This window comes from Engystomops pustulosus, chromosome 7, assembly GCF_040894005.1.
Source record: "Engystomops pustulosus chromosome 7, aEngPut4.maternal, whole genome shotgun sequence".
NCBI classification, from domain to species: Eukaryota; Metazoa; Chordata; class Amphibia; order Anura; family Leptodactylidae; genus Engystomops; species Engystomops pustulosus.
In genome coordinates this window covers 13,830,475-13,974,653 of record NC_092417.1, presented here as the reverse complement: position 1 = coordinate 13,974,653, position 144,179 = coordinate 13,830,475, and the positions used below count along the sequence as shown (strand labels likewise).

At 44.1% G+C, this 144,179-nt stretch overlaps 3 protein-coding genes across 5 annotated transcripts in view; 2 read left to right on the top strand and 1 right to left on the bottom strand.

Moving 5' to 3' along the window:
* The window catches only part of LOC140068658 (CD48 antigen-like), a 17,193-nt gene extending 4,039 nt beyond the window's left edge, over window positions 1–13,154 (top strand). The window contains exons 2-4 of one of the 2 annotated variants that reach the window (XM_072114044.1): window positions 2,513–2,839; window positions 5,086–5,343; window positions 12,044–13,154. In XM_072114044.1, the coding sequence (XP_071970145.1) occupies window positions 2,513–2,839; window positions 5,086–5,343; window positions 12,044–12,216 (758 nt within the window). In that variant the 3' untranslated portion in view covers window positions 12,217–13,154. Of the gene's footprint in view, window positions 1–2,512; window positions 2,840–5,085; window positions 5,353–12,043 lie in introns of both variants that reach the window. The other variant, XM_072114043.1, reaches the window with a different exon arrangement.
* Window positions 13,155–27,876: 14,722 nt separating this feature from the next.
* Window positions 27,877–65,338, top strand: LOC140068657 (SLAM family member 5-like). Its single transcript, XM_072114041.1, has 6 exons — window positions 27,877–28,022; window positions 33,210–33,521; window positions 36,460–36,714; window positions 37,228–37,324; window positions 62,351–62,440; window positions 64,988–65,338. Exons 1-6 carry the CDS (start codon window positions 27,977–27,979, stop codon window positions 65,016–65,018), a joined length of 831 nt encoding a protein of 276 aa, XP_071970142.1. The 5' UTR covers window positions 27,877–27,976; the 3' UTR covers window positions 65,019–65,338.
* A 7,447-nt stretch (window positions 65,339–72,785) lies between these two features.
* Window positions 72,786–140,452, bottom strand: VANGL2 (VANGL planar cell polarity protein 2). 2 transcript variants are annotated; one of them, XM_072114854.1, is made up of 9 exons: window positions 140,129–140,452; window positions 101,113–101,307; window positions 88,239–88,513; window positions 87,119–87,242; window positions 84,819–85,423; window positions 82,982–83,115; window positions 78,419–78,554; window positions 76,241–76,472; window positions 72,786–74,679 (listed from the first exon to the last, which is right to left on the bottom strand). In XM_072114854.1, exons 3-9 carry the CDS (start codon window positions 88,307–88,309, stop codon window positions 74,419–74,421), a joined length of 1,563 nt encoding a protein of 520 aa, XP_071970955.1. In that variant the 5' UTR covers window positions 88,310–88,513; window positions 101,113–101,307; window positions 140,129–140,452; the 3' UTR covers window positions 72,786–74,418. The 2 variants fall into 2 exon arrangements, with proteins under 2 accessions (XP_071970955.1, XP_071970956.1); XM_072114855.1 differs by lacking the exon at window positions 140,129–140,452 and adding an exon at window positions 116,328–116,406.
* Window positions 140,453–144,179: the final 3,727 nt, after the last annotated feature.

Sequence of the window (144,179 nt, the reverse complement as noted above, 5' to 3'; positions counted from 1 at the left end):
ACCGAGAGCTGAATGCTTACCACCGGGAGCTGAATGCTTACCACCGGGGGCTGAATGCTTACCACCGGGGGCTGAATGCTTACCACCGGGGGCTGAATACTTATCACCGGGGGCTGAATACTTACCACCGGGGGCTGAATACTTATCACCGGGAGCTGAATACTTATCACCAGGAGCTGAATACTTATCACCGGGAGCTGAATACTTATCACCGGGAGCTGAATACTTATCACCGGGAGCTGAATACTTACCACCGGGGGCTGAATACTTATCACCGGGAGCTGAATACTTACCACCGGGGGCTGAATACTTATCACCGGGGGCTGAATACTTATCACCGGGGGCTGAATACTTATCACCGGGAGCTGAATACTTATCACCGGGGGCTGAATGCTTACCACCGGGGGCTGAATGCTTACCACCGGGGGCTGAATACTTATCACCGGGGGCTGAATACTTATTACCGGGGGCTGAATACTTATCACCGGGAGCTGAATACTTATCACCGGGAGCTGAATACTTATCACCGGGAGCTGAATGCTTACCACCGGGGGCTGAATGCTTACCACCGGGAGCTGAATGCTTATCACCGGGAGCTGAATGCTTATCACCGGGAGCTGAATGCTTATCACCGGGGGCTGAATACTTATCACCGGGGGCTGAATACTTATCACCGGGGGCTGAATGCTTACCACAGGGAGCTGAATGCTTACCACCGGGGGCTGAATGCTTACCACCGGGGGCTGAATGCTTACCACCGGGGGCTGAATACTTATCACCGGGGGCTGAATACTTATCACCGGGGGCTGAATACTTATCACCGGGAGCTGAATACTTACCACCGGGAGCTGAATACTTACCACCGGGGGCTGAATACTTATCACCAGGAGGTGAATACTTATCACCGGGGGCTGAATACTTATCACCGGGGGCTGAGTACTTATCACCGGGGGCTGAATGCTTATCACCGGGGGCTGAATGCTTATCACCGGGGGCTGAATGCTTATCACCGGGGGCTGAATGCTTACCACCGGGAGATGAATGCTTACCACAGGGAGCTGAATGCTTATTACCGGGGGCTGAATGCTTACCACCGGGGGCTGAATGCTTACCACCGGGGGCTGAATACTTATCACCGGGGGCTGAATACTTATCACTGGGGACTGAATACTTATCACCGGGGGCTGAATACTTATCACCGGGGACTGAATACTTATCACCGGGGGCTGAATACTTATCACCGGGGGCTGAATACTTATCACCGGGGGCTGAATACGTATCACCGGGGACTGAATACTTATCACCGGGGGTTGAATACTTATCACCGGGGGCTGAATACTTATCACCGGGGGCTGAATACTTATCACCGGGGGCTGAATACTTATCACCGGGGGGCTGAATACTTATCACCAGGGGCTGAATACTTATAACCAGGGGCTGAATACTTATCACCGGGGGCTGAATACTTATAACCATGTGATATTTTAATTTTTCCTGTTTAATAAATTAGCAAAAATATCTATATTTCTATTTTTTTCTGTCTAGATGGCAGCAGAGTATAAATTACTGAGCAAAAAAAAAGACTTTTTTTGATGTTCCCAATTGGCTGCAATGAAACTAGGAGAGAAAATTTTAAAGGGGTCTGAATACTTTCCATACTCGCTGTATTATATATATAATTTTTATCCTTTATGGGGAGATCGAGGTATTTTAAGGATTTGTGGGGTATTTTTTCAAACATTTCTTAATCTCTGGCTCCAGTGCATTAAAAACTAGGCTCCGACAAACAGACAACTCAGGACCCACCGATTGCATTGAGGGGCTGGACTCCTTATAAAGCATTGGAATGGATTTGCATGAGATTCTAGAGATCAGTAGGGACACCCATAGTCACTCCTGTTCACACAGTAGGTTGTCCAAGTACCCAAGGTCCAGGCTTGAGCCATGGCCACCACCACAGACTGTCCACAAGGTCCTTGAAATTCCTGGGCCTTCTTTATGCTGCTGTGAACCACCATTCCCATGAACACCTTTCAGTAGCTCAAGATGACCCCTCCCCCCCCCAAAAAAAAAAAAAAAATTAAAAATGACTTTAAAATAATTGGAGATGGAGTCCTTAGAGCTGAATTCAAAATCTCCAGCCTCCAAGTGTTCTTCACTGTAGGCGAGCATGTCTACAGATGTCCTTGGGTCAATTTCCGTAGGTTCTGAGGTGAGAAGATCCTCTGAGTTTTATACAAATTTTATGCAAATTTCCATATCCCTTCAAAGTTGATTTTCTGGATGATCCCACAATACTCACTAAAACGAACGTGATCCGGAAAGGGTGAAATTGCTTACAGTACTGGTAGTGGTTTTGTAGGTCACTTTCTGATGACAGGTCCTAAGTGCCCAAAATTAGCAGTCTGACTGTATGATCACCGACACAACTTTAGGACACATTTGGCACCCGGTGTCTATAAGATGAGTTCAGCTCCACAGTTTGATTAACCTGTTTTTATTGAATGTTCAGGTATATTATGTGAAGGATCCTGCAGAAAGAGGAACCACGTCGTAGGCTCTGAAGGCCATGATGTCCTACTTCAGGTGGATCTAGGAGGCATCACTGGTGACATCACTTGGTTCATCTCTGGAAATCATTTTGCCACCACCAAATCTGGGAAGGCGATAAACATTCGTGATCATCGATACCAGGGAAAGGTTTACAGCATGGAGGACGGATCTCTGCTCATGAACAACGTGTCCAGAGAAGACCAAGGAACCTATAGAGCAAGCACCTTGAGAATCATACCAGGAAAAGTGGAGCTGTGTGCAGTGACCTATGACCTCCAAGTATATGGTAGGAAAAAAAAGTTGATTTATGGAGAAACATAAAAACCGTTCAATAGATATAAAAATATCTAAAAACCTTGTGAGGTTGGGCTTGGTCATCCCCAGGATGAAATTGGACTTGCTTTCCTCTCGAAAAATTTTACAAACAGTTAGGTAAAAGCTTATACTTACCTCTTGGGTAGGCCATCTGGTTCTAGTGCTGGTGATCCACACTGCTGGTTCTGTAGGATCCGAAGTGATAATGTCATCATTGTGATCAATTGTGTCTAAGTGTCCTGAGATACAGGAAGGTCTACAAGTGCCAGAAGTCATCACACAGAAGGAAATCCTACAATGGGGTCACCACTCAGAAGAAGGTCCAACAATAACTAGTCTTGGGTCCTACCACTACTAGGGACACAATATAAAGGCGGGTTCTACCACTACCAGGAACATCACCTGGATGTCCTACAACTTCTAGGATCTACATATAAAGGGAAGCCATATTATCTAGGTCACCACTTAGATGGGGGTCTACAGGTTCTTAACTACATAGAGGGAAGTCTACGACGTCTACCAGTGATCACACGACAAATGCATTTGGTCCTACATCACACATGTACATGATATCATCACTTCTGGTCTGATGGGATCGGAGAACTGCTGCTAAGAGAACTGCAGGTGCTTTTGTTCTACATATCTACTGCCCAATCAGGGCATGGGAACTAAATTCTGTTTAGTAGGACCTTGATCCAGGAATTTTTTCTGACTACCATGTTGGAATTAGCAGGGATTTTTCTCCCCACTTTGGGGTAATTGGTACAAATTTTTGAGACAATTGTGATAAAATTGATGGGGAATGGAGGATGTGTCTATTTTGCTGCTTTTCAATCACAGTTTCAGAACCTTTGGAGAACCTTCAAAGGCCCTGAAATGGCTCCTGTAAATTGATGTATGAGAATTTCATGGGTGAAGGTCCTTCTGAGTATAAAATGTGGTGGGGTGGTTTGGGTGGCCATGGGCCCCCTAGAAGTCTTGGGCCTCTGGCTACCACCCAAACCAACAATATTGTAATCCATGACTGTGAAACCAAAAAAGTAAAGCTCCCTTAATTTTTTTCATTTTTTTTTTCCACAATCAGTAATGTATTTAAAATTTTTCTATGTTTTATACATATTTGAGTACAAAATAAATGTAATAAATAAGAAAAATAATTATAATAATTCCAATAATAAATTGATAAAAAATAATATAAAAATCATACAAACAACACAGGTAACAAACTCCTAATTATTATCTATGACTCAAATCAAAAGACGAGGGGGCACTGTCTCCATCTGGAGAAAACAAGGTTTAATCACCGGAGGCGAAATGGCTTTTTTACTATGAGAACTGTCAATCTGTGGAATAGCCGAGCTCAGGCGCTGGTCACAGCAGGGACAGCAGAGAGCTTCAAGAAGGGTCTAGATGCCTTTTTACACCTAAATAACATTGATGGTTATGTTATATAGAATTGTTTCCCCTAAATCCCTTCCTCATCCAATCCCTTCCCTTCCTTGGTTAAACTTGATGGATGTGTTTCAAATATATAAGCTATGATACTATGACTACAACATTAAATGGTAAAGCATCAACCATCTATAAATAACGTAAAATATGTAAATGATATACTTTATCACTACAAAGTTTGTATCTGTCATATCTGAACCGACCTACTGCCCAGAACAGAGTGGGGGTCATTTACTAAGGGCCCGATTTGCGTTTTCCCGGCGTGTTACACAAATATTTCCGATTTGTGCCGATTTCCCCTGAATTTCCCCGGGATTTTGGCGCACGCGATCGGATTGTGGCTCATCGGCGCTGGCATGCACGCGACAGAAATTGGGGGGCGTGGCCGAAAGAAAACCCGACGGATTCGGAAAAACCGCCACATTTTTTTAAAAAATCTGTCGCGGAGCTTGCACTTACCTTCACTCAGCCCTGCTTGGTGAACTCCAGCGCGTTCCGATGCTTTTCAGCGCAGCAGCGTCACCTGGTGGACGACGGAGGAACTACCTTAATGAATCCCGTCCGGACCCGAATCCACCGCAGAGAACGCGCCGCTGGATCGCGAATGGGCCGGGTAAGTAAATCTGCCCCATTGTCTCTGCCTTTACTGCAGCCGTCTGAAGCTGAGCTGCATCCTGCAATTAATAATTGATGAATGAATGATTATAAATAGGATTTTCTTATCTGTTAAATGAGTAAAACCCGGATTCTACTATTTCCTTACAGAATCGCTGTCAGATGATGACATTGAGATAGAATATGAGGTTTTCAGCCATGAGAAGTGTAACGTGACCTTCCGCTGCAGCGCGAGGGGATCAGATGTGGCCATAACCTGGGAGAGGTCCACAGGAATCTATAGAAATGTGACCAATAGTGTGATATACGTACAAAATCCGGATCCAGACGTCATCTACACGTGTACAGCATGGAACCGGGCCACCAGCGCCTCCAAGTCTGTCACCGCATGGGAACACTGCAGGAGAGGTGACGCAGGTAATCATTATACTGGTAGGACAGATACACAGGGGGAGACTTATCAGAAGTGTCTGAAGGTTGAACTGTTCTAGTTGTGTAGTACACACTACACATAGTACACACCCTGCACATAGTACACACCCTGCACATAGTACACACACTGCACATAGTACACACTACACATAGTACACACCCTGCACATAGTACACACTACACATAGTACACACTACACATAGAACACACCCTGCACATAGTACACACCCTGCACAAAGTACACACCCTGCACATAGTACACACACTGCACATATTACACACCCTGCACACTACACACTACACTGCACATATTACACACCCTGCACACTACACTGCACATAGTACACACACTGCACATATTACACACCCTGCACACTACACAGGACACTGCACATAGTACACACAGCACATTTTACACACCGTGCACACTACACAGGACACTGCACATAGTACACCCTGCACATAGTAGAGTACACACTGCACCTAGTACACACTGCAAATAGTACACACACTGCACATAGTACACACACTGCACATAGTACACACACTGCACATAGTACACACACTTCACATAGTACACTCTGCACATAGTACACCCTGCACATAGTACACCCTGCACATTGTACACACCCTGCACCTAGTACACACCCTGCACATAGTACACACCCTGCACATAGTACACACCCTGCACATAGTACACACCCTGCACATAGTACACACTGCACATAGTACAAACACTTCAAATAGTACACACCCTGCACATTGTACACCCTGCACATTGTACACACCCTGCACATAGTACACACCCTGCACATAGTACACACCCTGCACCTAGTACACACCCTGCACATAGTACACCCTGCACATTGTACACACCCTGCACCTAGTACACACCCTGCACCTAGTACACACCCTGCACATAGTACACACCCTGCACATAGTACACACCCTGCACATAGTACACACTGCACATAGTACACACACTTCAAATAGTACACACCCTGCACATTGTACACCCTGCACATTGTACACACCCTGCACATAGTACACACCCTGCACATTTTACACACCCTGCACATTGTACACACCCTGCACATAGTACACACCCTGCACATAGTACACACCCTGCACCTAGTACACACACTGCACATACTACACAACCTGCACATTTTACACACCGTGCACACTACACAGGACACTGCACATAGTACACACCCTGCACCTAGTACACACTGCCATAGTACACACACTGCACATAGTACACACTGCACCTAGTACACACACTGCACATAGTACACACACTGCACATAGTACACCCTGCACCTAGTACACACCCTGCACCTAGTACAGTACACACTGCACTTAGTACACACTGCACATAGTACACACCGCACATAGTACACACTGTACTGTTTTTGATAAATGTGGCCCAATGAGTACAACTTTCTGTGCAGGAAAGAATTATCCTGCAGCTTGAATCCCGGTCATGAAATCATCACACCAGTTGGGGGCAGTGTACTATCATTTATAGTGGTGATAACTGTCCTATGTAATGGATCCCCACATCATCACACCAGCAGGGGGCAGTGTGTCCTCCTATCACTTTAAGGTGTGAATGTTCTATGTCATGGCTCCCCACATCATCACACCAGCAGGAAGCAATGGGGCAGATTTACTTACCCGTTCCAATCACGATCCAGCGGCGCGTTCTCCGACGTGGATTCGGGTCTGCCGGGATTCACCAAGGTCGTGCGCCCGATATCCAGTAGGTGTCGCTGCTGCGCCGAGGTCCACCGGAGTTCACTTTCTTCGTCTCGGTGCATGTAAGTGCTTGATGTTGCGACACATTTCGTTTTTTAAATTCCGTGGGTTTTCCGAATCTGTCGGGTTTTCCGATGACCACGCCCCCGATTTCTGTCGCGTTAAAGCCGGCACGTGCGAAAAACAGAAAAATTCGGGAAACCCGACGAAAGTGTGGCCGTGGAGCCCTTAGTAAATGAGCCCCAATGTGTACTATCATGTATAGGGGTTACTGTCCTATACCATGGCCCCCCACATCATCACACCAGCAGGGGGCAGTGTGTCCTCCTATCACTAATAGTAGTGACTGTCCTATACCAAGGCTCCACACATCATCACACCAGCAGGGGGCAGTGTGTCCTCCTATCACTAATAGTGGTGACAGTCCTATACCATTTCTCCACACATCATCACACCAGCAGGGGGCAGTGTGTCCTCCTATTACTACTTGGGGTGACTGTCCTATGCCATGGATCCCCACATCATCACACCAGCAGGGGGCAGTGTGTCCTCCTATCACTAATAGTAGTGACTGTCCAATACCAAGGCTCCACACATCATCACACCAGCAGGGGGCAGTGTGTCCTCCTATCACTAATAGTGGTGACAGTCCTATACCATTTCTCCACACATCATCACACCAGCAGGGGGCAGTGTGTCCTCCTATTACTACTAGGGGTGACTGTCCTATACCATGGCCCTCACATCATCACACCAGCAGGGGGCCGTGTGTCCTCCTATTACTACTTGGGGTGACTGTCCTATGCCATGGATCCCACATCATCACACCAGCAGGGGGCAGTGTGTCCTCCTTTCACTGCTAGGGGTGACTGTCCTATGCTATGGCTCCCCACATCATCACACCAGCAGGGGGCAGTGTGTCCTCCAATCACTACTTGGGGTGACTGTCCTATGCCATGGATCCCCACATCATCACACCAGCAGGGAGCAGTGTGTCCTCCTATCACTACTAGGAGTGACATATCGTATACCATGTAACAACCATCATCACACCAGCAGGGGGCAGTGTGTCCTCCTATCACTACTAGGAGTGACTATCGTATACCATGTAACAACCATCATTACACCAGCAGGGGGCAGTGTCCTCCTATCACTTCTAGGGGTGACTGTCCTATGCCATTGCTCCCACATCATCACACCAGCAGGGGGCAGTGTCCTCCTATCACTGCTAGGGGTGACTGTCCTATACCATGGATCCCACATCATCACACCAGCAGGGGGCAGTGTGTCCTCCTTTCACTGCTAGGGGTGACTGTCCTATGCTATGGCTCCCCACATCATCACACCAGCAGGGGGCAGTGTGTCCTCCTATCACTACTTGGGGTGACTGTCCTATGCCATGGATCCCCACATCATCACACCAGCAGGGAGCAGTGTGTCCTCCTATCACTACTAGGAGTGACATATCGTATACCATGTAACAACCATCATCACACCAGCAGGGGGCAGTGTGTCCTCCTATCACTACTAGGAGTGACTATCGTATACCATGTAACAACCATCATTACACCAGCAGGGGGCAGTGTCCTCCTATCACTTCTAGGGGTGACTGTCCTATGCCATTGCTCCCACATCATCACACCAGCAGGGGGCAGTGTCCTCCTATCACTGCTAGGGGTGACTGTCCTATACCATGGCCCCCACATCATCACACCAGCAGGGGGCAGTGTGTCCTCCTTTCACTGCTAGGGGTGACTGTCCTATGCTATGGCTCCCCACATCATCACACCAGCAGGGGGCAGTGTGTCCTCCTATCACTACTTGGGGTGACTGTCCTATGCCATGGATCCCCACATCATCACACCAGCAGGGAGCAGTGTGTCCTCCTATCACTACTAGGAGTGACATATCGTATACCATGTAACAACCATCATCACACCAGCAGGGGGCAGTGTGTCCTCCTATCACTACTAGGAGTGACTATCGTATACCATGTAACAACCATCATTACACCAGCAGGGGGCAGTGTCCTCCTATCACTTCTAGGGGTGACTGTCCTATGCCATTGCTCCCACATCAACACACCAGCAGGTGGCAGTGTCCTCCTATCACTACTAGTGGTGACTGTCCTATACCATGGCTCCCACATCATCCCACCAGCAGGGGGCAGTGTCCTCCTATCACTACTAGGGGTGACTGTCTTATACCAAGGCTCCCACATCATCACACCAGCAGGGGGCAGCGTCCTCCTATCACTACTAGGGGTGACTGTCCTATGCCATTGCTCCCAGATCATCACACCAGCAGGTGGCAGTGTCCTCCAATCACTACTAGTGGTGACTGTCCTATACCATGGCTCCCCACATCATCACACCAGCAGGGGGCAGTGTCCTCCTATCACTACTAGGGGTGACTTTCTTATACCAAGGCTCTCATATCATCACACCAGCAGGGGGCAGTGTCCTCCTATCTTTACTAGTGGTGAGTGTCCTATACCATGGCTCCCCACATCATCACACCAGCAGGGGACAGTGTCCTCCTATCACTACTAGGGGTGACTGTCCTATACCATGGCTCCCCACATCATCCCACCAGCAGGGGGCAGTGTCCTCCTATCACTACTAGGGGTGACTGTCTTATACCAAGGCTCCCACATCATCACACCAGCAGGGGGCAGCGTCCTCCTATCACTACTAGGGGTGACTGTCCTATGCCATTGCTCCCAGATCATCACACCAGCAGGTGGCAGTGTCCTCCAATCACTACAAGTGGTGACTGTCCTATACCATGGCTCCCCACATCATCACACCAGCAGGGGGCAGTGTCCTCCTATCACTACTAGGGGTGACTTTCTTATACCAAGGCTCTCATATCATCACACCAGCAGGGGGCAGTGTCCTCCTATCTTTACTAGTGGTGACTGTCCTATACCATGGCTCCCCACATCATCACACCAGCAGGGGACAGTGTCCTCCTATCACTACTAGGGGTGACTGTCCTATGCCATTGCTCCCACATCATCACACCAGCAGGTGGCAGTGTATACTATCATTTATAGGGGTTATGACGGTCCTATGTAATGGATCCCCTCCTCATCACACCAGCAGGGGGCAGAGCACAAAAATCTATATAAAGATTTTTGTAAAACACTGTAACTAGTGCAGGACAGTAATAGTGATGACATATTATAGAGGGCTTGAGGCTTGTGGACAGTGATTGGAGGAAGCAGCTGCTTCCTGCTCTGGAGTAACTACTTACACAGCTGGCAGGAGAAAAAAATTCCAACATTTTTATATATTAAGCAGAAAAAAAATACACAAAAATTCCACTAATACCCTTCATTTTCCACTACACAATAAAATATATGTGTCCTGCCCCAACTTCTCTATTCAATTATATGGATCCCTTTTTCTTTGTACACTCTCAGCCAAATAATAATAACAATTGGCTTTGGGTACAGCCGACTGGCATTGAGCATTACAGTTCATTGTCTTACCCCCAATTGTCGTTTCCTGGTGAGTCAATCATGCCCTCTCGTTCAAGCTATTTCCCATGTGAGAAGACTAGTACTATAAACATAAGCAGGCATTATAGCATAGCTCCCAACCGTCCCGGTTTTGCCGGGACAGTCACGTTTTTCTTACCTCTGCCCCACGTCACGGGCAGCTGGTAGATTGTCACGGATTTTCCCCCCCAGGTCCCATATCCCGGCTCTGTGTCCCACATAGTAAATACTTTCATAGCCTGAACTCATAGTACTGAATGGCTTCTACAGACATCAGAATCCTTTTGAGAGAAGTGTCGGGTTAGCGGAGAGCAGAGACCACGTCATCAGGTTCAGATCACCATCAGTCCATATATGGTCTCCTAGGGCTTCCCCAGACACAAGCTCTTCATTTAATTAAATAACTTCTTTCCCAGTCTGGGATTCAAACCCTAGACAATCTGCAATAGAGATAGGAGCCTCTACCCACTGATCTATGAGACCAGGGATTGTCTAGCTGAGGATTTTTGGTAACTAAGAACTGTCACTGCGGCTGTTACACTGTGACACAGACTTAATGCCCTGATATATAGAGAGGGATCTTCTCAGAGATTCTTATTGTAATTATTGAGACAATTATTATTATTATAAATTTTATTATTTTTATTATTATGGAGACGATTATTAATAATAGTAAAAATAATAATAATCATCTCAATAATAATAATAATAATAGTAAAAATAATTACAATAATAATCTCTGAGAAGATCCCTCTCTATATATATATCAGTGCATTAAATCTGTGTCACAGTGTAACAGTAGCAGATAACAGTTCTTAGTTACCAGAAATCCTCAGCTAGATAATCCCTGAGATCATGGCTCAGAGGTTAGGGGCGCAGTGTTAAAATGGCACATGGACTCTGCAGGTTCTAGGTTCAAATCCCAATCAGGTTAAAAAAAAGTTAACATTGAGAAAATGTTTTTTATTATTATAATATGGTTAAAAAATTGGGGCGTGGCCAGGGAGTGATTGGGGGTGTGGCTTATGGGGGATCGATGTTGTTCCTCTTTCCCTTTCACAAATGTTGGGAGGTATGATTATAGTTGGGAACACTGGGGCCCATCAGCTTCAAGTTAAGCCCCAAGGTCCACTGCTGGTGATATCTTCCATTTAAGGTGGGATTCTGAGGTCTTTGAGGGTTGTTAGCATTTGGTTGGGGTCCAATTCCTATAAACAGACTATGAACATTACCTAATCTCATTCACATACTGATTCCTAAGGAAGTAGAAAAGATTTCATTTCTAAGGGTTTATAGATTGGATTATTATTCTGTTTTACAACCAGCTCTCTGAACATTTAGTGCCTCAGTCTGGTTAATACTCATCTTGAGGAGCAACAATTTTTAGAATTGTATTTTGGCTCATTTCAGAGAGGCAACAGAAACCAGAAGACTCCAGAGTCTTCCAGAGACCAGAAGACTCCAGAAGACTGAACATCATCAGACTGAAGCTGAGCGCTTGTGTATTCATAATTATGTGCTTCATATTTGCTCATCACATGAAAACAGAGATGGAGAAGGTGTCATCAGTAGACGACAGATAAAGGTTCTCCAGTGTCACATCTGGAGCAGAAGTTGTAGGTTCTACAGGTCATGTACCGAACAAGGATTCCTTGATGGATAGACCTATAGACATACTCCAAGGACTCCTGAACAAGAACCTCAGGCATACACCAAGGACTACTGACCAAGAACTTCAGACATACACCAAGGACTCCTGACCAAGAACTTCAGACATCCCCCAAGGACTACTAAAGAAGAACTTCAGACATACACCAAGGACTCCTACCAAGAACTTCAGACATACACCAAGGACTCCTGACCAAGAACTTCAGACATACACCAAGGACTCCTGACCAAGAACTTCAGACATACACCATGGACTCCTGACCAAGAACTTCAGACATCCCCAAGGACTACTGAAGATGAACTTCAGACATACACCAAGGACTACTGAAGAAGAACTTCAGACATACACCAAGGACTACTGACCAAGAACCTCAGGCATACACCAAGGACTACTGACCAAGAACTTCAGACATACACCAAGGACTCCTGACCAAGAACCTCAGACATCCCCCAAGGACTACTGAAGAAGAACTTCAGACATACACCAAGGACTCCTACCAAGAACTTCAGACATACACCAAGGACTCCTGACCAAGAACTTCAGACATACACCAAGGACTCCTGACCAAGAACTTCAGACATACCCCAAGGACTACTGAAGAAGAACTTCAGACATACACCAAGGACTCCTGACCAAGAACTTCAGACATACACCAAGGACTACTGACCAAGAACCTCAGACATACACCAAGGGCAACTGACCAAGAACTTCAGACATACACCAAGGACTCCTGACCAAGAACTTCAGACATACACCAAGGACTACTGAACAAGAACTTCAGACATACACCAAGGACTACTGACCAAGAACTTCAGACATACACCAAGGACTACTGACCAAGAACTTCAGACATCCCCCAAGGACTACTGAAGAAGAAATTCAGACATACACCAAGGACTCCTGACCAAGAACTTCAGACATACACCAAGGACTCCTGACCAAGAACTTCAGACATACACCAAGGACTACTGACCAAGAACTTCAGACATACACCAAGGACTACTGACCAAGAACTTCAGACATACACCAAGGACTACTGACCAAGAACTTCAGACATACACCAAGGTCTACTGACCAAGAACTTCAGACATACACCAAGGACTACTGACCAAGAACTTCAGACATACACCACGGACTACTGACCAAGAACTTCAGACATACACCAAGGACTACTGACCAAGAACTTCAGACATACACCAAGGACTACTGACCAAGAACTTCAGACATACACCAAGGTCTACTGACGAAGAACTTCAGACATACACCAAGGATTAGTGACCAAGAACTTCAGACATACACCAAGGATTAGTGACCAAGAACTTCAGACATACACCAAGGACTACTGAAGAAGAACTTCAGACATACACCAAGGATTAGTGACCAAGAACTTCAGACATACACCAAGGACTACTGACCAAGAACTTCAGACATACACCAAGGACTACTGACCAAGAACTTCAGACATACACCAAGGACTACTGACCAAGAACTTCAGACATACACCAAGGATTAGTGACCAAGAACTTCAGACATACACCAAGGATTAGTGACCAAGAACTTCAGGCATACACCAAGGACTACTGACCAAGAACTTCAGACATACACCAAGGACTACTGACCAAGAACTTCAGACATACACCAAGGACTACTGACCAAGAACTTCAGACATACACCAAGGATTAGTGACCAAGAACTTCAGACATACACCAAGGACTACTGAAGAAGAACTTCAGACATACACCAAGGATTAGTGACCAAGAACTTCAGACATACACCAAGGACTACTGAAGAAGAACTTCAGACATACACCAAGGATTAGTGACCAAGAACCTCAGACATACACCAAGGACTACTGACCAAGAACTTCAGACATACACCAAGGACTACTGACCAAGAACTTCAGACATACACCAAGGACTACTGACCAAGAACCTCAGACATACACCAAGGACTACTGACCAAGGACTCCTTCATGGCTAGACCTTTCAACAGACCTTTCCCGCACTGTTGGATTGTTGGGTCGTACAACTGCAGTTTTTACCTGATACCTTGTAAACATCTACAATTCCCCGAATCCAACTGTGATTTCATAGACTCAACATATAAATTTTTTAGGGGTCTCCCCGTACATCAACTCCTTAAATATGGAACCTGGTAGTTGGACTGTGTTCTGTACATCTGAGGTCTTCCCACAGGAGGAATTTGCATGTACTGGAGGATGCTCTGGTTCTTTGATGGTCCAATCTGACAGTCCCTGCTCTATAGACACAAACTAAGAAACCATAAAAAATAAATGATAATATGTAACCAGGAAACGGGGACAGGACAAAAAGTTACAAAGACAAACTCAACCATATATTGGAAATTTAACTCATTTTAATGAATTTTATCAGAATCTTTGAAGCCAATGAAATATGATGTCCACGGAGCCGACCTTTGGGTTGTACTTGAAATGTGCCAAATATTTTTGCAAACATCCCCTTGTGTACATGATCTTAATATATATACATTTAATTGATATTATATATAATAATAAATACATTAACATAATAATAAAAAAGGGCAGAAATAACAAACCCCAAACCATCAGAAAATCCAACACGTCTCAGCAGATGAAATAGTTGGAATAGGTTTTTTGGGCTTGCCTAAAACATTGGGTCTGAGGTTAAAAAAAAACGTATCTAACTTTATTCCAAAAACACTGCCCCCCTTATTAATAGGCGGAGTCTGGAACTGCAGCAGGAAATATCTGGTGGGATCCAATATTGGAGCTGCTGTTACTGTGTTTTGCTAAGAATTTTTTTATATCAGGCAAATGTATTGTCTACATTAATTCCGATTATTTTTGATTAATTAATAAAGATTGAGTATTATATTTGTATACATTGTATGTGGTTTTATGCTTGTTGTGATGAACCTGATCGCTGTCAAATGGACAATCAAAGGAGAGTGTTTATCTACATACAGACTGCAGCCAGTGTTAGGTATTGTCCTCTCCAATTATGCTTATGTATATTTACCTATGTTGTTAGTAGCAGCAGGACTGTAAAAAAATGATTAATATTTCAGGAGTGTAGCTTTTCCAAGTTCCCTGGAGGGATGTATCCACACACTGCTGTACTCCATGCATTCTGCAGCCTATGTTAGGTACTGTCCCTAAATGTATAATCATACCTATGTGTTAGTAGCAGCAGGACTGTGAAAATGGATTTACATTCCAGTAGTGTAGCTTTTCCAAGTGCCCTGGAGGGATGTAACCTCACACTGCTGTACTCTATGCATTCTGCAGCCAGTGTTAGGTACTGTCCCTAGATGTCTAATTATACCTATGTGCATGTTGCTAGTAGCAGCAGGACTGTGAAAATGGATTTATATTCCATGAGTGTAGCTTTTCCAATTGCCCTAGAGGGATGTACCCTCACACTGCTGTTCTCCACAGGAGTGAAGAGGAGGACAGTTGCAGAGAGCAGCAATGACAAATTAACATTTGCCACTGCCTTTTCTCTCTGGACACACAGAAAAGTGATAAACAACCACAGACCTTGGTGTGAGTCTCTGGCCAATCCAGTCCCTGTGCGCATGCACCAGCTGAGAGGAGCTGCTATCAGATAGTCTAAAAAGTTTGACTGACTGGATCACAGAAGCTTTTGTAACAACCTCCTACGTTCATGTGTGTGGCATTTAACATGGTAAGAGGCTAGAAGAAGAGGCGCCCACACCATGGATGAACCTAAACTCCCTGCCGCCTGAGGCAAACTATACAGCGGCGCCCCTCCTCCACATCCAGTGGTAATATGTCAGGTTATTTTTTTAGTAAGTGGGTCTCACCCATGCTGACATCGGGTCTGAAGTGACTGCCGCCCATCTTGCTGCAGGTGGTGCCGCCTGAGGCAAGAATCTAAACTCGCCTTATAACTGGTGCAGCTCTTACTGACACCATGAAATGCACTCAGACTTAAGGTGGATTCGGACGGCCAGGTGCCCACACGGACCAGATCCCAGGTGAGCATGGGGTCAGTAGAGGTGGTGGGAGGGGTGAACGCTCTTCACCCCTCCCACCCTTCATAGGCAGAGGAGCCAACTCGGTGACGGTGTGGTAACACACTGTGTGCTCACTGCATCGTCACTGTGAGCCATAGAAGTCTAGAGGTGCCGTGATCTGGTCGCAAATCATGCGTCCAGCTCTCGGCCCCCATAACGGCCGTGTAAATGAGCCCTCACCCATATCCTCCTCTGTATGTTCTCTAGGGTCACCACGTGCTGGATCCTAGATAGCTGCATTTATTGTATGAAATTCTATCATAACATTACTCGACATAGTTTATTTTTTTAAGGTAAGTCGATACTTTTTCTCTTCGTATTACGTGTTTCTCATTTCCGGTGGTTTACCACACACATCGGATGACTACGTGTAAATAATTTCCTGTCCTGTCTCACGAACTGGAAAATGAACTTTTTCTCACTTTTATTTTTTTTCTATATTCAGGATATAGAAGTATTATTTATGGGCAGCTGTTTTATATGGTAGACATACGTACTTACCTACGGGTGCAATATGGAAGCCATTATTTACATGTGAGTGGTGGTTTACATTATATAGAGGTATTGAGCCCTGAAATAATCGTTACGCCTTTCATACCACCAGACATTGCTACTATTTTACTATTTACACCCCCTCCATGCCAAGTGGGTGGGGCCGTAGCCTCCTGATGTATCCAGTGACATCACAAGGGTGGAGCTTCTTCATATTTGGAGGTTTCGTGAGAGTCTAAATCTTTCTGTAGCTTCATCAATGATGGTGACCTGGCCTTGATGCAGAGGAAGAGGTCCAATCCATGATACTACCACCTCTGGGTTTCACATAAAACTTCTAATATGTGTATTTTGGTCCAATCACGTCAGATTACAGATGGTTAGTAATGTTCCTCTCTTTGGAGAGTGGTGGCCTCCTATTTGAATTACTCCCATACACATCGTCGTAGGTCAATGTCCTCCTGAATGTTGCTTAGAAGTGACTTTGGGTTATTTTGTGACCTCGTTAAATGTATATCTTCATCTTGGCATGGTCTTTGCTGGTTGACCACAAATGGTCCAATTTGTAAGTAATGAGACTGTGACTGTGGACTGGTAGAGTCCAAACTCTTTGTAACTTTCTCTAATCTTGTGATCAGGTTTTGGTGGATCATTGTTCTTTAAAAGAAAGAAAAAAATTGATACAGTCAGTCCCCAAGTTTTGTACAGGATAGGTTCCATAGGTGTGTTCTTAAGTTGAATTTGTATGTAAGTCGAAACTGTATATTTTATAATTGTAATTCTAGACGAAAAAAAAAATTTCCCCAGTGAAAATCAGAGTTTCTAAATTTTTTTGCTGTAATGGGACCAAGGATTATCAATAAAGCTTCATTACAGACACCTTACAGCTGATCATTGCAGCCTGGGACTATAGTAACATCCAGAGAGGTCACCAGAGGTCACAGGGGGCAGAGGGGTGAATCTGTAATTAGGGGTCGTCTGTAAATCAGGTGTGCATAAGTAGGGAACCGCCTGTATATTGGAAGCCATGTAATGTCAATAAATAGTTCAGGAGGCCCTTACACTGTCTAAGAGAGAATAACTGCTGCAGAATATTTGGTTGCCCTCCAGGCTCCTTCCTTTGCTGCCTTCACATATAAGAAGAGAAGAAAGAAACTTATCCCGACTACAAGCAAAGTGGTATCAAAGTATAATACATGTGCATAGAGTAAATGGACGCAGCAGTGTGTACGGAATATATATATAAATATGTGTAAAGGTGAATGCACATGAAGCGTAATGTTGCTATTTTATGATATGCTGTCAGATGTTGACCTGTGTCACAGGAAGGGTTCATTTTACTATTTTGCAGTCGTTAAGATGGATATTATAAAGTGTTCGGACCGGTAAGGGAAGGTATTATACATAGGGGGACGCCCTAGATGGTTGGGTTAGGGGTTTGTTAGCTCAAAATGTAAATGTACTAATAAAATGTAATAATAACACTCCTTTCATTTGGGAGGGCATGTCATGAAAGTATTTAATCTGTCGAATACAAACCATGTGGTGCCCATATTTTACAAATCCTGCCCGAGGAGCAGGACTCACAGTTATCTATGATCTAACCCAATCTTTATGAATTGAAATCTCTGTGATCTCACTGAAAGAGTAAAGGGAAGGAGTCATTCGGACCCACAGTGAAAGCCATAAATACAAATCTATATATAAAACAAAAAATTGATGCAACTGCAGGGTTTCTTAGCAATTTTGATGTATAAGTTCAAAGCAGAGAAGGAACAGAAAGTAAAACGTACCTTGTCAGACACTTCTCCGAAATGTGAACCACAACACTAGGAGACCAGGAATGACGAATGATACATCACATCAAGTCCATACACTAAACTTCTTAAACGAAATGAATCACATATTTCCGAAAGTCATAATTGAATTTTAGGCTACAATCTCTGACCAGCAGTTGCGAGTCGGGACCATTAACCACCCTAAATGGTGTTTTACATCTGTTTGTTTTGTGTGTGTATTGTGGAGGGATCGGCGCCCAGCTGTTGGCCACTGATTGGGTGGACCTAATAAATAGGCAGGTGACAGTTTAGGGGGACTCAGGTTAAGGGCTCAATGTCCTGTCCCCCTTCACTGTATCCAAAGGTTCCGTTACAATCTCTTGCTCCAAGCTCAGGCAATTTATTGATAAGTACAAAGCATAGTCGTGGCTTAGCGTGGTGCGATCCAGTGTTATCTGTGTCAGGCTTCAGGGGTAGTGGACCAACTGGACCACTCCGGATGAAGACACAAGCCGACACCTGGGACCGGAGTCTAAGTGGTAGCCGGTTTTCACCAGAGCCCGCCGCAAAGCGGGTTGGACTTGCTGCGGCGTGGTACCACCAGGTCGTTCCACAGGTACGACTTTGTGGGTGGTGGCAGGCAAGGCAAGATACAGAGTCGGAAGGCAAGTTCAGGTGGTAGGGGTTCAGGGTCAGAGGCAGAGCATAAGGTCAGGGCAGGCGGAACAGGATCAGAGTCAAATGCAGAACCGGGGTTACAACAGGAAATCACAAAAAAAAAAGGAGAAAAGTCTTTTTTCAGCTCACCGGCATTGAGGAAGCCATATGTGGATCTGGCGCACGGAGCAGGAGAGTCGGGCCGTTCCGAGACAATATAGCAACCAAACGTGAAGAGAACTCCAGCGAGGATCCAAAAAATGTGGTCAAGAAAGTCAAAAATATGAAAATTAAAAAAGGGAAAAAGGGAGCATAAAAACTAACTTTTAATCCATAAGTTTAACAAACCATGTGCACATGGGAGGGAGGAAAGCCATGACGCGTTTCGGAAATTAATCCTTAGTCATACTGGCGTGTACAACAGGAAATCCAAACACTAGCGGCAGGCAAGGAACAAAAGCTTTCTCAACGGCATGAGCACAAAGATCTGGCAGGGAATGATGGGAGACGCCAGCTTTTATCCATTTCCGGAAAAAGGCCAGCACCAATCAGCGGTGCGCTGGCCCTTTAAATCTTCTGAAGCCGGCGCACGCACTCCCTAGGACAAGGAAACATGTGCACGCGGCCGCCGGACGGGAGTCAGGAAGGGGAGAGGTAAGACAGAGCAGCTAGCGCTGGGGTACACAGAGGATCATGGGTGAGCCTGCGACCTCTGCAGGAGACTGCAGTCCAGAATGTTATCCTCGGGTTCCCAGGATCTTTCCCTCGACCCGAACCCCTTCCATTCAACCAAGAAGAGCCACTTACCTCTCACCGTCTTCATATCTAGGACCTCCCTTACCTCAAAGACATCGGTAGAGTCAGTCTCAGGAGCAGGAGCAGGTACTTGCCGGGAGAAGCGGTTCAGGATAACAGGCTTGAGTAGCGAGAGATGGAAGGAGTTTGAGATGCGCATGGTGGGAGGAAGGCGCAGCATGTAGGCCACTGGATTGATGTAAGTGATCACCTCGAAGGCACCCAGAAAACGAGGACCAAGTTTATAGCCGGGGATCTTTAGCCGGACATACCTGGAAGACAACCAGGTCACCTGGAGAGAAAATAAGAGGAGACCTGCGCTTTTTATCAGCCTGGAGCTTGTTTCAGGCAGAAGCTTGTAGCAAGGAAAAGCGAGTCAGCTCCCAAATGGACTTTGGATCCTGTACCAATTTCTCAACCGCAGGGACGTCCGAGGACACACGTAGAGGAAGAGGGGCGTGGATGCAGTCCATAGTTGATGAAGAAAGGTGCTGAGCCGGCAGAAGCAGAGTCTAGGGAGTTATAGGAAAACTCCGCCCATGGGAACAGAGTCGACCAGTCGTCCTGATGGGACAAAACAAAGTGGCGGACATAGCAGCCCAGAATCTGGTTAACTCTTTCCACCTGACCATTAGACTGTGGGTGAAAGGTCCAACTTTACTTGTAGCTGGTTACACAGAGAATGCCAGAATGTGCTGGGGAAGTCCATGGAGCCGGAAGATATGATGGAAGAAGAGACTGGCAAGACGTGGAGCAAACGGCAGACCTGGAAGTGGGACAAGCCATGTGAGACCACAGGCAGCTGGGTATCGGCAACGGCAGAAGTAGACCAGTAGGTTTGAGATGAGAAGGCTTATTCTGGGCACAGAAAGCGCGGGACCACAAAGTCCCGAACATCCTTGACCAGATCTGGCCACCAGTAGAATCGGGACATGAGGGCGAAAGAGCGCAGCACCACAGGGTGCCCAGCCATGCGTGAGCAATATCCCCAAGTCAGAATTTTCTTCCATAGAGCCGGTCTGACATAGGTCTTGCCAGGAGGTAGTTGTTGAAGGTGAAAGTTAAGCCTTTGGGGCCCCTCTGTGTTAGCATCGCTCCAGCCCCTACTGAAGAGGCATCGACTACCAGATGGAAAGGCTTCTCTCTGTCAGGATGTACAAGAACTGCCGGTAGTAATTTGCAAAGCCCAGAAAGCGCTGTATAGTGCGTAGTCCTACAGGACGGGGCCTTTGAAGAACAGCAGACAGCTTGGCAGGATCCATCATGAGGCCTCTGTCGGAGATAATATAGCCGAGGAAAGGAAGACTCCGCCAGTGAAACTGGCACTTTTCAAGTTCGGCATAAAGGCGATTGGTGTAGGTACAAGGACTGTGTGCAGTACTGGACTTGTTCTTAGAGAATCTGGCCACTGACCGGGGGCTTCTCAAGGCAGACCACTGGGATGTGATGCTGAGAGACCAGGGCAGCCCCTACAAAATTTCCAGAAGACCCGGGGTCCAAGAAGGCACACACTTGAAAACGGCTACCTGTGCCAGCGCTTGGGAGCACGGGAATGTTCAAACATGGAGAAGCTTTATTCACACCTATGGACGCTTCTCCCGAGAACCCTAGGTGCAAGCGTTTCCCGGAAGCTGAGCATGGAGTGGACAGGCCTGAAGAAAATGTTCCAGACTGGCACAGTAGAGGCAGAGATCCTCCTGATGTCGCCTGGAGCATTCGTGGGGAGAAAGTCGGACTCTGTCCACCTGCATTGGCTCCTCTGCAGCAGGCACAGCAGGTGGCTGAAGCGGCCTTTGGAAGGCAGGTGCCAAGCGAGGCAAAGGTTGAACCCGGGCTTGCAGTTGCTCGAGATGTAGCTATTCGGTGCGCTCCTTAAAACGAATATCAATCTGAGTGACCAGAGTGATGAGACCACTTAGAGTAGAGGGCAGGTCTAGTGCAGACAGTGGGGGTCATTTACTAAGGGCCCGATTCGCGTTTTCCCGACGTGTTACCCGAATATTTCCGATTTGCGCCGATTGTACCTGAATTGCCCCGGGTTTTTGACGCACGCGATCGGAATTTGGCGCATCGGCGCCGGTATGCACGCGATGGAAATCGGGGGGCGTGGCCGAACGAAAACCCGACGTATTCGGAAAAACCGCCGCATTTAAAAAAAAATTTGTGTCGCGAAAATTTCACTCACCTTCATCTTGGATAGGCCGGTGTATTTCGAGGCATTCCAGCGGACTTCAGCGCAGCAGCGCCACCTGGTGGACGTCGGAGGAACTGCTTTGATGAATCCCGGCCGGACCCGAATCCAGTGCAGAGAACGCGCCGCTGGATCGCGAACGGACCGGGTAAGTAAATGTGCCCCAGTGTGTCTTTAACTTGTCCCGAAAGACCCATTTCAAAGGTCGCAGTCAGGGCTGCATCGTTCCAGGTGAGTTCAGAGGCCAGGAAGAGTCCCCTTGATGCAGGTTCAGCAGTGCCATCTCAGCTGAAGATGCCCATGCAGGTTCCTCAAAAACAAACCAGAATTCTGCGGAATGCTGTGAGGGTAGCCGTGAACGGATGACCTCTGTCCCATATAGGGGTAGCCCAGGCCAGGGCCTTCCCGGAGAGGAGGCTGATGATGAATGCCACCTTGGACCGTTCTTTGACAAATTGAGATGGCACAAGTTAGCACTAAGTGATAAAGCCCCTGCACAACTTGGGGTCTCCATCATACTTTGACGGCATGGAGAGTCTCAGCCTAGGTTCAGTGGCAGGCAGACAAGCCAGGGTAGCCGGAGAAGCCGTAGGGACCTGACACTGTTGCTGAGTGTCAATCAACTGCTGCAGCATGGCAGTGACTTGTCCAAGCTGTTCTTGCCTGGAAATCTGCTGGACCACAATGGTGGTAAGATCAGCCAGTTTAGGTAGTGGAGCCTTGGTGGGGTTCATGGCCAGGCTGAAAATGGCCACACCAATCAGCGGTGCGCTGGCCATTTAAATCTTAATCGGAGTCAGGATTGGGGACATGTGGGTCGCGGGAGCACCCGTGACAATCAGTATATCCAGGTTACTGTAATCCTGCCTGTGCTGACTGCATGATCTCTACAGAACAGGAAGTGCCGCACAATGTACATTTACTTTACGGTTAAGAATTTGAGAAAGTGAGATGTGTTGTGTAGGAGAAACGCTATCTGTCCTACAGGCAGATAAAAGAATATAGTAAAAGCCCTGGATTTGTCTGCAGTAACCCAAGGGTTACCTGTTTGGTCTATGTTGGCCTGGCTAGCGTAGACACCTTTGTAATTGCCTGCTTATTATGGAGTAGGGGTAGGCTGGTAGTTGGACTTCTTCTCCATTCGGGCTTCGGTCCTGGGTGTCTGTATAGCCCACAGGTGCGGGGCACAGGTGCGGGTCACAGATGCAGGTCACAGGTGCGGGTCACAGATGCAGGGCACAGGTGCGGGGCACAGGTGCGGGGCACAGGTGCGGGTCACAGATGCAGGTCACAGGTGCGGGGCACAGGTGCGGGGCACAGGTGCGGGTCACAGATGCAGGTCACAGGTGCGGGGCACAGGTGCGGGACACAGGTGCGGGTCACAGGCCTCGTTAGAGCCTGATTTATACTGCAGACCAGAAGCAGTAGGGGAGGCCCTACCTGGAGAGCTGAAGGCTGGACCGTGTTCACAAAGCAAAGGTAACTGAGTGCCTTCTGTACTACTGCTGGCCAAGAGCGTGTGCCGGGCAGCCTGGTACCCGGATAGCTAGGACCTGATATTGTATTAGGCAGTGCCCAGCCGGGCAGGGTTTATTTTGTATTTTGTATGTGCCTAAGCCGAGGCTGAATTTGTGTTTCGACAAAGAAGTGTGAATAAACACTTGATTTGGACTTTAACTCTGTGTGTCCCTGCTTCCTGCACTGCTACAAGGCATCTACCAGAGAAATTCCCCACAAGGGGTTATAGAGTTTCCAATACAGTAGCACTGGACATAAACTACACACTGTGTGTCCACTAACCGTAATCCGAGCTGCAGAACTACAGTATGTGGGTGTCTACACTGCGCTGCATCCTATGTGTGACTCATTGTCACCGGTGGTTCCCATAAATCAGCTACAAAGGGCCAACCACACCCTTCACAACTGTATATAGTGATATGGAGTATACTGGTATAACCTGGGGATCTCCTGTATATAATGATATATGTACAGCCTGTATAACCTGGGGATCTCCTGTATATAATGATATATGTACAGCCGGTATAACCTGGGGATCTCCTGTATATAATGATATATGTACAGCCGGTATAACCTGGGGATCTCCTGTATATAATGATACATGTACAGCCGGTATAACCTGGGGATCTCCTGTATATAATGATATATGTACAGCCGGTATAACCTGGGGATCTCCTGTATATAATGATATATGTACAGCCGTATAACCTGGGGATCTCCTGTATATAATGATATATGTACAGCCGGTATAACCTGGGGATCTCCTGTATATAATGATATATGTACAGCTGGTATAACCTGGGGATCTCCTGTATATAATGATATATGTATAGCCGGTATAACCTGGGGATCTCCTGTATATAATGATATATGTACAGCTGGTATAACCTGGGGATCTCCTGTATATAGTGATACATGTACAGCCGGTATAACCTGGGGATCTCCTGTATATAATGATATATGTACAGCCGGTATAACCTGGGGATCTCCTGTATATAATGATATATGTACAGCTGGTATAACCTGGGGATCTCCTGTATATAGTGATACATGTACAGCCGGTATAACCTGGGGATCTCCTGTATATAATGATATATAGACAGCTGGTATAACCTGGGGATCTCCTGTATATAATGATATATGTACAGCTGGTATAACCTGGGGATCTCCTGTATATAATGATATATGTATAGCCGGTATAACCTGGGGATCTCCTGTATATAATGATATATGTACAGCTGGTATAACCTGGGGATCTCCTGTATATAATGATATATGTACAGCCGGTATAACCTGGGTATCTCTTGTATATTATGATATATGTACAGCCGGTATAACCTGGGGATCCCCTGTATATAATGATATATGTACAGCTGGTATAACCTGGGGATCTCCTGTATATAATGATATATGTACAGCTGGTATAACCTGGGGATCTCCTGTATATAATGATATATGTACAGCCGGTATAACCTGGGGATGTCCTGTATATAATGATATATGTACAGCTGGTATAACCTGGGGATCTCCTGTATATAATGATATATGTATAGCCGGTATAACCTGGGGATCTCCTGTATATAATGATATATGTATAGCCGGTATAACCTGGGGATCTCCTGTATATAATGATATATGTACAGCCGGTATAACCTGGGGATCTCCTGTATATAATGATATATGTACAGCCGGTATAACCTGGGGATCTCCTGTATATAATGATATATGTATAGCCGGTATAACCTGGGGACCTCCTGTATATAATGATATATGTACAGCCGGTATAACCTGGGGATCTCCTGTATATAATGATATGTGTATAGCCGGTATAACCTGGGAATCTCCTGTATATAATGATATATGTATAGCCGGTATAACCTGGGGTTCTCCTGTATATAATGATATATGTACAGCCGGTATAACCTGGGCATTTCCTGTATATAATGATATATGTACAGCTGGTATAACCTGGGGATCTCCTGTATATAATGATATATGTACAGCTGGTATAACCTGGGGATCTCCTGTATATAATGATATATGTATAGCCGGTATAACCTGGGGATCTCCTGTATATAATGATATATGTACAGCCGGTATAACCTGGGGATCTCCTGTATATAATGATATATGTACAGCCGGTATAACCTGGGGATCTCCTGTATATAATGATACATGTACAGCCGGTATAACCTGGGGATCTCCTGTATATAATGATATATGTACAGCTGGAATAACCTGGGGATCTCCTGTATATAATGATATATGTACAGCTGGAATAACCTGGGGATCTCCTGTATATAATGATATATGTACAGCTGGTATAACCTGGGTATCTCCTGTATATAATGATATATGTACAGCTGGTATAACCTGGGGATCTCCTGTATATAATGATATATGTACAGCCGGTATAACCTGGGGATCTTCTGTATATAATGATACATGTACAGCCGGTATAACCTGGGGATCTCCTGTATATAATGATACATGTACAGCCGGTATAACCTGGGGATCTCCTGTATATAATGATATATGTACAGCTGGTATAACCTGGGGATCTCCTGTATATAATGATATATGTACAGCCGGTATAACCTGGGGATCTCCTGTATATAATGGTATATGTACAGCCGGTATAACCTGGGGATCTCCTGTATATAATGGTATATGTACAGCCGGTATAACCTGGGGATCTCCTGTATATAATGATATATGTACGGCCGGTATAACCTGGGGATCTCCTGTATATAATGATATATGTACAGCCGGTATAACCTGGGGATCTCCTGTATATAATGATATATGTACAGCCGGTATAACCTGGGGATCTACTGTATATAGTGATATATGTACAGCCGGTATAACCTGGAGATCTCCTGTATATAATGGTATATGTACAGCCGGTATAACCTGGAGATCTCCTGTATATAATGGTATATGTACAGCCGGTATAACCTGGGGATCTCCTGTATATAGTGATATATGTACAGCCGGTATAACCTGGGGATCTCCTGTATATAGTGATATATGTACAGCCGGTATAACCTGGGGATCTCCTGTATATAATGATATATGTACAGCCGGTATAACCTGGGGATCTCCTGTATATAATGATATATGTACAGCCGGTATAACCTGGGGATCTCCTGTATATAATGATATATGTACAGCCGGTATAACCTGGGGATCTCCTGTATATAATGATATATGTACAGCTGGTATAACCTGGGGATCTCCTGTATATAATGATATATGTACAGCTGGTATAACCTGGGGATCTCCTGTATATAATGATATATATACAGCCGGTATAACCTGGGGATGTCCTGTATATAATGATATATGTACAGCCGGTATAACCTGGGGATCTCCTGTATATAATGATATATGTACAGCTGCTATATCCTGGGGATCTCCTGTATATAATGATATATGTACAGCCGCTATAACCTGGGGATCTCCTGTATATAATGATATATGTACAGCTGCTATAACCTGGGGATCTCCTGTATATGATGATATATGTACAGCTTGTATAACCTGGGGATCTCCTGTATATAATGATTTATGTACAGCTGGTATAACCTGGGGATCTCCTGTATATAATGATATATGTACAGTTGGTATAACCTGGGGATCTCCTGTATATAATGATATATGTACAGCCGGTATAACCTGGGGATCCCCTGTATATAATGATATATGTACAGCCGGTATAACCTGGGGATCTCCTGTATATAATGATACATGTACAGCCGGTATAACCTGGGGATCTCCTGTATATAATGATATATGTACAGCCGGTATAACCTGGGGATCTCCTGTATATAATGATATACGTACAGCCGGTATAACCTGGGGATCTCCTGTATATAATGATATATGTACAGCTGGTATAACCTGGGGATCCCTTATATATAATTATATATACACAGCTGTAATAAGCATATTATAGTCAGTGTTATCTCCTATAATCTGGGGGGGGGCTACCTCCTGCCACCCCCCCCCCCCCCCCTTAGTGTGGAATAATCCGGATGGGGAAGCTGTAGGTGGGATGCTTGTGATGAGACCAGGACACATCACACATGTCTCGGCCTCTTTCATGTCATGTCTGGTGGTGACCGCTTCCTCCTCTAAGTTTCGCCTGGAAACAATCTCTTCCTGCCGTGTCTCCAGTTCTGTGATTATCGGTGGCGGTGATGAGGCGTCTGCTCAGGAGTTTCGTGATTCTGCTTTCTGTGAGATGTGAGTGATGTGATTTATTCCCCTAGATATAAGATATATATGTGATATAGATGCAAGGTGCGGGATACTGGGAAGAGTGGAAGTAAGCACCTACACTGGGAACTTGTATGGGGAGCTCTGAGGGATCTGAATCAGAGCACAACCAGAAGGATCCAGGAAGGGTGGAAAGCCAACAATGGATTTACGAAATAATAAAAGAAACATTCAGATTTTTTAATGCAGAAAATAACAATGAGGTTACACAAAACAAATCTGTGTAACTAAGCAAATGCTAAGTCAAATATATGTATGAGATATGTGAGGGCACAGTGTGTGAGGGGTATATATGATATATAGGGGTACAGTGCGGTCAGTTGTGGTGTTAGGGGCATATATGATATATAGGGGTACAGTGCAGTCAGTTGTGGTGTGAGGGGCATATATGATATATGTGGGGGTACAGTGTGGTCAGTTGTGGTGTGAGGGGTATATATGATATATGTGGGGGGCACAGTGTGGTCAGTTGTGGTGTGGGGGGTATATATGATATATAGGGGTACAGTGTGGTCAGTTGTGTTGTGAGGGCTATATATATGATATATGTGAGGGCACAGTGTGGTCAGTTGTGGTGTGAGGGGTATATATGATATATGCGGGGGCACAGTGTGGTCAGTTGTACTGTGTGAGGGGTATATATGATATATGTGGGGGCACAGTGTGGTTAGTTGTGGTGTGAGGAGTATATATAATATATGTGGGGGCACAGTGTGGTCAGTTGTGGTGTGAGGGGTATATATGATATATGTGGGGGTACAGTGTGGTCAGTTGTGGTGTGAGGGGTATATATGATATATGCGGGGGCACAGTGTGGTCAGTTGTACTGTGTGAGGGGTATATATGATATATGTGGGGGCACAGTGTGGTTAGTTGTGGTGTGAGGAGTATATATAATATATGTGGGGGCACAGTGTGGTCAGTTGTGGTGTGAGGGGTATATATGATATATGTGGGGGCAGAGTGTGATCAGTTGTGGTGTGAGGGGTATATATGATATATGTGGGGGTACAGTGTGGTCAGTTGTGGTGTGAGGGGTATATATAATAAATGTAGGGGCACAGTGTCATCAGTTGTGGTGTGAGGGGTATATATGATATATGTGGGGGCACAGTGTGGTCAGTTGTGGTGTGAGGGGTATATATGATATATGCGGGGGCACAGTGTGGTCAGTTGTACTGTGTGAGGGGTATATATGATATATGTGGGGGCACAGTGTGGTTAGTTGTGGTGTGAGGGGTATATATAATATATGTGGGGGCACAGTGTGGTCAGTTGTGGTGTGAGGGGTATATATGATATATGTGGGGGCAGAGTGTGATCAGTTGTGGTGTGAGGGGTATATATGATATATGTGGGGGTACAGTGTGGTCAGTTGTGGTGTGAGGGGTATATATAATAAATGTAGGGGCACAGTGTCATCAGTTGTGGTGTGAGGGGTATATATGATATATGTGGGGGCACAGTGTGGTCAGTTGTGGTGTGAGGAGTATATATAATATATGTAGGAGCACAGTGTGGTCAGTTGTGGTGAGAGGGGTCTATATAATATATGTAGGGGCACAGTGTGGTCAGTTGTGGTGTGAGGGGTATATATGATATATGTGGGGGCACAGTGTGGTCAGTTGTGGTGTGAGGGGTATATATGATATATGTGGGGGCACAGTGTGGTCAGTTGTGGTGTGAGGAGTATAAATAATATATGTAGGGGCGCAGTGTGGTCAGTTGTGGTGTGAGGATATATATGATATATGTGGGGGGCACAGTGTGGTCAGTTGTGGTGTGAGGGTATAGATGATATATGTGGGGGGCAAACTGTGGTCAGTTGTGGTGTGAGGGATATATATATGATATATGTGGGGGCACAGTGTGGTCAGTTGTGGTGTGAGGGGTATATATGATATATGTGGGGGTACAGTGTGGTCAGTTGTGGTGTGAGGGGCATATATGATATATGTGAGGGTACAGTGTGGTCAGTTGTGGTGTGAGGGGTATATATCATATATGTGGGGGTACAGTGTGGTCAGCTGTGGTGTGAGGGATATATATATGATATATGTGGGGGCACAGTGTGGTCAGTTGTGGTGTGAGGGGTATATATGATATATGTGGGGGCACAGTGTGGTCAGTAGTGGTGTGAGGGGTATATATGATATATGTGGGGGTACAGTGTGGTCAGTTGTGGTGTGAGGGGTATATATGATATCTGTGGGGGTACAGTGTGGTCAGTTGTGGTGTGAGGGGTATATATGATATCTGTGGAGCACAGTGTGGTCAGTTGTGGTGTGAGGGGTGTATATGATATATGTGAGGGCACAGTGTGGTCAGTTGTGGTGTGAGGGGTATATATGATATATGTGGGGGTACAGTGTGGTCAGTTGTGATGTGAGTAGTATATATGATATATGTGGGGGTACAGTGTGGTCAGTTGTGGTGTGAGGGGTATATATGATATCTGTGGAGCACAGTGTGGTCAGTTGTGGTGTGAGGGGTGTATATGATATATGTGGGGGCACAGTGTGGTCAGTTGTGGTGTGAGGGGTATATATGATATATGTGGGGGCACAGTGTGGTCAGTAGTGGTGTGAGGGGTATATATGATATCTGTGGGGGTACAGTGTGGTCAGTTGTGGTGTGAGGGGTATATGTGATATCTGTGGAGCACAGTGTGGTCAGTTGTGGTGTGAGGGGTGTATATGATATATGTGAGGGCACAGTGTGGTCAGTTGTGGTGTGAGGGGTAATTGATCATTTTGTAATATTGAATTTGGAGAAAAATGTCCGTACAGTCCCCAAAATGAAAACGTCCTTGCACCCTTTGCTGTTTTCATACAGGTCGCACTTTGATGACAATGGGCAATACGGGCACCAGATTTTATGTCTGTATTGTTTCCCGTATCCTGCTGTGAGCGGGACGTAAAGAAATATAGAGCCTGTCCTATTGTCTCCTCTGTTTCCGTTCCGTACATGTTTAATATATGTGTTGCGTGTGGTGTGCACCGTATGCTGCCGCACATACATGTAGTATCCTGGCGGTTATGGGGATGAGCAAGATAGTAACGTAATTTGCCAACCCACCGTATTGTATACGGATACAGTGATATATGTGCACATACAGTTATAAAACGTTATGTATATACCGCCAAATATATGACTGGAAAATATATATATATGTTCGTGTAAAAGGTGAAGGTTAGGTCATAAAAAGATTTATCCAAAAAAAAACCCTTTATGGACCGTTCTGCTCCATTGATCTCCATGTGTGCCGCGCTCTCCGTCAGCTCCATAGAGATGAATGGAGCAGAACGGTCATGTGCGGCCGTCTGCTCCATTAATCTGACGGAGGTACACGGGACCCCATCTGACCCCTCGTTTTTGTGATCTGTGGGGGTCACTTTTCTTTGTGGGAAAACCCCTTTAAGGATGGCTTCCCGTGAACCAAGTCTTGGAGAAATCCATTCAATGAAGTTTCAAAAAAAACTTCAAAGCAGAGAAGGAAATGAAATGAAAACACTCGTCCGACACTTCTCCGAAATGGTAACCACGACGCTATAAAACACGTAATAATAAAGGAAACATCACATCGAGCCCATACACCAAACATATGAAAGGAAATAGAATTACCAAAATGTGGCGGTCATTGTGTGTCCTATGTGACTGTGTCCTAACGTGAGGAATATATCAGGATTTCACAAATTGTATCTATTCTAATGCACAGAATAATAATGTAAATAATATAATTGTATAAGACATAGCAAGAGAAGCTGTTCCAAGTCTGTAATTTCTAGAATATTGCATCTTTACAACATCACAAACTCAGACACAAATACAATTGACAAGTATGGACGCGTGGAGGGCCGGCAGCTACCCGAGTCACCCACATTACAAGGGCAATTCTGCCATCCTTCTCAGGGCTCAGTCATCGGCCGCCCGAGGCACTGTATGACCCCTAACTCTAGCAACAAGCAACACTACAGTATGTGGGTGTCTACACTGTGTTGCATCCCTATGACTCATTGTCACGGGTGTTTCTAGTAGGTCAGCTAAAATAAGCCAGCTGCAAACTGCACAACCTTATATATAGTAACTAGCTGCAGCTCCCGGCGTTGGATTGGATAATAAATAACTGCTCTTAGCTAGAACAAAATAGAATAGGTTAACAAAAAATATTTTATATGTAACTATAGACTGTCTCAGACTGTCTCTGTCACTGTTTTTTATAAACTTTTTTGACCCTCTCTGACCTTCTCTATCTCTGGCAGTCTCTTCCAGTGACTGTCTGTCTCTGGCAGTCTCTCTTAGTGACTGTCTGTCTCTGGCAGTCTCTTTTAGTGACTGTCTGTCTCTGGCAGTCTCTTTTAGTGACTGTCTGTCTCTGGCAGTCTCTTTCGAGTGACTGTCTGTCTCTGGCAGTCTCTTTCGAGTGACTGTCTGTGTCTCTGACACTCTCAATCCAGTGACTGCCTCTGTTTCCAACTGTCACTTTGTCTATGAGGAGATTTATCAGAAGTGTCTGAGAGCAGAACTGCTTTAGTTGCTGTTGGCAACCAATCAGAACTCAAGTTTAATTTTTCCATAGCTGTTTATAAAATTACATCTGATCTCTGATTGGTTTCCATGGGCAACTGGAACAGTTTTTCCTCAGACATTTCTGATAAATCTCCCCCTATCTCTGTATCCCTATCCATCCCTCACACATAAGCGTCTTCTACTCCTATAGTAACCAATCACAGCTCAGAGCTCATATTAATGACCTGTGGCAGAACAGAAACCAATCACAGCTCAGCACCTCAGTGCTACAGATTCACAGGCTGCTTTACTGCACTTTCTCCTCAGAGGGAACAGGAGTGGCAGTGTAACAGCCTCTGAAGCTGCAGCACATAGAGTTTATGGTAACCATTCTGGCTCATTAATATAATTTTAAAAGTTGATTTTAGAAGGAAGGAGGTCATGGATAACAAATGTACGAAGATGACCACAGTCACGGTGCCTGGATCTACGAATAATGTCCCTGGTTTAGCATGATAGATTTTGAAAATATGTTCCCTCTGGGCAGTGGATATAGGTCTGGGATCCTCAGGACATCACCGCTTCCTGCATTCTGAATCCTAGATCTCATATTTTCCCCGGATTCCTCATGATGTCTGTCTTTAGATCTGCAGGGTGCCAGCCCTTGTGGGGAGACCCTCATTGTCATTGGAGGGGTGCGCGAGAATGTGACCCTACACATTGGTGCGGAGGACATGGAGGACACCACCTGGAGTCATGAACACAATTGGATCGCATCCACTAATCCGCATGGCGTCCTGAGCACAGTGAGTGTGTATGCGGGGAAGCTGCGGAGCCACCAGGACGGATCCTTAATCATCATGGATCTGCAGCGGAAAGATGAAGGCGCGTACAGCGCCAGTATAAAGCTCCGCAGCGGGCACATGTGCACAGTGCACTACCAGCTCCACGTCTACCGTAAGTCACCTGCTAGTCACCCCACAGAGGGCACCTCCGGGCTGCTCCAAAACACAAAATCATGCAGTGCCAGTCATAGCGTGCCCCCAAATTATACAGTACCAAATAATGTGCCCCATCATGTACAGTGCCAGTCATAGTGTGCCCCATCATGTACAGTACCAGTCATAGTGTGCCCTTAACTTATACAGTACCAGTCATAGTGTGCCCCATCATATACAGTACCAGTCATAGTGTGCTCTATCATGTACAGCACCAGTCATAGTGTGCCCCTAACTTACACAGTGCCAGTCATATTGTGCCCCCAATTTATATAGTGCCAGTCATAGTGCCCCCCCCCCAACTTCTACAGTACCAGTCATAGTGTGCCCCCAACTTCTACAGTACCAGTCATAGTGTGCCCCCAACTTATACAGTGCCAGTCATAGTGTGCCCCCAACTTCTACAGTACTAGTCAGAGTGTGCCCCATCTCATGCAGTACCAGTCAGAGTGTGCCCCATCTCATGCAGTACCAGTCATAGGGCGCCCCATCTCATGCAGTACCAGTCATAGGGCGCCCCATCTCATGCAATACCAGTCATAGTGTGCCCCCAACTTCTACAGTACCAGTCATAGTGTGCCCCATTTCATGCAGTACCAGTCATAGTGTGCCCCCAACTTATACAGTGCCAGTCATAGTGTGCCCCCAATATATACAGTACCAGTCATAGTGTGCCCCCAACGTATACAGTGCCAGTCATAGTGTGCCCCCAATATATACAGTACCAGTCATAGTGTGCCCCCAACGTATACAGTGCCAGTCATAGTGCGCCCCATCTCATGAAGTACCAGTCATAGTGTGCCCCCAACGTGTACAGTGCCAGTCAAAGTGAGCCCACATCTCATACAGGACCAAATAGTGTGCACCGTTCAACGAGCGCCCCTCAACTCCATTCTACTTACAAATGCTGGGGCAAGGATAACATTTAATAATAAAAGTTCCTCCTCCTCCTTCTGCCCCCATTCCCCAAGCACAGTCCCAAGAGTCGGAGGGGAGGCACCCGTGGAGCCAACCAGGAGGCATATTCAGTGGCCGAGTCACCGTACTTTCCCATGTGACCACTGAGGCCGGTGATTGGCCGTAACAATCAGATCATCCTCAACAGCCAGGGACACACTGCAGGAACATGGAACCTAAACAGGGAGAATATTCTTTATTGTTTTGGTTTTCTACTGTATATGATATAAGACAGTTCATACATTTGTGATCAGAATTCAGGAGCCCTCACCAATCAGCTGCAACTGCACTGAACTGGTATTTAATTTATGACATGCAGTTCCCAGGACTGGCCACTATGAATAGAATGGAGCTAGACTTCTGACTCCACTTCCTGTTGCTAGTCCTGCATTGAGGTGCTGCCTAAGCCAGTAGGTGGGGTCCCAAGCGTTGGTCCCTCACCAATCTCGTAGCATATAGCTAGGACATCACGTCATTAAAATGGAAAACCCTCTTACATGATGGTTCCTGTTTCTGCCTGGTTGTGACTTTAAATCTTTCAGTATTTCACACGGCCAGAAGTAGGAGGAATGACGTTGAGATGCAGACAGCTTAGGGTTAATCTCCGTAGGACAGGAAGCCGTGGTGGTGGTGATTTTTTTAACTACTGACGAGGAACCAGATGAAGCTCTGAAGATGTGACTCGTGATCGGAGCCTGACATGAAAACGCCCGTCACTAGATAACACGACCCAGAGGCCACATGAGCCCGAAGAGCTTACACTTCCTTCTCGTGAGGTTCCATGTGAGATTGTATAATAGATTAGGAATATACAAGACTAGGAAGACTAATGTAATGTGGACCAATCATCTGTGGGGGCAGACACCTGCCCATTATATTATAGGTACTATGCAAGATGTTCCAAAAATTTCAGAGAGCAAGAAATTGGGGAGCAAGATTTTAGGAATAGAGGGGTATTCCTGATATGACTCAACATCTTTTGTTCCCTTTGTTCTGCTCCTGGCTCCTCCATCACTGTCAGAAGTATAAAAATTGATTCTTTCTTCATTGTTTCTTGGTGGAGCAAAGATCTGCAGGTTTGTGTCCTGGCTGAGCACCACGCATGGGTGTAATGTCCTGCGGAAGGCTCAGCAGTTTCTCTCAGCTGGGAAAGTGTGTGTTTGCACGCAGTGTCATGGGGTGCTGGAGGACTGTCTCCAATCAGCTTCTGGGTGGTTCCGGTCACTCCATTTCCCCTTACTGATCCATAATATCTGTTTCCACTATTGATTTGCTTTTCTGGCTCACTTGTGATTTTCTGACCTTTTGCTTAAAAGTTGACTACTCTTCTGCCTTATAATTTTGTACCTTGCCGCCTTCTTGCTTTTGGTCCGGTTTGTCTGGCTTTGCCTAGTTGTAAGTTTTGTTTCTTGTTTGTCCATTTTACTGTTCTGTGCAAGGACCACCACCTTCTTTTTAAACACAGGTCTGGCAAATAGGCAGGGACAAAAGTTGTGGGCTAACACGTCACCCCTAAAATGGCTGTTGACTTCTTCAGGGATGCATCCGGTAACTGATGGTTCAGGACACTGGTAGCGGCTTATGTGGGGCTTACCTAATGGAGTAGGTAAATAATAAAGAAATGGGGTGAAACAAGAGCACAACTGAGGGCACCAGCTGTTCATGTCTAATGTGTGATCAAATATTTGTCTATAAGGTGAAGGGTCACCTTAAAGGGTATTTTACCTTGCTACTAAGGCATGGCTATCAGGACTTTTTTGTAGACACTTCCAGCTGGCCTAAATGTGTAGGATGTCACATAACAGCTGCCACCAATCAGTCTTGAACCCACTTTCTCTACCAAGGAGTATAACTGAAATGCCCCTTTAATTATGGACACCCCTTAGCATAATATAATTATAATAAGTCCTTACTGACGAGTTCTTTACTTAAATCTGCAGAAAAATTATCTGTCGATGATATCAAGATTGAGCCTAACGTTTCCAGTCATGACCCTTGTAACGTGATTCTAAAATGCATGGCAAGTGGACCCAATGTGACCATCACCTGGACCTCTGGTGACATGAAACTGAACTTCAGTGTTGTGAATGTAACCGATCCAGAACCACAGACCCGATATACCTGCACAGTACAAAACCCCATCAGTACCTTTTCCAAGTCCATCTCTCCAGCAGAATACTGTAAAAGTCATACAAGTAAGTTGTCATCACATAACACTTGTAACTATATGGGAACAGTCAACATGAAGCCTAAGGGGGTTGGGTCCAAATATTGGGGGCTTGACCGGGACAGACTCAAAGAAGAGAATAAGCTCAGGGTAAGCAAATGCAGAATTCACTATGGGTGCCCCATTGTCCCAAGAAGTGGGAGTTCTGATGATGGGACCCATCTTTATCACCTGTTCAATGATTAAGAAATAAATGTCTATAACAAAACACATCCTAAAAGATAGAATCAGAGATAACAGAGACCGATGATATCATTTTTAATTCTGGGGTCTCAGTCTGGGTTGTGTAAATGTGTTAGGACTCTGATTGCCATGTTACTGTGTACTGATATACAAGCTAAGGCTACATTCACATGAACGTATGGGGGAAGTATGTACACGGCCGAAGTATAGACGGTACGGCGGACACACGTTAGTGTGAATGTAGCCTTAATTTGTAGTTTAAGCTTGAAAAATACTAATAATTATAATCTTATTTAAGGAAATAGAGGCTGGATCGGCTTGGTCATTGCTTTCATTGTAATACTAGTGATAATAATCGGTGTTGGATTATATTTATGGCGCGAACACGATAAAAGGTAAGATATTCACCGAAATAGCTAAAAATAGAATTACTATAATGTATTGGCAAAAAGAAGAGGCACCATCAGCATCAGGCAAAATAAAAAAAAAGTAGTTGTTTATTAGACAAAAAACATGATTAAAAGTGATTACATGGAAAAGAAAAGAAGGTTACAAGTTTCAGACCTTAATCATACCTACGTATTCATAACTATTATAATACTGCCCCCTTTGTACAAGAATATAACTACTGTAATACTGCCCCCTATGTACAAGAATATAACTACTATAATACTGCCCCCTATGTACAGGAATATAACTACTATAATACTGCCCCCTATGTACAGGAATATAACTACTATAATACTGCCCCCTATGTACAAGAATATAACTACTATAATACTGCCCCCTATGTACAGGAATATAACTACTATAATACTGCCCCCTATGTACAGGAATATAACTACTATAATACTGCCCCCTATATACAGGAATATAACTACTATAATACTGCTCCATATGTACAGGAATATTACTACTATAATACTGCCCCCTATGTACAAGAATATAACTACTATAATACTGCCCCCTATGTACAATAATATAACTACTATAATACTGTCCCCTATGTACAAGAATATAACTACTATAATACTGCCCCCTATGTAGAGGAATATAACTACTATAATATTGCCCCCTATGTACAGGAATATAACTACTATAATACTGCCCCCTATGTACAAGAATATAACTACTGTAATACTGCCCCCTATGTACAAGAAAATAACTACTATAATACTGCCCCCTATGTACAAGAATATAACTACTATAATACTCCCCCCTATGTACAAGAATATAACTAAAATAATACTGCCCCCTATGTACAGGAATGTAACTACTATAATACTGCCCCCTATGTACAAGAATATAACTACTATAATACTGCAATCTATGTACAAGAATATAACTACTATAATACTGCCCCCTATGTACAAGAATATAACTACTATGATACTGCTCCCTATGTACAAGAATATAACTACTATAATACTGCCCCCTATGTACTAGAATATAACTACTATAATACTGCCACTATGTACAGGAATATAACTACTATAATACTGCCTCTATGTACAAGAATATAACTACTATAATACTGCCCACTATGTACAGGAATATAACTACTATAATACTGCCCCTATGTACAAGAATATAACTACTATAATACTACCCCCTATGTACAGGAATATAACTACTATAATACTGCCCCTATGTACAAGAATATAACTACTATAATACTGCCCCCTATGTACAAGAATATAACTACTGTAATTCTGCTCCTATGTACAAGAATATAACTACTATAATACTGCCCCCTATGTACAATAATATAACTACTATAATACTGCTCCCTATTGTTAAGGAGGTCACACTGGTTTCGGACGCCATCTTGACTACTGTCCGCCATCTTAGATACAGCGGCCACCTTGGGGGGGGGGGGTATGCTTCCCTTTTAGAAGCTATAGAGTTAAATGTTTTAACTCAGCTATTTTTCTCATTTAAACTATTGTTTGCCTTTTCACAATATCCCTAACACTATGTACAAGAATATAACTACTATAATACTGCCCCCTATGTACAGGACTATAACTACTATAATACTGCCCCTATGTACAAGAATATAACTACTATAATACTGCCCCTATGTACAAGAATATAACTACTATAATACTGCCCCCTATGAACAGGAATATAACTGCTATAATACTGCCCCTATGTACAAGAATATAACTACTATAATACTGCCCCCTATGTACAAGAATATAACTACTATAATACTGCCCCCTATGTACAGAATATAACTACTATAATACTGCCCCCTATGTACAGAATATAACTACTATAATACTGCCCCTATGTACAAGAATATAACTACTATAATACTGCCCCTATGTACAGGAATATAACTACTATACTACTGCCCCCTATGTACAAGAATATAACTACTGTAATTCTGCTCCTATGTACAAGAATATAACTACTATAATACTGCCCCCTATGTACAATAATATAACTACTATAATACTGCTCCCTATGTACAAGAATATAACTACTATAATACTGCCCCCTATGTACAGGAATATAACTACTATAATACTGCCCCCTATGTACAGGAATATAACTACTATAATACTGCCCCCTATGTACAAGAATATAACTACTATAATACTGCCTCCTAAGTACAAGAATATAATTACTATAATACTGCCCCCTATGTACAAGAATATAACTACTATAATACTGCCTCCTAAGTACAAGAATATAATTACTATAATACTGCCCCCTATGTACAGGAATATAACTACTATAATACTGCCCCCTATGTACAAGAATATAACTACTATAATACTGCCCCCTATGTACAGGAATATAACTACTATAATACTGCCCCCTATATACAAGAATATAACTACTATAATACTGCCCCCTATGTACAGGACTATAACTACTATAATACTGCCCCTATGTACAAGAATATAACTACTATAATACTGCGCCCTATGTACAGGAATATAACTACTATAATACTGCCCCCTATGTACAGGAATATAACTACTATAATACTGCCCCCTATGTACAAGAATATAACTACTATAATACTGCCCCCTATGTACAGGAATATGACTACTATAATACTGCCCCTATGTACAAGAATATAACTACTATAATACTGCTCCTATGTACAAGAATATAACTACTATAATACTGCCCCCTATGTACAGGAATATAACTACTATAATACTGCCCCTTGACTAAGGACTGAAAGTAGAAGTCCGAAACGCGTTACCGCTGCTGTTTTTTGTCTCATATTTTTTGTCTTAACTTTTCGTGTCCATGTATTTATTTTTGGATTTGCGTGTTTTTTAAATGAAGAATAAATTTTGTATGAAGTTTTAACTGGATTTGTGGAGTCCTGCCGTGCTGGTTCCCCTGCCCTCCTCTTCGTTTCCAATAACTACTATAATACTGCACCCTATGTACAAGAATATAACTACTTTAATACTGCCCCCTATGCACAAGAATAAAACTGCTATAATACTGCCCCCTATGTAAAAGAATATAACTACTTTAATACTGCCCCCTATGCACAAGAATAAAACTGCTATAATACTGCCCCCTATGTAAAAGAATATAACTACTATAATACTGCCCCCTATGTACAAGAATAAAACTGCTATAATACTGCCCCCTATGTACAGGAATATAACTACTATAATACTGCCCTCTATGTACAGGAATATAACTACTATAATACTGCCCCTATGTACAGGAATATCACTACTATAATACTGCCCCCTATGTACAAGACTTATAACTACTATAATACTGCCCCCTATGTACAAGACTATAACTACTATTATACTGCCCTCTATGTACAGGAATATAACTACTATAATACTGCCCCCTATGTACAACAATAAAACTACTATAATACTGCCCCCTAAGTACAAGACTATAACTACTATAATACTGCCCTCTATGTACAAGACTATACCTACTATTATACTGCCCTCTATGTACAGGAATATAACTACTATAATACTGCCCCCTATGTGCAAGAATATAACTACTGTAATTCTGCTCCTATGTACAAGAATATAACTACTATAATACTGCTTCCTATGTACAAGAATATAACTACTATAATACTGCCCTCTATGTACAAGAATATAACTACTATAATACTGCCCCCTATGTACAAGAATATAACTACTATAATACTGCTTCCTATGTACAAGAATATAACTACTATAATACTGCCCCCTATGTACAAGAATATAACTACTATAATACTGCCCCCTATGTACAAGAATATAACTACTATAATACTGCTTCCTATGTACAAGAATATAACTACTATAATACTGCCCCCTATGTACAAGAATATAACTACTATAATACTGTCCCCTATGTACAGGAATATAACTACTATAATACTGCCCCCTATGTACAGGAATATAACTACTATAATACTGCCCCCTATGTACAAGAATATCACTACTATAATACTGCCCCCTATGTACAGGAATATAACTACCTGAATACTCCCCCCTATGTACAAGAATATAATTACTATAATACTGCCCCCTATGTACAAGACTATACCTACTATTATACTGCCCTCTATGTACAGGAATATAACTACTATAATACTGCCCCCTATGTACAAGAATATAACTACTGTAATTCTTCTCCTATGTACAAGAATATAACTACTATAATACTGCCCCCTATGTACAAGAGTATAACTACTATAATACTTCCCGCTATGTACAAGAATATAACTACTATAATACTGCCCCCTATGTACAAGAATATAACTACTGTAATTCTGCCCCCTATGTACAGGAATATAACTACTATAATACTGTCCCCTATGTACAGGAATATAACTACTATAATACGGCCCCCTATGTACAAGAATATAACTACTATAATACTGCCCCCTATGTACAAGAATATAACTACTATAATACTGCCCCCTATGTACAAGAATAGAACTACTATAATACTACCCCCTATGTACAGGAATATAACTGCTATAATACTGCCCCCTATGTACAAGAATATAACTACTATAACACTGCCTCCTATGTACAAGAATATAACTACTATAATACTGCCCCTATGTACAAGAATATAACTACTATAATACTGCCCCCTATGTACAAGAATATAACTACCTGAATACTCCCCCCTATGTACAAGAATATAACTACTATAATACTGCCCCCTATGTACAGGAATATAACTACTATAATACTGCCCCTATGTACAAGAATATAACTACTATAATACTGCCCCCTATGTACAAGAATATAACTACCTAAATACTCCCCCCTATGTACAAGAATATAACTACTATAATACTGCCCCTATGTACAAAAATATAACTACTATAATACTGCCCCCTATGTACAGGAATATAACTACTATAATACTGCCCCCTATGTACAGGAATATAACTACTATAATACTGCCCCTATGTACAAGTATATAGCTACTATAATACTGCCCCCTATGTACAAGAATATAACTACTGTAATTCTGCTCCTATGTACAAGAATATAACTACTATAATACTGCCCCCTATGTACAATAATATAACTACTATAATACTGCTCCCTATGTACAAGAATATAACTACTATAATACTGCCCCCTATGTACAGGACTATAACTACTATAATACTGCCCCCTATGTACAAGAATATAACTACTATAATACTGCCCCTATGTACAAGAATATAACTACTATAATACTGCCCCCTATGTACAGGAATATAACTACTATAATACTGCCCCTATGTACAAGAATATAACTACTATAAAACTGCCCCTATGTACAAGAATATAACTACTATAATACTGCCCCCTATGTACAGGACTATAACTACTATAATACTGCCCCCTATGTACAAGAATATAACTACTATAATACTGCCGCTATGTACAAGAATATAACTACTATAATACTGCCCCCTATGTACAGGAGTATAACTACTATAATACTGCCCCTATGTACAAGAATATAACTACTATAAAACTGCCCCTATGTACAAGAATATAACTACTATAATACTGCCCCTATGTACAAGAATATAACTACTATAATACTGCCCCTATGTACAAGAATATAACTACTATAATACTGCCCCTATGTACAAGAATATAACTACTATAATACTGCCCCTATGTACAAGAATATAACTACTATAATACTGCCCCTATGTACAAGAATAAAACTACTATAATACTGCCCCCTATGTACAGGAATATAACTACCTGAATACTCCCCCCTATGTACAAGAATATAACTACTATAATACTGCCCCCTATGTACAAGACTATAACTACTATAATACTGCCCCCTATGTACAAGACTATACCTACTATTATACTGCCCTCTATGTACAGGAATATAACTACTATAATACTGCCCCCTATGTACAAGAATATAACTACTATAATACTGCTCCCTATGTACAAGAATATAACTACTATAATACTGCCCCTATGTACAAGAATATAACTACTATAATACTGCCCCCTATGTACAGGAATATAACTACTATAATCCTGCCTCCTAGAGGTGAGGTTGTGTGCAGTGTGAGCTCTTGACCCTCCTCATGTCTGGAGCTAGCCCAGGGCGGGGCCACCCTGGGTGGGGAGATTCCCCAAGCAAGGCTCAGGCTTCCAGGCCTACACCGGGAGTGAACTCCCAAAAACTTTCTGTTAGGGATGCAAATCCCAAAGTTATGAAGAGTGAAGATTGTGGACGTGATGTCGCTGTATTGAAGGAAGAGAAAGATTTGGACATGAATACTGCAGTAAAAGAAGGAAGTTCTGTGACCAGCCAGCGTGGAGGAGCACAGGTGAAGCAGCAGAGTGAGAGATCAGCAGCAGGTGCACAGCCCCCCACTCCTGCACCCAGACAGAGGAGAACGTCTCTGGAGAGACAGACCCTGCGAGAGAACCTGCAGCAGAGGGATGTGCATACCTCCCAACATTTGGGAAAAGGAAAGAGGGATAAAATGGCGGCACGCGTAGCGTGCCGCGGCGATCCCCCTAAGCCACACCCCCAATCACTCCCTGGCCACGCCCCAAATTTTAACCATATTAAAAATAATAAAAATCATAATTTAAAAAAAAAAAAAAATTATCCTCATTGGGATTTGAACCCAGAACCTGCAGTGTCCATGTACAATAATAACACAGCGCCTCAACCCACTGAGCTATAACCTCAGTGATTAACAAGTGGAGAATTTTGGTAACTAAGAACTATATACTGCTGTGGTATATAGGGAGGGATCTTCTCAGATTAATATAATTATTGAGACTATTATTATTATTATTATTATTATTGAGATGATTATTATTATTTTTACCATTATTAATAATCATCTCCATAATAATAAAATTTATAATAATAATAATAATAATAATAATAGTCTGAATAATTACAATAATAATCTCTGAGAAGATCCCTCTCTATATATCAGTGCATTAGTCTGTGTCACAGTGTAAATGGCTGATAACATGTCTTACTTACCAGAAATCCTCAGCTCTGTATCACTGGGCTTATAGCTCAGTCAGTTAAGCTCCTGTCTGCGGTGCGCAGGGTCCCAGGTTCGAATCTCAGCCTGGCCAAAACTTTATTTAATTTAATTATATAAAGAGCTTGTGTCTGGGGAAGCCCTGGAGACCATATATGGACAGATGCTGATCTGAGCTGATGACGTGGTCCCTGCTCTCCGGCTGAGCCGACACTTCTCTGAAAAGGATTCCCTGCCCGATGTCTGCTCTGGGGAACCCTAGGAGATGCAGTGACCATATATGGACAGATCTGAAGCTGATGACGTGGTCCCTGCTCTGCGCTAAGCCCGACACTTCTCTGAAAAGGATTCCCTGCCCGATGTCTGCTCTGGGGAACCCTAGGAGATGCAGTGACCATATATGGACAGATGCTGATCTGACCTGATGACGTGGTCCCTGCTCTCTCCGCTAAGCCCGACACTTCTCTGAAAAGGATTCCCTCCCGATGTCTGCTCTGGGGAACCCTAGGAGATGCAGTGACCATATATGGACAGATGCTGATCTGAAGCTGATGATGTGGTCCCTGCTCTCCGACACTTCTCTGAAAAGGATTCCCTCCCGATGTCTGCTCTGGGGAACCCTAGGAGATGCAGCGACCATATATGGACAGATGCTGATCTGAAGCTGATGACGTGGTCCCTGCTCTCTCCGTTAAGCCGACACTTCTCTGAAAAGGATTCCCTCCCGATGTCTGCTCTGGGGAACCCTAGGAGATGCAGTGACCATATATGGACAGATGCTGATCTGACCTGATGACGTGGTCCCTGCTCTCCGGCTGAGCCGACACTTCTCTGAGAAGGATTCCCTCCCGATGTCTGCTCTGGGGAACCCTAGGAGATGCAGTGACCATATATGGACAGATGCTGATCTGAAGCTGATGACGTGGTCCCTGCTCTCTCCGTTAAGCCGACACTTCTCTGAAAAGGATTCCCTCCCGATGTCTGCTCTGGGGAACCCTAGGAGATGCAGTGACCATATATGGACAGATGCTGATCTGACCTGATGACGTGGTCCCTGCTCTCCGGCTGAGCCGACACTTCTCTGAGAAGGATTCCCTCCCGATGTCTGCTCTGGAGAACCCTAGGAGATGCAGCGACCATATATGGACAGATCTGAAGCTGATGACGTGGTCCCTGCTCTGCGCTAAGCCCGACACTTCTCTGAAAAGGATTCCCTGCCGATGTCTGTAGAAGCCATTCTGTACTGTGAGTTCAGACTTTCAAAGTATTTACTATGCGGACACAGCGCCGGGACAAAGCGGGACCTGGGGGGAAAATTCGTGACAATATCATAGCTGCCCGTGACGCGGGGCAGGGGTACGAAAAACGGGAAAGTCCCGGCAAAATCGGGACGGTTGGGAGCTATGGATGTGGTGTCCAGCATGGCCTGCACAGGCCGCACCAGGTCAGCGGTAAAGCCGCAGACTGTTACCATGAGCACTGCTAAGTTTGAACAGGCCCCTGCAAGTGCAAGCCACAAGCCTGGGAAGGAGACGTTTGCACCCAAACCATCTGGAGCTGCACCCAGACCAGCACAGCAGGGGAAGGAGACCGCACGGGCACCGGAGCTGCAGATGGCGGAGGAGATACCGACCCTGGTAAGGAGGATGGGGGAGCTGACTAACCATAAGAAAATGCTGCAGATGCAGATAGACTGTATGTATTCACTTAGAACTGCACACCCTGAAAGCAGCACCCTGTATAACTCCAAGCTGCAGGGACTAGGCATAGAGCTGGCACAGGTGGTCAGGGATATGGACTGTGTCCTGGAGAGGATGGGACCCCTGGCCGAGTCTTACAGGAACCAGGAGCGCTTCTCCCAGCAGAGGCAGAGCTGTGACTCTGGGCCCCGGGCCCCTACAGCACAAGCTGGTTCCGTTCCCCCAGATGTCTCCCCACGTGTTACACAGGTTCTCAGGCCTGCGAGCTTCTCATTCCAGAAAGGACAGAGACAAGATCAGCCGCAGACCTCTGCAGCGGTCCCAGAGCAGGTGCATGGACCTGTAGTACCACAAGTCCCAGCAGTGTCTGTGCAGCAGCAGGATGGTGAACTTGCATCTATGGGTCAGGGTGATGCGATGACCCAGGAAAACTCTGTTGTGCTTGGGACTGGGGACACTGTTGCTATACCTGAGGGTTCGGGGGATGGAGGGGACCCTCAGTCTATCTGGGATGTGCAGCCACCGGAGGAAAACATGGATGGGGGGCAGGGGGTTATACAAGATAATGTGTGTGACTTCCCCCCTTTAACATCAAGCCCCTTAGTAGAGTCAGGTCCCTCTAGATCAGACCCTCCCCCCAATTCCCGTAGTAAGCCCCGTCAGGAACCTCCTAAAAATGCCTGGAGCCGCGGCGCTCCCTCCTTCACCTCCGGCGCGCACTACTCCGGGCAGGCGTTTAAGAGGAGAAACGTGGTGCGCTTTAAGACCCGAGGCACCAAGGATGATCTACCAGATAGGAGGTTTGTGGTGCGGGATCTCTTGTGCCGCCAGATGGGGTTCACGCCTGATGACATCCTGGCAGTCATCAACCTTCCAGACAGACATGGCTATGATGTCAGCTTTAAGCTCATGTCTAGTCTGGACAGATTCTGGGATAAATTCCCCCGGCTTAGGGACACTGACGGCTGGAATAAGTTTATTTTTGTCCCCATATCCAGGCCAGATACCGTAGTAGTTAATATAATATTCTGGAACGAGTCGGTTCCTCCCCAGGACATTCTAGTGTGGCTCAGGCGCCATTGTGATCTGCTGTCAGACCTCACTAAGAATAGAGATAGTGACGGTATCTGGACTGGAGGGTGGAAGGTGCTGGTAAAACTGCGCCAATATAACAACATTACCCTGCACCTCCCCAACTCCTTCTATATAGGTAGAGAAAAGGGCGTCTGCTTCTATCCCGGACAACCACGAAAGTGCTTTAGGTGTGGTAAGATCGGTCATGTGGCCAAAATATGCACAGTGGCAAAATGCAACCTGTGTGGGGAGGTCGGCCATCTCAGTGCCACCTGTGAGACAGTCAGATGTAACCTCTGTGGAGAGATGGGCCACCCACACAAGGATTGCCCGGAGGCCTGGCATAACATCGCCAGGGACTTGTCAGATGATGAAATGGTGCAGGAGGCAGACGCCTTAGAGGAGGAGGCCTTGGTGTCGGGGCAAATTCTGACCAGGCGGGAGGTACAGCAGGGGTCAGGTGAGACAGTACCAGAACCCCAGCAGTCAGACAGCAATCAGGGGAATATGGAGATGGTCACTCGGGGCCAGCCTCAGGCAGCCACCTCTGTAACAACATCTGAATGTGAGGAGTCAAAGAAGAACAAGAGGAAAAAAAAAGATAAATCCTCTCGTAAACCTGAGGAAGATTGTAATTTAGGCCCAAAAACCAGGAGAAAAGCCAGTGGTGATGCCGGGGTCATGGTCCTATCTAACAGATATGATGTTCTGTCTGAGTCGGATGGGGATTATGAGAGAGAGTTACAGAGCATTCAAAATGAGTGTGAAGCGGATACAGGGGATCCTCCAACTAAGAAGAAGCCCCCTCCTGTAGATACCGCTGAGGAGTCAGACATGGAGACTGGTGGTGTACAGGGGGAGGATGACTCTGACTCATGATGATGGGGGTCGCTGCTTTGCTTTTTTTGGTTATAATGGCTGGGTTCTCTCTAAAAGTTGCTTCCAGCAACGTCAACAGCATTAAAGTAAGAAGGACCAGACACGCAGTATATGACCACCTAAGATATTTGGACGCTGATGTCATCTTCCTGCAGGAGACCCGTCTGACCACCTTGGGGCATCTCCGTGAGGCTGAGCGTGAGTGGCGGTCTGGTCCTTCTTACTGGTCACTGGCTGTGGAGCCGTACGCCGGGGTCGCCATGCTGTTTAACACCACAGACGTGACGGTGCACAGGCTAACGGAGGTCGCTATGGGGAGGTGCCTGGTGCTGGAAGTGACCATCCATGGTAGGCGGCTCCGGCTGATCAACATCTATGGCCCACAGACAGTGACAGAGAGAATCCAGCTGTTCAATGAGGTGAAGCAGCATTTATTTACCTCTATCCCTGTGATAATGGCGGGCGACTTTAATGTTGTCATGACTTCAGGTGACCGGTCCTCGGGCAGGGCAGTGCTTAGAGCCTCCAGGGTCCTACAGAGCATAATATCACAGGCCCATCTACGTGATGTATTTACCTTGGACGGGAGGAAGCCTCGGTACACCTATACGTGTGCTGATAGGCACAGCAGGATCGATATGGCATTTGTGAGTCCCTCAGAGAATGTTAGTGGTATAAGCGAGAAGGTCGTCCCATATTCTGACCATCTTGTCCTACTGTTTCACCTAGGAGCCACTAACCGCTCGGATATTGGTCGGGGGTTATGGAGGCTCAATTCTAGCATCCTGGATGATGCCTATGTCCAGAATTGTATCCACTCCCTTTTTCAGGACCAGCTCCAGAGAGTAGACTTCTATGACAACATATCTGACTGGTGGGAGAACGTCAAGGAGGAGATCAGGTCCCTCTTAAAGAGACTGTCAGTGAAGAAGGGTAAGAGTAAGTACAGCCAGTATCTCAAGCTGCGGAAAGAATTGGAGTCACTGTATTCGGCGGGCGGGGATGACAAACAAAATATTGACCGACTGAAATCTGAAATAAATCAGTATCAGTACAGCCGCTACACGTCCCTGGTTATCGAGCGGGACTACGGAAAATTGGGCGTTCCTGATCCGTATGAAAATTGCCGGGAACGTGTGGCCAAGAAATTGATCACAGGTCTCACTGACTCCCAGGGAGTTTTGCAGGAATCTCGGGAGGGTATCCTGGGGGTGGTGAGATCCTACTATGCTGAGTTATTTCAGAAGAAGGTTTTGGATAAAGAGAAAATGGCTCAATTCTTGGAGGCAACTCCAGGCCCTGATACTAGAGATTTGGACTTTTCTCCTTTGACAGCAGGAATAACAGAGGAGGAGGTTAAAGAGGCCATTGATAAGTTACATCTGAAGAAGGCACCAGGTCCAGATGGTATTACAGCTGAATTCTATAAGAAGTTTAGAGACCTCTTAGCCCCGATCCTTGTGGATGTGTTTACCAATTGTCTAGAAAATCACCTGATGCCTCCATCCATGAGAGTGTCCAAAGGTAAGGAGCCTAGTGACATCAAGAACTGGAGGCCGATCGCCCTCTTGAATGTCGACCGGAAGATTCTGGCAAAGATTCTGTTTTCTAGATTAGTCTGTTTGTCCCCGGCACTGTTGGCAGGCTCTCAGTACGGCACAGTAAGAGGGCGGAACATCTCTGGAGCAGTCATCTCGATAAGGGAGATGTTTGAGAGATGTAAAGCCCTGAGGTGTGGGAGATATGTTGTAGGTCTGGACCAGGCTAAAGCCTTTGACAGGGTTGATCATGAGTATCTATGGGCCACTTTATCAAAGTACGGTATTCCGGGACAATTTATAGATTGGCTTAGAACTTTGTACAGAGAGGCGAAGAGCTTTCCTCTGATCAATGGTTGGCAGGGTGACACTTTTGAAGTAGAGGCAGGGGTGCGACAGGGCTGCCCCCTGAGTCCACTGCTGTATGTGTTTGCTATAGACTTGTTTCTGCGATCACTGCAGCGGTGCGATTTTCAGGGGGTGCCGGTCCCCCATTGCTTGCCTTTGAAGGTAGTCGCCTACGCGGATGATGTGACTGTGGTGATATCTGAACCTCGAGAGGTGGAGATGTTGTCTGCAGCCATCAGAAGTTACTCAGGGGCCTCCGGGTCTCTGGTCAACCTAGAGAAGAGTCAAGCTTTCTGGACATTGGATACTGCTCCTGGCTTTGATCTGCCACAGTTCGCCAAGGCCTCCACCCATATTAAGATCCTTGGGGTGAAATTCGGGAGGGAAGATAATGCCAAACTAAATTGGGAAGAGAAGTTGGAAACCGGAAATGTAAAGGTTCAGTGATGGAAGAACTGGAGGCTGACCTATAGAGAAAGGGTTACTCTGATGAAGACTTACCTGGTCCCTGTCTTCTTGTACGTCTCTGTCGTCTTTCCTTTGCCAGAATCTTTCTCCGCTCGGCTCTTTAGCCTGTTCTTCCAACTTTTATGGGGAAACAGGTTGAACCCAGTAAAAAGAGGGATCACCTACCTGCAGAGGAGAGAGGGTGGACTGGATATGTTAAATCCAAGGGTATTTTTTGACTCCATGTTTCTGAAAGTTAATTTTGGTTGCCTGGACTCAAATAATGGTCTCCTGTGGGTAAGTAGTGTCAGGGACTGGATATTGCCTTTTGCAGAGTCTTGGGTGCGAGGCGGCAGTCTCAAGAGGGGCCGATGGACTCCTGGCTTCCTCCCCCAGTATCTGGAGTATGGGATACGGTGTTTGAAAAAGTGGAGAATAGATAAGACATATCTGGAGAGTAGGACCAGGAAGGAGCTGTACACTAATATCTGTAGGACCTTCTATACTGTTCGGCCAGCTCTGAGGGACTGCACAACGGCCACCCTGCAGGAAAGTCTGAGGTTCCTCAATAGTCCTAGGCTCCCTGCAAAGCTCTTTGATATCGCCTGGTTATCCTTGCATGGGAGGCTCTTTGTCAGGGGAAATTTAAAACTCTTGAGTCTCTCTGAGCGTTTGTGCCCCTTGGGATGTCAACAAGAAGAGACCATGCAGCATTTTATCACTGAGTGCCCGGGAGGGAGACAGATATGGCAGGAGGTGTCCCACAGACTCGGAATATCAAGACTGCAGTCTCTGACCTACCCGGACATAATCTATGGGGTGACACCACAGGTAGCCGGCATCGACAGGGGGACCATGTACCTGATCATCACCACAATCAAATACTATCACTGGCACACCAGGACCAGAGTGTCTGCACACAGCGAGTCCTTCCAGCCCATGACCGCTGTTACCCTAATACTCTCAGAGCTGAGGTGGATCCGATCCATAGAGGTTAAAAAAACTGGTAATAATGTTAAGTTATGGAGGAACATATGTCTGGGGTAATTCATCAAGTAATTATATTAATTTCCACATTTTTCTTTTTACCAGTGATGGACTTTTTGAGTTAAGATTATTATGAATTTATTATTTTCTGATCTGTATGATATTTGTTAAATAATTGTCTGCTCATTCTGATGAGAATGTAGTGTAATATTTTCTGTTTGTTTATACTAATAAAAATTGCCCCCTACTACTACTATAATACTGCCCCCTATGTACAAGAATATAACTACTATAATACTGCCCCCTATGTACAGGAATATAACTACAATAATACTGCCCCCTATGTACAAGAATATAACTACTATAATACTGCCCCCTATGTACAAGAATATAACTACTATAATACTGCCCCCTATGTACAAGAATATAACTACTATAATACTGCCCCCTATGTACAAGAATATAACTACTATAAAACTGCCCCCTATGTACAAGAATATAACTACTATAATACTGCCCCCTATGTACAAGACTATACCTACTATTATACTGCCCTCTATGTACAGGAATATAACTACTATAATACTGCCCCCTATGTACAAGAATATAACTACTGTAATTCTGCTCCTATGTACAAGAATATAACTACTATAATACTGCCCCCTATGTACAAGAGTATAACTACTATAATACTTCCCGCTATGTACAAGAATATAACTACTATAATACTGCCCCCTATGTACAAGAATATAACTACCTGAATACTCCCCCCTATGTACAAGAATATAACTACTATAATACTGCCCCTATGTACAAGAATATAACTACTATAATACTGCCCCCTATGTACAAGAATATAACTACCTGAATACTCCCCCCTATGTACAAGAATATAACTACTATAATACTGCCCCCTATGTACAAGAATATAACTACTATAATACTGCCCCCTATGTACAGGAATATAACTACAATAATACTGCCCCCTATGTACAAGAATATAACTACTATAATACTGCCCCCTATGTACAAGAATATAACTACTATAATACTGCCCCCTATGTACAAGAATATAACTACTATAATACTGCCCCCTATGTACAAGAATATAACTACTATAAAACTGCCCCCTATGTACAAGAATATAACTACTATAATACTGCCCCCTATGTACAAGACTATACCTACTATTATACTGCCCTCTATGTACAGGAATATAACTACTATAATACTGCCCCCTATGTACAAGAATATAACTACTGTAATTCTGCTCCTATGTACAAGAATATAACTACTATAATACTGCCCCCTATGTACAAGAGTATAACTACTATAATACTTCCCGCTATGTACAAGAATATAACTACTATAATACTGCCCCCTATGTACAAGAATATAACTACCTGAATACTCCCCCCTATGTACAAGAATATAACTACTATAATACTGCCCCTATGTACAAGAATATAACTACTATAATACTGCCCCTATGTACAGGAATATAACTACTATACTACTGCCCCCTATGTACAAGAATATAACTACTGTAATTCTGCTCCTATGTACAAGAATATAACTACTATAATACTGCCCCCTATGTACAAGAGTATAACTACTATAATACTTCCCGCTATGTACAAGAATATAACTACTATAATACTGCCCCCTATGTACAAGAATATAACTACCTGAATACTCCCCCCTATGTACAAGAATATAACTACTATAATACTGCCCCCTATGTACAAGAATATAACTACTATAATACTGCCCCCTATGTACAGGAATATAACTACAATAATACTGCCCCCTATGTACAAGAATATAACTACTATAATACTGCCCCCTATGTACAAGAATATAACTACTATAATACTGCCCCCTATGTACAAGAATATAACTACTATAATACTGCCCCCTATGTACAAGAATATAACTACTATAAAACTGCCCCCTATGTACAAGACTATACCTACTATTATACTGCCCTCTATGTACAGGAATATAACTACTATAATACTGCCCCCTATGTACAAGAATATAACTACTATAATACTGCCCCCTATGTACAAGAATATAACTACTATAATACTGCCCCCTGTGTACAGGAATATAACTACTATAATACTGCCCCCTATGTACAGGAATATAACTACTATAATACTGCCCCCTATGTACAAGAATATAACTACTGTAATTCTGCTCCTATGTACAAGAATATAACTACTATAATACTGACACCTATGTACAAGAATATAACTACCTGAATACTCCCCCCTAAGTACAAGAATATAACTACTATAATACTGCCCCCTATGTACAAGAATATAACTACTATAATACTGCCCCCTATGTACAAGAATATAACTACTATAATACTCCCCCCTATGTACAAGAATAAAACTACTATAATACTGCCCCCTATGTACAGGAATATAACTACCTGAATACTCCCCCCTATGTACAAGAATATAACTACTATAATACTGCCCCCTATGTACAAGACTATACCTACTATTATACTGCCCTCTATGTACAGGAATATAACTACTATAATACTGCCCCCTATGTACAAGAATATAACTACTGTAATTCTGCTCCTATGTACAAGAATATAACTACTATAATACTGCCCCCTATGTACAAGAGTATAACTACTATAATACTTCCCGCTATGTACAAGAATATAACTACTATAATACTGCCCCCTATGTACAAGAATATAACTACCTGAATACTCCCCCCTATGTACAAGAATATAACTACTATAATGCTGCCCCTATGTACAAGAATATAACTACTATAATACTGCCCCTATGTACAGGAATATAACTACTATACTACTGCCCCCTATGTACAAGAATATTACTACTGTAATTCTGCTCCCTATGTACAAGAATATAACTACTATAATACTGCCCCCTATGTACAAGAATATAACTACTATAATACTGCCCCTTATGTACAAGAATATAACTACTATAATACTCCCCCCTATGTACAAGAATAAAACTACTATAATACTGCCCCTATGTACAGAAATATAACTACTATAATACTGTCCCCTATGTACAAGAATATAACTACTATAATACTGCCCCCTATGTACAAGAATATAACTACTATAATACTGCCCCTATGTACAAGAATATAACTACTATAATACTGCCCCCTATGTACAGGAATATAACTACTATAATACTGCCCCTATGTACAAGAATATAACTACTATAATACTGCCCCCTATGTACAAGAATATAACTACCTGAATACTCCCCCCTATGTACAAGAATATAACTACTATAATACTGCCCCTATGTACAAGAATATAACTACTATAATACTGCCCCTATGTACAGGAATATAACTACTATACTACTGCCCCCTATGTACAAGAATATTACTACTGTAATTCTGCTCCCTATGTACAAGAATATAACTACTATAATACTGCCCCCTATGTACAAGAATATAACTACTATAATACTGCCCCCTATGTACAAGAATATAACTACTATAATACTCCCCCCTATGTACAAGAATAAAACTACTATAATACTGCCCCCTATGTACAGGAATATAACTACCTGAATACTCCCCCCTATGTACAAGAATATAACTACTATAATACTGCCCCCTATGTACAATAATATAACTACTATAATACTGCTCCCTATGTACAAGAATATAACTAATATAATACTGCCCCCTATGTACAGGACTATAACTACTATAATACTGCCCCTATGTACAAGTATATAACTACTATAATACTGCCCCTATGTACAAGTATATAACTACTATAATACTGCCCCTATGTACAGGAATATAACTACTATACTACTGCCCCCTATGTACAAGAATATTACTACTGTAATTCTGCTCCCTATGTACAAGAATATAACTACTATAATACTGCGCCCTATGTACAGGAATATAACTACTATAATACTGCCCCCTATGTACAGGAATATGACTACTATAATACTGCCCCTATGTACAAGAATATAACTACTATAATACTGCCCCCTATGTACAAGAATATAACTACTATAATACTGCCCCCTATGTACAAGAATATAACTACTATAATACTGCCCCTATGTACAAGAATAAAACTACTATAATACTGCCCCCTATGTACAGGAATATAACTACCTGAATACTCCCCCCTATGTACAAGAATATAACTACTATAATACTGCCCCCTATGTACAAGAATATTACTACTGTAATTCTGCTCCCTATGTACAAGAATATAACTACTATAATACTGCCCCCTATGTACAAGAATATAACTACTATAATACTGCCCCCTATGTACAAGAATATAACTACTATAATACTGCCCCCTATGTACAGGAATATAACTACAATAATACTGCCCCCTATGTACAAGAATATAACTACTATAATACTGCCCCCTATGTACAAGAATATAACTACTATAATACTGCCCCCTATGTACAAGAATATAACTACTATAATACTGCCCCCTATGTACAAGAATATAACTACTATAATACTGCCCCCTATGTACAAGAATATAACTACTATAATACTGCCCCCTGTGTACAGGAATATAACTACTATAATACTGCCCCCTATGTACAGGAATATAACTACTATAATACTGCCCCCTATGTACAAGAATATAACTACTGTAATTCTGCTCCTATGTACAAGAATATAACTACTATAATACTGACACCTATGTACAAGAATATAACTACCTGAATACTCCCCCCTAAGTACAAGAATATAACTACTATAATACTGCCCCCTATGTACAAGAATATAACTACTATAATACTGCCCCCTATGTACAAGAATATAACTACTATAATACTCCCCCCTATGTACAAGAATAAAACTACTATAATACTGCCCCCTATGTACAAGAATATAACTACTATAATACTGCCCCCTATGTACAAGAATATAACTACCTGAATACTCCCCCCTATGTACAAGAATATAACTACTATAATACTGCCCCCTATGTACAAGACTATACCTACTATTATACTGCCCTCTATGTACAGGAATATAACTACTATAATACTGCCCCCTATGTACAAGAATATAACTACTGTAATTCTGCTCCTATGTACAAGAATATAACTACTTTAATACTGCCCCCTATGTACAAGAGTATAACTACTATAATACTTCCCGCTATGTACAAGAATATAACTACTATAATACTGCCCCCTATGTACAAGAATATAACTACTGTAATTCTGCCCCCTATGTACAAGAATATAACTACTATAATACTGCCCCCTATGTACAGGAATATAACTACTATAATACTGCCCCCAATGTACAAGAATCTAACTACTATAATACTGCCCCCTATGTACAGGAATATAACTACTATAATACTGCCCCCTATGTACAAGAATATAACTACTATAATACTGCCCCCTATGTACAGGAATATAACTACTATAATACTGCCCCCTATGTACAGGAATATAACTACTATAATACTGCCCCCTATGTACAAGACTATAACTACTATAATACTGCCCCCTATGTACAGGAATATAACTACTATAATACTGCCCCCTATGTACAAGAATATAACTACTATTATACTGCCCCCTATGTACAGGAATATAACTACTATAATACTGCCCCCTATGTACAAGAATATAACTACTATAATACTGCCCCCTATGTACAAGGCTATAACTAATATAATACTGCCCCCTATGTACAGGAATATAACTACTATAATACTGCCCCCTATGTACAGGAATATAACTACTATAATACTGCCACCTATGTACAAGAATATAACTACTATAATACTGCCCCCTATGTACAAGACTATAACTACTATAATACTGCCCCCTATGTACAAGAATATAACTACTATAATCAGTGTCGGACTGGGTTTCCTTAGGTCCACCAGAGAAAATCAATTTGGGGGCCCACTCTTTCCCCAGGAAATCTACTCTAGCAACCTCCAAATTGTGTTTTTTTCTGATGGACCTCTGGGGTCCAGTATTGGGATTGAGGCAGGGCCCACTGGAGGATCCTCTGGTACTCTGGTGGGCCAGTCCGACACTGACTATAATACTGCTCCTATGTACAGGAATATAACTACTATAATACTGCCCCCTATGTACAAGACTATAACTACTATAATACTGCCCCCTATGTACAGGAATATAACTACTATAATACTGCCCCCTATGTACAAGAATATAACTACTATTATACTGCCCCCTATGTACAGGAATATAACTACTATAATACTGCCCCCTATGTACAAGAATATAACTACTATAATACTGCCCCCTATGTACAAGGCTATAACTAATATAATACTGCCCCCTATGTACAGGAATATAACTACTATAATACTGCCCCCTATGTACAGGAATATAACTACTATAATACTGCCACCTATGTACAAGAATATAACTACTATAATACTGCCCCCTATGTACAAGACTATAACTACTATAATACTGCCCCCTATGTACAAGAATATAACTACTATAATCAGTGTCGGACTGGGTTTCCTTAGGTCCACCAGAGAAAATCAATTTGGGGGCCCACTCTTTCCCCAGGAAATCTACTCTAGCAACCTCCAAATTGTGTTTTTTTCTGATGGACCTCTGGGGTCCAGTATTGGGATTGAGGCAGGGCCCACTGGAGGATCCTCTGGTACTCTGGTGGGCCAGTCCGACACTGACTATAATACTGCTCCTATGTACAGGAATATAACTACTATAATACTGCCCCCTATGTACAAGAATATAACTACTATAATACTGCCCCCTATGTACAAGAATATAACTACTATAATACTGCTCCTATGTACAAGAATATAACAACTATAATACTGCCCCCTATGTACAGGAATATAACTACTATAATACTGCTCCTATGTACAGGAATATAACTACTATAATACTGCCCCCTATGTACAAGAATATAACTACTATAATACTGCCCCCTATGTACAGGAATATAACTACTATAATACTGCCCCCTATGTACAGGAATATAACTACTATAATACTGCTCCTATGTACAGGAATATAACTACTATAATACTGCCCCCTATGTACAAGAATATAACTACTATAATACTGCCCCCTATGTACAAGAATATAACTACTATAATACTGCCCCCTATGTACAAGAATATAACTACTATAATACTGCCCCCTATGTACAAGAATATAACTACTATAATACTGCCTCCTATGTACAAGAATATAATTACTATAATACTGCCCCCTATGTACAAGAATATAACTACTATAATACTGCCCCCTATGTACAAGAATATAACTACTATAATACTGCCCCCTATGTACAAGAATATAACTACTATAATACTGCCCCTATGTACAGGAATATAACTACTATAATACTGCTTCCTATGTACAAGAATATAACTACTATAATACTGCCCCCTATGTACAAGTATATAACTACTATAATACTGCCCCCTATGTACAGGAATATAATTACTATAATACTGCCCCCTATGTACAAGAATATAACTACTATAATACTGCCCCCTATGTACAAGAATACAACTACTATAATACTGCCCCCTATGTACAGGAATATAATTACTATAATACTGTCCCCCTATGTACAAGAATATAACTACTATAATACTGTCCCCCTATGTACAAGAATATAACTACTATAATACTGCTCCTATGTACAAGAATATAACAACTATAATACTGCCCCCTATGTACAGGAATATAACTACTATAATACTGCTCCTATGTACAGGAATATAACTACTATAATACTGCCCCCTATGTACAAGAATATAACTACTATAATACTGCCCCCTATGTACAGGAATATAACTACTATAATACTGCCCCCTATGTACAGGAATATAACTACTATAATACTGCTCCTATGTACAGGAATATAACTACTATAATACTGCCCCCTATGTACAAGAATATAACTACTATAATACTGCCCCCTATGTACAAGAATATAACTACTATAATACTGCCCCCTATGTACAAGAATATAACTACTATAATACTGCCCCCTATGTACAAGAATATCACTACTATAATACTGCCCCCTATGTACAGGAATATAACTACTATAAAACTGCCCCTATGTACAGGAATATAACTACTATAATACTGCTTCCTATGTACAAGAATATAACTACTATAATACTGCCCCCTATGTACAAGTATATAACTACTATAATACTGCCCCCTATGTACAGGAATATAATTACTATAATACTGCCCCCTATGTACAGGAATATAACTACTATAATACTGCCCCCTATGTACAAGAATATAACTACTATAATACTGCCCCCTATGTACAAGAATACAACTACTATAATACTGCCCCCTATGTACAGGAATATAATTACTATAATACTGCCCCCTATGTACAAGAATATAACTGCTATAATACTGATCCCTATGTACAGGAATATAACTACTATAATACTGCTCCTATGTACAAGAATATAACTACTATAATACTGCCCCCTTCTACTTCCTAACTGTCAGGAAGGGATCTCTGGAAGAAACTAGTCATAAATGATAGCACTAGTTACCAGGTAATCTTTAACAAGACACTAGACTGTGCAGTACATAGAAATGGCCTTTAGATGGCGGTATAACTCCATTAGTGGGAACAACATACTGAAAGGGAAAGCATCTCATAGAAGAAATTGTAACATTCTAAACTGGGATTATTGAGAAATCAGATCCCTATGCTGAGCCCACAATACTATTTGGGTACACGGACACGCTGACACTTGGGGGACAGGACAGGGACACGCTGACACTTGGGGGACAGGGCAGGGACACGCTGACACTTGGGGGACAGGACAGGGACACGCTGACACTTGGGGGACAGGGCAGGGACACGCTGACACTTGGGGGACAGGACAGGGACACGCTGAAACTTGGGGAACAGGGAAGGGACACGCTGAAACTTGGGGAACAGGGAAGGGACACGCTGAAACTTGGGGGACAGGACAGGGACACGCTGACACTTGGGGACAGGACAGGGACACGCTGACACTTGGGGGGACAGGACAGGGACTCGCTGACACTTGGGGGGGACAGGACAGGGACACGCTGACACTTGGGGGACAGGACAGGGACACGCTGACACTTGGGGGGGGACAGGACAGGGACACGCTGACACTTGGGGGACAGGACAGGGACAAACTGACAAACGGGGGGACAGGACAGGGACACACTGACACTTGGGGGGACAGGACAGGGACACGCTGACACTTAAGGGGGACAGGACAGGGACACGCTGACACTTGGGGGGCACAGGACAGGGAATCGCTGACACTTGGGGGGGACAGGACAGGGACACGCTGACACTTGGGGGGACAGGACAGGGACACGCTGACACTTGGGGGGGACAGGACAGGGACACGCTGACACTTGGGGGGGACAGGACAGGGACACGCTGACACTTGGGGGGACAGGACAGGGACACGCTGACACTTGGGGGGACAGGACAGGGAATCGCTGACACTTGGGGGGACAGGACAGGGACACGCTGACACTTGGGGGGGACAGGACAGGGACACGCTGACACTTGGGGGGGACAGGGACACGCTGACACTTGGGGGGACAGGACAGGGACACGCTGACACTTGGGGGACAGGGACACGCTGACACTTGGGGGACAGGACAGGGACACGCTGACACTTGGGGGGACAGGACAGAGACACTCTGACACTTGGGGGACAGGACAGAGACACTCTGACACTTGGGGGGACAGGACAGGGACACGCTGACACTTGGGAGGACAGGACAGGGACACACTAACACTTGGGGGACAGGACAGGGACACACTAACACTTGGGGGACAGGACAGGGACACACTGACACTTGGGGGGACAGGACAGGGACACGCTGACACTTGGGGGGACAGGACAGGGACACGCTGACACTTGGGGGGACAGGACAGGGACACGCTGACACTTGGGGGACAGGGACACGCTGACACTTGGGGGACAGGACAGGGACACGCTGACACTTGGGGGGACAGGACAGAGACACTCTGACACTTGGGGGACAGGACAGAGACACACTGACACTTGGGGGGACAGGACAGGGACACGCTGACACTTGGGGGGACAGGACAGGGACACGCTGACACTTGGGGGGACAGGACAGGGACACGCTGACACTTGGGGGGACAGGACAGGGACACGCTGACACTTGGGGGGACAGGACAGGAACACGCTGACACTTGGGGGACAGGACAGGGACATGCTGACACTTGGGGGGACAGGACAGCATACCTCCCAATATTTGTGAAAGGGAAAGAGGGAGAAAACGCGTGCCGAGGCGATCCCCCTAAGCCACACCCCCAATCAGTCCCTGGCCACGCCCCAAATTTTAGCCATATTATAATAATAATATAAATCATCTCAATGAAAAAAATATATATATATCCTCATTGGGATTTGAACCTAGAACCTGCAGTGTCCATGTACAACAATGTCACAGTGCCCCAACCAACTGAGCTATGAGCTATGATATTCATGGATTACAATTTTGATAACTTACCCTGTGACTGCTACTGTTACACTGTGACACAGATTTAATGCCTTGGTATATAGGGAGGGATCTTCTCAGAGATTATTGTAATTATTGAGACTATTATTATTATTGAGATGATTATTATTATTTTTACTATAATTAATAATCGTCTCCATAATAATAAAAATAATAAAATTTATAATAATAGTCTCAATAATTACAATAATAACCTCTGAGAAGATCCCTCTCTATATATCAGTGCATTAGTCTGTGTCACAGTGTAAGTGGCAGATAACACTTCTTAGTTACCAAAAACCCTAGGAGAAGCAGTGACCATATATGGATAGAGATCTGAAGCTGATGACGTGGTCCCTGCTCTCCGCTAACCCGACACTTCTCTCAAAAGGATTCCCTGCATGATGTCTGGGGACACAGAGCCGGGACCTAGGGGGAAAATCAGTGACAATCTGACAGCTGCCCGTGACGCGGGGCAGAGGTAAGAAAAACGGGACTTTCCCAGCAAAATCGGGAAGGTTGGGAGCTATGGAACAGGGACACGCTGACAATTGTGGGAACAGGACAGGGACACGCTGACAATTGTGGGGACAGGACAGGGACACGCTGACAATTGTGGGGACAGGACAGGGACACGCTGACACTTGGGGGACAGGACAGGGACACGCTGACACTTGGGGGACAGGACAGGGACACGCTGACGCTTGGGGGCAGGACAGGGACATGCTGACACTTGGGGGACAGGACAGGGACATGCTGACACTTGGGGGACAGGACAGGGACACGCTGACACTTGGGGGGGGACAGGACAGGGACACGCTGACACTTGGGGGGGGACAGGACAGGGACACGCTGACACTTGGGGGACAGGACAAGGACACGCTGACACTTGGGGCACAGGACAGGGACACGCTGACACTTGGGGCACAGGACAGGGACACGCTGACACTTGGGGGACAGGACAGGGACACGCTGACACTTGGGGGACAGGGACACGCTGACACTTGGGGGGATAGGACAGGGACACGCTGACACTTGGGGGACAGGACAGGTACACGCTGACACTTGGGGGACAGGACAGGGACACGCTGACACATGGGGGACAGGACAGGGACACGCTGACACTTGGGGGACAGGATAGGGACACGCTGACACTTGGGGGACAGGACAGGGACACGCTGACACTTGGGGGACAGGACAGGTACACGCTGACACTTGGGGGACAGGATAGGGACACGCTGACACTTGGGGGGACAGGACAGGGACACGCTGACACTTGGGGGACAGGACAGGTACACGCTGACACTTGGGGGACAGGACAGAGACACGCTGACACTTGGGGGACAGGGCAGGGACACGCTGACACTTGGGGGGACAGGACAGGGACACGCTGACACTTGGGGGACAGGACAGGTACACGCTGACACTTGGGGGACAGGACAGGGACACGCTGACATTTGGGGGACAGGACAGGGACTCGCTGACACTTGGGGGGACAGGAAAGGGACGCAGTGACACTTGGGGGGACAGGAAAGGGACACGCTGACACTTGGGGGACAGGACAGGGACACGCTGACACTTGGGGGGACAGGGACACGCTGACACTTGTGGGGACAGGACAAGGACACGCTGACACTTGGGGGACAGGACAGGGACACGCTGACACTTGGGGGGACAGGACAGGGACACGCTGACACTTGGGGGGACAGGACAGGGACACGCTGACACTTGGGGGACAGGACAGGGACACGCTGACACTTGGGGGACAGGACAGGGACACGCTGACACTTGGGGGGACAGGACAGGGACACGCTGACACTTGGGGGACAGGACAGGTACACGCTGACACTTGGGGGACAGGACAGGGACACGCTGACACTTGGGGGACAGGACAGGGACACGCTGACACTTGGGGGACAGGACAGGGACACGCTGACACTTGGGGGACAGGGCAGGGACACGCTGACACTTGGGGGGACAGGACAGGGACACGCTGACACTTGGGGGAGAGGACAGGGACACGCTGACATTTGGGGGACAGGACAGGGACACGCTGACACTTGGGGGGACAGGAAAGGGACGCAGTGACACTTGGGGGGACAGGAAAGGGACACGCTGACACTTGGGGTACAGGACAGGGACACGCTGACACTTGGGGAGGGGGACAGGACAGGGACACGCTGACACTTGGGGGACAGGGCAGGGACACGCTGACACTTGGGGGACAGGGCAGGGACTCGCTGACACTTGGGGGACAGGACAGGGACACGCTGACACTTGGGAGGACAGGACAGGGACACGCTGACACTTGGGAGGACAGGACAGGGACACGCTGACACTTGGGAGGACAGGACAGGGACATGCTGACACTTGGGGGGACAGGACAGGGACATGCTGACACTTGGGGGACAGGAGAGGGACATGCTGACACTTGGGGGACAGGACAGGGACACGCTGACACTTGGGGGACAGGACAGGGACACGCTGACACTTGGGGGGCAAAGGACGGGGACACGCTGACACTTGGGGGGCACAGGACGGGGACACGCTGACACTTGGGGGGACAGGACGGGGACACGCTGACACTTGGGGGGACAGGGCGGGGACACGCTGACACTTGGGGGGAAAGGGCGGGGACACGCTGACACTTGGGGGACAGGGCGGGGACACGCTGACACTTGGGGGGACAGGACAGGGACACGCTGACACTTGGGGGGACAGGACAGGGACACGCTGACACTTGGGGGGACAGGACAGGGACACGCTGACACTTGGGGGGACAGGACAGGGATACGCTGACACTTGGGGGACAGGGCGGGGACACGCTGACACTTGGGGGGACAGGACAGGGACACGCTGACACTTGGGGGGACAGGACAGGGACACGCTGACACTTGGGGGGACAGGACAGGGACACGCTGACACTTGGGGGGACAGGACAGGGATACGCTGACACTTGGGGGGACAGGACAGAGACACGCTGACACTTGGGGGGACAGGATAATGATAGTTTCTGTTTTCTGTGTAGGACGTCTCCTGTTGATACCCTGGACCAATAAGGATCCATGATGGTGGCAGTATCCCATGAGTCTCTGGTCTTGGGTGGAGATGGTCTTGTGGTGTCTTTCCTTCTTCTACATGTTGCTGATGGTCGGGCTTCTGGCTGCGTATCCTCCTCGGCCTGATGAAGCTGTGGTGCTGTGCAGAGCTGGGATGTCGCTGCAATGTGAATGTGCAGGAGAAATATCGGAGGATAGAGGTCTCATTGATGGTCTCCTCTGCAGCGCTGAGGCCTCTTCATACTTTACACACAATGGACCAGCAGGGGGAGCTATATGTATAATGTGTTCAGATTAAAGGGATGGCCCCACTAATGACACTTATGTGTTAGTCATGGTCTTAAAGGTACTGTCTATGACATCGATGACCTCCATTTTTTTAAGGGTTTCCCGGTTTGTCCATTTTACAGCTCTGTCTGAATGTCATAAAATGGCCGCCCTATGCGCTGGGTCCTTTGACAGTCCAAGACACGCCCCTCAGGGTATATACCAGTGTTTAGTGGCCAAAAGATCCTTGATGATGTCATGACCATGTAATTAACTTGGGCAAGGAACCAAGTCACATGGTTTTGACATCATCAAACGGTCCTTTAGACCCCACAATGAACAAACGGAGGCAGCAACTTTGAAAACCAAATCATTTTTTTGGTGAACTGGAGGGTGACTGTAACTACCCTATTGGCATGTGAATAAGTAAACTTCTTCCTTGTGTTCAAAAGCTAATTTTTTTTGTCCACCTTTAACTTATTATTATATAAAAAATGAATTACAAAAAACAAAATTAAAAAAAGACTAAAATATGATCATCTGTCACGTTTTTCTCTTTAAATAGAGGAATTTACCTAACTTGGCACCCATTGTTATTGGGGTGGGCAGAAGACTGAACACTGATCAAAATTAGAGAACACTGCAAGTTACTGGTGATAATCTGCACCTGGTGCCAATTTCCTTAATTATCTGATAAAACCGATGTAACTGGCACCAAACTTTCCAGTTTTCTCTGACTGAAACCCTCCGGCAGCAGGTTGTCCAGATGAAGGCCATAGGGGATGACCCTATCAGCCAAAGTAAGAAAAGTTGGATGTTCCAAGTCTGTAATTTCTAGAATATCACATCTTTACGACATCACATACTCATTCTAGTCTCCCAATGAAAGTTGGTTGCACCAGTAAGACAAATACAAGAGAGGAAAGGATAATGTGGAGAATCTCCATGGGTAATCGTTTCAACACTGTAGCTGGAATCGCTGCAAGTTCAGCACTGAACAGGGTAAGGATCTGCCTCATCATAGAATGTCTCAAATTTTAGATCATTTTACTGATTAAAGCAAGTTTAATTTGTTTGCATCTAATGGGAAAAATTATATTCATCAACAAACTGGGGAAAGACTGAAGTCAGTGAAAGGTGGTGGAGGAAGTGTCATGGTTTGGGGAATGTTTTTTGCTTATAAGTGAATACAAGGTGTATCAGAACCCTCTTCAACAACACATGGTTCCCTTTGTGTTCTTCATCAGCCAACAATTTTCATGCAGGACATTACCCTTTTTGCTGTGTGACAGGGGGCAAAGCAGTTCCTTCAAACAGAAAACACTGAAACAATGAAATGTCCACGGCTCAGAGTCCTGATCTAAACCAATAGAAAACCTCTGGAAATTCCTTGGTGACACAGTTAAGACCAAGAAACGGACAACAGTCACAGAACTGTGGAAGAGACTGGAAGAAGATCCCAGCAGAGCCGGGTGAGAGACTTGTGATGTCCTGTGGCCGGTGCTGAAGTCAATCACAGCAAAGGCCTCTGCACTCCCCACTTATTGGTGGCTGCTGAGACCTTCAGAAAATCTTTCTATAGGTTACAGTCATTAGGTTTTTTGCAAAATAAAGATTTTATGTGGATACTTTGGTTATAGTGTAAAATACTGTTCTAGTGGCATGGTAACAGGGCCATATTTGCCCCTAAACATTGAGGGCACAGTCCTAATTTTAAAATAATTTTTTATGGCTGCTGGGACATGGAGGCGCCGCTGGTGACTCGGGGCAGGTGCTGTGACTATTGCCACTGTAGGGGAACAACTGTGATCTCTAGGGGAACAATAGAAAAAATGTGGAGGAGATGATGATAAAATTAAGTCAAGTTGAGTTCTGGCAAGAAGAAGCTGACATATCCTCCAGATAGAAGAAAAAGATGAAAGAGAATTTCTGACCAACTACGTCATTTGTAAGTTTTCGGATTAACACTAAAAGGACCCTGTCACCAGAGGCTGTTTTTAGTAGTAAAGTGTGATGTAAAATGTTTTTACAAAAAACGTATATAGTTAATGAAATAAATTGGATTAAACTATTCCTGGCTCCCTGCCATCTTTCAGCTTCAAGTCCCGGAGGAGTCCCCACCACTCAAGGTAATCACCAGCCTCCTTTTAAAGTGTCCAGTGGTGGGATTCTTACTTAATCATGACAGATTGATCTCCAGCCCTGTCCTCATCAGCCCCCGCACCTGTGTTACTGGAGACATCACTGACAATTATCCAATTATGTTTGCATACGCTAAAAATAGAAAAGAATTGTCTAACCCATCAAGTGGACCATCCATGGTCACCACTACCTCCATTTGAGCTTTTATGTAGGATAACTGATATGTGGTCTCTTGTTATATAAAAGGTTCGGAAGGTTAAAGATTTGATAACAATGAAAAATACAAATTTTGGAAAATGTTGTATTTGGAAAATGAAAATAAATGACAAAGTTGTCATTGTCAGTTCATTGTTCTATCTACACAAGCCACTAAGTGGTCTGGCTAAACCATTTGCCATTAATTGGTCAGGCTGGTTGCCCTTCTGATGTTGACCCTCCTCAAATGTTAGGGAGATTTAGATAATTTGGCCGATTTGATCTTTAAAGGGGTTGTCCGAGTTCTTGAAAAAAAAAAACTAAAAGTGGCCGGGAGAGGGCTGCTTAAAAAAAAATAAAGTCCTACTTACCTTCCGGTGCCGTCCGGTATCCAACGCTGCGGTCACTCCGGTCCGGGCGCCATGTAAACAAACATGGCTGCCCGAGCACGGCTGGACTCAGCTTCCGGCCGGACCCGACAACCTTCCGGCCCCCATACACAATGCTGTGTATAGGGACGGATAGGCGTGCCCGGCCACGGCCAACCGGAAGCTGCTGGATACCGGAGGGCACCGGAAGGTAAGTAGGACTTTATTTTTTTTAAGCAGCCCTCTCCCGGCCACTTTTAGTTTTTTTCAAGAACTCGGACAACCCCTTTAATGTCTGATCCATTTTCTCTGGAAGAGGACAGTTCAAAGAAAAAAACACAAAAGGAGTCGCCTACCGTGTATGGCCAGTTTTACACAAGGGTACAATTGCTTCATAAAAACCTTCATGCTAGGTTGTTTGGTGCTCAAACCAACCAATTGGGTTGCATTCTATGAAGCTTTGGTCAATAAGACCCTGGTTTCTTGAAGATGATGAACCCTTCACAAGAAGCAACGTTGACTAAACATTAACTTAGTCTGGTAAATATAACAAAGTGAAAAAAATAATCCAAGCAAAAGATGGCTGCCCAAAGGCCAAACTCATTGACAAGTCTCATTGACTTTTTGTAATCTTCTCAATTTAGCCCGATTCATACCAGACAGCGCAACTTGCTGACTTTAACCATCAACACTTTGATTCCCTTTGCACATTCAGTCCTTCATGTTAAGTAGAGGGAGAGCTAGCGGAAGGAGTTACGCTCTACAAGCTCCAACCAGACCCTCAGCTGTGACCCCCCACCATCCATAGTCCAGCAGATGCAGTGAGATACCAAGTCTCAAAGACATTAGTCACAGCCGACGATCTGATTGGAGTGTGTGTAGAGCTTGGCTTTACCCAATAGTTCTCCACCTTGTTATTCCTAGAATAAACTTTAACTTGCATAGAGGAAGAGATTTTTGTAGGATTATAAAGACACCTGTAGATCCATGAGGAGCCCAGTAAGGTACGGACAGTTGTTTGGGAGCTTACAGGTTCCTTTTCAAGGAAATCTACTATTGAAATCCGGCATGATAAACCAAGGACACTTAGGCCCTTTACAAACGAAAGTGTGGAAAAGTTATCAAAATGGCCGGCGTACGGCCCCATGCACTCCAATGGGCAATACGGCCATTCATGTACATCGCGTAATGTCCACCGTACCGTGAGCGGGACTTATCCGAATATAGAGCATGTCCTATTTTCCCTCATATTTCCGTTCCATACAGCTCATAGAAGTCAATGGGGACGTAGAAAATACAGGTTAAATATGTGCTGCATACAGTTGTGCACCATATGCTGCCGTATATACGTTCAGTTTCCATGGAGCCTTGGGCACGTGGGAGGAACTTATGTTCCTAGGATATGGTGCAATATATCCCTTATTTACTGCCAGAATACAGACTTGGGTTACATGCACACTGCCGTGGCCCGCCACACCGTAGCATGGTGGGCACACGGCAGCGCGGGGAGAGGAGGAGGAGGTGAGCGCAGCTCACCCCCGCCCCTCTCCATAGGAACATATGGGCCACGGCGCCGTAATACGGGAAAAGATAGGACACGCTGCACCGTACCGCTCCCGTATGGCGCTGTGAGCCCATAGAAGTGTATGGGGGACGTATATCGGCCGTATATACGTACCCCATAAATGTGTGTGAATGCAGCCTTATATACAGAACAGAAAAGACCATACGGTCATGTGCATGAGGCTTTACTCGTAGATACAGGCACCGTGATTGTGGTGATGGCCTTCTTCCTTCTAAAATCAACTTTTAAAATTATTGTGAAGAGCCAGAAGCTACAGAACAGCCTGTGAAGCTACAGAACCAAGGGGCTATGGTAATGCCCTGTACAGCCCTTCTGGCTCATTAGCATAATTCTAAAAGTTGATATTAGAAGGCAGGAGGCCATGGATAACAAATATAAGAAGGTTACCAGAGTCCCGATGCCGGGATCTATGGGTAAGTGCCCCTGGTTTATCCATGCTTGATTCTGATCGTAAATTTTCTTTAAGTATCACTACTCAAGATATCAAGACAGAAAATCCCACCTTACATGACTAACCGCATAATGCACTTATAAAATTTCTTCTGGCAGGGAGAGTCTTTCCATACATTGAAAGATTTTATTGTGGCATTTTAGGGCAAATTCAAAATGTGACAATTTTTTGGGAAAAAAAAAAAAACACACACAGTAACCAATTGTAGTAAAAACATCAGTCCCATCAGACGTCATCTCTAGCATCTCAGCAAAAAGTCACGGTTCAAGGACAATGGAGAAGTAGAGATTTGTTCTCATGACTTATCACAGTAATGATCCGATTGTGGTTTTGGTCTTTCTCAGACCTCATATGTTCAGGGTTAAAATTTAAGGTATGTGAAAATTTTAGAATTTTATCCCCCAGGGAATTCATATTTTATGGACTTGAGTTTAACATTCAAAAATTGGTTCTTAACCTTGTTGATCTTGGGAGTGGTCCACTTTGGACATTTCTCGGGTCCCTACTTCCTGGTTTCTCAATGTAGACCGTAAATTTGTGTACCGAGGGGGGTAAATAGGAGATCATATTATGGGCCCCTAGGAGCCCCTTATCCCACTGCCAAGTCTGATATAAGCCATCCCATAAAGGGATTTCTGGGAATCATGGAAAACTGGGGTAAACAATAAATAAAAAAAAAAAAATGAACTAGTTGCCCTACACCCGCTCCTGGTTAGTCTCATGGCAGTCTATGATTAATGAAGGCTAGAAGGGCCAGTGACCTCAGCGGACCATGGGATGTAAGTATCAAGATCAGAAGACCACTAGAACGGAGTAAGCACACTACTTTTTTTTACTTGGTCATCCCTACCTTGACCCATTAGCAGCTTTCCAGGAAGGGTGAGGGGCCAACCATCTTTATAGAGCCCAGACCTAAGGCCCATAGTAGCCATGACCTGTCCCTGGCTCGAGGAGGTCGCCAGTAGAAATTAGCAGAGCTTTTTTTCGTTTGTCAAAAGGCCTAAAATTTGTGACAATTATGGACCCAGGCATCATCAAAACCAGTGGGATCAGAATGTCCAATTTCGTTGTCGCCCCTCTAAGCAGGGTTCAATATATTTTAAAGTCCTTGGAGAAGAAACATGGTCCCGCCACTGGTCATCACTACCCAAAAATCCCATTGTCAGTATAACAATTTGTATGAATCAGATTTATAAGATAAATCTAAAAATAAAATTGACTAAATATATATATATATACTGTATAATTGAAAAAAAAAAAAAAAAAAAAAAAAAAATATGAATTGTACTTAAAAGGAACCAGTCACCACTACCGGAGAAGCTTCTAGATGAGGTTTCTTTCATTGCCCAGCTTAGTGACATCATCCAGAAAATCAACTTTGAAGTGAGATGTAAGTTAAATGTTTAAAGTCAGGGAGGCGGAGAGTTCAACACTGAAGTCAAGCTTTCCCTGCCTCTAAACACCTCCTCCATGTAGTTGACATCATTCACCAGAGTTTTGTAGATCTGATCAATGTCATCCCTGAACACAGAATCATCTTTACTGTAATTGATGGTCCTAAGGCAGGGAAAGCTTGACTACAGTGTTAAAGTCTCCTCCTACTTGACTTCATAAAAACGATTTACATCTCACTTCAAAGTTGATTTTCTGGATGATGCCACCTCACTGGGCCATGAAAGAAACATCATCTAGAAGCTGTTCAGCTGCTTGACAACATACCGGTAGTGGTTTATTAGGCCAATTTCTGATCACAAGTTCCCTGTAAAACAATATGTCCCCCAAAAATGAAATCTGAGCCCTTACATTACCTCCTTTTGGCTAAAATTTAATACATTTTTGTTTTTAAACCGTGCCAAAAATAAAATAAAAATTTTTTCTGGACCCTTTTTAAAAAATTTTTATATAAATATGTAAACAGCAATATTTTGAAGAGCGATCCTATGGGCATCTACCACATTCAGGACAATGTAATAATCCATTAGTTTAAAATTTTGGAAGTATCTTAATGTTGCGTTTGGGTTACATTTTGTAACGCAATAGGCTGCAGGGAAAGTCTTGGCCACTGAAACCGTTGCGATCAGGAACATGGACCTCAGGTTTTGTATCGTTTACATGCTAAAATGTTGGATACTGGCTTTAAATCACACACCTACAATGACCTTCGCCGTTGGAAGGCCACGTTTCCACTGAAACAAATGCAAATCCGGAACAAGTATGCAAATATAAAACACATGGTCCATGTTCTCGTGTTTCAGTTGAAACCCAATCAGGCCAAACCCTTCCCAACAGCCTTTTGTATGGAGTTTCAAAACGTAAAAACAAAAACATATGTCTTATTGTGTCCTAAAATGTTTGGCCAGGAATTTCTATTGATCAATAGTAAAGTGGTGGGTGGTCGACACTCAGTCTTGTACTAATCAACTGTGGAGACACGGAGCCAGAAGTAGTTGCGATGGGAAGCCACCAACAGAAACTTCCGGGCCAGTCTCGATTGCTTCAAGTATGCCCGCCGTACAGTATCGGCATCGGGGAGAGGAGGAGGGGGAAAGCGATGCTCCACCCCTCTCCATAGAGTAACATTGGGCCCGACGCCGTATTCCGTCGAAAGATAGGACATGTCCCATCTTTCTACGGGCAGCGGAACGGTACGGTGCGGCACCATACCGCTCCCGGTGCGGGGCCATGAGGCCATTGCGGTGTATGGGGAACCTATATATGTCAGCCATATATACGTCCCCCATACGTTCGTGTGAATGTAGCCTTAGACATGTGTTTGGTGCTCAGTGGGAAGTAAAAAACAGCCAGAACTAAGACCATCCTCTCACACATCGATTTACTCGTTTGTCAACAAATAAGTTAGGTAGTGTAAAAACAACTTTATTTTTTTTTTCCATTATTTTTTACGTCCTTCAGTAGTGAGAAGCTAGAAATGTTAAAGTCCGTTTTATATTAAAAGTGAGACATCACAATGGGGGGGGGGGGGAACAAAACTGTAAAATGTTTCTGTAAACACCACATCCTACGGCCTCTCCTCGGATAGAGGGAGGGTCTCATGAAGAAAACTGAAGCGGGAAAAAAAAATAAAAAATGTGATATTTCATAAAAAATATTTTTTTTTAAAATTATTTCTTGCCACCCACCCAACCAAAAAAAAAAAAAAAAAAAAAAAAACGGCAGCAGAACAAAACGTTGCAACATCACGCAAAAAAAAAATGATTGTGTCGGCATAAATAGGCGAGCCAATCAGATGGGTCTAGAGACTGTAAACGAGATGATGACGCCGTTAGTGCATTTTCTTAGTGTTAGCGAGTTGATCCAGACACGCGGTATTGGAATGTAACAGTTGGTAATTTCCTGGTTGGCACCCAATAAAATATTTTTTTTAAAAACAGCAAAAATGGTGCATAGAATAAAAAAAAAAATTAAAAAATTGTAGAAAGTGTGGGACTTACTATGAAGGTGAATTTACATCTCAAGCCACAATGGAAATACATTTTTGTAATTAAAAAAAAAAAAAAAAAAAATTGATATCCTGCCTAGATATGTACGAGAAATTTACAGATTTGAAGTCTCTATTTTGTACAAATTAGAAATATTTTTTTGAAAACAACAAAAAGACAGTGCCACAGTTTAGTGGTTTTTAACCAAACTTGCCCAGACTTATAAAAACATTTATGTCAACGAGAAAACATTTTTTTTTTGCCAAACGTCACATCGGTCTCTCTATAAAGAATAATTGTCTGGAGTGAGCACACAGAAGGTTTCTTTATTTCCACCAAAGTATCCTCTGGAGCATTCAAGACTTCAAAAAAGTTGAAGGTAGACCTCGTGTGGACAGCACCAGAAAATCCGGAGAATAGAAAAAGTATCGACCGATAGCCCTTTGTTTTGGCACCAAACATTTGTATCCGTTTATGGCCTTCGCTGGTGAAGATGGTCGTGAAGAGGTCCTGTAGTAACTCTAGAGTAGGTCTCTTTTTGTTTCGAATTCTCAGCTGATGCAAACAGTAGTAGATCTCTATTATTGCCAAGGTGGAAAAATTAATGCCGGACCAGAGATCAGCTCTATGGTAAGAGTCATTTTGCCCCCCCCCCCCCGGTAGCTGGAAGATTAGGGTCGAAATTCCCTTTATAAATTGGAAGCAATGAGATTCCACGTAGGTCGTTACACTGTGATGGGCAATAACCGAATCAATGCTACCAGTAGTTCCTGTTTGGTGCATACCCAAGGAAGGCATGTTGAGGTTTTTGCAAAAAAAAAAAAAAAACAATAAAAAAGTCAACTTTTAAAAGTTCACAATAAGCCACCACAGACGAAAGAAGACGATGTACAAAAAGTTGTGGCCGTCTTTGCTTTGCATCCCCTTCCATCTGGGTGAAGGTCCATACATTTCAAACTGAGGTCTCTGACTGAAGCCTCATTACAAATTTATGTGATTTGGGGTCCACAAATTCTTCCGAGAGCTTAAAGAAGGGTATCTTTTTGGTGCTGACCACCAGGCTGAAATCTTGACGCTTTAGAACAAAAACAACACCGTCTTTCAATCCATTGGTGACTGGTTCCTCGCTGACCAAAGTCCACTGTTTAGCCAGCCAGCGGTCTTTGTGATACTGGATAGTTGGTCCTGGACCCAAGTACCTTTCCAGAAAAGCCTACACAGGAAACAAAAACAAAGGACGTAAAAAGATGAACCAATAAGAACGGAAGCGTATTGTGGACACGTCAAGTATCAGTGGTCAACATTGGGTTCAAAGCGGGTCAACATATGCCCGGACTGTCTAGTCTCCTTATAGGGAAGTCTACCTGTTGACCTGGCACTCAAACATGAAATGAGAAGAACCAAAAGATGGTAAACTATCAAACATATTCTATGTAACCCCCAGTACCCTAGGCAGATTTGGATCGAATGTTTTTGATAGCACCAACCCCCAGGAAATACTTGGCCCTTGTAACCTCAAAATTAGGTTGTTTTTTGAAGGTCTTCCAAGACCTATTATTGCATTACAGCCTGGGCCGTGAAAGCCCCTTTAAAAAAAAATCATGGAAACAGGTAGACCCCTTGTTGGCCATGATGCCACCACAAGAGACTCCCGAGGCTTGTAGACCACTTGTTGGCCATGATGCCACCACAAGAGACTCCCGAGGCTTGTAGACCACTTGTTGGCCATGATGCCACCACAAGAGACTCCCGAGGCTTGTAGACCACTTGTTGGCCATGATGCCACCACAAGAGACTCCCGAGGCTTGTAGATCTTGTAGATGTAAGACAGCCAGCCAAGAAGAAGCGTTAAATATTCAGCAGATGGATAAAATAATTCAGGCAAGCAAACTTTACCATAACCTAATGGAGGAAACATAAGCTAAGTGTTGACTATCTAAGGAACGCTTGTTTTTTAAAAGGTCTCCAAGCTTTTATGAAAGGCTTCGGGGTGTGATCCACACATCTGCTCAGCGTACGACAAAGACTTCTGCAGAGAGCCCATCATCAAATATGGATGAAAGACGTGAATATTTAATAAAATGTGAGCGCTAGGTACACTAAAGCCTGCCCGCGTGAAACCGATAGCCTTGTCATCCTACGGGAGACTACACTTGTGGTTCATACGAGTGAGCACTAGGGGGCACTGTCGTATCTTAAAGGGGAAAAAAAAAATATATCGGATTACATGTGGAAAATTTACAGCTAAACGGGGACTGGATTTAAGCTGCAGTTTAACAAGTTGTCCTACACGAGCTTAACACCTCTGCGGGAAATGTTTCACAGGTCATATCAGGAGTAAATAGCGTGGCATCCGGTAACACAAGCACCAGACCCCCCCAATAGGAAACACAACTCCCAAGACTCAAGATTAAATTGTCAACTGCAGTCAATGATATCCAGAACAGTAGCAGGACGATACAAGATTTGGGGATTTTCAACACCCTCTGGTATCTACAATGTCCAATGGTCTGGAATAACAAATAGGTCCAAAAATGTAGGAATCCAAATGACTCCAACTCGTAGAGGCCAAACCAAGTTTGATTGGATTGTTAAGTTATGGGGAAAGGGAAGCTTTAATTACACAAGGGATCTCCTGTAGATGGCACAGAACTAATTTCGAGAGGTTTATGGGATCCATTGTACCAGAACGTGCCACAGAAGTCCCATGATGAGGATGCCACCAAATTAACTTGACCTACGCAGACATAAGTAATTTAAAGTTCTCCACTAACCTTTGGGGTCATGTCGTGGGTGATGCAGAACTCGAGGTGTTGTAGGATGCTCTCCATGGTGTGGTATGGCTGTTGTTTCGTTGTCCGGAGATACTTCTGCATAGCTCTGGCCATTGAGGCAAAGATGGCCTGAGCTGCCTCCCTGGGGTCCATGATCTCGCGTGGGTTTTTCTGGTCCTCTTCCTGTAACCTCTTGATGTGAGTGAAAGCTTCTTCAACAGCGACAACCAACCTAGAGATGGCAAAGCCAACCATGTAAGAAAAGATACTTGCACAACAATATATCATGGACATTGGAGCTCAAGTCATGCTCTCTCATTTTGGTGGTGTAGGAAATCCACGTCAAGTGTCAAGTCCTTCAAGTGTAAAAGTTATCCGCATCATGACTGGGCTTTTACTAAAAGGCATCCTCCAAAATTGGACTATACATTAAGCATGTTTAAATACCCTACCTAGAAACCAACATTTGGCATCCCATTTGCTTGTTGCACTCTTTTCTTGGGTCTGTCCTACAAAGTGTCTGACGACTTCTTCAAGGAAGTTGTTCAGAAGTCATAGACACATTGTGGGGTATTTATCAGGGCTTCCGCACCATGCCAGTAGCGTAGAAGTAATCACAAATGAAAGCTGATTATTTTCACCTTTCCATCACCTCCATGCCGGGGAGGGGAGGGGGGGGGTTCCATTTTCTGCAGCCGGGAAATTTTTATACGTGAAAATTCGTCAGCTGCGTTTATTTCTACGACAGGCAAGGGTTGGTATAGAAATAAATGCTGCGCAGGCACCAACCAGCTACATCAAGAGGCTGGAGCCTCGGTGCTGGATGCTTGGCGGGGTTATCATATGCTGGCGCTAACCGCCATCCCCTCCACTGTCTTGGCCCAGGACAGTAAAGGTAGCCTGTCCGTGACAAATAGCATTACGGATAAACAGAGTGCCCATTTTAAGACAGACCTAAGTGGGGAGCCAAACAAGGTAACTGAAGTACCAAGAGCAGAATGAAGTTAAAGGGGTTGTCCGAGAGTAATGAAATAAAACTAAAGGTGGCCGGAGGGGGCTGCTTAAAAAAAAAATAAAGATCTACTTACCGTCCAGTGCCCTCAAGTGTCCCGCGCTGCTGTCGCTCCGGTTCGGGCGCCATGTAAACAAACATGGCCGCTGGAGCAGTGCAGGACTCGGCATCCGGCCATGCCTACCCGTCCCTATTCACAGCATTGTGAATGCGGGCTGGAAGGTTATTTGGTCCATCTGGAAGCGGAGTCCTGCGCTGCTCCGGCGGCCATATTTGTTTACATGGCGCCCGGACCGGAGCGACAGCAGCGCGGGACAGCGGAGGGCACCGGAAGGTAAGTAGATCTTTATTTATTTAAGCAGCCCCCTCCGGCCACCTTTATTTTTTTTGTTTTTCATTACTCTCGGACAACCCCATTTAAATGTTGACTGCAACAGTCAAGTTTTAATCTTTTGGTAGGGGAAGTTGTTGTAAAATGCTCCTCTCTGCCAACTCTTCCACTCCGTCAACCCCCATTTTAGTAACAACTTGTAAAAATTAAGTAAATGTGGCTTCAAAACCTGGAACCAGCATGGTTGCCCCACCATTGCCCTCTCAGTAGGCACCTGTCTTAATAAAAGGCAACAGGGTGAACATTTTTGAACAGAGAATTACCCTAAATTCCAGGGCTTTGCTTCTGGTCTTAGATGATTGTTGTAACTGAGAACGACATCCATCTATGCCGAGATCATCATTAAGAGGCAGATGATGACAGATGAAGCTACAGGTCAGTACAGGTCTCGGAGTCGACACCAATCTAACGTAAGACGTATACGTCTCTCCGAGGGGTGAGAAGAATATTACAAACCGGCTTAACATAAATCTTCTCTGATCTGGGAATGTGTGAAGTAGATTAAAGCTTGTCACAAGAGATTTAGTCTGGGGCAAAGCGAGAAGTTTCCATTGGTGCCCCATGAAAATGTATTCCATATACAACTCTATGATCCCACGTCATTCCAAGACCTTGTAATATAGAGTCTAGCCTGATCCATAGCCTACATGGAATATCTCCCCGATACATAGTATATATGCACTGCAGAACACCCATTTACAAAAACATCAGTGACCTAGCACCATGGCCAAGAGTAACCCAAATCTATGGATGGGTAGGTTGACTGAAGCATTACCTTGCTTTCCTTTTCCGCACTCTCCGCTCGTGTTCGGCCTCCTCGTAGTAATACTCATTGTGGCTGTTATCTCTCCGTCTGGCGGCAGCGGCTATCACTGCTCGGGACTGTCCCGTCGAGTTATTAGTAGAATTTTCTGTGTTAGAGAAAAACAGGAGTTAATATATAAGCCTCAAAATAAGGAATAGAATTGGAATCGAAGGCGGAATAGACGTGATCGTAAAAAGGAGACAAGAGGTGGAGAACCTTGTATAATCTCTTCATATAGACATTTAACAATGTCTTTTGGTAAACATTTTATAAAAGTGTCTTGGAGGTCTGCCCCCTCATCCCTCACCATGGTAAAGAGACCATCAAGCATGTATAAAGTAGAGTCATTATGAGTAGCAACTCAATAACCAACAGAAAGTTTTTGATTTTATGCTTTACCAATGAACTTAGTATTGTGGATCTCAAAATTTGTTCAAATTTTCTTGAAGGACAACTTAGAATCTAGGTCTAAGATTAAGGAGTCCAAAAGTTAAACTATCACTTTTAAGAGAACCAACAAAATGTAAATATTTTTCAGGTTGTTAACCATTAGGGTTTTGGCCCCTTATCTTTTCAATAAAAAGTTGGAAGGATGAATAGTCCAAGATAACTGTCCACAAAACCCGTCATTGGAAATTGGCCTAATAAACCGCTACCAGTATGTTGTCAAGCAGCTGAGCAACTTCTAGATGATATTTCTTTCATGGCCCAGTGTGGTGACATCATCCAGAATATCCACTTAGAACTGAGATGTAAGTTGGTTTTATGAAGTCAAGGAGGCGGAGAGTTTAACACTGAAGTCAAGCTTTCCTTGCCTTAAAATGCCCTCTTCACTGTAATTGATAATCCTGCGTCCTGGGACATCATTGATCAGATCGCCTGAAGTCCGGCGCATGATGTCAATCACATGGGAGGAGGAGCAAAGTCAGAGAGAGCTTGACTTCAATGTTAAACTCTCCGCCTCTCTGACTTTATACATCTAACTTCAAAGTTGACTTTCTGGATGATGCCACCAAGCTGGGTCATAAAAGAAACATTATCTAGAACAGTGATGGCGAACCTATGGCACGGGTGCCAGAGGTGGCACTCGGAGCCCTTTCTGTGGGCACCTGCGCCATCACCCCAATGCAGAGTTCACCAGATAGGACTCAAGGCCTCCTGCAGTCCTAGGCAGCCCAGAACCCTAGAAGGAAACTACAATGATAATCCGAAACTTCTTCTCCTTCTTTCTACTGTATTGGTGTCCTCAGGTGCCTATACAATTTAAACCTGTGACAGAGCAGGGAGTCATAAGTTACTGTTTAAATTGTCGAATGGGCACTTTGCTAAAGATATTTGGGTTTCGGTTGTAGTTTGGGCACTCGGCATCTAAAAGGTTTGCCATCACTGATCTAGAAGATAACCGCTTGACAACATACTGTTGGCCAATTTTTGACAGGTTCCCCTTTAAAAAATCCAAAGCTGGGTATATTTGCGCCAAAAGGTTTTAACTAATTTTCGAACGGTCAAAATGTACAAAAGGGTTTCTACATGTGCTCAATAATTTTATTTTGAATCCATAATTTATCTTCAAACAATACGAAGATCGCCTCAAAGCAACCTTGTTAAAAAGACTCTATAATATTTGAGTTCGCTAAACCAACACAGAAACGTCATACATTCCTCTCCATGAGTAATTTCTACAATGATGAGGTGACTTTTTCACATTATAATAAGTGAAGGGGTTAAGAAGGACTCGATATGAAGAAAAAAAAAAAAAGAAAAAAAAAAGGAGCCCGAAGTGTCAACCTATATTTCAAGTCAGCAAAGAAAAAACTTAATGAGGCCTCAATGCATGTGACAGACCAGCTTTGAAGTCTCTGAAATTCACGGTTTGATATTCCGCTCACAGAGCCCTAAAGGGGACGGGATTTCAAGAGGTTTGGAATTCGGCAACCTCTATAATAAAAAAAAGGGAAGCCCCCTCCCAACATCTATTCAATAGAAGGAGACGTCGAAGGCCAAAGGATTTATTACTGCGTCAAGTATTGTAGACAGTTATGGAGGTAATCGATGTAAAAGGGGTGGGGTGGGGGGGCAGCTACTCTCAGTGATACAAAGTCTTTTCTCAGGATTTTAGAAGAAATACTATACATTAACACATTGGGGGTCATTTACTAAGGGCCCGATTCACGTTTTCCCGACGTATTACCCGAATATTTCCAATTTGTGCCGATTTTCCCTCAATTGACCCGGGATTTTGGCGCACTGATCGGATTGTGGCGCATCGGCGCTGGCATGCAAGTGACGAAAAACGGGGGGGGGGGGGGGGGGGGCGTGGCCAAACGAAAACCCGACGCATTTAAAACAAACAAAAAAAAAGTGTTGCGGAGCTTTCACTTACCTTCACTAGGAATAGGCCGGTGAACTTGAGCGTGTTCCGATGCTTTTCAGCGCAGCAGCGCCACCTGGTGGACGTCGGAGGAACTGCCTTAATGAATCCCGGCCAGACCCGAATCCACCGCAGAGAACGCGCCGCTGGATCGCGAATGGACCGGGTAAGTAAATCTGCCCCATTTTGTAGAAGGTGTTATAGGACGACCAGAAAAAATGTGATCGCAATGCATGTTATGAGCAGAGCCTTCCCATGGCTAAGGCAAAGGAGAACCGCGAATGTGATCCAACGTAAAAAATGTTCACGGGAAGCCCGTGCTCCCAATAGACAACGACCTCCCTCACCAATAAGGAAGGTCAGGGGATACAATCCCACCTCTTCAGTCTCCTATTAGGGTACCAATAAAAGGAGTGAAAAAATTTGACCATATCAACAAATGACCTTGAACCAAATTTGATCCATTGTAGAGTTCAAAGAGAATGTATCGACTACGCTCGAATTCTAGAATCAAAAAGGTTTCCATAGTTATGGATTTTTTAACAAGAAAAAAAAAAAATTGGACTGTCTACATTTTTAGTTAAATTAGTCACTCCGATTTGGAAAATGGACGGACGTTGGCGTGATGTGCACCAAACTATCAGAAGTAACACAAAAAGTAGGGAATGGCATGGATAGTGGAGAAACCTCTTCGAGGGGAAACTCTCAGAATAATCCATGTTAAAATTAGACTTTATATTCATAGTGTTAAAAATTTGTCAAAAATTGGATGCCCCCCACATAAAAGCTGTTATCACTTTGATAAAAACCCAAATACTGATCCCCTACATACCTTTATACTGCCATTTGTAGTTGTAGTTGTGCCAAAAAGGTTTCAATGAGGCAGGTAATGCACTGGGGTACGGACTTTGCACCAGGAGCACCACTCTGTCTCAACTTTACTTTTGCAGCCTTGTTCAGCACCGCCCAGTTCTTCCGCCTCCTTCATTGGAGACCTCACACACAATGCCTTGTCCAAATCCTGCACCTTTGTATTGAAATCATCAGCTGACCCATGGACGTCGTGTTCCAGTTCATAACCTATTATCTATGTGCCAACACACGCACAGCAGATAGGGCTGGGTCTGCTCACAACTAACCAACCACTGAGCATGTGCCAGGAGACCGTATGAGCAACGCATGGACATGCCGAATGAGGTTTACAGTGCACATTTACAGGATTAGGACAAGGCGCTTGTGTTAATGTCTCCAATGAAGGAAAGATGAGGAGGAAGAACAATAGGTTGGGCTAATTGAGACTTTAGAAGTGGAGCCAAGATAGAGGCAAACTTTACCCTGGGGTTTGGCAAGGGTGTCCATATAGAGGACTCAGAGTGCCACCTCTGGCACCCGTGCCATAGGTTCGCCACCACTGCTCTAGTGTATTAGCAAGTTAAGGGCTTGCACAGCAAGGCTGGTTAAGACTATATCTCTGTAGCCATATTGGCTGGAGATGATCCAGTGGATCCAGCATGAACAATATAAAATGTAGAATAATTGTCCTTCAAGTTCCCTAGAGAACATGCTGTGAAGCCCATAGAGATCTAAGGAGGCTATCCACCTTGTAGCTGCAAGTCAAATGACCAACATCTAGTCATCCAGACCCCCTATGCATCGGCATGATTGGTTTTGGCCCGAATTGAGTATGTATGTATCTGTTCTCTATTGGGGGGGAGGAGTAAATTTCCACCAATCAGCTCTGACAGATTTATCTCCCTCAAGAACGAAGGACCATGAACAAATACAACTACTCCGGCCTGTCCTACAACCATAGACTTGATGGTCAGTTGACATGTTCTTCGGTATATATACTCTTGTCCTCAGCATACATAACCAATATAAATACAACGAATTAAGGGCAATAGGACAACAAATTCAGAACATTTTTTGGTGTAAGTTTCCTTAAAATACATGTTGGCTAAAAGCTTCGCATGGCTTGTTGACACATTCAGCACTCATGCATCACATAAAACATCTTCAAAACGTTCAAGACCTTTTCTAATTTATTGCGCACTACAAACAACAATGGCGACACGGGATCATATAGCACAGGTTAGAGGACATCAGGTGAAGACATTAAGGAGAAGATTTGGGAGGTTCTAAGGGGAAAAGCAGCATCTCACCCTCGAGGGAGTAGACCTTGAAGCCAGACATTTTCTTAGACAGGATGGATTTTGGCAGGTTCAGGAGAGCAGGGTTGTAGACAGGGAAGTCGTGATAATAATTTTCCAAAATCCATACAGCAACTCGTTGGATACTGTGAGAGGAAAACAAGACAAGGGTAGGACCAGGTGCCAAAATAATAAAAAAAAACACAAAAATAATAAACTCGTGTAAGGAAGGAGACACAAGGAACAAACGGAAGGGTCGTGGGAATCGATGAGGAAAAGCGAAACACATTACAGAAAGAGCTACTGTGAACAAATATGGCTTCCTCTCCATTGGGAAATGCACCACCTTTAGGGATGTTCAGACATGGTTGTCCCTTGTAGCATCAAACTAATTCTGAGCTAGGATACTGTGGTAGCCGGTCAATATGGTTGCTAGGTCCCATAGAGGAATCGAGAGGATACAAACCTCCAGAACATGCAAAGGGTGGGGGAAAATAACTGCCCTCACCTCCAAACCCAATCTCGGATGTGATGACGTCCTTAGATAAAGCTCTGCATGTATTTTGTGTTGGAAGATCCCATGGTATTTATGGGTTTGACCAATAAAAAATAATTTGTTGGGGTGATAGTAGATTCCACCAAAGCCAATGTGCTAAATGTGGGGGCTAGTGTCCTCTACAACCATGTGTAACCTAATATGGTACTTGGATATTACCTCCTGGCCCTCATATTCTAAGGTAGGTCACATGGTAGGTCATGCCTTGACGTAAAAGGAGATCACATCTGAGGATCCAGTTGGGTTTTCTTAAAAGGCACAAACATTATATCATCTCCATGAATGCTCTTGGGTGCCCTTGGAGACAGACGACCACTTTCTAAATGGTCTTATCCACATAACTACTGGATGATGAGACCCGCTGCTTGACACCACCTCTCGAGAGGATTAGATTTTGGTGGTAAGCATCAATTGAGTGGTCTAGGGTCATAGAAAGGGCAAAGCGAAACAAACAAAGAACACTTCTGTCTAGAGAAATAGATCAAGGGCCTAGAATGGTCCACTTTATTATCACCACTACCAATAGACTATACCACGGCTTATTTTTTCTAGATATCGGCACTTGTCTAAAAATTTGGTATTATCCTTACAGAATGTGAAATCATTTGAAAAGACATTGAGCTACAGGAGGTATGTAGAATATTTTGTGACTGGAAGTGCATTTCCCATTAGAAAATTGAAAAACCATCGTGTTACGTCAACATTTTTCCAATACAGCGACAAAGCTTCGGGAGTAGAATAGAGAAGATGCTGGACACGTATTAACGTCTGGAGAATTAGAACATTCTGGTCAACACGGAGCAAGTTATGGGTCCATTTTCAGGTTTATTCACATTCGGCTCATTTTCCAATTTACCAATTTTGAATAGCTCGTAAAAATTCTCCCCGAGGTTACTGAAGCAAACGCCTTCAAATACCTCAAAAATTTACAAAGCACAAAAATTAAACACCAAATTCATGGAATCATTTAGAGGTATAACCAAACAGTTTTAGAGCTGAGATTGTAACGATGACTATAAAATCTAATTCTAGATATTAGACATTCAGTTGCCGCCTCGAAATCTCAAGGCTACACTTGCCGGCATTATGCGAACGGTCAGGCATGGTTGACTACTGTAATCAAGCATGCCCGATGCAAATTTCACTTCATCTAAAGCAAACAAACCGTTTTGGGTGGCAGATAGCAGATTAATGGGGTCATAACTTTAGACTTAAGTACTTACACAGTGAAATAGGCCAACATTTACACTTTTCCTACCATATTACTAGTTGCACTTTGTGTGGTTCACTTACCTTAAGTGGCCAACGTTGTAATGTCTGCTGGCTCCATCGGTGGACCTGACGACCTTGATGGTGAATTGAGGTTGGAGTTGTCTTAGTTCCAGCAGGACAACAGCCAAGTAGTGAACGAAGAGAAGAGCATCCACAAGTGATACAGCAAACTGTACGATCCCTTGGTAATTCTTCTCTGCCGTCGTCAAGATACGGACGGCATAAAAAAGCCAGTAGGACACCACCAGCAAGAATATGAGGACCATGATCAAAGCCCGGAAGACGAAAACTCGAGGGAAGAAAGCTTTTGGGCGACGGAAGAAAAGTGCCCAGCTACCAACCAGAAGGATAAGGAGTTTGAAGGCCACGGAGATAAATAGACCCTCGCAAGGCGTACCACAGGTTTCCAAATCCCACGGTAAAACTTTGGGCAACAACATAAAGGCTATGGGGGTCAGGAACGAAATGAGTGCTAAAGCTCCACCAATTATGACCCCAAAGTGCCGGGAGCAGTCCAAGTTGGCACTGTCCTCCATGTCCTTAGTGATACGTGTGATGTCATCATGGGATATGCTGTGCTCTGATGTCCCGGTGACAACGGTAGTGGTTTCACCCCAATTGTCATCCTGTAAATAAATGGGGGGGGGGGATAAAATTCATTAAAAATCAGAAATCACAGTTGAAAATTAATTTGCCATATCATGTATTAGTCTTTATTTTTCTCTCAGTCTCTAAGAATATCTGAAACAATCAAAATTTTCTCATACCTGAAAGTGACTGAACAAGTCTTGTCGTGTCAATTGGAAGGGTTGGCCAATTACATAATTGAGAGCTTTCATTGTGGAGGGAGCCAGAAATAATCTGGGTAGAGCGATTCTCACCTTCACTGGCTCCAGTCCTTAGTCTACGCCTTAGTTCTACTGTATATGATGTTATCCCAGCCTTTCAGATGAGAACGTTTCATAAAACAACTCCCCTTGCAGAAATTTCACAACTAAAATTTGAGTAAATTTTCTACATTGGCCATGTCTAGCTTCATTTAGGATCCTGCAGTACCTTCTGGTGGCCCCTTCCATATATGACCATACATTATATAGTATACAAATAAGGAGTCAACATTATCAAAGGGGCCCTCTACAGATCTCAACAACAAGGGTCCCCGCTCCCCATACTGAAGCGGGGCATCTCGGTTCATCATTTATGGGACTGCTGAAGAGAGCAAAGTTGTAGCCCATCTCCGACAGTTCACAGCAAGATTGTGAGGAGGATCTCTACCAATAAGAAAGTTCTCGTAACCTGCAGATAGGTCAGCCCTTTAAAAGGGTTTGAAGACTTATAAAAGAAAGTCATGTGGCTATTTCTTGTTGCATCCCCTTCCACCAGCTGACCAGGGACCACTTCATCCATGGGGTAGTGACAATGAATTGATACACATGATGCATAATGTATAGAGCGGTTCATATTCCGAAAGTTGTGGACACTTCAATAAGCTGATCGGTGGAGGTACCACATATCGGACGTTGATGACTTCTCCACTGGGTCCTAGAGACTCCTTTAATTATAGCATTAACACACTAGTATATGATAATTTATAGCGCTGCTAAATGTACCATTATCAAGTGCATATTCCTCAGAACGGCCTTGATTCATCCCTTTACAAATCAAAGTGTAATGGAGCCCAGACAAGTAAATTTGTAGGAAGGGGCCGGATAATGTAGTTCCCACAGTAGGGCTCATGACTTTAGCACATTGTATCTTCCTGCCCTTGACAAGCCCGAGAAACAATGACATCACCGCTGCCCAATAGCGGAGTCCTGACAATTACCCTGTGCACTCACATGCCACTCTGGATCAGCTCATTAACTCTGCCTGGCAACCGGCCAGAGATGTGCAGGTCCGGGGGCACATCACACTCACACACCCCCGGCTGCCGCCTGTTAATATTAACCCTGCAGGGTGACGCCTTTTGGGGACGGTGACTGGAAGCAGATAAGTGGTGCAAAGAAAATCAATAAACCCTTCCGCTAATTACCTCTGCCGACACTCAGGGAGAATAATTAGCCACAGGGACAGGCAGGCATGAGGGGAGCGGGTGGCAGAAGTGCTTGCGATATTCCACAGGGCGTTAGAAAACCAGGATATACAGTGCAGAATATACTGTCAAGGAGGTGAATGGGTTAAGTGGTCACTTCCCATATAATGTGGAAAATCCCGTGATGCAACGAGCAGCGGCGTTCCTGAACATTGCTCCGAAGAGGAAAAGCAAAAATGGAAGATGTCCGGGGATGAGAGCACGGTTTACATTCACAATAAACTCTTACCCTCTCTTCTCCTCGTGTGGATTCATTATCTAATAAAGGTTCTCCGGGAGCTTGAATCGTGACCGACTTGTCTCCCCGACTGCTGCCATCTCGGCTTTTAGATCGATGCCTTTCTCTTCGATCTCTAAAAAAGAAAAAAAAAAATTTAAATGGGTGGGGCGGGTGGGAATACATTTTCAAAATATCATCTTATGAAACTCAGGGTAAAGTGCGGATACCGACTACAGCTCTGTGGGGCAGACGATAGTTTGTAGTAGGAGTAGAGTAAAGTTTGCAAGTCGGTGACCACCCTAAGGAACTGTAGTACCACCCTATAACAGGAGCGACTGTGAACACGAGTTTGGCATCTAAGGGATTGAAGAGGCTGTTCCAAGTTTAATCCACATGATGTGGTGGTAATATTTTAATCAGGGTTGATCTGAAAGCCAAAACCCCTTCGATCAACACAGTGGTGACCAGGAAGGTCCTTGTAACATAGAGCAGAAGGCATCTCCAGCACATCCTCAGTGGTGTCCAAAGAACCATAGACCACCACAACACTGGAACCAGGAGCTACATCTCTCCCAGCCAACATGGCTCCATCCCCCCCCTTTAACTATTAATTGTGCTTCATTTGGTAACCATCAGTCTAGATTCTGAAGAAAAGACATTGTAGCCACCAAGCGGGTTGCCTCAAACTCTTGTATGTAGTCAAATAGCTGCAACATCGGCTGTTAGGGTCCCCAAACATAACACTCCTAGGGCTAATAAAAGTAAGGACCGACTCCCTTACACCATGTTCTATGTGATCTATAGAAAACCCTTCTAACAACAAGTGATTGATGTTGACAGTTGAATGGGTGTCCCAAAGTATATACATGCTATGGCCCGAGAAGGGCGTTAGGGCATTTGTACATCTTAAAGTTGTTGTCTCATCAGAAACTACACTTTTGAGAAGGTAGGAAATGGCACAATCTCAACTGAAATGGCCATTCACATACAACAAGGACAGATTGGGACCACCACAATGGAATCGACCCATACTCATCCCTCAACTACAAGTAGCATATTTGTACCTCTATTTAGCCTAAAGAGTGACTATCAGTTTTGAAGATAAAGCAGACAGAGTAGAAGGGCTTACCTGTGTTTGCGTGAGCTCCGGGATTGCCCGGATTTATACGAGTACCCAGAATATTGGGACTCGTTGTCCATGTTTTCAGAGTAACGCCCTTTGTGGCGATCCACGATGACGGATTTTGGTTTCCCTGAACCTGGAACCGCAGCCAACACCGCTGCTGCCTCTTTCAGCACAGGCTTTTTCAGGCCAAAAGGCGCCGTCAGAAAATCGACTTTCACCTTGAGGGACTCTATTTTGATTGGCGGTCTCGGTCCGTCTCATAAGAAAAATAAGGGGAACTAGAAATTAAAACAAATTATAAATCAATTTTTTTTTTTTTTTAAACTTATTACACATTGTACCGTACATACAGTAAATATTTTATAGAAAAAATTATCTAATAGGAAAAAAAATAAGCTTGGATAGTTAAGGAATTTTTATAAAGATCCTTGAGGAAAAAGAAAAAAAAAAAAAAAAAACTTGGGGCGATCAACGTGTAACTGTATTGACCACCAGTATACAAGTCTGGAATTTTTTTTAATTAAAAAAAACATCATAATTAAAACTGGAAGAGATTACTGGAAGCTACCGACACCTGGGAACTATTAAATGTTGTTGGGATACGCCCAGTTCGGAATAAATTGTGACACTATTATGCAATCAAGAAGAACTTCAAACCTGAAGGTGGGAAGGATAGGTGAGCCCACCACCTGCACCACCCATTCCCGGATAGAAGACTTTCCTGTCATCCTGAGCCAACAAGCGAAAACTCAAATTATCTTATTTACTAAATCAACCCCCCCGGGGCAACTTTCTGTTTAAGTTTCTGTGACTCTCTACACCGTGTTTACCTTGTACATTCGGCTTTCTCTGAAGAATCCTACCTAAATGGGCAATGTAAACAGATGCAGTGATCTGCGTTTCCTCATACTTAAGTCATAGTTAATAATCCATGACAGATTTAAGAGGAGTCCACTAAAAATAGAGTCCGGGCAGCCATATTGTCATGGAAGATAGATTGGGTAAATTAGTTTAGGAAAAAGGACTCTTGGTGCCGTCTACCACTGAGGTGACCATCAAGTTATTACCAAGCCCAACCAGGTTTAAGGTCTACCCATTAAGCCATATTTGGAGGGACACAAGGAAAGGTGGCCATACACAGACCTAGGTTGAACTAAGAATCATCTGGTGAAAAATCAGTCAACTTTGGACAATAAAGTAATTCAAACTGGAGATACGTGTGCAGCAAAACTAGTGGAAGGGTGATCAACCTTTCTAGGATTCTTATCTAATACAATGTAGACTCGGTAAAACTGCTTGAGTTGTTCGTATTTCCTGGATTCCCTGTCATCTATGGGATTGCGAGTCACGACGGCTGTGGTCTACCAAGTGGCGCTTTTGTAGCGTCACATTCATCAGGCTATGAACTACTTAAACCTTATAAGAATTCTCAAATGTGATCGATAGACTTTCCAACTAAATCTCGATTTCACCGATTTGTCTCCAGTGGCAAACTGGGATTCCGAATGATACTGGGAGCAAATTCTCCATCATCCTCTAGGAAATGGATACTAATAGAATTAGGTGGTCCTCTTTTGGTTGAGGATTGGGTTACATCAAGGGCCCACCAGAGCTTTATGCTTTGGTGGACTAGTCAAACACCAGTAGCCTACAATACATTGATATTTTCTTTACTCATATTTACTACACAGATGAAATTTTTCAAGCAGACATTAGGCCTTAGTCAAAGGAGCTCAAATTCATGAATTAAATCGACGAAAAATAAAGCGATTAATAATAACAAAGCTCCAGAATTTTCTGCCAGGAATATTTAATGAGGGAGGGAATTAATGAAAGATGCATAACGTGCCTGTGAGTAACAGTTGGTGGGATTTTTCTTGTTGAGTTTTTATTTAACAGTCAATAACAACGAATAACACAAAAAGACTTAAATTTATGGGTAAACACGACGAAATATAAAAATTTTTGTGGCAGATGCCAACAATTATTATAATATTTTTGCCAAAAGTGTTGTTGTATTAGGATTCAAGTGAAATAGCCAAGTTTTTGGACTAAAAAGGGAACTTGTTAAATTTAAACGATGGCATCTGTTCTTCATGCCGTAGCTAAGCTGAAGGCAACTCCCATGTAGACTAAAGACGTTACTTGCCCAACCCTTTTGGATATGAGCTTCCGTAACCTCCTAATAAAGACCATTGGCAGGCAACTATTTTTGGTCATTAAGGCTACAGTCACACGACTGTATGGGGGACGTATGTACGGCCGTAAGCTTGAGAAAGTACATACATCCCCCATAGACGACAATGACCGCACGGAGCGATACGGTGCCACACAGTTGTCCTATTGTTCCCAGTGTTATGGCCCTTACGGTGGGCCATACCCGGTGGGCATAAGTTTGTGTGAATGTAGCCTAAAAGAGGTTCTACCTATTGATAGTGTGTGTTTGTAGACAGATGAAGCCAACTCATCAGGATTCATAAAATAAATTAAGCCGATCAGCGAGCCAAATGTCTTACTCATCTAATGGTATGAGGACAACAACATCTGGAAAGCAGTAACATGGTTTTACATCTTCATCTAACAGATAATGAGAGATTTTTTGTTCAAGACATCATCCTGGTGGTCGCCCTTTAACTCCTTTTCATGGACTTGGACTTTGCCACAGGGAAACTACCAGGTCACTACCTACTGTAGTCTTTGTTTGATGGTGGTTAAACCAGAAGGGTCAAATGATGTGGCAACCAAGGAATAAGCAACGATGGTGTCTTAGGACATCATGGATTCGGAATAGGTATGGTTCGTGCGAGACCGTAAACTGGTCAAGCAGCAGTCACGTCAAAGAGGTAAACAAGTTAGAACAGAGAAAGGAAAGCGTAAAAGCACAGTAGTCAGGAGACACGAACATTTTTTCGAGAACTCACCAGCTAGAGACCTTATTGCTCAGTCAACCTACCACTATAGAACCTATGGGTCACAATGGGCCACAAGGCTGGACATAGAAATGACCAATGTACAAGTAGTAGCCCTTTAAGGCATAGGAAGGACATGGATACGTACTCTAGGAACTATGCACCATAAAAATCAGGAGACGTGGGTGATGTGCGACATGAGAACTCTGATGGACTCCAAACACCAAGAAGAGATTCTGGGGGTCATGGACCTCCTGTATAACACAATGACAACACAACATGGCCTTTTAATAGTGGTTCAAGCTTCAATCTACATCTAGGGAATGAGTGTAGCCATACTAAATTAAAGAGAACCCGTCATGCAAAATAACCCCCCTAAACTAAATATATTTTCATAAACTGCCATTAGAGAGCATTGCCTCTATCCCTTCATTGTCCCTCTACATGCCTGTAAACCTAAGCAATGAGGTCCTAAAGCAGTATGCAAATGACCTGTGAAATGTCCAATGAAGCATTAGCATATTCGTGCTGTCCATCTTATTCATGAGTGGGAGGCACAGCCACACCCCCAGTGCATGACTGACAGCCTGTATAATGATGTGAGGCTGTATAATGATGTGCTTCCTGGTGCTGGCGCCCCCTGCAGCCTGTGTGTGCATGTGTGTGTGTGTTTAGGAGAGATACAGCAGCTCCAGGCAGCCATGTTACAGCAGAACATGTCAGGTACTTGTGTAGCTGATGTCTGTGTCTCTCACCTGTATATTAGGAGGATGCAGCATGTCAGCAGATGCAGCACACACACTAGCCATGCTTTACTATACATTACACACAGACATGAGCAGGGGGAGGAGAGGGGAGGGGGAACAGGAGTGACATCACTGCCTCTGACCATGTGACCAGCCTCATTTACATGATAAAGAATAGATGATTTTATAATGATTAATGTATGAAATAACTAGATAAAGGCTGGGATGGGATCCTTGTGAGCTGCTCCAACAGGTAGTGGTGACAGGACAAGTGACTCAGACCTGATGACAGGTGTCCTTTAAGCAGTGGAACTATAGCTACATCATAGAAAACATATTTTGGTAATTAACAAGCGGGACACGACATAAAGTTTAGATCTACATCCACCCAAATAGATAGTCATCAAAGAAATTGCATTAAAGCAAGGAGAAGTTTTGCCTCAGTGGTATGTTAAATACTTGACCAAGTCATTATGACCTCCGGTAAAGGCACCAATTCAAAGAGGTCAAGGATGAAGCCAGGGGTCAACATCAGAACCAGATTGTAAAGCGTAGAGTATCTCCAAAATCACAAAGATCTAGATTCATATTCTTTTATCACCGGGAGACATTGTAGGGGGAAAGACCCCATTGTACAAATACACATTTACTATGTACGTCATCTGCCATCTTCAACTAAATGTACCATACCTTTTTTATGCTGTGTACTTATGTACAGTATATTATCCAGACAGCTGACTAATCTAACCCTACAGTCATGTGTAATGTGTTTACAGAAAAGCTTACCACAAGTGAACATCCCCAAGTAATAGAGAATTCAGCCGCTATAATACTGCCCCCTATCTACAAGAATATAACTACCATAATACTGCCCCCCATGTACAAGAATATAACTACTATAATACTGCCCCATATGTACAAGAATATAACTACTATAATACTGCCCCCTATGTACAAGAATATAACTACTATAATACTGCCCCCTATGTACAGGAATATAACTACTATAATACTGCTGCTATGTGCAAGAATATAACTACTATAATACTGCCGCTATGTACAAGAATATAACTACTATAATACTACCCCCTATGTACAGGAATATGACTACTATAATACTGCCCCCTATGTACAGGAATATAACTACTATAATACTGCCCCCTATGTACAAGAATATAACTACTATAATACTGCCCCTATGTACAAGAATATAACTACTATAATACTGCCCCCTATGTACAAGAATATAACTACTATAATACTGCCCCCTATGTACAAGAATATAACTACTATAATACTGCCCCCTATGTACAAGAATATAACTACTATAATACTGCCCCCTATGTACAAGAATATAACTACTATAATACTGCCCCCTATGTACAAGAATATAACTACTATAATACTGCCCCCTATGTACAAGAATATAACTACTATAATACTGCCCCCTATGTACAAGAATATAACTACTATAATACTGCCCCCTATGTACAAGAATATAACTACTATAATACTGCCCCTATGTACAAGAATATAACTGCTATAATACTGCCCCCTATGTACAAGAATATAACTACTATAATACTGCCCCTATGTACAGGAATATAACTACTATAATACTGCCCCCTATGTACAAGAATATAACTACTATAATACTGCCCCCTATGTACAGGAATATAACTACTATAATACTGCCCCCTATGTACAAGAATATAACTACTATAATACTGCCCCCTATGTACAGGAATATAACTACTATAATACTGCCCCCTATGTACAGGAATATAACTACTATAATACAGCCCCCTATGTACAAGAATATAACTACTATAATACTGCCCCCTATGTACAAGAATATAACTACTATAATACCGCCCCCTATGTACAAGAATATAACTACTATAATACTGCCCCCTATGTACAAGAATATAACTACTATAATACTGCCCCCTATGTACAAGAATATAACTACTATAATACTGCCCCCTATGTACAAGAATATAACTACTATAATACTGCTCCCTATGTACAAGAATATAACTACTATAATACTGCCCCCTATGTACAAGAATATAACTACTATAATACTGCCCCCTATGTACAAGAATATAACTACTATAATACTGCCTCCTATGTACAAGAATATAACTACTACAATGGTGCAGCAGGCTATAATAACAAGGGGAAGGCCATTAATACGCTATAACTATGAGAAATCCTCTTTTAATGTTGAGTTACATGAGGTCCCATGGATCAGGTCTTTCCGGAAGGGTTTGTGTACCATCTATCATTCTATTGTAGAAGCCTTTCATGAGATATTTGCATTGTGGGAATGTTTCCCTGAAGACAAACCGCGGCCAGATATGACTATATGGCAACCACGAAGCAGGAGAGTACCAGGAAAGCATCAAACAGAAAGAAGCCACTTCAATGTGGTCAATAGGTGCCGGGTACGGTTACAACAGGCACAATAAAACACTTGTTCTTTGCCCGATGCCACATCAAAAAAGGAGACATAAAAAAGCAACGCATCAACTAAGAGCAAAAAAAAATAAAAAATAATAATGTATGTAATATTTTGATTGTTCATATTCAGCCTAGAATACATTCACATGAGATATTGAAGCTCCTAACATATAAATGCAAATTCAGAATTCCTGCCCACGAGGATCCTCCCATCTTCATGAGGCTGTGATCCACCAGAGCCTCAAATTAGACATATGAAGACTTGATCCCATTGGAATTTCTCCTTATTTGCCAACAAGAAATGATATCCCATATTTACTCGAGTATAAGCCTAGTTTATAAGGACACAAAAAATGTGCTGAAAACCCAAACTCGGCTTATACTCGAGTAAAAAAATCAAATCAAAACTCGCCTTTACGGCTTCCTCCGCTCCTGGCTATATACTGGGGCAGAGTGCAGGCTATATACTGGGGGATATGGGCTGGCAGGCTATATACTGGGGGGCAGGTGCTGGCTATATACTATGGGGCAGGGTCCGGCAGGCTATATACTGGGGAGGCTGTGACCAATGTATTTCCCACCCTCGGCTTATACTCGAGTCAATAGGTTTTCCCAGGTTTTGTGGAAAAATTAGGGGCCTCTGCTTATACTCGGGTCGGCTTATACTCGAGTATATATGGTAACTAATTTCAACCCAATCCTAGTAACCTACCAGACATGTGGGCCCCAGGGGAACAGCTATTTTTGTGCGGTAGTAGTCCTACCACAGAGTCCCCAATCACCAGATACGATCAATAGTTACACACACTTTGAGGTGTCTGTAAGCTCCTCCTATTAGATGTAGAAGAAGTTGACCCCATCAAACCCTCCACTTATTACCAAAAAACTATTTCTACAAAAACACATGATGACTTTGATGGACATCCTACATGACATCTCCAGCTCGATAGCTGTGGAACATCATGACGAGGCACCGTGACCATAGAAACATGACGGATAACATACAGATCCAATCACGCTCGGCTTCCAGTCACTGGTTTTGGATGGACAGGGTCAGGACGCTGCAGTCAGTGAAGGCCTTTGTCCCAAATGCCAGATTTTTCACATCTATTACCATGGTAACCCAAAAGACCTAGTCTCCGTGCATCTAGCCCCCATCCCCCACATGTACCCCTTTGGTTACCTAGGTAATGGCAGCCAGGCCTAGAAACATTTCTTCCAAGCAAGTGCCTGGAGAGAAGCAGGGTGGAGGGACAGGATGGTGGGGTGTAGGGAGAGCCAAGAGCCAAACTGCAAGGAAAGAAAAAAGAAAAAAAAAAAAAAAAAAAAAAAGATTTTTGCTCTATTTTGTAACTTTTCTCCCATTGTTCAGTAAAAGGGATCAGGTTTCTCCAAGGAGACGACCATGAAAAAGCCTTAAGAGAGACAAAGGAAAACTTTATACCAACCCTGGCCAACGACACCCAGAAAAAAAAAAAAAAAAAAAAAAAAAAACCTGGAACAAAATAACAGGGGGGGGGGGGGGGGGGGGGGGGTTCGAGTATATTTTTGTAATGTGGAATCTAGAATAGATCGAAAACCAAGTTCATAATATTCATACTTAAAGACTAGAAATATCCGGCATGAGAAGTCTAAGGAACGGAACCATAAATAAAGTAGGCACATCGGTGTATTTGTATGCAAAGCTCAGCCCTCCCCCCCATACAAAACCTCTTTGTGGGTGGAATTACTCTGGAGTTACGCAAAGAAATCTTCTTACATATTTGGGGTTCAAAAACCTCTAGAGATTAACTACAGTCACTGACTGTATTCAATGTACAAACACCCCCATATACCATATCAATATTGGTTGCTCTATGTAGTCGTAGTCAGTCACAGCCTTCAAGTAATTAATTTCAAGAGAAAAGACACAATCAAGTTATGGGAACACTTGAGTCATAGCCGATTCCTTGAATTATACTTGGTGCTGGGTCAGGAAGGAGCTCTAGGTGACTCTTTCATTGTATTCCTAGAATCTTGCTAAAGAGTTCTGCTCCTCCCTCCCTTCATGGCCCTGGACTACGCATCATTCAATGGATTATCTTTGACCGGAGTGGTCCTTTAAGACCTTATAGCAGATTGAAGTTGTTCTGGTTGAAGAGCTCGCCTGACCATAGAGCTCGCCTGACCATAGAGCTCGCCTGACCATAGAGCTCGCCTGACCATAGAGCTCGCCTGACCATAGAGCTCGCCTGACCATAGAGCTCGCCTGACCATAGAGCTCGCCTGACCACAGAGCTCGCCTGACCACAGAGCTCGCCTGACCACAGAGCTCGCCTGACCACAGAGCTCGCCTGACCACAGAGCTCGCCTGACCACAGAGCTCGCCTGACCACAGAGCTCGCTTGACCACAGAGCTCGCTTGACCACAGAGCTCGCTTGACCACAGAGCTCGCCTGACCATAGAGCTCGCCTGACCACAGAGCTCGCTTGACCACAGAGCTCGCTTGACCACAGAGCTCGCCTGACCACAGAGCTCGCTTGACCACAGAGCTCGCTTGACCACAAATTTAAAACCTGGTCATTGGCCATTGATAATCAGTGATTTGTTGTTAAAAATTTGGGTTGACATAGCCAATTACATACAAGCCTAAATGGATAAAGCGGGACTAGCTTCCCCTGCCACATACATACGCACACTAGGCAGAGTATATATGCCCCTTCAGTGAGGAAAAGGAGATCACCATACTTGCATTAGGCAACCAGGACAAGCCTCATACATGTAGGATGGGCGTCCATTTGCGCCAAAAATGTGTACAGGAAACTTTAGGTTACGGCTACTTTGAAACCAACTAAAGCCATGAGGTTTCCTTTTTTTTTTGTACGTCAAAGCATCAAGTGTGACGCCTACACTACAGTTTTTGCCAATCAAGGTCTTAAATTCATAGGAGATCAATTAACTTCCAGGAAACTGAAATATCCGAGATTACCAAGAGGGTATAATAGGTTGCTATAGATATAACTATATACATAAAAACATACACACAAGAAGTCATGTCGCTATAGTAACAAAGACGACGCATTCTGGGCATTTCGATTTTCTTTTCTGTAAAGAAGTGGAAGGGACACAACAACTTCAAAAGATTCGGGAAATCTAAAAGTGCATTAAGGTAGATACGCAGTCAAGGACTGGATACATATTGTTGGCCTGATGAAAGAACATCGGGGAGGGAATCGCATTTGCGCTTCAACAATGAGCTGTAATATTTCTCAAGCGCCTCTCGTGGTCTTCCAACTATTCATCTAGGGTGGTAGGCACCTTGTTCATTGGCCTGAAGTGTAATGAAAACACATTCATATTCAAAATCTGAAGGAACATTGAGCTTGGGTGTCCCGATGTACAAAGTTGTGGACAGCATCATTAAGAAGCCACCTGAGATGGACATCAACATAAAGAAACAGATTTCTAGTTTTCCAACTAAATTGAAATAAGGAGTGCAAATTTCTTTATTTTGGTCTTCAAATGTTTGGGGAGAAGCCACCGGGCATCGATGCATCAAGCCACTGGACATCCATGGCGATACTTATGGACATCTATCACTGGTTCTGTAGGGTCACCTGAGATGAACTGACGGAAGAGTCTTAATTTCAGTAAGGGAAGTGAGATTTTAGGAGATGTTGGCCTTCAATGTTGGGTGGTATCCACCAAGCTGTAGAACATCTAAGCTACAACTGACTTCAGCCACTTATGGTCTAAGTGTTGGGTAACATGTAGACCTCAACTCTCTCCCTTTCACCTTATTGAGGCCATGCTTCTTCTTTACCGTAAATGGATTGTTTTAACACTACGCCTCCCCCATGCTCCCGTTCTTGAACCACTATAATAACATGGTTGGTATGTAGACCCTAGATATGTAAATTACACATGGGAAAGTCTACATTTAACAGTTTAGCTAAATGACTTTTTCTTAAACTAAGCGTCCGACTCTTAATACTATAATAACACATTAGCCGAGCGCCGCGCTGAAATTGAAGGCCAGCTGAGAGAGAGAACCTGTAGAACCCGTTTGTGGAATGGCTGCACGATTTGACAGGTCTTCGGCGTTCAACGCTGCCCCTTTACAATAGCATGGAGCCTCTACATCATGCAAAAGGAAAGAGTTTTCTCTAAATTGTAGCCGAAAGAAAGTCTACCACTCAAACGAGGTGTAAATTCCCCTGTCCACAACAACTGTCGGATTTAGGATCCATTTCATAGGCATCTTAAATCGATTTCTAAGAGAGGGGACTTGTGGTCAAACTTTGGGCCATCATTGCTGGCAGAACATCTTGGCACGTTCATTTAAGAAAAGTTGGCCTCCGAGTCGACATCAGAGGGAGAATAGTTTTAGGTGGACGTAAAGGACTTCACCAGAAGATTGACTGATGGTAAACTAGTCCTACTCAAATGCTCCTTAACGACTTCTTCTGCTAGGACCTATTATAATCCAGAAAAATATGCAAATTAGCCTGAGGCTCTGGCTTACGTCACTGTAGCACCCCGGTTTATCACTTATTCACTCCCCCTCACTCCTCTAACCACGCCTGGTCCTCAACATCACCAGCAACCTAAATTGGTAGAACTGGATAAGTGAGGGGAGTGAATAAATTAAGTCGGGGGCTCTTCGGTGACATAAGACTATGCATACTAGTCTGAGGTGCTCAATCTTTTTCTGAAAAAGAGTGCTTTTTGGGATTATAATAAAAGGACTACCTACAGAAGAGGTTTTAGGGAGCACATGAGTAGGTCTAGTTGGTCCAGTCAACTGATGGTCCTTTAATGGAGATTGAGGTTGGAGTTTTCGTGAACATGATTGACAGGTCACTAGTTACTCAGTCAACAGAACAAATATCAGAACATAGTAGCAGGCGAATAGATTTACCTTAAAGACAATCTCCCATTAGCAAACTTTATTTGTATCGGACTGTATATCCCTTTAAGAGGCCTCAAACAAGGAAACCACAGAAAGTCATTTCTTAGCTTCCTAAATATATCCATGTAATAAGGAAGGTTCCACAAGGCCAAGAACATTTTGGGATCATTTTGTGCAATTTATGGTCTAACAATTTCCAGTTGCACAATTGTTTCTCGTTAATGAGCTGCACATGATCAATAAAATAGAAAATCCTTCACTGCGGTCGGGAGGAAGACAAGAATGTTTCATCGCCGTTACGATACCAAGACAGAGTCACACACCCCCAAGGACTGTACATATAGGGGGACTGTGCCTTCTGCCTGCTGTCTTCATCTTAAAAGAATGGGTGGGACTACAAAAATACTTTATAGTCAACCATGGGTGCAAAATATACACACAAAACAGCCATTTTGTTTTATAGCTTTTTGTTATTAGATTCATTTTTATATTTACTCATTTTTTTAATTTTCAATTGCGACTTATAGTAGACAAATTACCAAACTAATAATTCTTCTTTATGGGTGGTCCTCCTAGAGGCATAGTTGGGGGAATGGCCAGTGCACCTATGGGCAATCAACAGGCTTTAACATGCTTAAACCAAACCAATTAAAACCTTTAAAAGGACATCTACCAACAGGATGAAGAACGGTATGCAAATGAGCCTATTAACACCTATGGAGCATGGAGCCCCTCAGGCTCATTTGCATACAATACTTCATCCTGGTGGTTACTGCCCTTTAAAGCAGCGGCCCCAAGCTCTGCTGTGGACAGGCTATTAGTGAGGGGAGGCCGCTGGTGGGGACAGGCTATTAGTGAGGGGAGGCCGCTGGTGGGGACAGGTTATTAGTGAGGGGAGGAAGCTGCTGGTGGGGACAGGTTATTAGCGAGGGGAGGAAGCTGCTGGACATGTTATTAGAGTAACGACTCCACCCAAGCGCCTTGGCTTATACTCGAGTATCTACAGTATGAAATTTTATTTCCCTCAGAGAAAATGCCAAAGACAAGGTGACATTATGGGCGTGTGCGCCACAGAAAACGGGTATGGCTACACAAAAAGGGCATTTCAGATCGGAGCTGCTGGAACTGGCACATTATATGGGTTGGGGTTTGATATGGGGTATTTGTGTGGTGACCATTTTTTTCCCCAGGGACCATGGTAAGGGGGTTACCTGACCCAGTCCCCCCCCTACCCCCCCCCCCAAAAAAAATAATCTGGAATTATACCATGGAATTGTTTACAAAAAAAGAATATGAAGAATGATTAGTATTTGTATATTCACAACACGTGTAATATTTTAATATTTAATGGTAATACCATGTTTTTCAGACAGAGCACTGCCAGGCCTTCCTGACCACAGCCCTGGAGATCGGGTAAAGTGCTGATAAATCATTTCACCCGATCTCCGGAGAGCACAGCTCCTGCACTGCTCTCCGAGTCCAGACATGAGAATTACTGCAGGAACTAGAGTGATGTCAGAAGCACATGACTAATCACATGCTTCCTGCATCACTGATCATCACGATCACATCATAATAAACCAGGGACACTCATTTAAAGATCCAGGCATAGCAACTGTGGTAAACTTCCTATATTTGTTATTCATGACCCCTTTCCTTCAAAAATCTAATATTTAAATTATGCTAATAAGCCTTTCGAGCTTCTCGAGGTGTTGCCAGAGCCCCCATCTCACTGCGCCAGAGGAAGTTCCAGCTTGCACTGGAAAGTGCTCCCGCACAGTATAACAGCCTGTGAATCTGCAGCACTGTGGTGACCAGCAATATATATATTTTTTTTTAATTGGCGAGTACATGCAACACTTACCAGGTTGGGAATCACAAAAAAAAGTTGGGCTTGTTTTGCGTAAATTAATCCAACGATCCTTCATGCATCTTACACTGCATTGAACTTGATTTAAAAAAAAAAAAAAAAATATGCAATATTCCAAAAAAAAATAAAAATCTGGTTAACTCAATTGTTCACCATCAGGAGACACCTTTATGGATCACCCACGTAAACCTACAGAGAAAACAAAAATAATATTAGCTAAATATAAAACATTGACGTGCAAAAAAAAAAAAAAAAAAAATTACTATACCCACAATGCATTACTGATATGCCCTGAAAATTACAACCCATTCCACCCATCAGGATACATACATGTATGATGTATGGGATTCCTATAGCTGCAAACATGATGAATGGGCAGATACAGAAACAGGCACATATATTAGCGCTTTACATTGACTTGACAATAGGCCTGCGAAAAGCCAGACATTCCGGGTAGGATTCATTAAAAAAAAAAAAAAAATTGGAATATTAATTCCTTCCTGGCTCTGGAAATCCAAGCAGACATTAGGAAATCCTAGATTGCCAATCCCACGCTCACACTATGAGAGTTCATTACCTCAACTCAACCTCATCCATCATCAGCAGCTCTTAGTGTCTGCACGCTGACCGGCAGCCATAAAAATTCTCAATATCTCCCGGTCTGCACATTCCTCCCGCTTTCTGGAAGTGGGCTAAGAGATATTACGCTAGGGATGAATTGTGGAATCTCACAATTACAAGTGAAATTAATTTACAAGCAATTGAGGTTTTTATACGGGAGGAAAAAAACGCAAGTTTTTTTGGTAAATGGGGGACCAAAAAGACAATAAAGGATGTAGGCAACAAGACAATAGGAGCAGAGGAAGGTGGCCACTATAGGTTGGGCAAGGAGACCTTATCCACACAGTCTCAAAGGAAATATCAATATACTACTCCTAGGACTTGGCCAGCGACGCAGCAATCACGCCCTACGAAAGTCAACAAAAGTTACACAAATTGTACACAGCCAGTCAACTGAAAAATATATGTGAGGGAGTGACCGCGCTCCGATTGTATGAGAGACACTCCAAGCAAATCACTATTGCTCAACTAGTAGACGAAGCCAAAAATAAAAGGAATTTTGGAAGACCTTTCATCGACGCTCATTCACGAGGGAGAGATTTGATCGGTCAAGTCCTCCGACGTGTAGCCATCAAAAGACTGAAGTAGCAACAAAACAGGGTGCAGGGGTGGACAAAAATATTGTAGCAACAAGAAGAAGAGGGGGTAAGATGATATAGGGGAACGTAGTAGTGGAAGGGCTAAAAATAGGAGACCATAGGAGAGAGAAGACGGCACAGAAGACGGCACAGAAGACGGCACAGAAGACGGCACAGAAGACGGCACAGAAGACGGCACAGAAGACGGCACAGAAGACGGCACAGAAGACGGCACAGAAGACGGCACAGAAGACGGCACAGAAGACGGCACAGAAGACGGCACAAGTTAGGACTAAAAGAGAGGGGAGGCCAAAAATAAATAATAAAACAGACGACCATAGTGGATAGAGGTGGCCAAAAAGACCAGAACTGTGGTGAAAAACAATGGACATATGGATCAAACCACAAAGCCAGCAGCCAAAAGTGAAATTTAGCCAGGAGTGAGTCACCAAAAAGGAGACAGTCCATAGAAAAGAGGACCTGATAAAAATATGTTACCCGTAGATTGGGCTACCAACGAGGTCAGCTTAATAAGTGACCAGAATAAATCATGGTTTCAATACCAGGGACCCATGTGTCTCATGAAGGACAATAAATTGACAAGTAAGCCCCATGAGGGCAATAACATGGGGGAAGGGGGTAACTTGGCCAGAAAACCAAAATACTATGGAGTATTCGCAATTTTAAAAAATATCTTTGAAAATGACCTAATGCATAACCTGTGAATGCGAGGAATCCCGTCCGAGCGCCTACAATGGGTTAACAACTCCTGTGACACCACTGAATAATGCGGCATTCAATTCAGGCTGCAACCATTGTAAACACAGAAGAGAACACAAACCCAGGTATGAACACAGGGAACAAAGTACATTATCCGTGAAACGACACACAGACAGCCAGACAAAGGATCGGAGGCAGGTTACAAAGCGCAGGCCTGAAGGGCAGACCGTAGGAAGGCCGCGACAGACGCTCATTGTGCCCTGGAAACATTCAACATATCAGGCCTCATCCAGAGATAATAGATCCCATAAATCATAGATATGGCTGAAGATCTAGTCATGTATAGTTCCTCACCGCTAGGTGGTAAGGGTCACCATCCATAAAAGGTCTAGATAAATCCATGACTCAATATAAACCTCGAGAATATAAAGACTTGTGTCACAAATAACCACCATAGAGAGTCAACATTTCATTCCTCCTTATTATTTACACATTTCGAGGACAGTTAAACATTTAAGAAGACTGGAATCACCAGATGACCACGTCATGTCCCCATTTCATGGATTCAAAATGGTTGCCTCTCCTAGGTTTATAAGAAAAGGCCAGAGACCCTCAAGAAGCTAGAAATGGAGGATGTAGCTTCTTTACGAGTTAGAACTTACGCCTTAGAGTAGACATGAGGAATGAGATCTACTGAAGGAAGATCATAAGAACCAAATAGGCTGATCCTGCAGGTAGGTGACACCAAATTACTTATGAATATGGGGGTTTGGGCTCCATGATGAAGAATAAAGATGTAGGTTGGATTTCCACACACCGAATCTCTATATTTTTCTCCCCACATTGCGAATAGAATCAGCAGAACTGTCTATACAGTACAGGAAGTCCCCAGGTTACGTACAAGATCGGTTCTGTAGGTTTGTTCTTAAGTTGATTTTGTAGGCAAGTCGAAACTGTAAATTTTATTATTGTAACCCCAACCAAAATTTCTTTGGTCCCGGGGACAAATGGATTTTAAAAATGTTGAGTTGTCATAAGAACCAGTATTAACAATAAAGCTTAATTGTAGACACCATCGATAACGGTTACAGCTGATCATTGTGGTAGAGTAATTTACCGATTACCAGAGGTCGGTTTGTAACTAGGGGTCGTTTGTAAGACGGATGTTCTTAAGTAGGGGACCGCCTGTGTCAGACATAAATCTACCTTAATGAGAAATTTCCATACAATTTGAACAATTGATCACAGTCTGGCAGGTGTGTAAAGTCATAGACATGGTTTAACAATCGTCGGCCATATTTACAAAATGGCCGTCAAATCGGCCTACCTACCTACAAGCCTGTGGGCTTCAATTATTAACACAAATTAATAACTACCGGTACTTATATATTTTATTCAATCTAATTTCAGTTTTTTAAAATACCCCCCAATACCCCCCCCCCCCCTCCGCAAAAAGGAAAATAAAAGTTGGCAGGTTTTACAAAAAGCATTATCCAGAAAGAACCAGATCTCAGTTGTATTGTATCCACTGTCAGGTCTGTTTAACACTGAATACATGTGCAGGAGGGGAGGGAGAAAGTTACGGAGGAGCCCCCACCCCCCTTCCTTTTCCCTTTCAGGCCACAGATCTCCATAACCCACTCAGGGAGCAATAAATTTAATTTCTAGCCAGGGAGGACGGGACATTAGCAATTCTTAAGCCCATTGTCACAACATTATCACCACCCACAGAAAGCACTAAAATATTGTCCTTCTCCACAGGGCTTTTGTTGGCCGTCAATGTAGCCTGAAACTAATAAAATTCACTTCAATTGGTTGGGGGGGAAAAAAAAAAAAATAGGAGAAAGATTCAAATAATGTAAGAATGTCTAAAAAATTTAAAGATAATGTATTGAAAAATATTAAAAATATGGATGTAAAATTAAAAATGAAACAAATAAATTATATCTACAATGCAAGTGAAAAATAATATGGATTTAGAAGAACTTTCCGAATTCTATTTTTTTTTTTTTTTTTTTTATTCGAATAAATTATATTTACAATGCAAGTGAAAAATATGGATTTAGAAAAACTCAGAATTTTTTTTATTATTCGAATTTTAGTTCCAAAAAGATGAAGGGTAAAGGGCAAATTATGTCAACATTCGCTTTACTTCATTTTATGGTGATAAGTAGAAGAAAAAAAACAAAAAACACTCTTTCAAAATTGTACTTAAAAGCAACAAAAATCAGCAAACAGCTGAAAATTGTAATTTTTTTTGGAAAAAGAATTAAAAATTAAAAAAAAAAAAAAAAAAAAAGCACACACAAAAGCAAAAAATAAAAAATCTCTCTAATTTTTTTTTTTTTTGCTATTAGAAAAGCTGGGAGTACACAGCTGGGGGGAGGCGAGGAACATTACTATAAACAGTCATATGTCACGGGAGTTTTCCCTTCTCTCCTACCGTCTGGAACAGTACAAGATTTATGGGGCGTCTCTGTAGGTCCACCCGTGGCCAGAGATCTGGCAATCCTAATCCTAAACAATAGTCAATGTTTGGAATTTGTAGATTTTTTTGTGGTTTGTTTTTTATTTCTACTCTAAATATTTTGTTTGCAAGTCACAATTTTTTAAAAAATTTAAAAACATTTTTAAAAATTTTGATTTTATTTCATTTTTATGCTCATTTTGTCTCAAATTAGCTTTCGAAAATCCTGGAATACACACAGGCCCAGCCTGAAAAGCGCCGGCTGACAGGACTCATTAAGCGTGGTAGATTATAGAGCGCAGCGCAGACTACGAGCCATTAATATTCAAGCCTTCCAATCCCACAAGGACTCCATTACTGCTGTGCGGGAAAAGGATTCTACATCCAGTGTGTAGGAGAAATATTCTATTATTATTGTAAAGCAAGGTTTTTTGAGATTTTGATGGGGTAGGCCTCATCCGGCCCTGGGGAAGCCAGGCTGGCACATTGTAAATAATTGATAAGGTGATTCTGTATATGTAATAAATCTTACCGAAAAACACTAAAGCGGAGGATTATGGGAAATTTCAACACCAAGATCAAAAGCCTTTTGTCTCAGACAATACCGAAAATCCCACTAAAAACTATGGCATCTCCCGAGCCAGACATTCCAAAAAACAACGGATGCAAAATACTATTAGTACGAAGTCAACTAAAATTAAAAAATTCTTGCGTTGTATTCTAAAAATTAAAAACCTCCTTAGATAAATTAATGTCCAGGGAGAAAAAAAAAAAAAAAAAATCCCTAGCCTAATAGTACAAAATAAAAAAAAAAAAAAAAACAAAAAAAAAAAAAAAAAAAAAGGATCATTGCCAGCTGAAGCACAAAATAAAAAAATAAAAAAAAAAAAAGGAAAAAATATTAAAAAATTATATTGAAACCGTTAACGATCAGTAAAAATTTGCCAATTGTAAAAAATTCTAAAATATGTTAAAAGTGCCAGGAATATAAAATGTCACCGCCTAGATTTACCTTACTTTTGGCACGATCTCTTTGGTTATACTTCACCGATTCTGGAGTAAATCAGAAATGTTTTTTTTCTCCGTTGCCCGCTTAGAATACATGCCAATAAGGCACTCCTTCTCCTTCCTTCTTTTGGGAAGTTCCTAGACTAGAGCAGACTTCCTGGGAGAGCCCACCTGACAGAACGGCACTAACTGCACTAGGCTTAATGATGGGGATTTAAAAACAAATTGTATTAAAAGGTGCAACACCTAGTAAAGCAAAAAGAAGACCCCTGATGATAGGGATGGTGAAAAGATACTCTAATTTGTGCCATTGATTGGCCGAAACAAAATTCTAGAATTTTTGTACTTCCTGTGTGTCGCAACAGAAAGAGGAAGTAGAATTCTTTTTGCCCCTTGTATCCTTTTACAATTGACTACCCCTTTAAGACTTTTACCTTTAAAATAAAAAAGTGTTTCTACTTACGTAAAAGAACCCTTAAAGCTGGATCTCTGCAGGTTATGTAAATTTTAATTAAAGTTGCATTTGTCAAGTCCATCAAAGTTTAGGGGAGGAGCCTTAAAGGAATACTGTACATTTCCATAAAATGACAGTGGCAGAATAGTGAATGTTATTCAGGGGAGGGGTATAATTTATGATAGTGATTTTTTTTTTTTTAGCAGTCATTACAAAGTCATACATTCCCAGGAAATATTTTTCTAAAACCCCCATAGGAATGTATCAAACCACAATCTAATGCAATGGCATTAGTATGATTTATCACCATGGGGCCTAGATTTTGCATCTAGCGCTCATTAAAGGACTGAGAGCATAAAGAAACGTAGTTACTTTTCCTTTAAGATAGTAAAACACTTAAAGGAATTGTACCAAAATCCCCTAACACTACGGTATTGTATATAGTAACAATACAGACACATCACTCATAGCGAGCCAATAAAATGCAACCTTGCCAACAGCCGCCTCGGGAACCAATCCCGGGACTAGAACCATCAGCCATATCACCCTAAATCAGAGAAATTCTGTAGCGACTCATGTTTAACAACGTCAAGGCTGCCAGGGTATAATCTCGTATTGTTCTACCGTTCTGTTCATTCCAACGCCCGGGGGCATGAACCTTTCACCCTTGTAGAAGCAAAAAAACACTGGCAGGGATTGTACAAACTTTACAACTTTCTAGCACCATGAGTGAGGGACGGAGAAACTCATTAGACAAACCTTGTCAAGAACTAAGAGGGCATTTACTGGGGAAAAAAATTAAAATAAAAAACACAAGACATGAGGTCATGTGGGTTGTCCTGGACTGAAGCTTAAATCCTGGAACCGCCCACTTGGCAGTAGAAGAACAAATTAGCATATCGGGTGGCAATAATAATGGCACCAACTGCCCTAGAACAGTGGGGGCTAGGGAAATAAATTCCGACTCCATCAGAAGAAGTTGATCCACTGGGAATTCCGAAAGTCCTATAAGTTCTATACCGTCGGCCATTGACTGGAAGAACCAAAGTTTCTAGAATTTCCTAAATGGTCAGATCATATCAGCTACTTCCTAAGTGTCGGGACAGGAACAGGAAGTAAGGGCCGGACCCATTGAATGTTGGTACAGTAGTGGTGGGGAATCTAAAGAATTTTTAGCCATGTGTAGACCTATCGATCATATCCTGGTCTTCCAAGATCCCCCAACATTGATCTTTTTCTATTCCTGCTCATCACATGGTTTTCCAGACAGAATTTACATCCTGTGTACATTGCACGGCGCATGTATTAGCAAACTTGCACGGTAAATGAGTCGTATCAGCAGACCACTTCTAGCACCAGGTTCATGCTCTGGTCACGGCAGAAGAGGTTATCTTGTAAGGTACAAGATATCCAGCACAAGGCCTTCAACAACTTTCCCATAGGGGGGGGGGGATCTAAAAATTCACCTCCGTTCAAAAAGGCCAAGTATAGAAAACCAAAGATTAAAAAGAAAATTTGCAGAACTTATCAAACAAAAAATCTTCTCTTACATAGTGTAGTAAAAAAAAAACCTTGCCCTGAGAATACCCTTTCTTATGTAATTACTACCAATTACCTAACATGCCTGTAGAATGACATTATCCAGTGTCTGCCATCACTCCTGACATGATATACATAAAACAGAGCTGCAGGGACAAAAACAGTCGTTGAAAAAAAAAAAAAAAATTGTGTTGGGTTTTGTAGAAAAAAAAAAAAACATCAATGAGTTTAGGAGGTCAAAAACAGAGTGGATGACTGGTTTTCGAGTTTACCGAATTTCTAAACGGATTCTACGCCAAGAAACTGTGGACAAGAGGCAACGGCAAACATTGATAGACGATACTGAAGTTGTTAGAAGGGGAGAATCATCTCTACTTATTTTTTAAGAGGGCAGGTCAAAAGGGCAGGAAGTTGGGGGTCTGCAGGTTAAGATCTCCACTACTCATCCTCCTTATCCCTTCTGACAGCCCTTTTTCAACAGTGCCAACAGTTGCGAGAAAGATGTTCACCGAGGAACCTACTGAGTATCATAGTTCCAGAAAATCAGGCCAACCAGACCTTTCCAGGACATATCAGACATTGACGAACAATTGGTCTCTATTGAAATTAGAAAAAAGGAGAATAACGATGAACGGTAGTCCCTACAAGCTCAGAAGTCGGAGAGGACTACCAGTCAATGAAAAATAGAAGTCAACATGGCTAATTTTCTGGGGGTTGAAATGGTCTTTCGTGGTCTAGTTCTACCAGGCCGTGACACAGAACGTTTCCACTTGTTTCAGGGAACTATGATGAGAGTTTACATGAAGGATAAACCATCTGCCGTGTTTATAAAACAAAGTGGTCTAATGCTTAGTATCTTACGGTCACACACGGACAACTGGAAACGAGTCATCTACTTCTAACCTCATCTTGGAGAGTTTCTTTAAGCAACTGAAACAAAGTTGTGAAGAATCGGTTGTATCTTCGAGGAGAAGTCTCTCTATTTTTAATGTTGAGGGCGTCAAGGATAGTTTGCCTGGTTTTCTTCTATAGATATACTCAAAGAAAAAAAAAAAGTTGCGTCAACCACCCAAAGACTACCAAGAGATCACGATTAGACATATTGAATTTCGAGGCTGGTTCTTTTTACGCACATGGTCTGATATGTCCTGGAAAGGTCTGGTTGGCCTGATTTTCTGGAACTATGATGCTCAGTAGGTTCCTCGGTGAACATCTTTCTTGCAACTGTTGGCACTGTTGATAAAGGGTTGTCAGAAGAGATAAGGAGGATGAGTAGTGGAGATCTTAACCTGCAGACCCCCAACTTCCTGCCCTTTGACCATCACACCTCTGTTTGGTGGGGTAGTCGGGAAGAAACAAGAGTTGGCCAATAGCATTTACAGATATCCGGAAGGCCCCTTGTGGAAGTTGGGGGTAAGAATGAAGTTGAACTTTTTGTTGTCTCTGACTTGTTCTAAGTCCACAGTCAAGACAATCCCAAGGAGCACTAAAAGTTTGAAGATATGGGCAACCCAAAACCGGAACCAATGTTGTGGCAGCCATAATAAGGTGCAGGTTGGAGAAGTTCTCTCCTGAGAAGAGCGTCTCCTTCCTCGTCAAAATGTATCCAAGCCAGTTGCTGTGTGAACGACACACCGACTCTATAATCCAAGTTCTTCAAGACCCATCATTCCCCGACTTGATCCACGACTTAAGATTCTCCGTATTAAGAGATATAAGAAAACAAGAAAACATATTGGATCTGCACATCTAATTCTTTCCATCAAATGACTAACCTTCTTATAGTCTGAACTATAATTATGAGGAGATTTAGGAATTACAAGAGCGCAAATAATACACTCTAGCCAAAAATCCTCTCTGCAAAGGGACGATTTGCTACACAGAGAATTAAAGACGGTTATGATCTCGTCGTGGCAATCAAATCTTTCAGCGAACGCTCTTCTGATTAATCCCAGGCCTGTTGTTACCTGTCTATAGCTTCTGTTCAAGAGAGAAAGATGACTTGGAACCGGAGCCAAGAAGGAATCAGCTGAGAATTGGGTTTCCTTAATGGGTTTATACGGACACCTACTCAAAAGTCATAAACATGCCGAGTCACGATCTGGTCATTTGCAAAAAGTTATTCCACGCTTATAAAATTGTTTTAGAGTTTACAAAAATGTACATTTTGTTCATGGGTTAATATACAATAAAGTTCTACTTACAGAAAAAAAGACCAAAAAAATTGTCTTTCAAAAATTTTCTAAGCTTAATACAACTTACAAATTGGTTTAGGTCTTCACAAATTGACCAAATTTCCAAAAACAGGAAAATTAGTGACTGCAAAAAGTATTCTGTGTTTGGAAAATTACTTTCATTTTTTCAAAAACAAAATTTTCTTACCAAAAATTTACATTTTGTTCAGTAAAAGAAGGAAGATAAAAAAATTATTCGAAGTCCACCAGAAGGCTTGTGAACAAAAATGGACAGTCAAGATCAAATACAGGGACACGATTTTTGTAAAAACTTTGCATCGCAGAACAAGACTTGATTCCGGATTCCGAATTCAGGATTTTGGCTGTTTCCTTCATTAAAAATTAGCGAGCGATACAAAAGGCAACATGTAGCCAAGGACAGAGCCATTTCGACCTGCTATCCTGTGGAGAAGGCCAGCTGCTTCCATTACACTAAAAACTATTTGGTGTAATCCATCACTCTCTCTCTCTCATGCAATGTCCAGACCTCAGTAGATGCCCCCTGAAGAAACTCCAACCCCCTCACCCAACACGCTCTCCATGGGATTCCTGCCTGCAATACACACAAGCAGATCTGACATTAGCCAGCCAAGATGAAAGAAGGAACCACACAATGAGATCTTCCACACCCCTCCCCCCTCCCAAACACCAAAAATTTGGTTAACCAAGGAACACATGGAGACAAATCTTAAAAAGACAAGTCTGAATAAACAAACAGTGCAGCTGTACACGCAGGGCCCTGTAACCCTCACGGAGTCTGTGCCAGGGAAGGTGGCATCTCACAGACTTGGGAATGGATGTTTAGTGCCAAGGAGTTAAATGGCCCATAATGTTTCGGAAAAAAAAAATTAAGAATTAAAAGCCTCCTCTGGTGCTTCCACTCAATCATAACTCAACAAAATGGGTTGGAATTTTCCGATAAATCAAATCTCGAAATATCTGCGTTATAAACGATTACTCCTAATTATACAAAAAAATAAAAAAAATTTAAAAAATTAGCAATTTTGTTTTGCATTTTAACTAAAGGCATCAAGTCCAATTTCCCTCAGAGACGCCATCCTGCTACATGTCTGCAAGTAGAAGCGTCGTGCTGTTCTGCGCGGGATCACAGCGAGGAGCCTGTAATGAAGCGGGACAGCTCCGACAACAGGTAAAAGATGAAGACTTTGACAGATCGCAGGAGGGCGCAAGCCTCGATGGCTGCATGATGTCACCAGGCGACATTCACTACAAAAGAATAGCATAACACCCCCGTCACTAATACACAAGTCTTACTCCAGCCATACAAATACTCCGGTAAATAAACATTAAAGAAAATTGCCATAAATTCTACACAACTTTTCCCGATCCCGTTTTTGAACAAGCTACCTCTTCATTGGTCAGTTTTACCATATTACCACGTTCCATGCCAAGCAATGTTATATCGATTCAATTCAAAGAATCTTTATTAGCAGGACCAAACACAAGTTAGCATTGCCAAAGCATTTATAAAATATAAGATTGTAGGGAATAAGGTGGGGTGCGGGGTCATGGGGGGTTATTCTAGTCCATGGTGTCATAGGTCTCAGTCCCTGGTCTATCGCACATCTCTCAGCCTATGGCAACCAGTGACGTATTGTGTGGCTATGGCCATTGTGTTCTCCCCCAGCAGGATGGAGATCTTCTATCCCTCCTCCATGGAGAAGATCTGAGAGTCTCCTAAGAGGGAGTATCCCTCACTGCTGAGTATTTGGAACAATGCAGTTGGAAGTGGACCTCATCCTCGGCGGCCTTCTGGTCCTGGCACTGTTGGCACAGTCTGCTCTCACTGGGCAGTCACATCGTGGCCCTCAAGGTTGGAGAAGGCCTAAATGGTCTTCTGCTCTTTAAGAAGATACAAAAATAAGTGAAGACCAATTACAGCTTTCAAATTTGGGCAAAAGGAACCTTAAAAGTTAAGTCAAGGTCTCTTCAGGCTATGAGCCTAGATGATTTTACCTACAGGAAAGTCTAGGTCAACTTTTTTTTTTTCAAAAACTGTAGTGAAAGTTCCTACACCCAAAAGTTTGAAGATAATTAGTATATGTAGCCTGGGCCACACCCGCCATAAGCACCCACAAATGTACCCACCAACTCCTCTCTAGTTCAGGCGTAGAAAATGTATCATCACACAAAGTCACAAAATCTTACAATAGACCCCGAAATCCAAACACACCAGCGAAAAAAAAGGAAAGCAGCCTGTAGACGTCACCCTCAACAAGAAGCCTCTGCTGTAACTTTTCCATTGTCTGGTCGGAGATCCCTTACGTCATACCTCAAAAAGGTGGAGCCCGCCTGCACATGATCTTGTTGAGACATATTCAACTCAACAAAAGTTAACACATGAAGGGGGGGGGGGGGGGGGTAACACCCAATTTGCCGTCTCTGCTCACATTGTTTACAAAGGAGCATTTATCTATAATTACTCTGAGGTGTCGTCTATCCTAGAAAAAATACACACAATAATCCTTCTCACCAGACTGAAGCACTTATCCCGGCCAATCTAGCGAGGAGTAAGAGAAAGGAGCCAGGGTCTTATTGTTTTGAGGAATTCCGTTTTTTTGGAAATCAAGATCTGACTGCATACTGGTTCAAGATTGTTCTGACCAAATTTTTGCTTATCTGTGGATTGGGATATCGAATATGAAAAAGGGGTCCACTGCTTACTTCCGTTGGGTCATGGAAAAAGGTAAAAATCAAAAAAATTACATTTCGAGGAGAATTATTCCCAGGATGGGTCCGTCTGAAGATCAAATATTTCCACATTTGTCTCCTATTACTCATTGTTGTGTGCCAGGAGTAGTACACGTAGCAGAGATTTACATAAAAGATAACAATTGGCCAAACTGACCAATTTTGGAGGGCCCTTCGAGGGGACCCATGAAGGTAGCCATACAGTAGGGCAGGTGTCAGCGGCATACTTAAGTACCTACACTCTTCACTTGCTCTCCCATCCAAGTCTCATTCGCAAGAGCTATTGGGTCGGAAGACCGTTTCGGAAGAAAATTGTTGTTGGCCTCATTAGATGTCAGCACATATCAGAGATACCGGCCGTACGGGCTTCCAAATAAGGTGGTGGCCCCTATCACATCACAAAAAAAAATTGACTGGAGAAAACTAAGCCTCTACAGCAAGTCAATTTAAAAAAGTTTTTTAAAAAATGTTTCTATATTGTGTTTTGATTTGTTTCCAGAACTGTGCACGTTGCTATTGCTGGATTATAGAAATATAATACAGAGTCAGAAGGCGGCCATCGGTAAACAAAAGCTCCAAGCTGGTTCGACAAGTTTCCGTGTAACGTTCATCATGTGTGCCGCGCGGACTGTATATACAAGTCACTGCAAGGCACGTACGATGGATCTACAACACAGGCGCTTACCAGACGAGATTAACCATCTGAGCGAAGGTCGCCCTAATTGGATCTGAACGCAAACAAACAATGGTGTCCATCCTCTGCCTGCCGTATCTCGCGCCTCGGAGAGACGGCCCTTTATATAGCTCTCCGGAGAACTTCAGCTCTCAATAAACCACCCAAGGTTACGGAAATGAGAAAGAAATGTCCGCGAGATGGAAGGAGGATTATCATGTGATCAATAATATCAATAGATGCAAAAAGGTCAATTAACAAAGCGAAACCTTCATCAAAAACACATTCACTGAGGCCTGGGAGCAGAGCGAAGCCCTATGCCAAGCTGTACTAAATACTGACGCCATAAGCAAATATTGAACTGTGAAAATTCTCATAACCTAAATCCATTAAACAGCGTGCAACATTATAGTAGTTCTATTCCTGTACATAGGGGGCAGTATTATAGTAGTTCTATTCTTGTACATAGGGGCAGTATTATAGTAGTTCTATTCTTGTACATAGGGGCAGTATTATAGTAGTTCTATTCTTGTACATAGGGGCAGTATTATAGTAGTTCTATTCTTGTACATAGGGGCAGTATTATAGTAGTTCTATTCTTGTACATAGGGGGCAGTATTATAGTAGTTCTATTCTTGTACATAGGGGGCAGTATTATAGTAGTTCTATTCTTGTACATAGGGGCAGTATTATAGTAGTTCTATTCTTGTACATAGGGGGCAGTATTATAGTAGTTATATGCTTGTACATAGGGGGCAGTATTGTAGTAGTTATATTCTTGTACATAGGAGGCAGTATTATAGTAGTTATATTCTTGTACATAGGGGGCAGTATTATGATAGTTATATTCTTGTACATAGGGGCAGTATTATAGTAGTTATATTCCTGTACATAGGGGGCAGTATTATAGTAGTTATATTCTTGTACATAGGGGGCAGTATTATGATAGTTATATTCTTGTACATAGGGGCAGTATTATAGTAGTTATATTCTTGTACATAGGGGGCAGTATTATAATAGTTATATTCTTGTACATAGGGGGCAGTATTATAGTAGTTATATTCTTGTACATAGGGGCAGTATTATATTAGTTATATTCTTGTACATAGGAGGCAGTATTATAGTAGTTCTATTCTTGTACATAGGGGGCAGTATTATAGTAGTTCTATTCTTGTACATAGGGGGCAGTATTATAGTAGTTCTATTCTTGTACATAGGGGCAGTATTATAGTAGTTCTATTCTTGTACATAGGGGCAGTATTATAGTAGTTCTATTCTTGTACATAGGGGGCAGTATTATAGTAGTTCTATTCTTGTACATAGGGGGCAGTATTATAGTAGTTCTATTCTTGTACATAGGGGGCAGTATTATAGTAGTTCTATTCTTGTACATAGGGGGCAGTATTATAGTAGTTCTATTCTTGTACATAGGGGGCAGTATTATAGTAGTTCTATTCTTGTACATAGGGGGCAGTATTATAGTAGTTCTATTCTTGTACATAGGGGGCAGTATTATAGTAGTTCTATTCTTGTACATAGGGGGCAGTATTATAGTAGTTCTATTCTTGTACATAGGGGGCAGTATTATAGTAGTTCTATTCTTGTACATAGGGGCAGTATTATAGTAGTTCTATTCTTGTACATAGGGGGCAACATCATAGTAGTTCTATTCTTGTACATAGGGGGCAACATCATAGTAGTTGTATTCTTGTACATAGGGGGCAGTATTATAGTAGTTATATTCTTGTACATGGGGGGCAGTATTATAGTAGTTATATTCTTGTACATAGGGGGCAACATTTTAGTAGTTGTATTCTTGTACATAGGGGGCAGTATTATAGTAGTTATATTCTTGTACATAGGGGGCAGTGTTATAGTAGTTGTATTCTTGTACATAGGGGGCAGTGTTATAGTAGTTGTATTCTTGTACATATCCAACCAGATGTTTTGTCTTGGAATGATAAAAATGATGAACATATAACTTCCTATAGGGATTGTGTTGCGGTAATCCAACAGTTTTAAAGCAACTCTCACATGACCACATCTCTAAATAACCATGCGCCTATGGTTTCCTACATCTTATCAGTAGTTGTAGGAATGACCTTCTAATAGGAGAATTCAGCTGTGTAAAGGAGGGAGACAACAGAACAGATGGCATGCACTGCCTGAGAAAAGCAACCCAGCATTGTCAGACTCATCTCACCTCAAGTTCAACATACAGCTTAGAACAAAAGAAACTGCCTCTGTACACAGTAAAATGTGCATGGACCACAGAAAATTCTTCATAAAATAAGTCAGAATGGCAAATCTAGCAAGGCTTCAAAATCACCCTTAATATCACTAGGCCTCACAGACAGCAATGCATACCTCCCAACCGTCCCGGTTTCGGCGGGACTTTCACGATTTTTTAGCCCTGTCCCGCCGCCCCGGGAGGTTAAGAGGTTATCACGATTTGTTACGCTTTTTCCCGGGCCAAGAGACTTTGTCCCGTCTCCTGGTCCCGGGACACTGACTGCAGAGACAGGAGATAACGCGAGCTCTGCTCCCAGCTCTGCACAGCCCCTCCTCCTCCTCCCCCTGTGTGTGCTGCCGTGATGTGTGAGGAGGTATCATCAGGGGGGGTCACCTGGAGAGTGGCTGCTGTCTGAGCTCCCAGCTCTGCACGGCACAGCACAGCACAGCACAGCAGAGCCCCTCTCCTCCCCCTGTGTGAGGAGGAATCATCATGGGGGGTGCTGCTGTGTGACCCGGCCATGGATTTGGAGACGCCTCTGCTCCTTCTCCTGAAGCTGTGCAGGGGGAGGGGGGCATCGCAGAGGAGAGATAGCAGCAGCTTGTGGGATGTGCCCCCCCTCCAGCAGCTACAGACCTCTATTAGGAGCATCTACCATCATGAGGTAGGACAGTCAAAGACATCATGCACAGGTACAAGTCAGTGTGTGACAGAAGACCTCTATCAGGACTTGTATGGCAGCTTTGTGACATACAAGCCCTGAAATAATTATTTTGCCCTTCTCCACACCGAGCTATTAACCCCTAGACGCACCTGGACGTTATACTACGTCCCTGCGGCTAGATACTTAGCGCACCGGGACGTAGTATAGCGTCCCGCTTCTGGCACCGGCTCACGAACGGACACCGCGCTGTAACACCCACGATCGGAGCCAACTCCAATCGCGGGTGTTAACCCCTTACACGCCGCGGTCAAGCATGACTGCGGCGTGTAAGGGTGTTCCTCTTCTGGGCAGCCCCGAGGACTGGCAAGTGCCCTGGAGCTGCACAATCTCCCTGCCAGTCAGACCCCTTCCGGGTCTGACCGTAAACTGTCTGCGCATGCGTCTGCACGCTCAGACAGTTTACACTGCTCTACAATGTATTGTATTGTAGAGCAGTGTATTGGACTTGAACCAGCGAACCATCCGAGCATCACTGGTTCAGGTATGGAAAAGTAAAAGCATGTATAAACACTAACGTTTACACATTAGAATAAATAAAAAAATACATAAAAATATAAGCCCCTAAAATGTCACTTTCCCATAAAAACACTTAAGTATAAAACACACAAAAACACAAAACCCTTCCACATATTTGCTATTGCTGCGTCCGTAACAATCTGTATAATAAAAAAGAATCGTTACTGAACCTGCACGGTAAACGACGGAGAAAAAAACGCAAAAAACTTTCATTTTTAATTAATACCTTTAAATAATGCTCTAAAAAGTGATAAAAAAAAATGTTCTGCACTCGAAAATAAGCCCACTAAAAAGAACAACTTCTCACAAAAAATAAGCCCTTAAACAGATTTGTCAGTCGAAAAATAAAAAAGTTCTGCATATAAAAAGATGGTGATGCTAAAATGAACAAGATTTTCTCCAAATTAGTTTTTATTCAGTAAAATTGAATAAAATACACAAAACCCCACATATTTGGTAACGCTGCGTCCGTGACAATCTGCCTAATAAAACAGAATCGTTATTAGATCCGCTAAGTAAACCCTGTAAAAAAAAAAAAACCCAAAACGCTCCAAAAAAAAAGATAATTTTTAATTAAAACCATATAAAAATGCTCTAAAAAGTGATTAAAAAATGTTATGCACTCTAAAATAGACCACTAAAAAGAACAATCCTTCTCGCAAAAAATAAGCCCTTCACCAGATTTGTGAGGCGAAAAATAAAAAAGTTATACATATGAAAGACGGTGATGCTAAAATTAACAACATTTTCACCAAATTACTTTTTGTTTAGTAAAAATGGGAAAAAAAAATAAATCTATATAAATGAGGTATTTTCGTAATCGTGGAGACCCATAGAATAAAAATAATATACTATTTTCATGGTATGGTTAACGGACAAAAAAAAAACAACAAAAAAAAACTTCCTAAAAATTGATGATTTTCATTTCCTCCACCAACAAAGAGTTAATAAAATCTCACCAATTAGCTATAGATGCCCCAAAATTACGTCCCAGAAAAGTGCATCTCATGTGGCAAAAGAAATAAGCCCCTATAGGTCCACATTAAAAAAACAAAACAAAAAATTATAGCCTGTACAATGTGACATAGCAGATCTGATCTGGATGGCGCCTCCTTCCCTTCTATGCCGGCCGTGCGCCCATACAGCAGGTTACCACCACATATGGGGTATCCGTGTACTCGGGAGAAATTGGGTAACAAACTTTGTGGAGCCTTTTTTTCATTTAACCCATTATAAATGTTTGATTTTCCACCCAAAATGAATGTATTGTGAAAAAATATTACAATTTGCAGACTGCACCTCCATTTTGTTTTAACCCCTATAAAACACCTAAAGGGTTAACAAACTTCTTAAAAGTGGGGCCGCGTCCTAGAGGCCAAAATAGGCTGAGTCCTGAAGGGGTTAAACCCTTTCCAACATTGACGTACAACGTCACGGGCGGCAAGGACTTGATGCTGTGTGACGTAGTCCTACATCCCGCTTTTGTCAGCGGCTGCTGAACGGAGCCGGTGCCAGATCACTAACACCCGCAATCGGAGATTCCTACGATAGCGGGTGTTAACCCCTGTGGCCGCGGTCACACATTCCGCTAGTGTTGTATTCATAACGCACCGCTAGCGCACAGGGGGACCTCCACCCGATCGCATATGCGTTTTCCGGGAAACTGATGCAATTGATAACCCGATCCCATGCGTGTCTCTGGAAACGCATATGTGATCGGGCTAAGGCACAACACAACGCTAGCGGAACCAGTGACCGCTGCCTTACACACCGCGGGGGAAGGGGGTGCCGGTCCGATGGTTGCATGCTCCTCTCCGGGAGCTGCGTTCTGCCTCCTAGCAGGACTCGGCTTTAACACAGTCTAATACATCTGTATTATTACATCTGTATTATTACATCTGTATTATTACATCTGTATTATTACATCTGTATTATTACATCTGTATTATTACATCTGTATTATTACATCTGTATTATTACATCAGTATTATTACATCAGTATTATTACATCAGTATTATTACATCAGTATTATTACATCAGTATTATTACATCTGTATTATTACATCTGTATTATTACATCAGTATTATTACATCAGTATTATTACATCTGTATTATTACATCTGTATTATTACATCAGTATTATTACATCAGTATTATTACATCTGTATTATTACATCAGTATTATTACATCTGTATTATTACATCAGTATTATTACATCAGTATTATTACATCTGTATTATTACATCTGTATTATTACATCTGTATTATTACATCAGTATTATTACATCAGTATTATTACATCTGTATTATTACATCTGTATTATTACATCTGTATTATTACATCAGTATTATTACATCAGTATTATTACATCTGTATTATTACATCTGTATTATTACATCTGTATTACACTGTGTTATAAGAAGAAGAGCTTGAACAAGCGATCAGAGCATCACACGTTAAAGCCAACTTATAATTAACTTTTTATTAAAAACTGTTTTTATTAAGTGAAAGTCCCCTAAACACAAACATTCCCTATACCAAATAAAGTACAAAAACGCATCATGATAAATCATGAAAAAACCCACGTATTTGATATTGCCGCATCAATACACTAAATATCCACAAAACCTAGCAGCAACATTTTTCAATCAACATGAAGTTCAATTTCAAAATCACTTTGATATGTTGAAGCTCCAAAGTTATACCACTTATAGTGACACGGGGAAGATCTGAAAAAATGGCCGCGTGCCTGTAGTTAAAAAAAAAAAAATAATAAAAACTCAAAAGTGAAAAATGACACTTTTTTTGCCATTTTGCAAAATATAAAAAAGTAATAAACAGTGTTCAAAAGGCCGGACTGTCCTAAAAATGGTAACATTGAAAATGTCATCTGATCTCGCAAAAAATGACACCAAACACAGCTCCCTACACTGAAGTATGAAAAAGTTATTAGCATCAGAAGATGGCAAAATGAAGGGGAGGTTTTAATTTTTGTAAAAGTATCAAATCATTATAAAACCTATAATTTTGGTATCCTTGGGGACAGGAGGAGGAGGCTGGAGGACAGGATGATACTGGAGGAGGCTGGAGGACAGGAGGCTACAGGAGGAGGCTACAGGAGGAGGCTGTAGGACAGGAGGCTACAGGAGGAGGCTGGAGGACAGGAGGAGGCTGGAGGACAGGAGGAGGCTGGAGGACAGGGGGCTACAGGAGGCTGGAGGACAGGAGGCTACAGGAGGAGGCTGGAGGACAGGAGGAGGCTGGAGGACAGGAGGAGGCTGGAGGACAGGGGGCTACAGGAGGCTGGAGGACAGAAGGAGGCTGGAGGACAGGATGATACTGGAGGAGGCTGGAGGACAGGAGGCTACAGGAGGAGGCTGAAGGACAGGAGGCTACAGGAGGAGGCTGGAGGACAGGAGGCTACAGGAGGAGGCTGGAGGACAGGAGGAGGCTGGAGGACAGGAGGAGGCTGGAGGACAGGAGGAGGCTGGAGGACAGGAGGAGGCTGGAGGACAGGAGGAGGCTGAAGGACAGGAAGAGGCTGGAGGACAGGGGGCTACAGGAGGAGGCTGGAGGACAGGAGACTACAGGAGGAGGATGGAGGACAGGAGGCTACAGGAGGATGATGGAGGGAGGACAGGAGGCTACAGGAGGATGATGGAGGGAGGACAGGAGGCTACAGGAGGAGGATGGAGGGAGGACAGGAGGCTACAGGAGGAGGATGGAGGACAGGAGGAGGATGGAGGACAGGAGGAGGATGGAGGACAGGAGGAGGCTGGAGGACAGGAGGCTACTGGAGGAGGCTGGAGGACAGGAGGCTACTGGAGGAGGCTGGAGGACAGGAGGAGGCTGGAGGACAGGAGGAGGCTGGAGGACAGGAGGAGGCTGGAGGACAGGAGGAGGCTGGAGGACAGGAGGAGGCTGGAGGACAGGAGGAGGCTGGAGGACAGGAGGATACAGGAGGAGGCTGGAGGACAGGAGGCTACTGGAGGAGGCTTGAGGCTACAGGAGGAGGATAGAGGACAGGAGGCTACAGGAGGAGGATAGAGGACAGGAGGCTACAGGAGGAGGATAGAGGACAGGAGGCTACAGGAGGAGGATAGAGGACAGGAGGCTACAGGAGGAGGATAGAGGACAGGAGGCTACAGGAGGAGGATAGAGGACAGGAGGCTACAGGAGGAGGATAGAGGACAGGAGGCTACAGGAGGAGGATAGAGGACAGGAGGCTACAGGAGGAGGATAGAGGACAGGAGGCTACAGGAGGAGGATAGAGGACAGGAGGCTACAGGAGGAGGATAGAGGACAGGAGGCAACAGGAGGAGGATAGAGGACAGGAGGCTACAGGAGGAGGCTGGAGGACAGGAGGAGGCTGGAGGACAGGAGCGACAGGAGGAGGATGGAGGACAGGAGGAGCATAGAGGACAGGAGGCTACAGGAGGAGACTGGAGGACAGGAGGCTACAGGAGGAGGCTGGAGGACAGGAGGATACAGGAGGAGGATGGAGGACAGGAGGCTACAGGAAGATAGAGGACAGGAGGCTGGAGGACAGGAGGAGGCTGGAGGACAGGAGACTACAGGAGGAGGACAGGAGGATACAGGAGGAGGCTGGAGGACAGGAGGCTAGAGGACAGGAGGAGGCTGGAGGACAGGAGGCTACAGGAGGACAGGAGGCTAGAGGACAGGAGGAGGATGGAGGACAGGAGGAGGATGGAGGACAGGAGGAGGATGGAGGACAGGGGGCTACAGGAGGCTGGAGGACAGGAGGAGGCTGGAGGACAGGAGGATACAGGAGGAGGCTGGAGGACAGGAGGAGGCTGGAGGAGGCTGGAGGACAGGAGGATACAGGAGGCTGGAGGACAGGAGGATACAGGAGGAGGCTGGAGGACAGGAGGAGGCTGGAGGACAGGAGGCTACAGGAGGAGGATGGAGGACAGGAGGCTACAGGAGGCTGGAGGACAGGAGGAGGCTGGAGGACAGGAGGAGACAGGAGGAGGCTGGAGGACAGGAGGATACAGGAGGAGGCTGGAGGACAGGAGGATACAGGAGGAGGCTGGAGGACAGGAGGAGGCTGGAGGACAGGAGGCTACAGGAGGAGGCTGGAGGACAGGAGCAGGCTGGAGGACAGGAGCAGGCTGGAGGACAGGAGGAGGCTGAAGGACAGGAGGAGGCTGGAGGACAGGGGGCTACAGGAGGAGGCTGGAGGACAGGAGACTACAGGAGGAGGATGGAGGACAGGAGGCTACAGGAGAAGGATGGAGGGAGGACAGGAGGCTACAGGAGGAGGATGGAGGACAGGAGGAGGATGGAGGACAGGAGGAGGCTGGAGGACAGGAGGCTACTGGAGGAGGCTAGAGGACAGGAGGAGGATGGAGGACAGGAGGAGGATGGAGGACAGGAGGAGGATGGAGGACAGGAGGAGGATGGAGGACAGGAGGAGGATGGAGGACAGGAGCAGGATGGAGGACAGGAGGAGGATAGATGACAGGAGGATACAGGAGGAGGCTGGAGGACAGGAGGCTACTGGAGGAGGCTGGAGGCTACAGGAGGAGGATAGAGGACAGGAGGCTACAGGAGGAGGATAGAGGACAGGAGGCTACAGGAGGAGGATAGAGGACAGGAGGCTACAGGAGGAGGATAGAGGACAGGAGGCTACAGGAGGAGGATAGAGGACAGGAGGCTACAGGAGGAGGCTGGAGGACAGGAGGAGGATTGAGGACAGGAGGCTACAGGAGGAGGCTGGAGGACAGGAGGAGGCTGGAGGACAGGAGGCTGGAGGACAGGAGGAGGATTGAGGACAGGAGGCTACAGGAGGAGGCTGGAGGACAGGAGGAGGCTGGAGAACAGGAGCGACAGGAGGAGGATGGAGGACAGGAGGCTACAGGAGGAGGATGGAGGACAGGAGGAGCATAGAGGACAGGAGGCTACAGGAGGAGACTGGAGGACAGGAGGCTACAGGAGGAGGCTGGAGGACAGGAGGCTACAGGAGGAGGCTGGAGGACAGGAGGCTACAGGAAGATAGAGGACAGGAGGCTGGAGGACAGGAGGAGGCTGGAGGACAGGAGACTACAGGAGGATACAGGAGGAGGCTGGAGGACAGGAGACTACAGGAGGAGGACAGGAGGATACAGGAGGAGGCTGGAGGACAGGGGGCTACAGGAGGCTGGAGGACAGGAGGAGGCTGGAGGACAGGAGGCTACAGGAGGACAGGAGGCTAGAGGACAGGAGGCTACAGGAGGAGGATGGAGGACAGGAGGAGGATGGAGGACAGGAGGCTACAGGAGGCTGGAGGACAGGAGGAGGCTGGAGGACAGGAGGATACAGGAGGAGGCTGGAGGACAGGAGGATACAGGAGGAGGCTGGAGGACAGGAGGATACAGGAGGAGGCTGGAGGACAGGAGGATACAGGAGGAGGCTGGAGGACAGGAGGATACAGGAGGAGGCTGGAGGACAGGAGGATACAGGAGGAGGCTGGAGGACAGGAGGAGGCTGGAGGACAGGAGGATACAGGAGGAGGCTGGAGGACAGGAGGAGGCTGGAGGACAGGAGGATACAGGAGGAGGCTGGAGGACAGGAGGAGGCTGGAGGACAGGAGGAGGCTGGAGGACAGGAGGATACAGGAGGAGGCTGGAGGACAGGAGGAGGCTGGAGGACAGGAGGATACAGGAGGAGGCTGGAGGACAGGAGGAGGCTGGAGGACAGGAGGAGGCTGGAGGACAGGAGGATACAGGAGGAGGCTGGAGGACAGGAGGAGGCTGGAGGACAGGAGGAGGCTGGAGGACAGGAGGAGGCTGGAGGACAGGAGGAGGCTGGAGGACAGGAGGATACAGGAGGAGGCTGGAGGACAGGAGGAGGCTGGAGGACAGGAGGATACAGGAGGAGGCTGGAGGACAGGAGGAGGCTGGAGGACAGGAGGATACAGGAGGAGGCTGGAGGACAGGAGGAGGCTGGAGGACAGGAGGCTACAGGAGAAGGCTGGAGGACAGGAGGAGGCTGGAGGACAGGAGGATACAGGAGGAGGCTGGAGGACAGGAGGAGGCTGGAGGATACAGGAGGAGGCTGGAGGACAGGAGGATACAGGAGGAGGCTGGAGGACAGGAGGATACAGGAGGAGGCTGGAGGACAGGAGGAGGCTGGAGGACAGGAGGCTACAGGAGAAGGCTGGAGGACAGGAGGAGGCTGGAGGACAGGAGGATACAGGAGGAGGCTGGAGGACAGGAGGATGCTGGAGGACAGGAGGATACAGGAGGAGGCTGGAGGACAGGAGGAGGCTGGAGGACAGGAGGATACTGGAGAAGGATGGAGGACAGGAGGAGGCTGGAGGACAGGAGGCTACAGGAGGAGGCTGGAGGACAGGAGGCTACAGGAGAAGGCTGGAGGACAGGAGGAGGCTGGAGGACAGGAGGATACAGGAGGAGGCTGGAGGACAGGAGGAGGCTGGAGGACAGGAGGATACAGGAGAAGGCTGGAGGACAGGAGGAGGCTGGAGGACAGGAGGATACTGGAGAAGGATGGAGGACAGGAGGCGGCTGGAGGACAGGAGGATACAGGAGGAGGCTGGAGGACAGGAGGCTACAGGAGAAGGCTGGAGGACAGGAGGAGGCTGGAGGACAGGAGGATACAGGAGGAGGCAGGAGGACAGGAGGAGGCTGGAGGACAGGAGGATACAGGAGGAGGCTGGAGGACAGGAGGAGGCTGGAGGACAGGAGGATACAGGAGGAGGCTGGAGGACAGGAGGATACAGGAGGAGGCTGGAGGACAGGAGGATACAGGAGGAGGCTGGAGGACAGGAGGAGGCTGGAGGACAGGAGGATACAGGAGGAGGCTGGAGGACAGGAGGAGGCTGGAGGACAGGAGGAGGCTGGAGGACAGGAGGAGGCTGGAGGACAGGAGGCTACAGGAGGAGGCTGGAGGACAGGAGGAGGCTGGAGGACAGGAGGAGGCTGGAGGACAGGAGGAGGCTGGAGGACAGGAGGAGGCTGGAGGACAGGAGGATACAGGAGGAGGCTGGAGGACAGGAGGAGGCTGGAGGACAGGAGGATACAGGAGGAGGCTGGAGGACAGGAGGATACAGGAGGAGGCTGGAGGACAGGAGGATACAGGAGGAGGCTGGAGGACAGGAGGATACAGGAGGAGGCTGGAGGACAGGAGGAGGCTGGAGGACAGGAGGATACAGGAGGAGGCTGGAGGACAGGAGGAGGCTGGAGGACAGGAGGATACAGGAGGAGGCTGGAGGACAGGAGGCTACAGGAGAAGGCTGGAGGACAGGAGGAGGCTGGAGGACAGGAGGATACAGGAGGAGGCTGGAGGACAGGAGGAGGCTGGAGGACAGGAGGAGGCTGGAGGACAGGAGGAGGCTGGAGGATACAGGAGGAGGCTGGAGGACAGGAGGATACAGGAGGAGGCTGGAGGACAGGAGGATACAGGAGGAGGCTGGAGGACAGGAGGCTACAGGAGAAGGCTGGAGGACAGGAGGAGGCTGGAGGACAGGAGGATACAGGAGGAGGCTGGAGGACAGGAGGATACAGGAGGAGGCTGGAGGACAGGAGGAGGCTGGAGGACAGGAGGATACTGGAGAAGGATGGAGGACAGGAGGAGGCTGGAGGACAGGAGGAGGCTGGAGGACAGGAGGATACCGGAGGAGGCTGGAGGACAGGAGGCTACAGGAGAAGGCTGGAGGACAGGAGGAGGCTGGAGGACAGGAGGATACAGGAGGAGGCTGGAGGACAGGAGGAGGCTGGAGGACAGGAGGATACAGGAGAAGGCTGGAGGACAGGAGGAGGCTGGAGGACAGGAGGATACTGGAGGAGGCTGGAGGACAGGAGGAGGCTGGAGGACAGGAGGAGGCTGGAGGACAGGAGGAGGCTGGAGGACAGGAGGCTACAGGAGAAGGCTGGAGGACAGGAGGAGGCTGGAGGACAGGAGGATACAGGAGGAGGCTGGAGGACAGGAGGAGGCTGGAGGACAGGAGGATACAGGAGGAGGCTGGAGGACAGGAGGAGGCTGGAGGACAGGAGGATACAGGAGGAGGCTGGAGGACAGGAGGAGGCTGGAGGACAGGAGGATACAGGAGGAGGCTGGAGGACAGGAGGAGGCTGGAGGACAGGAGGCTACAGGAGAAGGCTGGAGGACAGGAGGAGGCTGGAGGACAGGAGGATACAGGAGGAGGCTGGAGGACAGGAGGATACAGGAGAAGGATGGAGGACAGGAGGAGGCTGGAGGACAGGAGGAGGCTGGAGGACAGGAGGAGGCTGGAGGACAGGAGGCTACAGGAGAAGGCTGGAGGACAGGAGGAGGCTGGAGGACAGGAGGATACAGGAGGAGGCTGGAGGACAGGAGGATACAGGAGGAGGCTGGAGGACAGGAGGAGGCTGGAGGACAGGAGGATACTGGAGAAGGATGGAGGACAGGAGGAGGCTGGAGGACAGGAGGATACCGGAGGAGGCTGGAGGACAGGAGGCTACAGGAGAAGGCTGGAGGACAGGAGGAGGCTGGAGGACAGGAGGATACAGGAGGAGGCTGGAGGACAGGAGGAGGCTGGAGGACAGGAGGATACAGGAGAAGGCTGGAGGACAGGAGGAGGCTGGAGGACAGGAGGATACTGGAGGAGGCTGGAGGACAGGAGGAGGCTGGAGGACAGGAGGAGGCTGGAGGACAGGAGGAGGCTGGAGGACAGGAGGAGGCTGGAGGACAGGAGGCTACAGGAGAAGGCTGGAGGACAGGAGGAGGCTGGAGGACAGGAGGAGGCTGGAGGACAGGAGGATACAGGAGGAGGCTGGAGGACAGGAGGAGGCTGGAGGACAGGAGGATACAGGAGGAGGCTGGAGGACAGGAGGAGGCTGGAGGACAGGAGGATACAGGAGGAGGCTGGAGGACAGGAGGAGGCTGGAGGACAGGAGGATACAGGAGGAGGCTGGAGGACAGGAGGAGGCTGGAGGACAGGAGGCTACAGGAGAAGGCTGGAGGACAGGAGGAGGCTGGAGGACAGGAGGATACAGGAGGAGGCTGGAGGACAGGAGGATACTGGAGAAGGATGGAGGACAGGAGGAGGCTGGAGGACAGGAGGAGGCTGGAGGACAGGAGGATACAGGAGGAGGCTGGAGGACAGGAGGCTACAGGAGGAGGCTGGAGGATACAGGAGGAGGCTGGAGGACAGGAGGATACAGGAGGAGGCTGGAGGACAGGAGGAGGCTGGAGGACAGGAGGATACATTATGAGGAGGATAGAGAACAGGGACCACACCATGTGAGGAGGGTGGGAGTAGGAGTACAGATAGGATTATGTGTAAGTTTGGGGAGAAAAATAAAAGCTGAAAACCAAATGTAAAGGCAGGATAAAATTAAAGAAGGGGTTTTATATGTTTTATATATTGCAGAGTTGCATTAGGGGATATTATATTGGTCCACGGGAAGGGAGGACCAAATTAAGGGGCGTTGTACCATATGGGGACCTTCAAGTTCGATATTATACTATGCCTGTGGGTGGGACAATGGGCGTGGTTTAGAAAAAAATGGGTGGGGCATTGTGTCCCTCTTTCTCTTGTCCAAAAGTTGGGAGGTATGGCAATGTGCTGCCCATGACAACCAATCAGATCACTGCTTTTAGGCTACACTATGTACTAGAATGAAGAAAGCTGGATTCTGATTGGTTACTATAAATTAATCTTGATGGCTGCCATTTTAGGAAAAATAACTCAAAATTGGCAAAGTGGAACACATCCCCCAGTGTTATATGGCTTGAATTAAACAACCCAAGTGGATGGAGGATTGAAATTTGAACTCAATGTACAGTAAAATACATTTCTGATCGCCAAATCATAATACGATTATACTCCAAGTCTCGAGGCACTTACGCACATTACCGCAGCCAACCATAGAGACAGCAGAGCACTTAATGTAATGACAGATTAGTTATTCCAATATTTTTCCAGTCAGAGGCGTCAGACGGCCATTTTGTTTTCCAATGCTAAAAGGGGAGGTAGACAGTTGAATACCTAAAGCAGCACAGAGTGTTTCAGGAGGGCAATAGGGCCTCAGTCTGATTAAGTGCGGTGCACGGTCTTGTAGAAGAACAGAGTATTTCAGTAGAGGAGATGGAGTGACAAGTTCATTCATGAGATATACAAATATAGATATAGCTGCAAGCAAAATGGGGAGCGTCTGGCTTATAACAGGAGGGCTTCAGCAGCGCAGAGTATTTCAGGAGCAGGATGTATTGATGTGACAGGGTTGGAGAAGAACCCATTGCTCATTACTAAGGATAGCATTGAACATAACAGAGGTGATAGGGCAGACAGTGCAAGAGCCGGGGAACACTGCAGCACAGAGTATTTAAGCATACATATATAAAGTTTATTGAGGAGTTTTGTGCAGCTCAGACAACCCTTATCTATTTTTTATCTTTCAGAAACTGACCCTATAAACGTGGGATGCTGGGTTTTATCATCTGTAGACTAATGGTTTTACAGCGCCATCCATAAAGTCATTTATCTGAGCAAACACAATAAAAAAAAAAAAAATTACCGGAAAAAAACCTTACGGCGCTTGGGGCAATGGCTAGAATAGTGGGCCCCACAAGGTTACAAAGTGTATGAATCATTGGAATTGTAAAGGAAATGCCGAAAATGTATCTTCTTTTTGGGAAGATGGCTGACCTCTGTGCTGTATTGCAGCGGTAGTGTCTTACTTTATGACTGCTGTAAGTTTCAATACCTAAGTTTACCATACGTGTATTATAGTCTAGTTTAAACACAACATACGTTAAATTACTTCTTCATTATCTCAATATATTTGGGGACTGGGTCCCCAAAGCTATGACAGGAAGCCCCCAATAACGCATTGCTCCAATTCCAAAGGCAAAGAAGCCATTTGCTCTTTGCCGGCTATATCTACAATATGTATGGAGGTCCCTCTTGACCTTTGGGCCCCTAGCTTTTAAAAGAGTTGCATTATGGGTAACTTGACCCCTAACTGAAGGATATAGTTTAACAACTGATCTGGGCAGGGATTGGGAACAATTGTCCCAACTGATTGACTGATTATCTATTTATTTATAAGGCCTCATAGCTTGTCATGTGATACCGAGCTGGTGTATCTAAATTTCTTATGTGCGACACACAGCTACAGGGCCCGATTAGATCATAAATATTCATCCTCCGAGTTCCACCAAAAAAAAAAAGGGGAATTCATGAAGTTGTGGGCAAAACTGCGACTCGTATATCAGGGCCCACAATATGTGATACTATCTGTACTAGTGTATCCAAGCTTCCCTTGTGCGATACAGTATCTAAATATATAATTGACTGTGAGATTTTCTACTTGCGCATCAAATGTCGGACAATCTGCAGTAAAGCAAGAATCCTCACAGCAGTATCACATATTGAAGATTTAAAGGAAATCTACCACCAGGATGAAGGATTGTAAACCAAGTACACTGACATACTGGTTAGTTCCCCCTCTGGCAGGTTCTGCTTTTCTTTTTGCTCCCTAGGACCTTGTTTTTACAATAAAAAGGTTTCACAAATTATGCAAATGATCCTCAGGGGCTCCAGACTCCATATATGTCAATGGAGCCCCGAAGGCTCATCTGCATTGTTTTTAAGAAAAAGAGGTTATAAAAATTAAGGCATACAAATCTACAAGAAGAGCATCTTCTGCCAGAGGGAGCACACACCAGTATGTCAATGGGCTTGGTTTACAATCCTTCATCCTGGTGGTAGATTTCCTTTAAAGCCATAGCGTCCCGGAAAAAATGAATACGGATAGATGGCACGCATGATTTCCCTGAAACGCTGGTATAACAGGGAGCCGGTGAAAGTACCTGAATACAGGACAATGCAGTGTGGGTGAGGGGCGCGCAGTGAAACTCTGTAGACCTGAAATTCTTAGCCTTGAGTCGTCATCTGATAGTCTGGAAAAACAAGATCTCTGAAAAAGACCCTCAGGAAAAAAAAAAAAAAAAAAAACTCTACCGTCAGCAACCGGATGTCATCTTCTATACATACCAACAAAGAGGGAGGGGGGGACGCGGTTATATGTGCTCCATATAGATATGTGATACTGTTCTGATGTATCTAAGCCTAAACTATGTGAGCAAATATAGACAAGTCTAGTATGTGTCATATTAGCGTATCTAAGCCTTTTATCTGCGATACTATGTGGTGAGCAAATATATATAAGCCTTTTATGTGTCATGTAGCGTATCCTAGCCCATTACGTGTGATACTGTGTATTGAGCAAATATATAGGAGCTTACTATGTGTAATACAGTGTAGCGCAGCCGACTTAGCATTCAGACCTAGTGTATCTAAGCCCATCATTTCTGATGTACAACCGAGCTGATGTATCCAAGCCTACTATGTATAATATTGTGTATTCGACTGTGTAATAAGTTTAAGCATTTAACCCTGTCAAGTGTGATATTCTATGTATCTAACCTTGTCTGATGAGTAGGGGGTTGTAATCTTATACGGTGAGATACTGTATCTAACCTTATCCTGTGTGATACACATTAGTGAAACCCTCATATAGGATACTGTTCATTAATCCTATCGTGTTTAACATGTTCTGCTGTATCAGTGTATCCAATCCTATGATGCGTGTGACTTTCACTGCTGAGCCACTGTATCTAATCTTATAACATACGATACGGACTGCCAATCTGCAGAATATAATAATAATTCCTTTATTTATATAGCGCACAGAGATTACGCAGCGCTGCACTTAGAGAAGTTACATATACTTATTTGGCAATCTAAGAAATATGCGATTTGGAGCCTGTGTATCCAACCTTTTTCCGTGTGATACTGCCTGATGAGTCGTGGCCATCCAAGTCAATTAAATGTGATATACGTGTATCTAATCTTTTTCTGTGTGATACATTCTTTAGATCTATCACGTGTGATGCTGCCTGCTGAATCAGTGTATCCAATCCTATGATGTGGGACAGTTAGCCGCTGTATCTAAGCCTTTCATGTCTGAGGAGACTCTGCAGCTTCTGTGAAGATGTAACCAGGGGGGACACGTGATAAATCACAGAGGGCTCGGATATTAATTTTTGGAGGATCTGACAACTTCCCGGCCTTATACTGAGGAGGGGCGTGCGTACACACAGGAGTCATTAAGATTCCTCCATTATTACAGGACATCTATGACCTCCAGGGATGAACTTGAGAGCTGCCCGGGCCTCACCTGCCGCCCGCTCGCCCTCGACACTTTCACTGCTGACAACTCATTGTTTGATCAGGTTTGTTTGCTGCTCTGGGGCCACAATGGATCTGGAGCCACTTAAAGGGACGGCATCCCACATGACCGGAGCTAGCAACAGCTCACCTGAATTTTTCTCTAACTTTTTTTACGTTCTGTTGCTTGGAAAGTTGGGTGACAACCAGTGTGGCCACTGTTGTAGTTCTACTCTACAGAAACAAAATTTAGTGGAGCTGTAATACCACTCACCACCTGAGGCCAAATGTGGCGCTGTTTTTTTTGGGGTTTTTTTTTTAAGATAAAAGCAGTGATTGATTACCCAAAGTCTAGGAGACTTCATTTAATTAGGGCTATTATAGCTATAACCCAGCTTTCCTATAACCAGATAACTAAAAACAGAGCAAAACTGAGGAACTTCAGGTGAGACCACATAATGTAGTGAATTATAGCCGTTTGATGTCTAGGATGTGGTCATTACTAGTTCTCATACAATCATCCATCTTTTTCGTAAAGAGATATGCGAGACTTAACCCAGCTTTCCCAGACTACTGGATGAAATCTGTTTACCATACCAGCAATTTCATCACCTCATAGAATATTAGTTTATTTCAGGACTTAAGAAAAGCTGAGTGACAATGGATATCCGCCATTAAAGCTTCGACAGAGGTTGTCATCCAGCTTTTCCACAGACCTGAATGGCAAAAGATGGAGTTGAAGAATGTATTCACGACGTGAAAATTATTGCACACTCACCCAGCTTTCGCAGATACAGAAATTTGAGTCTAAATGTATTACCAAAAGCATTGTGTTGCCTTAGGCAACGCATAACAACTCCATATTCTGTTACTGTGAGCGAAGTAAAAAAAAGTTGGTGGTTGTCCAGAGTGGTTGTTAAGAGTTTCAGGAGTCCGGGAAAGCTGGGTGATTACACTTTCGTTGTAATTTCACGTGAACAGCACACGTGAGGAAGGATTTTCTCGGAAATGAATGAGCGGGTCGTCTCCAGCTCAGCACTCCTGAATAGGCCGGAGCCTGAATGTGTACAAACAGCGGCCTAGCGGGGGACAGGGGCCCTCCATCGCCTGCCGAGATACTCGATTTGTTGCTGAGTGCTCCTCGCTGTCATATTCGGACACAACATAAGAAGTTATTTCAGTCTGACGAGGCCTGAAAAGCGACGCCCGGCGGGAGAAAATGGCGTCCATCTGAGGGGGATTTACTAATCAGCCACTTAAATAAATGGGGGACAAAGAACGTATTGTGCCCAGGGAAAACCAGCAGCTGTGCCCACCCACCGTGACCCCCTTATTATCAAGTACAGGCTCTCAGGAAAGATTAGATCAGACGCCCCCCACCACTAAACAGAGGTGTATCACAGATAAAGCTTAGATACTGCCGACAACAGACCAATCACAGAGCATCTTCCATTGCTAAAAAGCCGTATAAGGAATAAAAGCTGAGCTGTGATTAGTTGTCATGGTGAGCAGAGTTTCCTTTGAGATAATTTTAGTGAGTATCACAAATATCAGGCTTAGATACATTGGATATGTTTTTCCAACTACATTCTTCAGACCACCACCGATGTGGTTGGTATCTAATTTAGTTTGCGATACAACAACGGTATCACATACTATAGGGTTTCATGTACAAACTCATCCGACAGAAACTGCTTAGATACGTTAGGCGGCATCACACAGCATTCGGCTATATACTGACACAATACAACTGCATACAGCATGGCTTAGATACTCCAGTACTGAAAGCTGAATCATATAGAACAGGTTTAGATACAGCAGCAACACCAACACAATATCATAGTAAAGGCCAAATGGGCTTAGATATAGCAGCACCCTATACAGTATCACACAGCAGACCGCATCTCACTGGATAATCTTAGATACACTGGCTCAAAGGCATCCGTTTTACTACACAGGATAGGCTTAGATACACCACTACAGTATCACACATAATTTGCTTAGATACCCTAGACAATATGGCACAGCTTTGGTTCAGATACATCCTGTATGTAGATACTATCACACAGGCTGGGCTTAGATACACCAGTCCGCATCATAGTTTTTATAGGAAGGAATCAGCGGCTCCTCCTGAGACTATTATGGACAGTGGTCACTCCATAACGCCGGGGAGGAGTATTACACCAGGATGATGAGCGCTCCATGACGCACCAGGCGGGGTCCATTTTCTAATTAATACATTTTCAGCACATTTTTTTTTCTTTAATAACAAACCATCTGCTCGTCCCCTACAGCGAAGAAGCTCCGATCACATAGCAGCTCTGTATAGGCACGTAACAAGCCATATCGGGTATACGCGGTGTTATGGCGGTATTACACACTAATATAATACAGCATATACCGCTAGACAGAGCATAGCACAGATATGGCGGTATTACACACTATATAATACAGCATATAACGCCAGACAGAGCATAGCACAGATATGGCGGTATTACATACTTATATAATACAGCATATACCGCCAGACAGAGCATAGCACAGATATGGCGGTATTACATACTTATATAATACAGCATATACCGCCAGACAGAGCATAGCACAGATATGGTGGTATTAAGCTTTATGTATAGGGCAGTTATACTTTACACTGTTAGATCTATGGAAATATGGTCCACTATGTGAGCGATATGGCGGTATTATACACCAACAATATACATCATAGCACCGCCATATAGCCGACAGCAGCAATATGATTAGCAGCAATATACTGTACCTTACATGGCAAAGCTTAACCCTGCGTTGGCTGTAAGGAAATATTACACCGCCATAAAGAAAACTGTTTATTATATAGTGTATTATACTTGAGTTAGCCACGTATTGAGTACCGCCATACAGTTTACACTGTGTATATCAACCAACATACAGTAAAATACAGCCGCGCAGATAACCTAGCGCATAGCAGCGCCGCGCAGATAACCTAGCGTACAGCAGCGCCACACAGTAAACATACAATACCGCCATATCGATGACATCATGCTGCCAGGATTAAAATGAATAAAACCTTAGGTCCACCTGCCAGTGAGGTGGGTAATGGAGGCCTGACGGTGAGCCGGTGACAAGAATCATCACTAGTCAATGCCCCCGGCTCTCTGCCTGGCGCAGACATTACTCACCACGTATCTACAGGGCTATAAATATTTTAGTGGCGGTCGCACCTCGTCTATAAGCAGGTAACGTGACAGACGGCGCTAATAGGTTTCTCATTAACACCGCACCTTCATTATATGTTGGGGGGGGGGGGGGTAGGCGTACAAATGATGGTGGGATTCGCCTTCTCTGTTTTTATTTCCTAATTAAGACTCTTGAGATATAAATATAGAGAAAAAGATGCTAATTACCCCCCGAACGCCTGGGAGTCTGGCGGTACGAGAAGCCGTGACTCACGTACTACGCTACACGGGTGAAGGGGCGATGTGTAATATTTATAGCAGCTTCTATCGGATACCGTCTGGAGCTAGACGTGTGGTTGGACGCCATGTTTCTTTTAAAGGGAAAGTCCCCCAGCAGCTGTACGATCACACAATAGGCCTTTACTATGCAGATGCTCAGGAGGATGTGTTAGTCACATGGTCATTTATGACACCACAAAACACAGTCCCGAATCTGCGTATGAAAGGTGAGCACATCTGTACTAACAGAGGCCCGAATGCATCACATAGGCCCCGCGCCCCCCTCCGTGAGGCCACAAATAAGGAGCCAGGGTCAATGATTAACACCAGCTTTTGTCTGCGCATCACTCCTTAAGAATGAAGGAAGACAGCTACCTCCAGGGCACATATCCCATATTAATTAACCAGCCGCCTGCAGGGAGATACAGTCCCTGGCGAGGGCCGAGGGGAAAATAAAAATATAGTCTTTTGCCAGCCGGAGATCTCATCAAGGGCAATTGAATCCTGACTTTCCCCTTAAGGGAAAGGTTGCGTCTAAAGCAGATGACCTTCAAACGTGTAACAGGCATTTAGAACCAGTCAAAATTTCCCCATTACATGGTTAAATTTAGTGTTTCCCTTTAAGACTTTCCTCAGGGGTGGTAACCAAAACTCCTGGCCCTGCCCATGCATATTACATAGCAATAATAATTGCATTAAAATAGATAAAGCTGCACAACCATCACTTAGAGTAACAATGGAATTTTTTAGGAATGTTGCACAGTGAGAAAAAGGAGTCAAATGTTCAAAAGCTCCAAAATTCTGCTAAAATATATTGAAATTTTTAAAAAAACATTTTCACCTAGAACTTACCCAAACATAAGGAGACCAGAACAGGTTGAAATTGGCAAACAACGAGACCTTGAAGAAGTGCTTTCAGGTCCCAGATGTCATCTCAAACTCAGCTGAGAAAACATCATAAAAACTTTTAGCACCCGGGCCAAAAACACTGCCCCAACCTCATATCCCTTTTGGGATATTAGAGCCTTCTTAAACAGACAAGGAGCCGAACCACCAAAAATATGAGATGAAAGAATGATTTTTGAAACAGAAAAATTTAGTTTAAGGAAACCCTCAAGATTTTTTTTTCCCCCTTTAAGTTTACGCCCCCCCCCTCCCAAAGTCAGAAGTTATGCCATAAGTCATAATACCTGTAAGGGATGTGTGTAGCCGGGGACAAAAGACTTTCGGAATAATGACAGGATATTTGGTGTCAATTCCATCCTCACCTTCATAAAAGCAGAAACCGGATCCTCTAACCCCAGCAGCTTACACTCTACGCGCTCTCTCAGGTTACGCATAGGGTTCTTGTGAAATTTTCAACATGATTGAGCCACAAAACACCTTCTGCACCATTTAAAAATGGACAAAAAATTTCCACCTCAAACAGAATCCTCGTTACAACAAGGTTCATAGATTCTCAAAAGTCCAACATGAGGTTCAACCATCAAAGTCTAGTTGACCACCATCTCCCTGGAGGACAATCACCATGGAAAAAGCATCCAGGATGCGGAGGGCCTTAATGACTCTGCCCGTGCAGTTTGCTAGGAGTCAATTTAAATTTTTTTACACTTTAGTTCCACATTCCATCACCAGGATGTCAAGTGGATGGGAGGGGCACAGTCATTGGGTACATAGTGCCGAGCATTCCTTAGTCCAATTTCAATTTGCATTGTGGAGAGGTCAATGTTGAGATATTTTTGACCCCCACCTCAACTACTATTCGTAGTAAAAGTAGTCATCTGACATGGAGTTCTGCTGTAGCGAGACCAAGTCAACTGAAACTTTCTGGAAGACGTCATCTTGTCATGTTGATACATGAACTTCAGAAGTCACGGGTCAAGTCAAATTTTGAGGTCACTCAAAATACATTAAAATACCATTGAGATAGTCCAGGATTTCATTCACATTCCTCCAAAATAATTACTTCACTTTTTCATCTGTGGCCTAAAGAACCAATAACATTTGACAGTGCTCAATCAACAAGACTGGACCCACAACAATGGTCAAAACGGTCCACCAAAGTAGACCTTCAAGAGGTTTGTTGTTTGTGTTGTGGTTTCTAGCCATGTGCTCTCAGTCAGCATTAGATCTCCCTGGGATATGTCCTATGCAGGTACCTGCATAGCGATCTACCACTTTCCCCAAGAGTTTTCAATTCCGTAAGCAGGTGGAGATGTAGCTCTTGAGGACAGAACCCAAGAATTGACGCGAACATTCACAATAGAGGCACCCTCTTACTTAAGATGGTATCATCTTGAGAACCTGCAACCAAGTTATTAGTTTGACAATTTGGCATCTGAGGTCAGGTCAGCATTGGTGGCGAAGTATCTCCAAAGAGGTCCTGCAGAAGAACATCAGCAACTTCTCAAAACCATCTTAGGTCAAATAGTGGACTTCTCCGAATTAAAGAGTCCATAAACAAAGTCACAGGCTTCATCTCTTGTTTCACATCCCCTATATTCAGTCTGCAGTAGATTTTCAGAGTCCCCCCCCCCCCCCCAAGGTCGATAGGTCCAAACATAACTAGCTTGACCTAGATTCCAAAGTCCTGAAATTTAGTTGAAGGCCCGTATAACGAGTAGATGACCAGATTTCCAGTAAATCACAGGTCTCTGGTAACCATGAGATGGATGACATTTGCTGTAGGGCTCGAGACCACCAGCAGGCAGGAGAGGAACCCACCATCACACAATTATATGGATCCTAAAGCCTTTTGACAAGTGACATTCTATGTGGAACCCCCATTATCAACAGATTCAGTCATTGTTAAACCTTCACTAAAAGGGGCCCCACGACTAATAAAACTACTCTCCGAGATGTCCAATATGGAGGTGTTGGTTTAAAACTTGTGATTATGGGTAAGCAGCATCTGATGGGGGTCCACTAAACACGTACTTCCTTTACTAGCTGTCAATTTAAGACCCCCTGGTGACAAATAGGAGGAGGTCTACTAAAAACGACAACATTATAGGCAATGTCAACTAATGGACCTATGACCTCCCAATCAGAGGGCCCCAATAATTGTCTGAAGGCCCATCAGTGGGGTACCCATATTTAGCTGACAATCGTGAAGGAACCTACAAGCTCAAAGCCAACCAAGGATCCACCACATCCTAGATAGAGACCAGATACAATATATTTGTCCACCATCCTCAAGAAGAATTGCACAAAAACAACAAAGACAGTAAAAAAAACAGGAGAAGAAAAAACAGCCAAGCACATGGCGATGTGTAATCTGCAGGTAATCCCTCGCCTCGTCTGATCTGTATCTCCCCGATGGCATATTAGTCTGTGTACCGGAATGTTAATTATTAACATCTCCTCCAACATCCCAGACCAGTCAATGGCCCCTTCCCAACCCAAATTACCCAACAAAAAGGGGGTCACCCACACCCCCCTCAGCAAACAAGTCACTCAGCAGTGGATATCAACGGCAAACAATTACAAACCTAATCTGAGATTAGCGGGCAGCACCGTCTTCACATCCACCCCGACCTGATGCAGTCCCACCAGGCAGGGACTTCAGGAAAGTCCAGGGTTTCATGCGGCCTGCTGAGAGGGGAAGGCCCGGAAAATACTGAGCTATTATCCAATATATGGGATAAACCACCAGTTATCCCCAGGATTATAGTAATGAGATTACACCCGGGATTAAAATTATGTACACAGATCACAACGGAGATACAGTAAGAGAATTGTGACCTTAAATACACCCCAAACTCAGGGCATAGGAATGAGATTATGTAGAAAGCGCACAACGTGGAGATACTATGCGCGCCCAGCAGTCACAGACTGCGACCCTAAACCCTACAGATTATATATATACACAAGGAAATATAAAAATCCCACAACGTAGAGATATGAAATGTGCACAGTCACAGACTGCGACCCTAAATAAACACCGAATCCAGGGTAGATGAATAAGATTTTATATAAAGCTTACAACATGGAGATACTATATGTGCCCAGTTACACACTGCGCCCCTAAATACAGATTATATATATATATACACACAAGGAAATATATAAATCCCACCACGTATAGAGATATTAAATGTGCACAGTCACAGACTGCGACCCTAAATACACCCTGAATCCGAGGTATACGAATAAGATTTTATATAAAGCGTACAACATGGAAAAATTACATGTGCACAGTCACACACTGCGACCCTAAATACACCCCGAACCCAAAAGGTATATGAATAAGATTATATACAAAGATCATGCCCAGTCACACACTGCGCTCCTAAATACAGATTATATATACAAATCACACAACATGGAAAAAATTACAAGTGCACAATCACACACTGTGACCCTAACCACACCACTCATGCAGATTACATGAAAGGGATTGTACCGTAGATTGAGATTGTATACAAAGCACCCAACCTGGAAACACCCCGAATGCAAATTACACGAAAGAGATCACAAAAAATTGTCGAGTCTATATCTGCCCAGAAAACTTCCAAATCCGGATTATATGAATGAGATTAAGATTACACATCACACAGACATCCTACAACTGCCCAGTCATGGAACGTAAACCCTAAACCCACCGCAAATCCAGATTATATGAATGAGATTACACCCTGGATTAGGACTATACACAGAGATCACAATTTCGAGGGTAAACCCTAAACCCACCCCAGATCCAGATTAGATTACAGACCCCTCCAGCAGAGAATGGCTCCCATCAGATCGGTTACAATGTATCAGCTCAGCGTTACAATGTTTCAGCTGCTGGTCACAATGTATCCACAGATCCCACCCCACCCCCCCGCTATGGCCTGATCTCCAGCCAGGCGGACCCCCCAACTAGCATCAGATCATGGCAGATTTTCTGCAGCTTACCCCAATCCTCAGACATGTGCAGTCCCCCAGCTTCCAGGATCACTTCTTGGGAAGGAAGGAGGGAGGAGGGGGAAGGGAGGAAGCGGCAGAGGAGGAGGAGAGGGGGGGGAGCAGGAGTCTCCTTTTATATCAGGAAGCTTTTGTTGTCAGAAAATCCACATTCCGCAAATCTTGGGGGGCAGTAATAATGGGGTGGGGGGTAGATCCCGGTCACAGGACCCCAATGGACAGAATTCCGGGCAGATGGATGAAGCTATTCCTGGGATGTGTGTGGAGCGCTGAAGCCTCTCTCCAGAATGCAGATTGTGCACCTCTAAGGACTGCCCCTCCTGCCTCCTCCGCCCTCTAGTGCCCCCTCCTCCCCTCCCCATTGTCTGCCATTACACGCACTGCCCCTTTCTCTTTCTAATCTCTCCCCACAACCCCAGGGGGAGACGAGGGCGGTGTCCCCCACCACCAACAACACCTTGATCTTATTTTGGGGGTTATTATCCTATTTTTTTTTTTTTGGAAGATCCCTTTTTCTGGGTGTGGAGGGTTAATAGCCTGACCACTGGGGGGCGCTGTGTGACAAGTGTAAAGGGAGGAAAACGCTGCAAAATGTTGTATGTGAATGCAGTCTTAAAGGGGAATATCATCCAGAGGATGAGACAAGAGTAAAGGAAAGTGCTGCAAAGCAAGCTAGGATTACTGCCCCGGCCACTGGGAGGCGCTGTGTATAAAGCGCAACAAAGAGGAAAGGAAAGTGCTGCAAAATGCAGCAAAGCATTGGATGTTCATGCAGTCTTAAAGGGGAATATTAAAGAATTAATCTAGGATTACTGCCCCAGCCACTGGGTGGCGCTGTGTACAAAGTGCAATCAAAGATCAAAGGAAAGTGCTGCAAAGCATTGAATGTCAATGTAATCTTAAAGGGGAATATTAGAGGATTAATCTGAGATTACTGCCCCGGCCACTGGGAGGCGCTGTGTTATAAAGTGCAAACAAAGAGGAAAGGAAAGTGCTGCTAATTGATACAAAACACTGTGGCTAAATGTAGTCTTAAAGGGGAATATCATTCAAAATATTAGCTGATGATGAATCTAGGATTATTGCCCCGGCCACTGGGAGGCGCTGTGTACAAAGCTCAATCAAAGAGCAAAGGAAAGTGCAACAAAATTCTGTGTATTAATGCAGTCTTAAAGGGGCATATTAGAGGATGAACCTAAGATTACTGCCCCGGCCACTGGGAGGCGCAGTGTATAAAGTGCAAACAAAGAGGAAAAGAAATTGTTGCTAAATGTTGCAAAACACTGTGTCTAAATGTAGTCTTACAGAAAAATATAATTCAAAACTTTAGTAGTTGTTGAATCTAGGATTACTGCCCCGGCCACTGGGGGGCGCTGTGTACAAAGCCCAATCAAAGAGCAAAGGAAAGTTCAACAAAATGCTCTGTGTAAATGTATTCTTAAAGGGCAATATCAGACAGATTATTAAAGGAGGAATCTATGATTATTGCCCCCAACCACTGGGGGCGCTGTATGAGAAGTGCAATCAAAGAGTGAAGGAAAGTCCTGCAAATATCATGCAGAATATTAGAGGATGTATATAATGTTATTGCCCTGGCCACTAGGGGCACTGTGCAAAAAAAGTGCAACAGTGGATACAGCCTTAAAGGGGATGAATCTAGGATTACTGCCCCCGGCCACTAGAGGCGCTATGTATAGAGAGCTGGAAAGTGTTGCAAAACTCTACAAATCTCACAAATATCATTAGTGGATGATTCTAGGGTTATTGCCCCAGTCACTGGGGGAGGGGGGGGCTGCTGTGTAAGGGCGCGTTCACACGTTGCGTTTTGACCTGCGTTTTCATTGCGTTTGAAACGCATATACAACAGCTGAGGAGAGGCGATTTGCCTAATTACATCACTGTTAACATTTCCGTTTACAAAACGCATGGTAAACGCGATGTTAACGCATGCGTTAACAAAGCGTTAACATATGTGTTTTGTTAACGCATGCGTTAACATTGCGTTTACAAATGTAAACGGTAATGTAATTAGGCAAATTACCTCTCACCAGCTGTTGTATATGCGTTTCAAACGCAATGAAAACGCAACCAAAACGCAACGTGTGAACGCGCCCTAAGGGATCTAGGAAAGCTGGGTGGCAATGAGCATGAGCGCTTATAGAGTGAGTATGACTCAGTTCCTGCATCATGTATGAGCCAAATAATGCAGCAACTCCCTCTTTCATTGTATACTTGGCTGGTTATCTGTTCAGTATTCTGGAAAAGCTGGGTGGATATCCGTAGCATGGCCACTGTTACAGGGATGTTTTCTGTATGATATATGTGACTAGATGAGAAACAAAACCCTGTTGCCCTATAGCAATAGAAGATTTAGCTGATTTTCCATTCAGGGTTCTGGAAAAGTTGGGTGGATATAAGTAGCATGGCCACTGTTACAGGGATGTGCCTCATTTTCTGTATGATATAAGTGGCTAGATGTGAAACAAAACCCTGTTGCCCTTTAGCAATAGAAGAGTTGGCTGATTTTCCATTCAGGGTTCTGGAAAAGTTGGGTGGATATACGTAGCATGGCCACTGTTACAGGGATGTGCCTCATTTTCTGTATGATATAAGTGGCTAGATTTGAAACAAAACCCTGTTGCCCTATAGCAATAGAAGAGTTGGCTGATTTTCCATTCAGGGTTCTGGAAAAGCTGGGTGGAAAGCCAAAATGGTGACAGTAGCACCGCATATCTCAGCCCTTATGCAATGCACTATATAGAAACTCAGCAGTGTTGCCCAGAAGGAAAGCTGGGTGACTAATTGCAAGAGGAATGGACTGACTCACTACCCAGCTTTCCCAGGAACAGACAGAACTACACAGTAAATAAACCAATCTAAGCTGAGTCGTGTCTTCTCCGAAATCATCCCATAATATGAGGTGTCATGCGTACAAAACCCATGGTATATATACAGGCAGTTATACTACTCACCACCCAGCTTTCCCGGGATCCTGCAGAGCAAATGTATACATAGATGTATCCATCGTTTTATAAAACTACATAATAGAAAAAGAAGATCTAGCCCATTGGTTATGGGATCGCAGGAATCTGTAATGGAAGCTATAGCAGCGTTCACCCAGCTTTCCCAGGAGCAGATATCACCAATAATTAGCTGAATTCCCATGAATGTGAACACTCCCCAGGACTGCGCTGTGATAGGAGGGACCGTGCCAGAGTGTTATGATTGGCTGTCACTTTACATTCATGGGGAGGGGCGGAGTTATTCCAGACCAAAAGCCCCGCCCACACTAGGAGACGGTTGGATTGCTGAAAAGCATCATGGTCGTGAAGTTTTTAAAGCATCGAATCAAGTGACTGCTGATCCGTGTATCTAATCCTGTCCTGTGTGATACTGAATGCTGATCCGTGTATCTAATCCTGTGTGATACTGACTGCTGATCCGTGTATCTAATCCTGTGTGATACTGACTGCTGATCCGTGTATCTAATCCTGTCCTGTGTGATACTGTCTGCTGATCCGTGTATCTAATCCTGTGTGATACTGACTACAGAGCTGTGTATCTAATCCTCTCCTGTGTGATACTGACTACTGAGCTGTGTATCTAATCCTCTACTGTGTGATACTGTCTGCTGAGCTGTGTATCTAATCCTCTCCTGTGTGATACTGACTACTGAGCTGTGTATCTAATCCTCTACTGTGTGATACTGACTGCTGATCCGTGTATCTAATCCTGTGTGATACTGACTGCTGATCCGTGTATCTAATCCTGTGTGATACTGACTACAGAGCTGTGTATCTAATCCTCTCCTGTGTGATACTGACTACTGGGCTGTGTATCTAATCCTCTACTGTGTGATACTGTCTGCTGAGCTGTGTATCTAATCCTGTGTGATACTGACTGCTGATCCGTGTATCTAATCCTATCATGTGTGATACTGTCTGCTGAGCTGTGTATCTAATCCTATCCTGTGTGATACTGTCTGCTGAGCTGTGTATCTAATCCTATCCTGTGTGATACTGACTGCTGAGCTGTGTATCTA

Bases quoted from the DNA above. Each gene is read 5' to 3' on its own strand.
- LOC140068657 (XM_072114041.1), top strand. From the start codon at position 27,977: ATGAGGCGTCTGCTCAGGAGTTTCGTGATTCTGCTTTCTGTGAGAT. The intron at 33,522-36,459 runs GTAAGTCACCTG...TTAAATCTGCAG, and splicing joins CTACCAGCTCCACGTCTACC to AAAAATTATCTGTCGATGAT. The intron at 62,441-64,987 runs GTAAGAAAAACG...TTTTCTGTGTAG, and splicing joins GCCCGTGACGCGGGGCAGAG to GACGTCTCCTGTTGATACCC.
- VANGL2 (XM_072114854.1), bottom strand. From the start codon at position 88,309: ATGGACAACGAGTCCCAATATTCTGGGTACTCGTATAAATCCGGGCAA. The intron at 85,424-87,118 runs GTAAGAGTTTAT...ATTTATTTACAG, and splicing joins CCACACGAGGAGAAGAGAGG to GATGACAATTGGGGTGAAAC. The intron at 83,116-84,818 runs GTAAGTGAACCA...TTCCTCTCACAG, and splicing joins TACAACGTTGGCCACTTAAG to TATCCAACGAGTTGCTGTAT.